The 144,179-nt window shown below is 43.9% G+C and overlaps 3 protein-coding genes across 3 annotated transcripts; 1 reads left to right on the top strand and 2 right to left on the bottom strand.

Annotated features, from left to right (window-relative positions):
- Window positions 1-39,443: 39,443 nt before the first annotated feature.
- On the bottom strand, window positions 39,444-62,827 carry LOC120018447. Its single transcript, XM_038961655.1, has 13 exons — window positions 61,405-62,827; window positions 48,946-49,033; window positions 48,404-48,677; window positions 48,121-48,257; window positions 46,834-47,116; window positions 45,791-46,042; window positions 45,612-45,703; window positions 44,141-44,184; window positions 43,569-43,783; window positions 43,244-43,485; window positions 42,982-43,101; window positions 42,094-42,265; window positions 39,444-40,260 (listed from the first exon to the last, which is right to left on the bottom strand). Coding segments are annotated over exons 1-13 (2,232 nt in total). The 5' UTR covers window positions 61,407-62,827; the 3' UTR covers window positions 39,444-39,949.
- Window positions 62,828-62,956: 129 nt separating this feature from the next.
- On the bottom strand, window positions 62,957-72,488 carry LOC120019122. The gene is made up of 6 exons (XM_038962397.1): window positions 72,403-72,488; window positions 70,874-70,944; window positions 67,925-68,012; window positions 67,392-67,671; window positions 66,593-66,768; window positions 62,957-63,701 (listed from the first exon to the last, which is right to left on the bottom strand). The coding sequence occupies exons 2-6, from the start codon at window positions 70,924-70,926 to the stop codon at window positions 63,642-63,644; spliced, it is 657 nt and encodes a 218-aa protein (XP_038818325.1). The 5' UTR covers window positions 70,927-70,944; window positions 72,403-72,488; the 3' UTR covers window positions 62,957-63,641.
- A 24,604-nt stretch (window positions 72,489-97,092) lies between these two features.
- On the top strand, window positions 97,093-132,594 carry LOC120018332. Its single transcript, XM_038961470.1, has 28 exons — window positions 97,093-97,416; window positions 100,287-100,814; window positions 100,922-101,012; window positions 101,452-101,590; window positions 101,781-101,830; window positions 102,014-102,262; window positions 102,350-102,382; window positions 102,957-104,754; window positions 109,581-109,763; window positions 111,129-111,305; window positions 111,533-111,706; window positions 112,152-112,325; window positions 112,577-112,626; window positions 112,753-113,342; window positions 113,533-113,599; window positions 114,318-114,457; window positions 114,564-114,840; window positions 115,135-115,257; window positions 127,158-127,274; window positions 128,465-128,712; window positions 129,338-129,396; window positions 129,506-129,720; window positions 129,840-130,096; window positions 130,273-130,509; window positions 130,646-130,799; window positions 131,222-131,248; window positions 131,537-131,563; window positions 131,939-132,594. The coding sequence occupies exons 2-28, from the start codon at window positions 100,557-100,559 to the stop codon at window positions 132,208-132,210; spliced, it is 6,186 nt and encodes a 2,061-aa protein (XP_038817398.1). The 5' UTR covers window positions 97,093-97,416; window positions 100,287-100,556; the 3' UTR covers window positions 132,211-132,594.
- Window positions 132,595-144,179: the final 11,585 nt, after the last annotated feature.

Raw genomic sequence — 144,179 nt, 5'->3', positions numbered from 1 at the left:
TATATAGTGCATTCAACCCTGTGTAAATCAGTCAGTTCTTAACGTATAGACTTAAAACTCAGGATTCTGTAAAAGCATACCCCGATCAGGATATGTATTTACTTATAGCTTCCTGTGCCAACCGGAAGTGCCTTAAAATGGGGTCATAGGTGCTGTTCCGAAGGTTTAAAAAAGTCAGATTTTTCCAAAACTTTAAATATGTGAATCGGTCAACCCTCATGAATTGTAAATCAGTAATTTCTCTAAACAGATGTCAAAGAAAAGCTCTCTCTCACACACACACACACACATGATGGAGTGAAAAAGTATGGTGCTTAAAGACACACAGAGCCTTAAATGCTTTTAGGGGGGATCCAGACTTCCATACCCGCTCTGGGAGCGCTATACTACCGCCCCAAATCAATGGGTGCTGGCCTGAGTGATTTATGGAGGTTTTCAAAAAATATTCTATGTTTTTTCTTCTGGAAAATATTTTATGTTTTTTCTTCTCGAGTCAATGGCCTGAGTGATTTATGGAGGTTTTCAAAAAATATTCTAAGTCCCAAACTTTTCGTGCACCTGGTATTTTTTTTGGGTTACCAGGCGTCATTTTTCAAAACGGTTGAAATTGCTTTTAGGGGGCATCCAGAGTGTCACATGACCGGATAAGGTAACTATTCTTGTTCTTCTTGTAACTTTCCGATAGGCTAGAAGCTTTCCGGTGTTTTGCTGCTCGACACAGGTCGACGCAGGTATTGCACTTGATTTATCGTTATCGTAACCGTAGGTGCAGCCAAGTGGAAATATGAAAGCTTTCTAGCTATTTCGCACTGACGGTAATTTGAACACAAGAACGTTTCTAGTGAAAAGGTGCTTACACTCAGAGCCATGTATTTACACTCAGCCACCCTAGCCTTATTACGGGTTAACGTTTTGGTAATTTTGGTTGGCCAACAAAATGTAAGACTACAATGACTGCATACGTTTCCCCAAATGTTATACAGCAAGGCTGCCATTGTATTTTCAGTTACATTTTGGTCAATAAAAATGGTTTACACGTTTATTTTTTAAGAAATACATGGAACTACAACAGAATAAAACACCATTAACCATCATGCATTGCTTACATTCATTCTATACTGAAAAGTCTGTTCAGAAAAATCGAAAACAGTACATATAGGCATAAAACCACAATGTTTTAATAGGGATTAGAAAAAGACAATATATATATATATATAACCTCTTATGGTTATATGGTTAAAAAAAATAAAAAAATCTATATATTCATAACGTAAAATAAATAAATACAGGCGATCGTGTCTATGGTTGTTGCAACGGCTTGTGTGTCGCCTACTGGTTAAATTCGTGTCTTTTCGCACGAATTAAGTAGCACAGAAATTTGTGTATTTTCAAACGAATTGAACCACCCCAAAAATGCACAAAAACGCACGAAATCTGCTGAAATACATTATGTACATATATGCGCGAATTGAATGTGAGGCTGGGCTGCATCATCATCAAGACATTTAGTACAGTCTTCCAATACATTAATCATGAGTCAATTACTTTATACCATTATGGTAATTAAGGCTTTTTAATGCCACTGATGGTAAACAACAACTTTGTGTCCAAATTCCTTTTCATCAATATAATGGTTAACGTTCTCTGTAGAAGTTGCAGAAAGGAAAATACCTACTGTAGCTATGTAGGCTTCCTGCTGGCTACCAATTGTCACAACAACAAAAAAACATAGCTTGTTTTTTTAAATCGAAATTAAACTAGCATGTGCAAAATTATCAGGTGTGAAGGTAAGACCCAGATGCAGACCATGTCGAAGAAACAATAGTTTAATACTCAAACAGGGGCAAGCAATAGTAACTTAAGTTAACTCTACCTACATGAACATACTACCTCAACTAACCGGTGCCCCCGCACATTGACTCTGTACCGGCACCCCCCTGTATATATTGTTATTTTTTAATGCTGCTCTTTAATTACTTGTTACTTTTATCTATTATTCTTATGTATTTTTTTTTACTGCACAGTTGGTTAGGGGCCGTAAGTAAGCATTTCACTGTAAGGTCTATCTATACCTGTTGTATTCAGCGCATGTGACTAATAGAATTTGATTTGACAGTACAAGGCAGGCAGCGGTCAGTAACCAGAGGTGTGGCAACGGTACCGGACGGCAGGCAGGCTCAGGTTTTGGGTCAGGTTTTGGGTAGGCAGAGGTCAGAAACAGGAGACAAAGAACTGTGACATATGAGTTTAACTCTGGAAACATTAATGGTGGGATATATACGAAGAGTACGGAGCAACAGAAGATGAACAGCAGAGGACCTAATAATCTTGGAGATGGGAAATGGGCCAATAACCTGGGGGGAGAGTTTGGGAGATCCACCCGGAGTGGCAGATCCCGGTTGGACAACCATACCTTCTGCCCTAGCCGATACTGGGGAGCTGGGGTCCGATAGCGATCCTCTTGTCTTCGATACCTTGAGGGGGTATTGAGGGCCAATCGGGCTCTCCTCCAGGTAAAACTACAGCTGCGGACAAACCTCTCGGCAGAAGGTATGCCAACTTCTTCATCCTGCTCGGGGAAGAGCGGAGGCTGATACCCCAGGACACACTTGAACGGAGATAGGCCCGTGGCAGAGCAGGGTAGGGTGTTGAGGGCGTACTCGACCCACAACAGCTGCTGGCTCCAGGTGGTGGGGTTGGCCGAGACCAGGCAGTGCAGAGTAGTCTCTAGATCCTGGTTTGCTCGCTCCGACTTGCCATTGGACTGGGGGTGGAACACAGAGGACAGGCTGGCCAACGACACAATGAGGGCACAGAATGCCTTCCAGACCCGGGATGAGAACTGAGGCCTCCGGTCAAAGACCAGGTCCACCGGCAGTCCATGGATCCGGAAGACGTGCTACACCATGGGCTGGCCCGTCTCCTTGGCCAATGGGAGTTTGGGGAGAGGAATGAAGTGTGCGGTGACAAAATCCAGGGATATGTTGGACCAGGGGTTGTGGGGGTGACAGGCTAGCCTGGAGGAATTGGCCCACTCAAGAACGCGGAGCGGAAAGCGTTAGACACGAACATCTGGTTCTTGACCCCCCCCAGGTTTTGGCTAGGACCTGTTCCCCTATACCCCAGCTGAGTGGCGTCGCCAGGCAAGAGGTAGGAAGGGTTGTCTTGGGCTCCGGGGTGGTAGCAGTGGGGTTATAGCGGTGAGAAAAAACATTCGGCTTGACGTTCTTAGGCCGGTAGAAGGGGGAAAAGTTGAACTGGGTAAACAGCCCCCATTTCGCTTGCCTGGAGTTGAGGCGATTGGCGGAGTGGAGATACTATAGATTTTTGTGGTCTGTACACACAATGAACAGATGCTCCGCCCCTTCAAGCCAGTGCCTCCATTGCCATAATTCCTCTGTGGCGTTGAGGCGGTGGGAGAATGCGGTGCAGGGATGCAACTTCCAATCCAGGGCAGAACGTTGCGACAGAACAGTCCCCACTCCGAAGCATTAGCATCCACCACAAACTGACAGGAAGGGTCCGGATCAACCAAGATCAGAGCTGTGGTGAAGCGCTATTTCAGGTCCCGGAATGCCCGGTCAGCGGCCGGCAAGGATGCTGTAATCCCAGATAAAGTGGCGATAAAAGTTGGATAAACACCAGGAGGTGTTGGTGGAGTGGCTCCAGAAGGCGCTGGAGATCCTGCCGGACATGGAGCATGGAGCATGCAACAGCAAAATGAATTCATCAAACAGTGTGCTTAAGCATCAGACAATCTCAGTGCATATTTAGTGGGTTTCTTCAAACACATAGGGTGTGTGTCTATATATGGAAAAATACATTTTAACATTTAGACCAATCGATTGGTGGAAAGAACAGGAAGACTAAGTCAACCCAGATTTTTTCCCGTTGGGGACATCCCTAAAATATACCATCTACTGAAGTTGTAAATCATTTACACCTCTGGACAATATATAGATTTGACACAGTATCAACCCAATAGTAGCCTTGGTGTGCAGGTTTTCAATTGTGGCAGGGTGGGCATATCCATTGTAAGGCAGGATTCTCCATGTGTCGATGGTAAATGCTGATGGATACCCCAGCACAGGAGGTGTGGTACCAACTGGAGCATGTGGAGCATTCCATCTGTGAAAGTACAAGTCAATTAGGCCATTGATTCCATCATATGATGTCACAGCTGAAAGGATAGCTCAGCAATCCACGATTTGGTTTGTTTAACTAACCACTGCCATTCAATTCTAGATGAAATCATTGACCGACAATCCATTCAAGAGATGATGGAGCCATTAATGTGGCGAAGAGGGGAAATTGACCGTTAGGTGAAGAAATTACAATTAGCATTTGTTGGCAGTGACTTGTTAAAAAAAATTGAAGTCTGCTTTAAATGTAATAAAACGTTTAAATGAGTGAAATTACTTATCCATCCCTTTAAGGTTATGAACATATATTTACTACAAAACTCAACACCCCCTTAGACCACAGTAAAAGAAAGACCACAGCAATTGCTGTGTACAATTATTCTCACCCAGTCTCCCCCCTCATCTGTTGCACAGAAACTGCAGTAGAGTTTCCTGTCAAGTTCTGAAAGAAAAAAGGAAACATGTCAGCTATATCACATATTGCCTTAGGATAATATACTATATACAGTTATTGCCAAATATATGGTCACCCTTACAATTTTCTGAAATAAATTAGTTATTTCTTCTAAAAGATACAAAAATGTTTACGTGGATTTGAGAAGTTTAGTTGGCCTTTGCCTCTTTCAGCAGTGGGGTCTTTGTTTACCAGCAACCAAATAATTTACAAGAAAATGACAACCTCCCTACAATCAAACATGGGGAGGTTATGTTAGGTTATAGACTAATGAGGAATTATAATGTATTCGGTCAGCTACTTTGACATCCATGTAGGCTGAAACTACAACAAAATGTTGCCAAGCTCAAACATGTCAGGTAAAACAATAGTGCTATCCAACATTATTAATAGTCTATTAAAGTGGTGCCAGGACAATGTAGCAACAGTAAATTAGATAATGCAGCAGTGACTTGGTCTTGGCTGCTGGCCTCAATCACCTTATTTCCCATCACACGGTACTGACACAAGGAGCAGTGTATGATGTAGACTAGGCTACAAGTCTTCAACTTTACATTGTCCGATTGTAAAAAAGTGATAGACAATCTCACCTTTGTCCAGGATCTCTTTGGCCACCTCCATTCTGGCACCACCGATGTTAACATGCATTGGGACAGTTGGGTCACGTAGTGCCTTCTCCCTCTGCATTAACTCTCTGGCCATCTAGGTAGTACATAAAGGACAGACAATGGGATAAATATGTCTACCTTCTATAGGGCCATTGGGAATTATAAGATCGTGTGAAAGCAGGCCTCCAACTGCCTTGTCATCCTAACAATAAATCATCTGATTCATTGTGTTAATCTTACACTTTGGAAAACCTTTGTTGCTGTAATCATGAAATCAAGGCAGCACACTGGTGATGATTTGATGATATTACACCAACATTTAATTTAGTGTTTGTCACATAGCAACCAAGTTCTCTATTGACCTGGGTCATATTCATTAGTGGACACCATAGCACATTGGTTAGCAACAGAAAAAAACTGTTTCTTCTTGAACACATGCACATGGTTCCCTTCCCATTTCAGACCATTTTCTTAGGCATGCACATGACAGGTGGGAAATTTATACTAACTTGTTATGCTAATCTAATCCTTTCAATGGAATGACTTTGGCTAAACCCTCAAAGATCTGTTAATGTGAACATTGGGTGCATTTGCTTTTGAACCACTTTTTGGTGGCCTACCATTAAGGGTTATGCACAGATTTCTAAGATAACAAATTTGCCTACTGATTTATCCTGGGAACTATTTAGCATATGAACTCACCAGCAGCACATAAACTCCACAATTGTAGCCGTCGCTCTGCTTGGTGTGTGGTATTGTTGTCGCCTGCCAGGGAACATTGCTGAAAACAGATTCTGTCCCAGTTCTGCGGGTTCGTTCGTCAAACCAGTATCTGTTTGGGGAGGAAAACATGAATTGTTTGTACATAGCCCATGACATTCTCTCACTGTTATACTTCCAAAAACATTCATACACCTGCATAACACATGAATGGCTGCTCATGAATGAAAATGGGATGCCTTAACTGAAATCAATAATGCTTTATAATTGTGTTCATACCATACAACATTCATAACATGAACACATAGGCTAATTAAGTCAATATGCAACCGGACCATAAATGTTAAAGTAGTCTCAACATGGACAGCTCAATTTAACTTGTATGGCGGATATTGGAGAAATGGTCAAACAATAGTTTTGCCTGACCATACAATAGATGTACTCAGTGGTGGAATAGTACTGGGGTGGAGAAATCAGAATTAGCTAAGTAACATAGATAATTAAGATGCCTTATCTGCAGAACATGCTTATATAATTGAACTGTTGAACTCGTCATTAGAATATCTTCTTTCCGACTTTGGTGTTGGCAGCTGCACTGCCTCCATCATATGGGCCTCAGTCACCTTTGGCCCAGAGAGGGGAGAAGTCAGGCTTGTCTTTCACATGTCCCCATTGCAATGCAGAATATCAGCAAGGAATATGGCAAAGGAGGTAAGAAGGAAACATTGCTTCCATATATGAACATTGCATCCTTCACTCATGCTGCCAAACATACCCTTGTAACACTCACCATCCTACCGATCCTCGACTTTGGCGATGTCATTTACAAAATAGCCTCCAACACTCTACTCAACAAATAGGATATAGTCAATCACCGTGCCATCTGTTTTATCACCAACGCCCCATATACTACCCACCACTGCGACCTGTATACCCTTGTTGGCTGGCCCTCGCATCATACTCGTCGCCAGACCCACTGGCTCCAGGTCATCTAAAAGTCTCTGCTAGGTAAAGCCCCGCCTTATCTCAGCTCACTGGTCACCATAGCAGCACCCACAGCAAGCACTCAAGCAGGTAAATCTCACTGGTCACTCCCAAAGCCACTTATTCCTTTGGCCGCGTTTCCTTCCAGTTCTCTGCTGCCAATGACTGGAACGTACTGCAAAAAAAAATCACTGATGCTGGAGACTCTTATCTCCCTCACTAACTTTAAGCACCAGCTGTCAGAGCAGCTCACAGATCACTGCACCTGTACATAGCCCATCCCCATACTGTATTTATTTATCTTGCTCCTTTGCACCCCAGTATCTCTACTTGCACATCTACTATTCCAGTGTTAAATTGCTGTATTGTAATTACTTTGCCACCATGGCCTATTTATTGCCTTACCTCCCTTATCCTACCTCATTTGCACACTGTATATAGACTTTTTCTACAGTATGTTTTTTTATTCCATGTGTAACTGTTGTTTTATGTGTGGAACTGCTTTGATTTCTCTTGGCCAGGTCGCAGTTGCAAAACTTCTCAGCTAGCATACCTGGTTAAATAAAGGTAAAATAAATACAATTATTAAAATGATCTTTTTACCATCTTAATCTTTTATTTTTATTGGCCTTTCTGAGATATGGCATTTTCTTTCCAACTCTGCCTAGGCCAGCATCCCGGAGTCCCCTCTTCACTGTTGAGACTGGTGTTTTGCGGGTACTATTTAATGAAGCTGCAAGCTGAGGACTTGTGAGGCGTCTAGTGTCTAGTTTGAGAAACAATGTACTTGTCCTCTTGCTCATTTGTGCACCGGGGCCTCCCACTCCTCTTTCTATTCTGGTTAGAGACAGTTTGCGCTGTTCTGCGAAGGGAGTAGTACACAGCGTTGGACGAGATCTTCAGTTTGTCAATTTTTCGCATGGAATAGCCTTCATTTCTCAGAACAAGTATAGACTGAGGAGTTTCTGTAGAAAGTGCTTTGTTTCTGGCCATTTTCTACCTGTAATCGAACCCACAAAGGCTAATGCTCCTGATACTCAACTAGTCTAAAGGAGGACAGTTTTATAGCTTCTTTAATCAAATAGCCTTTTAAAATTATAAACTTGTATTAGGTAACACAAAGTGCCATTGGAACACAGGAGTGATGGTTGCTGATAAAGAGCCTCTGTATATATTTCATACCAAATCTGCTGTTTCCAAAAGTTATTTACAACATTAACAATGTATTTCTGATAAATGTTATTTTAAATTGACAATTATTTTCTTTAAAAAACAATGACATTTATGTGACCCCAAACTTTGGAACGGTAGTGTAGTTTAAGTATAACTCACACTTGTGTGATAAGTGTGTCTCTCCTCATTTGATAGTATTTAGAATTTCCACCACAGTATCCAATTGTCATATTTGAGTAAAAGTAAAGAACTTCATATAAAATGACTGAAGTAAAAGTGAAAGTCACCCAGTAAAATACCACTTGAGTAAAAGTCGAAAAGTGTTTGGTTTTAAATGTACTTAAGTATCAAAGGCAAATTTAATTGGTCAAATATACTTAAAAAACGGAAAAGTTCAAGGATAAATCATTTCGATTTCCTTATGTCAGCAAACCAGAAGGCAAGATTTTCTAGTTTGTTTGAATTTACAGAGCAAGAAGCACACGCCAACACTCAGACATAACTTACAAACACAGCATGTGTGTAGTGAGTCCGCCAGATCAGAGGCAGTAGGGATGTTTGAATGGGACAATTTATGTCCTGCTAAGCATTCAAAATGTAACGAGTAGTTTTGGTGTCAGGGAAAATGTATGGAGTAAAAACGACATATCTTTAGGAATGTAGTAAAGTAAAAAGGGTAAAAAAAATATCAATATCAATAGCAATGTAAAGTACAGATACCCCTAAAACTATTTTTACACCACTAGATTGACCATACCTGATGTGCTTCACCAGGTTCTCGCTCATATGGCTCTCTGTGTTAGGGGAACCAGTAGGGTCCAGGACAATGGCAGAGTGGGTCCTGCGATTGACATACTAAACAAACACAAGCGGTAATTCCAAGTCAGTATATCAAAATGGCCTCAAACATAACATATTCAAGAATAGTACTGTGTAATCTCTAACTAAAATGGTAAATCTTGTGGAGCTTACCAAGAGTATCCAGTGGTAGTTTCCCACGTTGCAAACTCCAATCAAGCAACTGTGCTGCTCCAGACTGGTCTACAGGAATAGGAGTGAAGATACATTTATACGATGTGGCAGGCAATATTTTGTCAGGAAGGTGGCAGTACTCCCTACATTGACCAGTCTAGCCTCTTATTTAGAAACATGACACAAAAGCAACTCTGCGGACATGCCTTTACCTTTGACAAGGTGTTCTTGCGCATCGCCACCTTATCCCCATGCAGGATTATCCCTGCCACAAAGTGATCCACAATAAAAACGTCCCCCTCCACTTGAAGGTCAACCCTCTTCAGTTGGAGGTAGAAGTCAATTACCTAAAGCAGAATGGCATATGGTTGGTCAAAGTTAACATGATGCCCAGGCAATACAGTCAGCTCAGGCAACAAATCTAATTGTACTTTATACCAACTGCACGCATGGAAATTTCATACAATTCAACCATTACATGTGGGGGACCTTAACATACCTCCCCACTAAGCCACTCATTGGGCTTCAACGTCAGGAAGTCATGGAGGTGCAGGATGGCAACGGATCCCTCCAACAAAATCCTTGCGGTTGCCCTGTCCACTCCATCCGACGACATTGCCCACAGTTGCTTCACCTATACAAACAGATTTTGGCCTTCAAAAATGGGGTCCAAACTGCCTGACTGTACAGATGCAATCAACATGCAGTAGGAAAACATGCAGAATATAACAAAAACAGTCCCATTCCACTTACTCTATTCTCCAATTTGTCATCCCTGCTGGGGTGTTTCTCAGACAGAGACTGTTGGAATTGGTCACCCTATTGAATAATGGTTACAGTTCAGTTTGGGACAGATCTGCATTTTGTGTTCACGGATATACATTAAACCCATGAGGATCACATGGCTTAGTAAAATGGTTACCATTTTAACATACCCAAATAAGAAATGTAACTAAATAGCAACACATAAGACCGACCTGTTGATGAACTGTCGATTGCTCTTCCTGGTGTTTGGTGCCCGTCTGGACATGCTCCTTGGTGGCACACTTATGGCCAGAGCGTTTTGCGGCCAGATGCCTTGTCCTCAGCTTAATTGGCATAGGACTGTCCACACTTCCGCCAATGGCCAGTACAGCTGCCAGTCGGTGGACACACCTCTGGGCACTGTCAGATGCAGAGCAGGAGCACGTCTCCGTTGGCAACAGAGTAACCACATGCTGCTTGTCGGAGAAGCCCTGGTAGAGGAACGATTTGGTGCTTGGCACCAGGAGGATTCGTCCTTTTGCCACAATCATCCTGGCTAAGGCCTCCGCTCCAGTTTCTGCCATGACAACCTCGTCCTGTGCCACACAGAACTGGATGCCTTCGGCAAAAGATACCATGTCTTCCTCTGACATGTGGTAGGGGAAACTGGTGGTGGGCATTCGCCTGGAAAATTGCTCATGGCACTCAGGGGTCAGGTGGAAATTCCCTAGATTACAGTAGGCCCGCAGCACCTCCCTCAAGGCATTGGTTTGGAGTTGGTAGAGTAGATAAACCAATTTATCTACTCTGACCTTCTTCCATCCAACCAATGCCTTGAGGACAGCATTGAAGCTCTCTGAGCAGTTGTTAGTAATTCCATCTGACTGGATGCCCAAGCTGTTGAGCACATATTGTGCGCTCTTGTCCATGGCATCAGAGAGCGACTGATCGAAATAAGCCTTGAAATCAGGGCTCCAGTGAAGGCACACACTCTCCAGTGTGCATTCGTATTCACTCCTTGTTTTTGTTGCCAAGAGCTCTTTGATGGCCTGCTGGTAATCGGCCACAGCTTCAGCACCCTCTGACCCCATCTTGTGCTTCACATTGTTGGAGATGTGGTTCCAGCAATTAACAATCCTGACTTGCGGCAGCACAGACTGGATTGCTCCTTCAATAGCCGCCTCACGGTCTGTGCAGAAGATTGCTGTGGATAGTTGGGGAAGGAGTGAAAGGATGGTGCGAAAGAACTGTTTGTGGTTTTCCATGTGCCGGGTGGTGTGAATGAGGAATGCCAGGGGAAGGATAGGTGCCTCTTGAAATGCAACATGACGGAAAACAAGGGGTGAAACATAAAAATTCCCCAGGTCAAAAGTGGTGTCATAGTGAAAAATGTGTGCTCCTTGGTGTTTGCTTTTAATAACTGCCTTGGCCTCTTCAACCATTTCTGGTGCTGCCACCACCAGAAGGGTTGCGGGTCTAGTCTCCATATGGGTGATAAATCCGGGGAGAATGTCACCCATCATATGTGTTGCCACCAACTCGTTCCGGTCCAAAACAGTGACATCCCTTGCTCGACGAATTGTGTTTTTCACTTGTGCCAAGTTGCGAGGTTGGTAGACTGGCATGAATGAAGCATTTGGGGGTGGTGGTGGGTTATTGGTCATGTCTGAGTATACTTTACCAGGTGTTTCAGTCTTTCGCCGGCATATTTCATCCATAATTGAGGTAGCCGATCGGATGAAATCCCTTGCTTGCTGCTGTTGGCTGTTGCCGTGGGGGTGGGGGACATTGGAGGGTGCCTCCTCACCAAAGTAGTGAATTAGCACAGGAGAATCAGGCTGGTGAAGCAACTCATACTCCCTTTTTTTGAACCCTGGTGCTTCCTTTCCTGCATAGTACCGCACCCTTAGTTTTGGTAAACGGCGAGGAAGGCTGTGGGATCCCTTCTGAATCCATCTTTTTTGGTCCGCCTTCCAGTCCTCACATGACAAGGAACTACCTGCAAACAGAAAAATGTCTCCAGGCTTGGGGTGGAGTGGTGGAAGGTGGGATACCTTAGCAGGATCAACCGTTTCAATCATTTCAGCTGCTTGTGCTGGTGTTAAAGGCAGCTGCCGCGTGGTGTATACTTGCTGTGGTAGTGATTGGAAGACCTGGGGTGGTGATGGGGCAATCTGGGAGACGGAGTGGGCTTGTGCATTGGCCAACCTTCCCTTACTCCATACGTCGTAGAGTTGACGGCGATAGCTGAGGGTGTTAGACCTTTCCAGTTCAATTACTATCACAGAAAAGATTCCATTTTCCTGATGGTAGCTCGCTGCTGTAACTTCCTCTGGTGAGAGGCCTAGCCTTTCAACAACTGAGGCAATGTCATCAAAAGTTGGGGCCCTCTTTCTCTTTGGCATTCTGACAAGGAAAATGACATTGGTATAACTATTGATATTAAGACAGTTAACTAACTATATGGAATGTTATATGGAAAAATATCCCTAGTGCTTCAAATAATTTACCAAGCCAGACTGGAGTACATTCAGAATGAAATTGAGACCCGTTACATTCTACATAAATTACATCATTTTTATTTAAAATCTGCATGCAGAATTTGACATTAAAGGTAAAGGATTTAAAGTGAATTCTATCATTTGATCAAATTAACCATATCCCCCCTGTAATCAGTGATCATTTCTAAATACATGACTTGCCAAATCATGTCTAATCAATGATTACTTCCAGGGAGGATGGAATTACACTATCATTCATAACCAGTGGGCTGCAGGTATAAGGGACATAAGCAGTAGCTAGGGGACCACCTATCATTATTATTAGGATGTATTAACTAAAGAATTCAGTCACTTACTATTGTATTAGAATAGTAAAATACACAAGGTGAAATTGAGATTTGGTTATGAATCAGCAGTTGGTTATCTAATAAAAGGTGAAATTGAGATTTGGTTATGAATCAGCAGTTGGTTATCAAATAAAAATTTGTTACATACACAGTAATACCTAACAAAATGTTTGTTTGTAGCTCCCACAATGCAGCAATACCTAACAATAAAAAACACAATCTTAAAAAAGTATATAAGAAATATCATAACAAGTTGTGTAAGTCACTGAGTCACATGTCAGCTACAAACATTTAGATAGGTAAGTTAGTCTAGCCAGTTAAACTTCTAGTAATAATGCCCCAATACGGATTTTGTTAAGTCACTCTCACTCAGATATGGTTAACAAACATAAGTCTTGGTAAATGTGTAAAATTTAAGGAAATTCCCTGCAATACTGCTCCATGGCAAAATGAGTGTAATTGCATGAAATGTTTTATAAATGTTTATTTCTCTCCACAGTCAGGGAGGGGCCTAAAATGTTTTGCCAGTGAGGTGGGGGCGCACCCCAACAAAATCTCAGTTAGGGCCCCCAAAAGGCATGTTAAGATCCAAATGAACATCAGAACATAAACAGAGGGGGACCTGGGACTTCATCCACAAATCATCTCAGAGTCAGTGTTGATCTAGGACGTGTCTCATCTTATTCTTGTTGTAAACTGCAAAACTGATCCGAGAGGAACACTTCTACTCTGACACAGTTGATACGTAAGGCCCCAGGTTAGATTGAATGTTGACACTTGACCCCTGGGGATGAGTGGGGTTATATGGGTATCAAACTTCATGCTAATGAATTTACCTGGAGTTGGAGTGATGAGTTATTGCTGACGCGGATGACGCAGAGGCTCAAGTGTTTCCACTGTACGAGATATCTGTGGAATGGTACAGACAGTATACAGGTCAGAGGTGAAAAGTATATTATATGCAAATAAGACGATTGGGATGTTGAGCTGACAATAGTGGCTTGCTCAATCTTTACATATATCCCTCCTTTCTTCCTTCCTAAAAGTAATCACTGATTATAAATAACTACAAGGGTTAAACCCATGTAGTGCAGCACTTGGTTTGACCTGCCCAATCCTGTCTAAGCAGTGATAGCTTTATTGAGGGAGGAAGGAGTTGGGCAGTAATTAGTACCAAATATCTCAGTTCTCCCAAAGTGCACCCATTAAATTCTCAGCATGTAGAGGAAATATGGTTCAAAGTCATTTTAGGCCATGCATGTGCAAATCTAAATGCTTTTACACATATGGCAAATGATATTATGTGCGCCCTTCAGGAGAAGTGAGTGTTTGATGTCATTAAACTGAATTGAAATCATGATCATTAGTTATTTGTTACACAGACATCCTACCAAAATATGTACAAATATTTACAGGCCACTCAAAACGACAAATGAATAAAGACTACAAACGAAATGCTTCACCCACATATTAAACATATTCAACGTATGTCTACATGAACAACTAGTGATATTCAGATAATATATGCTATTTCAGTTGTCATTGATTGGCATTTCCCCTCATCCCAATTCACATGTTATGTCTACATCGTGTACAACCATTCCATCTAACTGCATAATAGGCCTGCCAACATTGGACAAGTGCCGGAGAAAAAACAGTCACATGCTAGATCAAACAGTGAAATACCAAAGTTTGGCGGGATGTCATCTAGAATGTGGAAATTTAAGGCCATATGCAAGGGGTCAAAGGTCACAATTGGCCAGAATGGGAAGTATCATCAATAACCAGACACTGGATGCATTATTAGTATATTTATTTACCACAAATTGTCAGATATAGTTTTAGTAGTTCATGAATGTCTTTGGACAGGAAAGTTGTGGTTAGCTAATGGGCCACTTTCAACAAAAAGGAGAAAAGAAAGGTTTGTTTTTTGTATAAAAGCTAAAAATTACTAAATGTTTTCTGATAGGGTATCCTACATCAAAGGAGAATTGTCCTTAGTGGTGCTGCAGACCACCAAAATGTACATTTCCATAACTGTACAGGCAAAAGATTATTAGGGTAATTCATGCATGTTTGTCTGATAAAGCATTCAGTCATTCTGGTAAATTAAAGGGTATTTCACCTGCATGTGTTACATTCTGGGCCTAAAGATAAGAAATTGGACCGTTGACCCATTGATCATTCTAAAATCCAGATGACCTCCACCCATATGGTGTTCATCACCCTATCATTTCATATAGCATGGATGACTGACTGCAAAAATTAAGGGAAATGACACTGAAATATAATTTGGTGAAAGGTTTTCATTACACTACTTTTGAAATGTGAAGAAAAGTCTTACATTTTAGATTGGAAGGTCACATCCTTTCACTTCAATTAGATGGCATGTGTATGTTAAAATTATATTTACAGGATTTTTGGCATGTCATGTGTAAAATGTAATGCTATAACAAATAAATCTTACCAGTCACAACGGTGTCAATGAATTGTTGGAGTCACGTTCCAGATTGCAGATGATTTTTAAGGCAAATGGAGACTGATTAGATTAACCTTGATTTATAAATAACTACTTAATATTATTTGTAGCTCAGTAATTCACTCACAGTTCACCCTTGATCGATCACAGTCTTTATGCTCTAGAACACAGCAAAGGAGTCAATCTATGATTTCAAGCACTTATAACGAGCACCTAGACTACACACACCTGTGTAGCATTGACTGCACTTCTTCTTGCACTAATGTGTGGTCAATTAGACATTAATGACAAGAAATGACTAGACACCTTGTAAATACTTGACTTAACCATTGTGTATTCTTAACATTCTGTTTACTCCCCTTGTTCCAAGGGTCAAAAATTACCCGCATTCACTGAACCACTCAAATAAAGCAATAAAGTCCAAATCTATTTTGAATGAATAAACAACCTGTCATTCATCACAAACTTTGTGAATATCTGGGGTTTCCAGAAAAACTGTATTTAGTCAGTGGACACCACTTGTTTTTATTACAACACACCTGTCATTATTGTTTTCTTTACTAAAGTAGAGGTTTATTATTATTATTATTATTAAGGTATTGCAAAGGTATAAACCATTTTTTTTTCAAGAGAGAGCACTTGTGTAGCCTAAGACAGTAGCAGAAATGTGCAGAAAGTAGTTTTGAAATAATTTTATTGAAGGGAACAATAACAGTCTTGAGCTTTTTTGAAAAAATTGTGATATATTCTGATATACAAGTACAATGAGGAAGTCTTCTCTAGTCTTCTCCCATTTTTTTTTTACCATTGTCCTCACCTGCAAGGTGTATAAACAACAAGAATAAATAAGAATAAAATAAGATAATAGATACAAAACAAAAATGTGATGACCATAAATCAATCAACTCTAATTAGCACATGTAGGACAGTATGCAAGTGTGTGTGCGTGGACTTTGCAGATGTATTTCTCACATGTGCAGCACATAGCATTTGTTTTACAGCTGTTCTTTGGGGGGCAGAATTGGCATCTCCTCCTCTTGCCTGCCCCATCTGCAGCCTCAGGTGGATCAGGACAAGATTCAGCCCCCTAAACAGCTTTTTCAAGCACTGCAGAGGCTGCTGTGAGGTGGAGGCGCTCCCTTCTTTGAATGTGTGGGGTTATAAGTGCCTTTCCCAGCTGCTCCAAGAACACCTTCATGTTGTTCATTTTATCAGGTATCCAGGTATGGTTGATCTTGTTCAATATCCCGAAGGCATTGTATGAGGAAACATCAATGACATGTTATGGAGGATGACCAGGGGCCAGCGGTCAGTCATCCTCCCGCAGCTGTAAGTTCCAATCACCTTGTCCAGGTTGTCCACGCCTCCTTTGTTGTGGTTGTAGTCCAGGATGATGGCTGGCTTCCTGTCCTCACTGATCACTGATCTCAGCCGTTTTGTGCAGTCTCCTCAGGAGGACCACATTCTTGTTCCTCTTTGGCAGTGCGTATCTGGTAGCAGGGAAGTATCTGGTAGCAGGGAAGTATCTGGTAGCAGGGAAGTCAGACGCAGGAGAGCAGAACTCGGTAATAGCCAGAGCAGTTTAATAAAAAAACGTAACGGCATTAAAATTAACAAAGACATATGGGTAATATAACCCGTGGTGCACCAGAACACAAGTGCACAAGCACTTACAATAAACAATTACCGACAAGGACATGGGGGATACAGAGGGTTTTAAATACAACATGTAATTTGGGAATAAAAACCAGGTGTGTGTAAAACAAGACAAAACAAATGGAACATGAAAAATGGATCGGCGATGGCTATAAGAACGGTGACGTCGACCGCTGAACACCACCCGAACAAGGAGAGGCACCGACTTCGGCAGAAGTCGTGACAGTGGTGGTAAGGGTGAAGGCAAACTTTGATGAGAAGGCCTCTCCCCCCTTGTTGCGTGGAGTGCAGGGGGGAGCTAAGGCTTGTTCTTTCTAACTGTGCCAACCATGGTAATCTTCCTCTTCAGGAGCTGCTGGCTGAGTTCATAAGAGGTAAAGAAATTGTAACACGTGACATTGTGCCCCCTCAGTCCATCTGTCACATCAAGCACAAGCCGCATCCCCTGGTTCTTCTCCGGGCCTCCACTGGTCAGCTTCCCTTTGTAGACTCGACCCCGCCCTGTGCAACTGGGTACTGGACTTCCTGATGGGCCGCACCCAGGTGGTGAGGGTAGGTAACAACATCTCCACTCCGCTGATCCTCAACACTGGGGCCCCGCAAGGGTGCGTTCTGAGCCCTCTCCTGTACTCCCTGTTCACCCATGACTGCGTGGCCATGCACGCCTCCAACTCAATCATCAAGTTTGCAGACGACACTACAGTGGTAGGCTTGATTACCAACAACGACGAGCCTACAGGGAGGAGGTGAGGGCCCTCGGAGTGTGGTGTCAGGAAAATAACCTCACACTCAACGTGAACAAAACAAAGGAGATGATCGTGGACTTCAGGAAACAGCAGAGGGAGCACCCCCCTATCCACATCGACGGGACAGTAGTGGAGAGGGTAGTAAGTTTTAAGTTCCTCGGCGTACACATCACGGACAAACTGAATTGGTCCACCCACACAGACAGTGTGGTGAAGAAGGCGCAGCAGCGCCTCTTCAACCTCAGGAGGCTGAAGAAAATCGGCTTGTCACCAAAAGCACTCACAAACTTTTACAGATGCACAATCGAGAGCATCCTGTCGGGCTGTATCACCGCTTGGTACGGCAACTGCTCCGCCCACAACCGTAAGGCTCTCCAGAGGGTAGTGAGGTCTGCACAACGCATCACCGGGGGCAAACTACCTGCCCTCCAGGACACCTACACCACCCGATGTCACAGGAAGGCCATAAAGATCATCAAGAACAACAACCACCCGAGCCACTGCTTGTTCACCCCGCTATCATCCAGAAGGCGAGGTCAGTAGAGGTGCATCAAAGCAGGGACCGAGAGACTGAAAAACAGCTTCTATCTCAAGGCCATCAGACCGTTAAACAGCCACCACTAACATTGAGTGGCTGCTGCCAACATACTGACTCAACTCCAGCCACTTTAAGAATGTAAAAAATAATGAAAAAATGTATCACTAGCCACTTTAAACAATGCCACTTCATATAATTTTACATACCCTACATTACTCATCTCATATGTATATACTGTACTCTATACCATCTACTACATCTTGCCATCTTGATGTAATACATGTATCACTAGGCACTTTAAACAATGCCACTTTTATATGTTTACATACCCTACATTACTCATCTCATATGTATATACTGTATTCTATACCATCTACTGCATCTTGCCTATGCCGTTCGGCCATCGCTCATCCATATATTTTTATGTACATATTCTTCATTCCTTTACACTTGTGTGTATAAGGTAGTTGTTGTGAAATTGTTAGGTTAGATTACTCGTTGGTTATTACAGCATTGTCTGAACTACAAGCACAAGCATTTCGCTACACTCGCATTAACATCTGCATGTGACAAATTAAAATGGATTTGATATAATTTGATTTGGAATTGATTTGATCTTCCAAGCGTAGCTGGATTGTGCGTAACAGGCCACCCATATCATGATGCAATACTTTGCTGTCTTGCTCGTCATATACTGCCGAAAAGGACAGCAACCTTTTGACAAAAGAAATCAGTAATTATTATCAGCATCACAGAAAACAATCACATAAATCAATGATATTATAGCAATACATAATACAATTAACAGTGAAAATCACTTACGTTACAGATATGAAAATACAAATGTACCTCTGAATGGAACCAGTTGCTCATCCACTGTTACTTCAGGCCCAGGGTTGTAGAGGTATGGCAGACGCTTCTCACCCACTTCTCCCAGACCTCTCTTCTTGCCGCCAGATTGTCTCTCACACGTCTTGCAAGTCTTGACTCACGGTTATCAAATCGTACTATTCTTGAGAAATTGTGAAAAACATTCAGTGGCATCGTGACACGGACAATCGCCCTTCCACTCTCTGCATCCTAAATGCTGCCATCCTGCCCTGGTTGTCATATGGTGACAAGGACCATGTTATTTTGCTGTTTAAAAAAAAAAAAAGATCTCTTTCACCTTTGGGGATTTCTTCTTCATCTGAAGATGATGCATTGTACTCTGGGTTGTATTATTCCCCATCTTCTTCTTCAGATACCTCTTCCTCTTCTAAATCATCGTTCTCTTGTTCCTCCTGGACAATTGAAAAAAACAGATCTACGACCTGTTGGGGACTGAAACGTGAACTCATGGCTTCAGCCAAGAGAGAACTGGGGGGACTGTCATCTGCAGCACCTTTATAGCCTCTGACTGCATTCCCCACAACTAAACAATGGATGGTTTTGTTGCAGACCAATAGATTGAGTCCATTTTGTCTGAAATAGCTTTTATTTTGTCTGTGACTCATGTGTGGGGTTGTGGAGGGGAGATGTTGCAAATTAACCAGAAAGTTATAGTTTTGTCGGAATCAGTAGCACACATAATCTCTATTTCTCCTTGTGTGTCTGTCTGTGTGTGTGCGTGTGAGAGAGAGAGAGTCTTTGGGGTTTTGTGTTGTGTGAATGATTGTATAAATGCCGTGTAAAAAAATGACCTTAAGACAATCTTTGTACCCTGGTGGTGTACAGTTTTAATGGGAATATCAACAAAGGCGATGTTTCACTTTTTCTAATGTTGGGGTCACTCTAGGAAAAGTAATCAAATATCAGGTTGAAAAAATATTATTTTGAGGGTTTTCTCTGCTGATGAACACAGTGGTGGGTAATTTTATACTCTTAAGACATCACAAGGGTTAAGAGGCAGGGATGGGGTGAATTCCATTTCACTCATCAATTCAGGAAGTACAATGAAATTCCAATTGCCAACCTCTTGAATGCTTTCAAAAAGGATGTTTTTTTTAATAGGATTTGGAATTTGGTTTATTTTCTGAATTGGATGGAGTCACTGGCTTACTGGTGCTCTTTCATGCCGTCCCTAGGAGGAATGCGTCACTTGAGTGGGTTGAGTCACTGACGTGATTTTCCTGTCTGGGTTGGTGCCCCCCCTTGGGTTGTGCCGTGGCAGAGATCTTTGTGGGCTTTACTCTGCCTTGTCTCAGGATGGTAAGTTGGTGGTTGAAGATATCCCTCTAGTGGTGTGGGGGCTGTGCTTTGGCAAAGTGGGTGGGGTTATATCCTTCCTGTTTGGCCCTGTCCGGGGGTATCATCGGATGGGGCCACAGTGTCTCCTGACCCCTCCTGTCTCAGCCTCCAGTATTTATGCTGCAGTAGTTTATGTGTCGGGGGGCTAGGGTCAGTTTGTTATATCTGGAGTACTTCTCCTGTCTTGTCCTGTGTGTCCTGTGTGAATTTAAGTATGCTCTCTCTAATTCTCTCTTTCTCTCTTTCTTTCTCTCTCTCGGAGGACCTGAGCCCTATGACCATGCCTCAGGACTACCTGGCATAATGACTCCTTGCTGTCCCCAGTCCACCTGGCCGTGCTTCTGCTCCAGTTTCAACTGTTCTGCCTGAGGCTATGGAACCCTGACCTGTTCACCGGACGTGCTACCTGTCCCAGACTTGCTGTTTTCAACTCTCTAGAGACCGCAGGAGCGGTAGAGATACTCTTAATGATCGGCCATGAAAAGCCAACTGACATTTACTCCTGAGGTGCTGACTTGCTGCACCCTCGACAACTACTGTGATTATAATTATTTGACCATGCTGGTCATTTATGAACATTTGAACATCTTGGCCATGTTCTGTTATAATCTCCACCCGGCACAGCCAGAAGAGGACTGGCCACCCCTCATAGCCTGGTTCCTCTCCAGGTTTCTTCCTAGGTTTGAACTTTCTAGGGAGTTTTTCCTAGCCACCGTGCTTCTACACCTGCATTGCTTGCTGTTTGGGGTTTTAGGCTGGGTTTCTGTACAGCACTTTGAGATATCAGCTGATGTAAGAAGTGCTATATAAATACATTTGATTTGATTTGATTTAAAATGGTATTGAACGCAACCTGGCAAAAATATAATCCTTGTCTGCAAAAGCCAACTTTGACCTGGGGGCATGCTTTGTAGACCATTCAAAGGCGTTCCGATACCTTGTCCCCAAGACAAAACCCACATGTTATGATAGCTTATAGACAGTAGTATGCAAATTTATGGACAAAGTTCCAATATTAAGATTTTGGAATAACATTTCTAGGGTTTATTTGCTGGTACTTGGAAACACGTCCCTTTCGAATTTCGTCCCCCATTCCTAAACACATCCATCCTATAGTGTAGGTTTTGAAGATTCATAATCTATGCTTGTAGTCATCAGAAGAAGATTGAGGAACGGTTGGTGGACCCAAGAAGTACAAGCCCCCACGCCATTCTCCAACCTCTGAAATGTTGTCTTTGATGTGTACATTTTGAAGTAGCCCTTAACATGTATTCTCTGTCTGTCTGGTAGAGTAGTGGTTATGGTGTTTGCTCCCCAAACCAGAGCTTGAGAGGTCAAATCCAGGGAGAGCAATTTTTAGACAGCCATTTTTGATGTTGCCTTTTGTGGGCATGAAAGAGCTAACTTGAGGTGTGTAGGGGGGTAGAGGGTAGTTCCCATCAAATAGCAAGAAATGAAGTGACACCTTGTGTAGAATGTCCTTTAATAGAGTTGTGATAACATATTATGTCGTGGAGTAACAATATAATCCTTGTCTGCAAAAGCCAACTTTGACCTGGGGGCATGCTTTGTAGACCATTCAAAGGCGTTCCGATACCTTGTCCCCAAGACAAAACCCACATGTTATGATAGCTTATAGACAGTAGTATGCAAATTTATGGACAAAGTTCCAATATTAAGATTTTGGAATAACATTTCTAGGGTTTATTTGCTGGTAATTGGAAACACGTCCCTTTCGAATTTCGTCCCCCATTCCTAAACACATCCATCCTATAGTGTAGGTTTTGAAGATTCATAATCTATGCTTGTAGTCATCAGAAGAAGATTGAGGAACGGTTGGTGGACCCAAGAAGTACAAGCCCCCACGCCATTCTCCAACCTCTGAAATGTTGTCTTTGATGTGTACATTTTGAAGTAGCCCTTAACATGTATTCTCTGTCTGTCTGGTAGAGTAGTGGTTATGGTGTTTGCTCCCCAAACCAGAGCTTGAGAGGTCAAATCCAGGGAGAGCAATTTTTAGACAGCCATTTTTGATGTTGCCTTTTGTGGGCATGAAAGAGCTAACTTGAGGTGTGTAGGGGGGTAGAGGGTAGTTCCCATCAAATAGCAAGAAATGAAGTGACACCTTGTGTAGAATGTCCTTTAATAGAGTTGTGATAACATATTATGTCGTGGAGTAACAATATAATCCTTGTCTGCAAAAGCCAACTTTGACCTGGGGGCATGCTTTGTAGACCATTCAAAGGCGTTCCGATACCTTGTCCCCAAGACAAAACCCACATGTTATGATAGCTTATAGACAGTAGTATGCAAATTTATGGACAAAGTTCCAATATTAAGATTTTGGAATAACATTTCTAGGGTTTATTTGCTGGTAATTGGAAACACGTCCCTTTCGAATTTCGTCCCCCATTCCTAAACACATCCATCCTATAGTGTAGGTTTTGAAGATTCATAATCTATGCTTGTAGTCATCAGAAGAAGATTGAGGAACGGTTGGTGGACCCAAGAAGTACAAGCCCCCACGCCATTCTCCAACCTCTGAAATGTTGTCTTTGATGTGTACATTTTGAAGTAGCCCTTAACATGTATTCTCTGTCTGTCTGGTAGAGTAGTGGTTATGGTGTTTGCTCCCCAAACCAGAGCTTGAGAGGTCAAATCCAGGGAGAGCAATTTTTAGACAGCCATTTTTGATGTTGCCTTTTGTGGGCATGAAAGAGCTAACTTGAGGTGTGTAGGGGGGTAGAGGGTAGTTCCCATCAAATAGCAAGAAATGAAGTGACACCTTGTGTAGAATGTCCTTTAATAGAGTTGTGATAACATATTATGTCGTGGAGTAACAATATAATCCTTGTCTGCAAAAGCCAACTTTGACCTGGGGGCATGCTTTGTAGACCATTCAAAGGCGTTCCGATACCTTGTCCCCAAGACAAAACCCACATGTTATGATAGCTTATAGACAGTAGTATGCAAATTTATGGACAAAGTTCCAATATTAAGATTTTGGAATAACATTTCTAGGGTTTATTTGCTGGTAATTGGAAACACGTCCCTTTCGAATTTCGTCCCCCATTCCTAAACACATCCATCCTATAGTGTAGGTTTTGAAGATTCATAATCTATGCTTGTAGTCATCAGAAGAAGATTGAGGAACGGTTGGTGGACCCAAGAAGTACAAGCCCCCACGCCATTCTCCAACCTCTGAAATGTTGTCTTTGATGTGTACATTTTGAAGTAGCCCTTAACATGTATTCTCTGTCTGTCTGGTAGAGTAGTGGTTATGGTGTTTGCTCCCCAAACCAGAGCTTGAGAGGTCAAATCCAGGGAGAGCAATTTTTAGACAGCCATTTTTGATGTTGCCTTTTGTGGGCATGAAAGAGCTAACTTGAGGTGTGTAGGGGGGTAGAGGGTAGTTCCCATCAAATAGCAAGAAATGAAGTGACACCTTGTGTAGAATGTCCTTTAATAGAGTTGTGATAACATATTATGTCGTGGAGTAACAATATAATCCTTGTCTGCAAAAGCCAACTTTGACCTGGGGGCATGCTTTGTAGACCATTCAAAGGCGTTCCGATACCTTGTCCCCAAGACAAAACCCACATGTTATGATAGCTTATAGACAGTAGTATGCAAATTTATGGACAAAGTTCCAATATTAAGATTTTGGAATAACATTTCTAGGGTTTATTTGCTGGTAATTGGAAACACGTCCCTTTCGAATTTCGTCCCCCATTCCTAAACACATCCATCCTATAGTGTAGGTTTTGAAGATTCATAATCTATGCTTGTAGTCATCAGAAGAAGATTGAGGAACGGTTGGTGGACCCAAGAAGTACAAGCCCCCACGCCATTCTCCAACCTCTGAAATGTTGTCTTTGATGTGTACATTTTGAAGTAGCCCTTAACATGTATTCTCTGTCTGTCTGGTAGAGTAGTGGTTATGGTGTTTGCTCCCCAAACCAGAGCTTGAGAGGTCAAATCCAGGGAGAGCAATTTTTAGACAGCCATTTTTGATGTTGCCTTTTGTGGGCATGAAAGAGCTAACTTGAGGTGTGTAGGGGGGTAGAGGGTAGTTCCCATCAAATAGCAAGAAATGAAGTGACACCTTGTGTAGAATGTCCTTTAATAGAGTTGTGATAACATATTATGTCGTGGAGTAACAATATAATCCTTGTCTGCAAAAGCCAACTTTGACCTGGGGGCATGCTTTGTAGACCATTCAAAGGCGTTCCGATACCTTGTCCCCAAGACAAAACCCACATGTTATGATAGCTTATAGACAGTAGTATGCAAATTTATGGACAAAGTTCCAATATTAAGATTTTGGAATAACATTTCTAGGGTTTATTTGCTGGTAATTGGAAACACGTCCCTTTCGAATTTCGTCCCCCATTCCTAAACACATCCATCCTATAGTGTAGGTTTTGAAGATTCATAATCTATGCTTGTAGTCATCAGAAGAAGATTGAGGAACGGTTGGTGGACCCAAGAAGTACAAGCCCCCACGCCATTCTCCAACCTCTGAAATGTTGTCTTTGATGTGTACATTTTGAAGTAGCCCTTAACATGTATTCTCTGTCTGTCTGGTAGAGTAGTGGTTATGGTGTTTGCTCCCCAAACCAGAGCTTGAGAGGTCAAATCCAGGGAGAGCAATTTTTAGACAGCCATTTTTGATGTTGCCTTTTGTGGGCATGAAAGAGCTAACTTGAGGTGTGTAGGGGGGTAGAGGGTAGTTCCCATCAAATAGCAAGAAATGAAGTGACACCTTGTGTAGAATGTCCTTTAATAGAGTTGTGATAACATATTATGTCGTGGAGTAACAATATAATCCTTGTCTGCAAAAGCCAACTTTGACCTGGGGGCATGCTTTGTAGACCATTCAAAGGCGTTCCGATACCTTGTCCCCAAGACAAAACCCACATGTTATGATAGCTTATAGACAGTAGTATGCAAATTTATGGACAAAGTTCCAATATTAAGATTTTGGAATAACATTTCTAGGGTTTATTTGCTGGTAATTGGAAACACGTCCCTTTCGAATTTCGTCCCCCATTCCTAAACACATCCATCCTATAGTGTAGGTTTTGAAGATTCATAATCTATGCTTGTAGTCATCAGAAGAAGATTGAGGAACGGTTGGTGGACCCAAGAAGTACAAGCCCCCACGCCATTCTCCAACCTCTGAAATGTTGTCTTTGATGTGTACATTTTGAAGTAGCCCTTAACATGTATTCTCTGTCTGTCTGGTAGAGTAGTGGTTATGGTGTTTGCTCCCCAAACCAGAGCTTGAGAGGTCAAATCCAGGGAGAGCAATTTTTAGACAGCCATTTTTGATGTTGCCTTTTGTGGGCATGAAAGAGCTAACTTGAGGTGTGTAGGGGGTAGTTCCCATCAAATAGCAAGAAATGAAGTGACACCTTGTGTAGAATGTCCTTTAATAGAGTTGTGGTAAAGTATCAGTGATAAAAGTATAAATTATTTGACCTTCCATATTATTAAAAACCAGACAGCACAACTTTCTTGTTTGTTTATTTAAGTAATAGCCATGGGAACATTCCAACATTCAGACATAATTTACAAACAAATCATGTGTTTAGTAAGTCCGCTAGATCAGATGCAGTAGGAATGACCAGGGATGTTCTCTTGATAAGTGTGTGATTTGGACCATTTTCCTGTCCGGCTTAGCATTCGAAATGAAACAAGTACTTTTGGGTGCCAGGGAAACTGTACGGAGTAAAAAAAATATTATTTTCTTTAGAAATGTAGTGAAGTAAAATCAAAAGTTGTAAAGAAACAGAAAGAGTAAAAGTACAGATACAAAAAAACACAGATATAAACGGAATGTAGTGGAGTACTTTAAATACATTTTTGTTAAGTAATTTACACCACTGGACTTGAAAGGAACACCTCAATTACCTCGACTAACCGGGGCCCCCACACATTGACTCTGTACCGGTACCCCATGTATATAGCCTCGCTATTTTTATTTTACTGCTGCTCTTTATTTATTTGTAACTTTTATTTCTTAATTAACCAACAATTTCCTTTTTAGAAAAATATGTGTTAAGGGCTTGTAAGTCAGCATTTCACTATAAGGTCTACATATGTAGTATTCGGCGCATGTGACAATTTGATTTGTTACACATAAAAACATGTTGTGAACCTGGTGTGACATTATTGAAGCCGTGCTGACACCTAGTGGACATCAAGAGGACCTACACTACACACACATATACACACACACTATAACCTTAAAACAGATAGGATGCTTTACATACGTTGCTCTTTTTTATTAGACACTAATATATATGTCCAATAAACAGACGTTCAAAAGTCGCAATGTAAAGCAAAAACGACTGGAAAGTTCTTCAAAAGCAGCTGTAGTGAATCAAGCATCTTGGGGTTAACTGAAATAGGTCAAAGTATATATTTGAAATGTTCTAATTAATTTAATCTTTATTTAACTAGGCAAGATGAACTCAACAACACAACACAGACACAGTTTACCTGCTATGTCTGGGAAACAGGATTAACACCGACAGAACTTGGCAAAATACAATGCATATTTCTGTACTACGAGTAGGTATATACAGTATCATCGGTAACAATTGTGTACAAGCCACCTAGCTAATAAAATACTGGGGCTTGCGGTCATTAGTTACATTTCAACCACAGCGATTCCCCAATTGAGGCGCAACAGAGTTCACCGGGGAATGCAGGAACACCGGAAATAATAACTAAACCAACGAACGAGAAATGGCGGAGGCTACCAGAACGAAGAGAGACATTTTTTCCGAGTTAAAAACGTAATTACAGAGCTCACTCCCAACCCGGTATGTCATTCTACTGTTATACGACTGTATGCGTTGTTTGTTGGCAACCTTGATATTTACGGAGTTTTTGGAACGGATTCCTGTTGGAACGTTCCACAAATTATACCCACCCATCAGAAGCTAGCCAGATAACTAGCTACTAGCTAGTAGTCAGTTAGCCACTGCTGCGGTCTTCACCCTTAACTCGGACACCAGCCAGCTTCAGCTCGGGCCAATACCTGCCAGTCTGCAAGCGCGATATCAACCCAGAGCATATAGGACTGCTTTTTCACTACCACATCACCGGATTTTTTTTTTTTTTTCCTTCTACTTCATCACCGGATTTCAGCCGCAGGCTATCTAACTAGCTAGCTTATTTGCACGCTAGCTAGCTGCAAACCGTGTGTCTATTGGCTTACGTCGATCCCGGAGCAAACGTAATTTATTCCGGAGCTAGCTGAGGAGCTCCATCAGCCATTCCTGGGCTACAGTCACCTATCCGGACCCGTTTTTTTTTTGTTTTGTTGTTGCTGCAGATACGGAGCCCCACCGGGCCTTCACGACTGACTGCCGACGTTATCTGCCCGAGGGAGTTATCCAACTGGCACCCCCGTCCCGACGTTACCTGAACGCTCTTCTGGGGCCCGCTAATTCGTTAGCTGTCTTATCGGCTGCTATCTGAATAAGTATATCGGACAATTATTATTATTATTATTATTATTTTTATTTTTTTTCTTGGGCCACTATATCTATTTTGCCAATTTGGATTGATCCCCTCTACCACACGGAACCCCACTAACCTACCGACGGATACGCACGAGGTATCTACAATTAGACCTCCATCCTATGCTATCTTGCTACCGATAGCCTCTACCCGGCCTACTGTCTGGATCGCCGTGACCCCAACCAACCTCTACTCACTGGACCCTTATTGATCACTCGATTAAGCATGCCTCTCCTTAATGTAAATATGCCTTGTCCATTGTTGTTCTGGTTAGTGTTTATTGGCTTATTTCACTGTAGAGACTCGAGCCCTGCTCACTATACCATATCCAACCTCTCAGTTCCACCACCCACATATGCGATGACATCACCTGGTTTCAATGATGTTTCTAGAGACAATATCTCTCTCATCATCACTCAATACCTAGGTTTACCTCCACTGTATTCACATCCTACCATACCTTTGTCTGTACATTATTCCTTTAAGCTATTTTATCGCCCCCAGAAACTTCCTTTTACTCTCTGCTCTAGCAGCTCTAGACGACCAATTCTCATAGCTTTTAGCCGTACCCTTATCCTACTCCTCCTCTGTTCCTCTGGTGATGTAGAGGTGAATCCAGGCCCTGCAGTACCTAGCTCCACTCCTATTCCCCAGGCGCTCTCTTTTGATGACTTCTGTAACCGTAATAGCCTTGGCTTCATGCATGTTAACATTAGAAGCCTCCTCCCTAAGTTTGTTTTGTTCACTGCTTTAGCACACTCTGCCAACCCGGATGTTTTAGCCGTGTCTGAATCCTGGCTTAGAAAGACCACCAAAAATTCAGACATTTTCATCCCCAATTACAAGATTTTCAGACAAGATAGAACGGCCAAAGGGGGCGGTGTTGCAATCTACTGCAAAGATTGCCTGCAGAGTTCTGTTTTACTATCCAGGTCTGTTCCCAAACAATTTGAACTTCTACTTTTAAAAATCCACCTCTCTAAAAACAAGTCTCTCACCGTTGCCGCCTGCTATAGACCACCCTCTGCCCCCAGCTGTGCTCTGGACACTATATGTGAACTGATTGCCCCCCATCTATCTTCAGAGCTCGTGCTGCTAGGCGACCTAAATTTGAACATGCTCAACACCCCAGCCACCCTACAATCTAAGCTTGATGCCCTCAATCTCACACAAATCATCAATGAACCTACCAGGTACCACCCCAATTCCGTAAACACGGGTACCCTCATAGATATCATCCTAACAAACTTGCCCTCCAAATACACCTCTGCTGTTTTCAACCAAGATCTCAGCGATCACTGCCTCATTGCCTGCATCCGTAATGGGTCAGCGGTCAAACGACCTCCACTCATCACTGTCAAACGCTCCCTGAAACACTTCAGCGAGCAGGCCTTTCTAATCGACCTGGCCGGGGTATCCTGGAAGGATATTGATCTCATCCCGTCAGTAGAGGATGCCTGGACATTTTTTTAAAATGCCTTCCTCACCATCTTGAATAAGCATGCCCCATTCAAGAAATTTAGAACCAGGAACAGATATAGCCCTTGGTTCTCTCCTGACCTGACTGCCCTTAACCAACAGAAAAACATCCTATGGCGTTCTGCATTAGCATCGAATAGCCCCCGTGATATGCAACTTTTCAGGGAAGCCAGAAACCAATATACACAGGCAGTTAGAACAGCCAAGGCTAGCTTTTTCAAGCAGAAATTTGCTTCCTGCAACACAAATTCAAAAAAGTTCTGGGACACCGTAAAGTCCATGGAGAATAAGAACACCTCCTCCCAGCTTCCAACCGCTCTGAAGATAGGAAACACTGTCACCACCGACAAACCCACTATAATTGAGAATTTCAATAAGCATTTTTCTACGGCTGGCCATGCTTTCCACCTGGCTACCCCTACCCCGGACAACAGCACTGCCCTCCCCTCTGCTACTCGCCCAAGCCTTCCCCATTTCTCTTTCTCCCAAATACAGTCAGCTGATGTTCTAAAAGAGCTGCAAAATCTGGACCCTTACAAATCAGCCGGGCTAGATAATCTGGACCCTTTCTTTCTAAAACTATCTGCTGAAATTGTGGCCACCCCTATTACTAGCCTCTTCAACCTCTCTTTCGTGTCGTCTGAGATTCCCAAAGATTGGAAAGCAGCTGCGGTTATCCCCCTCTTCAAAGGGGGGGACACTCTTGACCCTAACAGCTACAGACCTATATCTATCCTACCCTGCCTTTCTAAGGTCTTCGAAAGCCAAGTCAACAAACAGATTACCGACCATTTCGAATCCCACCATACCTTCTCCGCTATGCAATCTGGTTTCAGAGCTGGTCATGGGTGCACCTCAGCCACGCTCAAGGTCATAAACGATATCTTAACCGCCATCGATAGGAAACAATACTGTGCAGCCGTATTCATTGACCTGGCCAGGGCTTTTGACTCTGTCAATCACCACATCCTCATCGGCAGACTCGACAGCCTTGGTTTCTCTAATGATTGCCTCGCCTGGTTCACCAACTACTTCTCTGATCGAGTTCAGTGTGTCAAATCGGAGGGTCTGTTGTCCGGGCCTCTGGCAGTCTCTATGGGGGTGCCACAGGGTTCAATTCTTGGACCGACTCTCTTCTCTGTATACATCAATGATGTCGCTCTTGCTGCTGGTGATTCTCTGATCCACCTCTACGCAGACGACACTATTCTGTATACTTCTAGCCCTTCTTTTGACACTGTGTTAACAACCCTCCAGGCGAGCTTCAATGCCATACAACTCTCCTTCCGTGGCCTCCAATTGCTCTTAAATACAAGTAAAACTAAATGCATGCTCTTCAACCGATCGCTGCCTGCACCTGCCCGCCTGTCCAACATCACTACTCTGGACGGCTCTGACTTAGAATATGTGGACAACTACAAATACCTAGGTGTCTGGTTAGACTGTAAACTCTCCTTCCAGACTCACATCAAACATCTCCAATCCAAAGTCAAATCTAGAATTGGCTTCCTATTCCGCAACAAAGCATCCTTTACTCATGCTGCCAAACATACCCTTGTAAAACTGACCATCCTACCAATCCTCGACTTCGGTGATGTCATTTACAAAATAGCCTCCAAAACCCTACTCAATAAATTGGATGCAGTCTATCACAGTGCCATCCGTTTTGTCACCAAAGCCCCATATACTACCCACCACTGCGACCTGTACACTCTCGTTGGCTGGCCCTCGCTTCATACTCGTCGCCAAACCCACTGGTTCCAGGTCATCTACAAGACCCTGCTAGGTAAAGTCCCCCCTTATCTCAGCTCGCTGGTCACCATAGCAGCACCTACCTGTAGCACGCGCTCCAGCAGGTATATCTCTCTAGTCACCCCCAAAACCAATTCTTCCTTTGGACGCCTCTCCTTCCAGTTCTCTGCTGCCAATGACTGGAACGAACTACAAAAATCTCTGAAACTGGAAACACTTATCTCCCTCACTAGCTTTAAGCACCAGCTGTCAGAGCAGCTCATAGATTACTGCACCTGTACATAGCCCATCTATAATTTAGCCCAAACAACTACCTCTTTACCTACTGTATTTATTTATTTATTTATTTTGCTCCTTTGCACCCCATTATTTCTGTCTCTACTTTGCGCTTTCTTCCACTGCAAACCAACCATTCCAGTGTTTTTTAGTTTTTATTTTACTTGCTGTGTTGTATTCACTTCGCCTCCATGGCCTTTTTATATTTTTATTTATTTATAAATATATTTGTTTGCCTTCACCTCCCTTATCTCACCTCACTTGCTCACATTGTATATAGACTTATTTTTTTCACTGTATTATTGACTATATGTTTGTTTTACTCCATGTGTAACTATGTGTTGTTGTATGTGTCGAACTGCTTTGCTTTATCTTGGCCAGGTCGCAATTGTAAATGAGAACGTGTTCTCAATTTGCCTACCTGGTTAAATAAAGGTTAAATAAATAAAATAAATAGAGGTCTGTCCTGTGTAGTATAACTCTGTGTAGTAGTAGAGGTCTGTCCTGTGTAGTGTAACACTGTGTAGTAGTCGAGGTCTGTCCTGTGTAGTGTAACACTGTGTATTAGTAGAGGTCTGTCCTGTGTAGTGTAACACTGTGGAGTAGTAGAGGTCTGTCCTGTGTAGTGTAACACTGTGTATTAGTAGAGGTCTGTCCTGTGTAGTGTAACACTGTGGAGTAGTAGAGGTCTGTCCTGTGTAGTATAACACTGTGTATTAGTAGAGGTCTGTCCTGTGTAGTGTAACACTGTCTATAGAGGTCTGTCCTGTGCAGTGTAACACTGTGGAGTAGTAGAGGTCTGTCCTGTGTAGTGTAACACTGTGGAGTAGTAGAGGTCTGTCCTGTGTAGTATAACACTGTGTATTAGTAGAGGTCTGTCCTGTGTAGTGTAACACTGTGTATAGAGGTCTGTCCTGTGCAGTGTAACACTGTGTAGTAGTAGAGGTCTGTCCTGTGTAGTGTAACACTGTGTATAGAGGTCTGTCCTGTGTAGTGTAACACTGTGTAGTAGTAGAGGTCTGTCCTGTGTAGTGTAACACTGTGTAGTAGTAGAGGTCTGTCCTGTGTAGTGTAACACTGTGTAGTAGTAGAGGTCTGTCCTGTGTAGTGTAACACTGTGGAGTAGTAGAGGTCTGTCCTGTGTAGTATAACACTGTGTAGTAGTAGAGGTCTGTCCTGTGTAGTATAACACTGTGTAGTAGTAGAGGTCTGTCCTGTGTAGTGTAACACTGTGTAGTAGTAGAGGTCTGTCCTGTGTAGTATAACTCTGTGGAGTAGTAGAGGTCTGTCCTGTGTAACACTGTGTATTAGTAGAGGTCTGTCCTGTGTAGTCTAACTCTGTGGAGTAGTAGAGGTCTGTGATGGTGTGTTCATTCCTCTGTCATACACACAGACTGACCAGACTGTCTCACTGGAGCACAGCTCAGCACAGAGGAGAGGGAGGAGACTCAGCTGGGCTGGGCACTATGTCTCTCACACACACACACACACACATACTAGCATGCAACACACACACACACACACACACACACATACTAGCATGCAACACACACACACACGTTTTACACAGCGGAGTGTAGGAGGGGAAAAGCGCCCGACTGGCCACTATGCCACACACACACAGGCACAAACACTGTGGTAAGCACACACACACACACACACATCCATACACCCACACACACGGACACACAAATGCTGACACACACATATAACCACTACACACACTAGCATGCACACACATACAGGCACACATGTAATAGATTAGCAGCACAATGGTTAGCAGCACCCATTCACACAATGGGGGGTGTAGATGCCTCTGAAAAGGAAGGGAAGCCAGCTTTGCTATTATGGGGTATTGTGTGAAGAGCCGTCCAGCGAACTCCTCAGCACCTCTTCTGGAATGTGAGTGGACATAGACTATATTATCTACCCAGAACAGCCAGGGCCACCCCTGGGAGCCTGGTTCCTCTCTAGGTTCCTACCTTCTAGAGTATTCCCTAGCCTCCTGCTCCTGCCTCTACATTGCTCTCTGGGGTTTTAGGCTTTGTTTCTGTAAAGCACTTTGTGACACCTGCTTACATAAAAAGGTCTTTATAAAATCCATTTGATTGATTTGCTTTAGACACTGGTAACATTGAATATGTGAGTCTACTGGTCTGGTGCTGGAGAGATAATCAACTTTAAAAGTGGTGAATTGACCCTCTAACATCTCTTCTATACCTCTATTACATCATCCTCATGAACTGACTGAAATTAAAGTAGAACAGTGAAGTGACCACAGCATGTGGTGGTGTTGTCACGAATCCCGCCGAAGATGGTGCCTCTTCCTCTGCGGGCGGTGCTCGGCGGTCGTCGTCACCGGCCTACTAGCTGCCATCGATTCTCTTCTTTTTGTTTCTGTTAGTTTGGGCTGATTGGGTACACCTGTTTTGAGTTTAGTTTTGTGGGTAGGCTATTTAAGGGCAGTAGGCCCGCTGGCTTTTGTGCGGGCTTGTTATTTTGTTTGTGGTGTTTGTATTCGTGTGGATTTTTGTCCTTGTTTATTGTGGACTGGATGTTGACGCGGCCTTTTGTTGTGTGGCGTAGCCGTCTCGTTTATATTCTATTTTGGAATATTAAAGTATATCCACTTGCTCGAAACTACCCTGCTCTCTGCGCCTGACTCCTTCATTCACCATTGGAATCGTAACAGAAGCCCGCACCACTCATGGAGTCAGCAGAAGCAGCGACCACCCCTCTTCCATCGATGGAGGAGCGTGTCCTCCATCACACCGCCATTCTCCATAGGATTGGTTCGGCGATGGGAGAGGAGTGGTTTCCCGACGTCTACCCCAGCTCCTTCACAGATGTCGCAACCTACTCCATCCACGTCAGCGTTGGGTTCCGGCGCATTGCGTCTCGCGCTCCCGAGGGAGTACGACGGCGCGGTGGCTGGGTGCCAGGGGTTTTTGCTCCTGTTGGAGCTCTACTTGGCTACCGTTCATCCGACTCCCTCGGGAGAGGAGAGTGTTAGCCTCCTCATCTCCTGTCTGACGGGTAGAGCCCTGGAATGGGCCAACGCGGTCTGGAACGGCCCAGACTCGGTTCGGGACCACTACCCAGTGAGCGACTGTTCCACCTCAGACAGGAGACGAGGAGGGCGCAAGACTTCGCGTTGGAGTTCCGGACCTTGGCTGCTGGTGCGGGGTGGAATGACAGGGCTTTAATAGACCATTACCGTTGCAGCCTCAGGGAGGACGTCCGTCGGGAGCTAGCTTGTAGGGACACCACACTCTCCCTCGATGAACTGATCGACATGTCGATCCGACTAGATGCCCGCGGGCGTTCAGAGGGGGCCCTGTTAATTCCACCTCCCAGCCCTCCCGCTCCAACTCCGATGGAGTTGGGAGGAGCTGCATCTAGGGGGGCCAGAGGAGGTGGCTCCTCTTGCACCTACTGTGGCCGGAGAGGACACACTTCGGACCGGTGCTGGAGGAGTCCATCTGGGAGTCGAGATGGCAGGCGGAATACTCCTCGGCCACCCCAGGTGAGTAGGCACAAGACTCACCCAGAGCTCCCTGTTGGTCACATGTTTTTGGTTATTTTTTTCCCTGCGTTTTTCCCCTCTCTTCAGCATAAGGCGCTAGTCGACTCAGGCGCAGCTGGGAGTTTTATGGATCGCGGACTCGCCCGTAAGTTGGGTATTCCGCTAGTGCAGATAGATAGCCGACCGTTAGGGTCAGGGCTGGTCAGGGAGGCCACGATTCCGCTGGACATGGTAACACAGGGGGATCATAGGGAACAGATCAGTTTTTTCCTTATTGATTCACCTGGGTTTCCAGTGGTGTTGGGGGTTCCCTGGCTAGCCATTCACAATCCTCTCATTTCCTGGAGACAGGGAGCTCTTCAGGGGTGGTCAGATGAGTGTTCAGGTAGGTGTGTGGGAGTTTCCATCGGTGCCACGTCGGTGGAGAGTCCAGACCAGGTTTCCACTGTGCGCATTCCCCCAGAATATGCCGATTTGGCTATCGCTTTTAGTAAGAAAGAAGCGACCAAATTACCACCTCATCGACGGTGGGATTGCGTGATAAACCTCCAGGAGAACGCTGCACTTCCCAGGAGTCACGTGTACCCATTGTCCCAGGAGGAGACGTTGGCTATGGAGACATATGTCACGGAAGCTCTGAGACAAGGGTTCATTTGGCCCTCCATGTCACCCGCCTCCTCGAGTTTCTTTTTTGTGAGAAAAAAGGAGGGAGGACTGCGTCCGTGCATTGATTATCGAGGTCTAAATTCAATCACAGTGGGATTTAGTTATCCGCTACCTCTCATCGCTACGGCGATGGAATCATTTCACGGAGCGCGTTTTTTCACAAAACTGGACCTCAGGAGCGCGTATAATCTGGTGCGTATTCGGGGAGGAGACGAGTGGAAAACAGCGTTTAGTACCACATCAGGCCACTATGAGTACCTCGTCATGCCGTATGGGTTGAAGAATGCTCCAGCCGTCTTCCAATCCTTTGTAGATGAGATTCTCAGGGACATGCAGGGGCAGGGTGTGGTAGTATATATTGATGACATCTTGATCTATTCTGCCACACGCGCCGCGCATGTCTCCCTGGTGCGCAGGGTGCTTGGGCGACTGCTGGAGCATGACCTATACGTCAAGGCTGAGAAATGTGTGTTCTCCAAACCAGCCGTTTCCTTCCTGGGTTATCGCATTTCCACCTCGGGGGTGGTGATGGAGTGTGACCGCGTTAACGCCGTGCGTAATTGGCCGACTCCGACCACGGTAAAGGAGGTGCAGCGGTTTTTAGGGTTTGCCAATTACTACCGGAGGTTTATCCGGGGCTTTGGTCAGGTGGCGGCGCCCATTACCTCACTGCTGAAGGGGGGGCCGGTGCGTCTACGGTGGTCGGCCGAGGCAGATGGAGCCTTCAACCAGTTGAAGGCAAGGTTTACTGAGGCTCCCGTGTTGGCGCATCCGGACCCTTCGTTAGCGTTCATAGTGGAGGTGGATGCGTCCGAGGCTGGTGTTGGAGCCGTGCTATCACAGCGCTCGGGCACGCCACCGAAGCTCCGTCCCTGTGCTTTCTTTTCTAAGAAGCTGGGTCCGGCGGAGCGGAACTATGATGTGGGGGACCGGGAGTTACTAGCTATGGTAAAAGCCCTGAAGGTGTGGAGACACTGGCTTGAGGGGGCTAAATACCCTTTCCTCATCTGGACTGACCACCGCAATCTGGAGTATATCCGAGCGGCGAAGAGACTGAATCCGCGTCAAGCTAGGTGGGCCATGTTCTTTACCCGCTTTAGATTCACGATCTCTTATCGACCAGGTTCCCTCAACACTAGGGCCGACGCGCTGTCCCGTCTCTATGACACGGATGACCGGCCCATCGATCCGACTCCCATCCTTCCAGCCTCTTGTCTGGTGGCCCCGGTGGTATGGGAGGTGGACGCGGACATCGAGCGGGCGTTGAGGGTAGAACCTGCGCCTTCCCAGTGTCCGACTGGCCTTAGGTACGTACCGCTTGGTGTCCGTGATCGATTGATTCGGTGGGCTCACACACTACCTTCTTCGGGTCATCCGGGGATTGAGAGGACAGTGCGTGGTCTTAGGGGGAAATACTGGTGGCCCACCTTGGCTAAGGACGTGAGACTCTATGTCTCCTCCTGCTCGGTATGCGCACAGAGTAAGGCTCCTAGGCACCTGCCGAGAGGGAAGTTACAACCCCTCCCGGTTCCAAAACGGCCATGGTCTCATCTATCGGTAGATTTTCTGACTGATCTTCCCCCATCTCAGGGGAACACTACCGTTCTGGTCGTTGTGGATCGGTTTTCTAAGTCCTGTCGTCTCCTTCCATTGCCTGGTCTCCCTACGGCCCTACAGACTGCGGAGGCTCTATTTACCCACGTCTTCCGGCACTACGGGGTGCCGGAGGACATCGTATCTGATCGAGGTCCCCAGTTCACGTCCCGGGTGTGGAGGGCGTTTATGGAGCGTCTGGGGGTCTCGGTCAGCCTTACCTCTGGGTATCACCCCGAAAGTAATGGGCAGGTGGAAAGAGTGAACCAGGAAGTGGGTAGGTTTCTGAGGTCGTATTGCCAGGACCGGCCAGGAGAATGGGCGAGGTACGTCCCGTGGGCAGAGTTGGCCCAGAACTCACTCAGCCACTCCTCAACTAACATGTCGCCATTTGAATGCGTACTGGGGTACCAGCCGGTCCTGGCTCCGTGGCATCAGAGCCAGACCGAAGCTCCTGCGGTGGAGGAGTGGGTACAGCGCTCTAGGGAGACCTGGCGGGCAGTCCAGGACTGCGCCCTTTTGTTGTGTGGCGTAGCTGTCTCGTTTATATTCTATTTTGGAATATTAAAGTATATCCACTTGCTCGAAACTACCCTGCTCTCTGCGCCTGACTCCTTCATTCACCATTGGAATCGTAACAGGTGTAGGGAACAGAACAGTGTAGTGACCACAGCATGTGGTGGTGGTGTAGGGGAACAGAACAGTGTAGTAACCACAGCATGTGGTGGTGCTGTAGGGGAACAGAACAGTGTAGTGACCACAGCATGTGGTGGTGGTGTAGGGGAACAGAACAGTGTAGTGACCACAGCATGTGGTGGTGGTGTAGGGGAACAGAACAGTGAAGTGACCACAGCATGTGGTGGTGGTGTAGGGGAACAGAACAGTGTAGTGACCACAGCATGTGGTGGTGGTGTAAGGGAACAGAACAGTGTAGTGACCACAGCATGTGGTGGTGGTGTAGGGGAACAGAACAGTGTAGTGACCACAGCATGTGGTGGTGGTGTAGGGAACAGAACAGTGTAGTGACCACAGCATGTGGTGGTGGTGTAGGGGAAAAGAACAGTGTAGTGACCACAGCATGTGGTGGTGTAGGGGAACAGAACAGTGTAGTGACCACAGCATGTGGTGGTGGTGTAGGGGAACAGAACAGTGTAGTGACCAGAAGCATGTGGTGGTGGTGTAGCGAACAGAACAGTGTAGTGACCAGAAGCATGTGGTGGTGGTGTAGGGGAACAGAACAGTGTAGTGACCACAGCATGTGGTGGTGGTGTAGCGAACAGAACAGTGTAGTGACCAGAAGCATGTGGTGGTGGTGTAGGGGACAGAACAGTGTAGTGACCACAGCATGTGGTGGTGGTGTAGGGGAACAGAACAGTGTAGTGACCACAGCATGTGGTGGTGGTGTAGGGGAACAGAACAGTGTAGTGACCACAGCATGTGGTGGTGGTGTAGGGGAACAGAACAGTGTAGTGACCACAGCATGTGGTGTTGGTGTAGGGAACAGAACAGTGTAGTGACCACAGCATGTGGTGGTGCTGTAGGGGAACAGAACAGTGTAGTGACCACAGCATGTGGTGGTGGTGTAGGGGAACAGAACAGTGTAGTGACCACAGCATGTGGTGGTGGTGTAGGGGAACAGAACAGTGTAGTGACCACAGCATGTGGTGGTGGTGTAAGGGAACAGAACAGTGAAGTGACCACAGCATGTGGTGGTGTAGGGGAACAGAACAGTGTAGTGACCACAGCATGTGGTGGTGGTGTAGGGAACAGAACAGTGTAGTGACCACAGCATGTGGTGGTGGTGTAGGGGAAAAGAACAGTGTAGTGACCACAGCATGTGGTGGTGTAGGGGAACAGAACAGTGTAGTGACCACAGCATGTGGTGGTGGTGTAGGGGAACAGAACAGTGTAGTGACCACAGCATGTGGTGGTGGTGTAGCGAACAGAACAGTGTAGTGACCAGAAGCATGTGGTGGTGGTGTAGGGGAACAGAACAGTGTAGTGACCACAGCATGTGGTGGTGGTGTAGGGGAACAGAACAGTGTAGTGACCACAGCATGTGGTGTTGGTGTAGGGAACAGAACAGTGTAGTGACCACAGCATGTGGTGGTGGTGTAGGGGAACAGAACAGTGTGTGACTGTTTCCTGTGTCCAGGTTGACCCCGTCTGGAGAGAAGTGTCGTAGTCTGGAGACTGAGATCTCTAGGCTGAATAATTATCTGAGGTTGAAGGTAATGAAGGTAACACTAGTGGTCATGTCTGAGAGGTCAAATGTGTTAGCAGTAGATGGTATTCTTCAATAACACAAAACCCCAAAGCAAATCAGGGGTAGAAAAATATATTTATTCAAAGAGAACAAGTCATAGTTGTCATGCTGAACAGCAGATGGCAGATGTACTCTAGCCAGTGGTTGACCAATTAGAATTCCTTGCAGTAAAATTGGGTCAATGGCCAAATAGCAAGTATCCCGTTTCAGGCTCAATGAATAGACAATTGGGATCAATGAGAACTTGCCACATGTAGCTATGAGTCCCGGACTGAAATTCCTGTGTCTCTGACCCCTTGATCATTAATTCCCTGTTACAGAAAAACAACTATTTTTATTGATCGTTATTTTCCTCTAGACCTCTAGCTGTGTATTTATCTTTGAATATTCTTACACGCTCTTCTCCCGTATCCCTCAATCCCTGCCTGCTATCCCAGATACTGTTTGCACCCTTTGGCACACGACACCGAAGTTAAGTGTTACTCCCTTCCTCTCCCCTTCTAATAATACATTAATCACTCGTCACGTTGTGTTGAGGCTGCACATTCAGACATTCACTTGTCTAGTTATTCTCTAACTCATCAGCCAGCTTGTTCTGGTCCATCTTCCTCAGGACCTCCAGTGTGATCTTCACAGCTCCCTCATCACAGTAGCTCTGTACCATCCTATCCACTGTGACCAGCCTGTCAGCATCCTCCAGCTGGCTCCTTGAGATGGGGCCATCCACATCATGAGTCAGGTGAAACTGAAATGTCTTCAGGTCGCTTTGGTCCAGCTTTTCCAGAGTGTTCAGCAAAGAAACACATCTTCTTGTTTCTAGACAGTTACTTTTGGCGCCACCTTGTGGTGTGGCTGTAGAAAACAGTCTTACATCTGTGCATACAAAAAACAATTATTCAGTAATAAACCAATTGATTAATAAGTAAGTATAACACCTAGGTCTCTATTTTAACAAACCAAACACTCTTAGTGCTGCCTGTGTATCCTTATATGTTCGGGTGTGTCAGAAATATTTGTGCAATTTTCAGAACCGGAATTATGGGCGCAGTAGCTTGTGATGGCGTGAATGAGCTGGGTTTTGATGAATAAATAAGTTGTGGGGGTGTCGAGGTTTGACCCCTCACTGGCTAAATAGTTTGCCCCATATTTGGTAAATATGTTGAACATGTTTGTAGTCAACATTGTTCTCATTGCATTGCCTCAATATGGAAATACATTATTAAACATAGGCTATAGCATTAACACTGATATAGGGGCTAGGCCTACTGTAAAATGCAGTCTGATGATGCCAAACAGTCAATAAGCAAGATTAAATTCACTAGGCTATTGATAAGGCCTAAAAAGACAGTGTATAATTATAATCAAATTCTAAACCAAACAGCTTGTTTTAATAGGCTGTCTAAATACAGTTACAGGCACCATAATAGCTCCCCATAGCCGTTTAATACAGACAACTTAGACTATGGAGGGTTTTACATAGCAACTTTTCACAGGAGCTGGATAAAGAGGAAGGGAGTTATATTGTATTCTTCTTGAATCAATAAAGAGACAGGGGGAATGTCCCCTCACCGTTATACTGCTGTAATGTAATGTTTTATAAACATCCTTCAGCCATCTAACAGATCAAATTGCATTGCATTCGAGACATGTACGTTCTCACAATAAACCCATTGACTGAATCTAATAGGTTTGGGTTTTAATCTAATTAAATTAAAAACAAATAAATCTGCTTTTAAGACGAACAACAATATTTCTAAACAGGATCGGGTCAGAAGCATGATATCATAAATCACTTCTTTCGATCCATGGCACTGTGTGTACACAGTAGGCCTAAACGTCTTTATGCATATATTCGCACTTCTATACAAAATACTAGGTTCCTGTCAATTGTATCGTTGCCAATGTGCGAGGCAGATTCCCCCCCAAAATCTATTATTGATTTGGCATTATTGGAGGATTGAATAGTTTGAAAGAGCGTGTCTTTGGTAAGCGGATGAGGGGCGCTCTTTGAAAACGGGGATCAATAGCGAACAAGAGAAGTAGACCATTTAAAACCCCTTTATTCAAAGGCTACTGGGCTAATGGCCAGGATGAAAAGAAGCACGATGGTGCCAAACCTGCCATGATTTAGGGGAGGATAGACTGTGCTTGGTTTTTAATACAATTAAACAAAATGGGGGGAAAACAATCTTTTTATGTGTTTTATGTTTTAAAAGATGAGATTCACTGGCACAAAATGCACATCTCTTCCATGGGCACTGTGTCTGGATAGGCTGCACTTCAGCTCTTTAAATCCCTGCTATTATCAACCCAGGTTACATTAAGACCTGCTTTCCGTCGGTCTTAAAACTTCCCTTTTTAAAGGACACACCTCAAATATTGCCGCCTCTAAATGTCAGTGCGCCCATTTTTTCCATGAAGAAATTGTAAACTAATGTGCGTTTGACACTAGCGCCTCCTTAGAGCCGAAAATAAAGCCCTTCAAGTTTACAGGACAATTCATGAGAACTCCTTGCAACTCAATAACTTAAAGATGCAACTAATATACAATCCATAGAGTTTTGCTGTTTTAAAATGTTCAAGAAAACCTTGTGTATAAGATTCATACAGCCTAATATTAGCTGTGTGAACATTCAATTACACTGCTACAAAGGTTCAGTGAACTAAACTTTGTAGAATTGTGGCATTACAGTAGTGTAAACTTACCTTGAAACTCAACAATGCATTTCCACACGCAGTTACTAATCCAAAATAGACTGAGAAGTTTGGACAATAAACCAGCTTTGATCACAGTCAGGTTAATGTATTCAGCTTGTAGCTTCAACTCGAATGCTGCGGTGTAGTTTTCATACTCTTTAAAATTAACAAACTTTGATGTCTAGGTTAAAGACAGAGATTATAGTGTTATTTATGGAATTACATTTGACTTTAAATACATTAAAGTTAAAGGGGCAATCTGCAGCTCAAACAACAGCAAAACGGTCACCGCACGCCAATGTTTTGTTAAAAAGCTGAGAGATGGGGCTGGAGAACTCAAACCACTCTTCAATTCATAGACAGAACTATGGATGTAAGGATTGACCATCCATCCATGATATCAAAAGTATAGTTGTGGCTATACAATGTTTGCTTACAATTGCTCTTGTTTACAAACATTGGAGTAAAACAAGGGTGTATTTTTGGGGTTCTAATGGGGTATGACAGTTGAACTAACATCAACCATTTATATTGTATTCTTCTTGAATCAAAATACTGTATCATTCATTTAATTGTAGCAGATTGCCCCTTTAAAGCAACACCCCAGTCCTTACAAGCAAGACAGTACAGCCTCTTATAGAAAAGTACAGTCTCCTATAGAAAAGTACAGTCTCCTATAGAAAAGTACAGTCTCCTATAGAAAAGTACAGCCTCCTATAGAAAAGTACAGCCTCCTATAGAAAAGTACAGCCTCCTATAGAAAAGTACAGCCTCCTATAGAAAAGTACAGCCTCCTATAGAAAAGTACAGCCTCCTATAGAAAAGTACAGCCTCCTATAGAAAAGTACAGCCTCCTATAGAAAAGTACAGTCTCCCTGTCCCCCGACAGTGTTTTACCTCGGGCTGTATTCGGCGTACTGGATCTCCAGAGAGGCTGTAGGTCTGATTTGGGGTTAGCTCACAGTCAGGAGGTGTTAAATTCAACACTGCCCCCCGATCCTTCCACTTCTTTTCCACCTAAAGTACATTTTTCATTAAGAGGCAAAGTGTGACTTAATAGGAATCAATCACAGTAGACAAGCAGAATTACCATTTGGTAAATATTCATGTTAAAGTTCACATGTTTACTATTAAAATATAATCTAACCTGCATGTGTACCTCATCCAACACAACGTTCTTGGGAAGCAACAAGACATATAGGTCATTTGATGGTTTGAAGAACAACAACACAAGTCCATTGATAGGGGACATGGGAGCATCCTTATCCTTGGTGAGGCCATAATCACAGAATCCAGTGATGTTTATTATGACGTGTGTTTCTGTTATCTCATGGGGAGGGATGAACTCAATGTTATGATCATTAGTCACATGGCCTACGGACAGGAAGTCACATCCACCACCTGGGGAAAATGTCATTGTTGATTAGAAAGTAACAAGAGACAGATAACGATACTCTGACTTTTCTTATAAATTGTGTAGTTACCAGGGCAGATCTCACAGTGTGGGAGGTGTAGTTGACAGACAGACCCCTTAAGGCATGTAAACTTGAACAGGGGTCCTGCAGGTCTCTTGTCATTCTTGGCTAGAAGCCTCCTGTTCCAGGAGACTGTACTATAGAGCACCTCTCCCTCTCCCTCCATCCTAAACACCAGGCCTGTTATACTGCACTGGAACAGACCTGCACGGGGGCACTGGAACCTGTAGTGTATGACAAATGTATGACATAAATTGCATTTCAAATAGGAAAAGCACTCGCACATCTGAGTTTGCTTGTTGTAGGTGTGTGGGAATAATTCAATGATATCTTAAAAGCTAAATAAATACCTGCACACTGCCAGTATCATGTTGTTTATGTAAGTTGTTTAATTAGATCTTAAATACGGGATTCTGGCAAGAGCAGTGTGTGGGTTCTTCTTTTAAAATGACAAATGGCATGAACTGTTCTATAAGACTTCAAATTCTTAAAGTTAAATAAGTTACATTCAAATGTATCTATTATCCTTTCAGAAATGGAAAACTATTCATGTAAAAACAAGTAAGAGAAGACCAAGTTACCGGTATGTTCCATTGTCCTCCTGATCATAGTTCTCTGGAAACCACTAAAATGTAAAAACAATATACACTGAACAAATATCTGTTATTATAAACTGGGTGGTTTGAGCCCTGAATGCTGATTGGCTGACAGCCGTGGTGTGACAACACATTTATTTTTACTGTTCTAATTACATTGGTAACCAGTTTATAATAGCAACAAGGCACCTCTGGTGTTTGTGGTATATGGCCAATATATATCAGGGCTAAGGGCTGTATGCGGGCTGTTTACTCCGTATTGCATCGTGTCTAAGATCAGCCCTTAGCCATGGTATATTGGCCATATACCACACCCCCTCGGGCCTTATTCGATAAATATTCAACTGGTCGGTCGGTGTCGATCTGTCTGTCTGTCTTTACAGCGAAGGTCTTACCAGAGGAGGGTCAGTAGTACACTATAATAGTACACTATTCTACATTCTGTGATGTTTAACTTCTCCATGGCATTAGGTAAACCTTATAAACTCTGTGATGTTTAACTTCTACATGGCATTAGGTAAACCTTATAAACTCTGATGTTTAACTTCTCCATGGCATTAGGTAAACCTTATAAACTCTGTGATGTTTAACTTCTACATGGCATTAGGTAAACCTTATAAACTCTGTGGTTTAACTTCTACATGGCATTAGGTAAACCTTATAAACTCTGTGATGTTTAACTTCTCCATGGCATTAGGTAAACCTTATAAACTCTGTGATGTTTAACTTCTACATGGCATTAGGTAAACCTTATAAACTCTGATGTTTAACTTCTACATGGCATTAGGTAAACCTTATAAACTCTGATGTTTAACTTCTACATGGCATTAGGTAAACCTTATAAACTCTGTGATGTTTAACTTCTCCATGGCATTAGGTCAGCCTTATGAACTCTGTGATGTTTAACTTCTACATGGCATTAGGTAAGCCTTATAAACTCTGTGATGTTTAACTTCTGCATGGCATTAGGTAAACCTTATAAACTCTGATGTTTAACTCCATGGCATTAGGTCAGCCTTATAAACTCTGTGATGTTCAACTTCTACATGACATTAGGTAAACCTTATAAACTCTGATGTTTAACTCCATGGCATTAGGTAAACCTTATAAACTCTGTGATGTTTAACTTCTACATGACATTAGGTAAACCTTATAAACTCTGATGTTTAACTCCATGGCATTAGGTCAGCCTTATAAACTCTGTGATGTTTAACTTCTGCATGGCATTAGGTCAGCCTTATAAACTCTGTGATGTTTAACTTCTCCATGACATTAAGCAAGCTGTCAGTACTCTGACTTGTTCCTCACTCCAATTGAACCCTTGCTAGATGAAAGCCAACTAGAAGAGGATTTCATTTGGTGACTCTCTTTCTGTTGGTCAATGTTCGTCAGCCTGTCTCCATGTCTTTTAGCAGGTATTGTTGTTGTGAACCCAAACATCCACTCTCCTCCTCACCTCTCTCTCGAACTTCTCTGACAGATCATCCCAGTTCATCTTCTTCAGGATCTCCGGTGTGATCTCCACAGCTTCCTCAGGGCCGGCGGTTTCTCATTGTGTGAAGGAAAGATGCCCTTACTCAATGTAGCTATAAACAACTAATTGAACTTTTAAAGAACAGATTCATGTTGTTTTACCTGTGTGATCACTCTGTAACTTCTCAGTGAGATCATGCTCATTCATCCACCTCAGGATCCTCAGTGTGACCTTCACAGCTCTCTCAGGGCCGTAACTCTTCATCATCTGATCCACTGTGACCTGTCTGTCAGTGTTCCTCAGCTGTCTCTTTGGGATTGGAGGAAAGCCCAGCAGCTTGCCACGAGTCAGGTAGTTTTGAAATGTCTTCAGCTCGTTTATGTTCAGCTCCTCCAGAGAGTTCAGCAGCAGAGCTGGAACAGAGAGAGAGAGATGTTCTACATGTCAGATATATTTAATGCATTGTTTAGCCTCGCCTCCAGGCTTCTTTTTCTCATATCAGTATTGTATGTATTGTCAATAAGTTTGTCCCCTACAAACGTTACTGTTACTAACGGACTCTTCTGTTGATTGGTTTGAATATAGGCAGCTCAAGAAGAGATGTACAGCCATGATTTGTAAGAACCAACGCTGGAGAAGAGAAGCAGGTACGGGGAGTTGAACATTTAATAAGGAACAGACATCAAACAGGACAGAGACACCCTCAGAACCCGGTATGCAACGACAAAACTAACATTATTCCTGAAGCGGGGAACAGATCTTGGGAACAGACAGATATAGGGGAGGAAATGGCACAGATGATTGAGTCCAGGTGAGTCCAATAATCGCTGATGCGCGTGATGGGGGGGAGGCAGGTGTGCGTAATGATGGTGGCAGGAGTGCGTAATGCTGGGGAGCCTGGTGCCTTCGAGGGCCAGAGAGGGGGAGCGGGAGCAGGCGTGACATGATTAGACAGTGCAATCTGTTTTTATCTTGTAATATCTTACCTATGTCTACTTAGCCATTGTACTGTTGATTTTATATATTATATGTAATGAATGATTGATTTCTGTTTAATCTCAATGAGATCACCTGGATACAATCAATAAATAAAAGAGGGGTCTGCTGAATGTTATTATGAAGTCAGTTGAATGTTCTTTCTGGTTAGACCTACACTGAACTGTGATGGTGATGTATAGATTGATGTACATTGTTGTTATGTTACCTCTAGTGTGATCCCTCTCTAACTTCTCTGCTAGGTCTACTCGATTCATCAACCTCAGGATCATTAGTGTGTTCCTCACAGCTCCCTCATGTTCGAATCTCTTCACCATCTGATCCACTGTGTCCTGTCTGTCAGAGTTCTCCAGCTGTCTCTCTGGGATGGGAGGACAGTCAGGCAGCTGGCCCCTAGTCAGGTGAGACTGAAATGTCTTCAGCTGTTCTTCAGTGAGCTCCTCCAGACTGGTCAGTAGCAGAGCTGGAACAGGATATGTAATTGAGGGTCTCTAAAATAACAAAGATGATAAGATAGAAGAGAATAGAAATACTGATTTAAAGAACATAGCCACACACACAACGTGGTACAGGAATATATTCAGCACTTTTTTGGTGTGTTGCAGCCTGACCCCCACCACTCAGTGTACATGAGAGATTCATTAATTATCTAGACTGTATGTGTCTACTGTATCATTTCATACTGTAGAACTGACTATAACAGTGAGTACAGGTGATGTAACATATGAGGGTAGAACTGTAGAACTGACTATTAGTGAGTACAGGTGCTTTAACATATGAGGGTAGAACTGTAGAACTGACTATAACAGTGAGTACAGGTGATGTAACATATGAGGGTAGAACTGTAGAACTGACTATAACAGTGAGTACAGGTGATGTAACATATGAGGGTAGAACTGTAGAACTGACTATAACAGTGAGTACAGGTGATGTAACATATGAGGGTAGAACTGTAGAACTGACTATAACAGTGAGTACAGGTGATGTAACATATGAGGGTAGAACTGTAGAACTGACTATAACAGTGAGTACAGGTGATGTAACATATGAGGGTAGAACTGTAGAACTGACTATAACAGTGAGTACAGGTGATGTAACATATGAGGGTAGAACTGACTATAACAGTGGGTACAGGTGTTGTAACATATGAGGGTAGAACTGACTATAACAGTGAGTACAGGTGTTTAACATATGAGGGTAGAACTGTAGAACTGACTATGACAGTGAGTACAGGTGATGTAACATATGAGGGTAGAACTGTAGAACTGACTATAACAGTGAGTACAGGTGTTTAACATATGAGGGTAGAACTGTAGAACTGACTATGACAGTGAGTACAGGTGATGTAACATATGAGGGTAGAACTGTAGAACTGACTATGACAGTGAGTACAGGTGATGTAACATATGAGGGTAGAACTGACTATGACAGTGAGTACAGGTGTTTAACATATGAGGGTAGAAGTGATCCTACAATTCTCTAACCGTCCTCTTACCTGTGAACTGAGGTGTCCTGAGCTACCAGCAGAAGATAATGACAACAGGAAGGAGGGGGAGCTGGAGAGAAGGGGGTGTATTGCGCCGTAGAAGGGCCTGGGTTGGAAAAAGGACTGGTATGGGGCAGTGGGAATACCTGAGAAAGTGGGGAAATAGAGGGGAAGATAAGAGGGGGACAGAGAGTCAGTTAGGGTCCTTGTCTACAATCCTACTTCTCTGATCTCTAACTTCTCTGAACTGTGATGGTGATGTATAGATTGATGTACATTCTTGTTATGTTACCTCCACTGTAATCTCTCTCTAACTGCTCTGCCAGATCATCCAGCTTCATCCTCCTCAGGATCCTCCATGTGATCTTCACAGCTCTCTCAGGGCCGTAACTCTTCACCATCTGATCCACTGTCTCCTGTCTGTCAGAGTTCTTCAGCTGTTTCTCTGGGATGAGAGGAAAGCCTAACATCCAGCAACTAGTCAGGCAAGACTGAAATGTCTTCAGCTGTTCTTCAGTGAGCTCCTTCAGAGTGGTCAGCAGCAGAACATCCAACATGGAGGGTCTCTAAAACAACAAAGATGATATGATGTAAGGACGAGAATATAAAAACTGACTAGTGATATCAAATAAAGATCATTAATATATTAATATTTTTAGACGTACTAGAATATTTATACAGGTCTCTCAATATCTCATCCTCATATGATCATGAAATACATTACATTAGGAACTTTAACACACACACACACACGCTGCAGTGTCTTCAGAGAATACTGTGATCTACTGTATGTGGTTTGCTCACATTGACTTTAGACATGGCCACTAGTCTTACCTTTCCCACATTCAGCACCTCCAGGTTCCCCTCCAGCCTAGAGATCACAGTCTCCAGATCACGACACTTCTCTCCAGACCGGGTCAACCTGGACACAGGAAACAGTCACACAATGTTCTGTTCCCCTACACCACCACCACATGCTGTGGTCACTACACTGTTCTGTTCCCTACACCACCACCACATGCTGTGGTCACTACACTGCTCTGTTCCCCTACAGCACCACCACATGCTGTGGTCACTACACTGTTCTGTTCCCCTACACCACATGTTGTGGTCACTACACTGTTCTGTTCCCCTACACCACCACCACCACATGCTGTGGTCACTACACTGTTCTGTGCCCCTACACCACCACATGCTGTGGTCACTACACTGTTCTGTTCCCCTACACCACCACCACATGCTGTGGTCACTACACTGTTCTGTTCCCCTACACCACCACCACATGCTGTGGTCACTACACTGTTCTGTTCCCCTACACCACCACCACATGCTGTGGTCACTACACTGTACTGTTCCCCTACACCACCACCACATGCTGTGGTCACTACACTGTTCTGTTCCCCTACACCACCACCACATGCTGTGGTCACTACACTGTTCTATTCCCCTACACCACCACCACATGCTGTGGTCACTACACTGTTCTGTTCCCTACACCACCACCACATGCTGTGGTCACTACACTGTTCTGTTCCCCTACACCACCACCACATGCTGTGGTCACTACACTGTTCTGTTCCCTACACCACCACCACATGCTGTGGTCACTACACTGTTCTGTTCCTCTACACCACCACCACATGCTGTGGTCACTACACTGTTCTGTTCCCCTACACCACCACCACATGCTGTGGTCACTACACTGTTCTGTTCCTCTACACCACCACCACATGCTGTGGTCACTACACTGTTCTGTTCCTCTACACCACCACCACATGCTGTGGTCACTACACTGTTCTGTTCCCCTACACCACCACCACATGCTGTGGTCACTACACTGTTCTGTTCCCCTACACCACCACCACATGCTGTGGTCACTACACTGTTCTGTTCCCCTACACCACATGCTGTGGTCACTACACTGTTCTGTTCCCCTACACCACCACCACATGCTGTGGTCACTACACTGTTCTGTTCCCCTACACCACCACCACATGCTGTGGTCACTACACTGTTCTGTTCCCCTACACCACCACCACATGCTGTGGTCACTACACTGTTCTGTTCCCCTACACCACCACCACATGCTGTGGTCACTACACTGTTCTGTTCCCTACACCACCACCACATGCTGTGGTCACTACACTGTTCTGTTCCTCTACACCACCACCACATGCTGTGGTCACTACACTGTTCTGTTCCCCTACACCACCACCACATGCTGTGGTCACTACACTGTTCTGTTCCCCTACACCACCACCACATGCTGTGGTCACTACACTGTTCTGTTCCCCTACACCACATGCTGTGGTCACTACACTGTTCTGTTCCCCTACACCACCACCACATGCTGTGGTCACTACACTGTTCTGTTCCCTACACCACCACCACATGCTGTGGTCACTACACTGTTCTGTTCCCTACACCACCACCACATGCTGTGGTCACTACACTGTTCTGTTCCCCTACACCACCACCACATGCTGTGGTCACTACACTGTTCTGTTCCCCTACACCACCACCACATGCTGTGGTCACTACACTGTTCTGTTCCCCTACACCACCACCACATGCTGTGGTCACTACACTGTTCTGTTCCCCTACACCACCACCACATGCTGTGGTCACTACACTGTTCTGTTCCCCTACACCACCACCACATGCTGTGGTCACTACACTGTTCTGTTCCCCTACACCACCACCACATGCTGTGGTCACTACACTGTTCTGTTCCTCTACACCACCACCACATGCTGTGGTCACTACACTGTTCTGTTCCTCTACACCACCACCACATGCTGTGGTCACTACACTGTTCTGTTCCCCTACACCACCACCACATGCTGTGGTCACTACACTGTTCTGTTCCTCTACACCAACACCACATGCTGTGGTCACTACACTGTTCTATTCCCCTACACCACCACCACATGCTGTGGTCACTACACTGTTCTGTTCCCCTACACCACCACCACATGCTGTGGTCACTACACTGTTCTGTTCCCTACACCACCACCACATGCTGTGGTCACTACACTGTTCTGTTCCTCTACACCACCACCACATGCTGTGGTCACTACACTGTTCTGTTCCCCTACACCACCACCACATGCTGTGGTCACTACACTGTTCTGTTCCCCTACACCACCACCACATGCTGTGGTCACTACACTGTTCTGTTCCCCTACACCACATGCTGTGGTCACTACACTGTTCTGTTCCCCTACACCAACACCACATGCTGTGGTCACTACACTGTTCTGTTCCTCTACACCACCACCACATGCTGTGGTCACTACACTGTTCTGTTCCTCTACACCAACACCACATGCTGTGGTCACTACACTGTTCTGTTCCCCTACACCACCACCACATGCTGTGGTCACTACACTGTTCTGTTCCCCTACACCACCACCACATGCTGTGGTCACTACACTGTTCTGTTCCCCTACACCACCACCACATGCTGTGGTCACTACACTGTTCTGTTCCCCTACACCACCACCACATGCTGTGGTCACTACACTGTTCTGTTCCCCTACACCACCACCACATGCTGTGGTCACTACACTGTTCTGTTCCCCTACACCACCACCACATGCTGTGGTCACTACACTGTTCTGTTCCCCTACACCACCACCACATGCTGTGGTCACTACACTGTTCTGTTCCCCTACACCACCACCACATGCTGTGGTCACTACACTGTTCTGTTCCCCTACACCACCACCACATGCTGTGGTCACTACACTGTTCTGTTCCCCTACACCACCACCACATGCTGTGGTCGCTACACTGTTCTGTTCCCCTACACCACCACCACATGCTGTGGTCACTACACTGTTCTGTTCCCCTACAGCACCACCACCACATGCTGTGGTCACTACACTGTTCTGTTCCCCTACACCACCACCACACGCTGTGGTCACTACACTGTTCTGTTCCCCTACACCACCACCACATGCTGTGGTCACTACACTGTTCTGTTCCCTACACCACCACCACATACTGTGGTCACTACACTGTTCTGTTACCCTACACCACCACCACATGCTGTGGTCACTACACTGTTCTGTTCCCCTACACCACCACCACATGCTGTGGTCACTACACTGTTCTGTTCCCTACACCACCACCACATACTGTGGTCACTACACTGTTCTGTTACCCTACACCACCACCACATGCTGTGGTCACTACACTGTTCTGTTACCCTACAGCACCACCACATGCTGTGGTCACTACACTGTTCTGTTACCCTACAGCACCACCACCACATGCTGTGGTCACTACACTGTTCTGTTCCCCTACACCACCACCACATGCTGTGGTCACTACACTGTTCTGTTCCCCTACACCACCACCACATGCTGTGGTCACTACACTGTTCTGTTCCCTACACCACCACCACATACTGTGGTCACTACACTGTTCTGTTACCCTACACCACCACCACATGCTGTGGTCACTACACTGTTCTGTTACCCTACAGCACCACCACATGCTGTGGTCACTACACTGTTCTGTTACCCTACAGCACCACCACCACATGCTGTGGTCACTACACTGTTCTGTTACCCTACAGCACCACCACATGCTGTGGTCACTACACTGTTCTGTTACCCTACAGCACCACCACCACATGCTGTGGTCACTACACTGTTCTGTTCCCCTACACCACCACCACATGCTGTGGTCACTACACTGTTCTGTTACCCTACAGCACCACCACATGCTGTGGTCACTACACTGTTCTGTTACCCTACAGCACCACCACATGCTGTGGTCACTACACTGTTCTGTTCCCCTACACCACCACATGCTGTGGTCACTACACTGTTCTGTTCCCCTACACCACCACCACATGCTGTGGTCACTACACTGTTCTGTTCCCCTACACCACCACTACATGCTGTGGTCACTACACTGTTCTGTTCCCCTACACCACCACCACATGCTGTGGTCACTACACTGTTCTGTTCCCCTACAGCACCACCACATGCTGTGGTCACTACACTGTTCTGTTCCCCTACACCACCACATGCTGTGGTCACTACACTGTTCTGTTCCCCTACACCACCACATGCTGTGGTCACTACACTGTTCTGTTCCCCTACACCACCACCACATGCTGTGGTCACTACACTGTTCTGTTCCCCTACACCACCACCACATGCTGTGGTCACTACACTGTTCTGTTACCCTACAGCACCACCACATGCTGTGGTCACTACACTGTTCTGTTCCCCTACACCACCACATGCTGTGGTCACTACACTGTTCTGTTCCCCTACACCACCACCACATGCTGTGGTCACTACACTGTTCTGTTCCCCTACACCACCACTACATGCTGTGGTCACTACACTGTTCTGTTCCCCTACACCACCACCACATGCTGTGGTCACTACACTGTTCTGTTCCCCTACACCACCACCACATGCTGTGGTCACTACACTGTTCTGTTCCTCTACACCACCACCACATGCTGTGGTCACTACACTGTTCTGTTCCTCTACACCACCACCACATGCTGTGGTCACTACACTGTTCTGTTCCCCTACACCACCACCACATGCTGTGGTCACTACACTGTTCTGTTCCCCTACACCACCACCACATGCTGTGGTCACTACACTGTTCTGTTCCCCTACACCACCACCACATGCTGTGGTCACTACACTGTTCTGTTCCCCTACACCACCACCACATGCTGTGGTCACTACACTGTTCTGTTCCCCTACACCACCACCACATGCTGTGGTCACTACACTGTTCTGTTCCCCTACACCACCACCACATGCTGTGGTCACTACACTGTTCTGTTCCCCTACACCACCACCACATGCTGTGGTCACTACACTGTTCTGTTCCCCTACACCACCACCACATGCTGTGGTCACTACACTGTTCTGTTCCCCTACACCACCACCACATGCTGTGGTCACTACACTGTTCTGTTCCCCTACACCACCACCACATGCTGTGGTCACTACACTGTTCTGTTCCCCTACACCACCACCACATGCTGTGGTCACTACACTGTTCTGTTCCCCTACACCACCACCACATGCTGTGGTCACTACACTGTTCTGTTCCCCTACACCACCACCACATGCTGTGGTCACTACACTGTTCTGTTCCCCTACACCACCACCACATGCTGTGGTCACTACACTGTTCTGTTCCCCTACACCACCACCACATGCTGTGGTCACTACACTGTTCTGTTCCCCTACACCACCACCACATGCTGTGGTCACTACACTGTTCTGTTCCCCTACACCACCACCACATGCTGTGGTCACTACACTGTTCTGTTCCCCTACACCACCACCACATGCTGTGGTCACTACACTGTTCTGTTCCCCTACACCACCACCACATGCTGTGGTCACTACACTGTTCTGTTCCCCTACACCACCACCACATGCTGTGGTCACTACACTGTTCTGTTCCCCTACACCACCACCACATGCTGTGGTCACTACACTGTTCTGTTCCCCTACACCACCACCACATGCTGTGGTCACTACACTGTTCTGTTCCCCTACACCACCACCACATGCTGTGGTCACTACACTGTTCTATTCCCCTACACCACCACCACATGCTGTGGTCACTACACTGTTCTGTTCCCCTACACCACCACCACATGCTGTGGTCACTACACTGTTCTGTTCCCTACACCACCACCACATGCTGTGGTCACTACACTGTTCTGTTCCTCTACACCACCACCACATGCTGTGGTCACTACACTGTTCTGTTCCCCTACACCACCACCACATGCTGTGGTCACTACACTGTTCTGTTCCCCTACACCACCACCACATGCTGTGGTCACTACACTGTTCTGTTCCCCTACACCACCACCACATGCTGTGGTCACTACACTGTTCTGTTCCCCTACACCACCACCACATGCTGTGGTCACCACACTGTTCTGTTCCCCTACACCACCACCACATGCTGTGGTCACTACACTGTTCTGTTCCCCTACACCACATGCTGTGGTCACTACACTGTTCTGTTCCCCTACACCAACACCACATGCTGTGGTCACTACACTGTTCTGTTCCTCTACACCACCACCACATGCTGTGGTCACTACACTGTTCTGTTCCTCTACACCAACACCACATGCTGTGGTCACTACACTGTTCTGTTCCCCTACACCACCACCACATGCTGTGGTCACTACACTGTTCTGTTCCCCTACACCACCACCACATGCTGTGGTCACTACACTGTTCTGTTCCCCTACACCACCACCACATGCTGTGGTCACTACACTGTTCTGTTCCCCTACACCACCACCACATGCTGTGGTCACTACACTGTTCTGTTCCCCTACACCACCACCACATGCTGTGGTCACTACACTGTTCTGTTCCCCTACACCACCACCACATGCTGTGGTCACTACACTGTTCTGTTCCCCTACACCACCACCACATGCTGTGGTCACTACACTGTTCTGTTCCCCTACACCACCACCACATGCTGTGGTCACTACACTGTTCTGTTCCCCTACACCACCACCACATGCTGTGGTCACTACACTGTTCTGTTCCCCTACACCACCACCACATGCTGTGGTCGCTACACTGTTCTGTTCCCCTACACCACCACCACATGCTGTGGTCACTACACTGTTCTGTTCCCCTACAGCACCACCACCACATGCTGTGGTCACTACACTGTTCTGTTCCCCTACACCACCACCACATACTGTGGTCACTACACTGTTCTGTTCCCCTACACCACCACCACATGCTGTGGTCGCTACACTGTTCTGTTCCCCTACACCACCACCACATGCTGTGGTCACTACACTGTTCTGTTACCCTACAGCACCACCACATGCTGTGGTCACTACACTGTTCTGTTACCCTACAGCACCACCACATGCTGTGGTCACTACACTGTTCTGTTCCCCTACACCACCACATGCTGTGGTCACTACACTGTTCTGTTCCCCTACACCACCACCACATGCTGTGGTCACTACACTGTTCTGTTCCCCTACACCACCACTACATGCTGTGGTCACTACACTGTTCTGTTCCCCTACACCACCACCACATGCTGTGGTCACTACACTGTTCTGTTCCCCTACAGCACCACCACATGCTGTGGTCACTACACTGTTCTGTTCCCCTACACCACCACATGCTGTGGTCACTACACTGTTCTGTTCCCCTACACCACCACCACATGCTGTGGTCACTACACTGTTCTGTTCCCCTACACCACCACCACATGCTGTGGTCACTACACTGTTCTGTTACCCTACAGCACCACCACATGCTGTGGTCACTACACTGTTCTGTTCCCCTACACCACCACATGCTGTGGTCACTACACTGTTCTGTTCCCCTACACCACCACCACATGCTGTGGTCACTACACTGTTCTGTTCCCCTACACCACCACTACATGCTGTGGTCACTACACTGTTCTGTTCCCCTACACCACCACCACATGCTGTGGTCACTACACTGTTCTGTTCCCCTACAGCACCACCACATGCTGTGGTCACTACACTGTTCTGTTCCCCTACACCACCACATGCTGTGGTCACTACACTGTTCTGTTCCCCTACACCACCACATGCTGTGGTCACTACACTGTTCTGTTCCCCTACACCACCACCACATGCTGTGGTCACTACACTGTTCTGTTCCTCTACACCACCACATGCTGTGGTCACTACACTGTTCTGTTCCCCTACACCACCACCACATGCTGTGGTCACTACACTGTTCTGTTCCCCTACACCACCACCACATGCTGTGGTCACTACACTGTTCCCCTACACCACCACCACATGCTGTGGTCACTACACTGTTCCCCTACACCACCACCACATGCTGTGGTCACTACACTGTTCTATTCCCCTACACCACCACCACATGCTGTGGTCACTACACTGTTCTGTTCCCCTACACCACCACCACATGCTGTGGTCACTACACTGTTCTGTTGCCCTACACCACCACCACATGCTGTGGTCACTATACTGTTCTGTTCCCCTACACCACCACCACATGCTGTGGTCACTACACTGTTCTGTTCCCCTACACCACCACCACATGCTGTGGTCACTACACTGTTCTGTTCCCCTACACCACCACCACATGCTGTGGTCACTACACTGTTCTGTTCCCCTACACCACCACCACATGCTGTGGTCACTACACTGTTCTGTTCCCCTACACCACCACCACATGCTGTGGTCACTACACTGTTCTGTTCCCCTACACCACCACCACATGCTGTGGTCACTACACTGTTCTGTTCCCCTACACCACCACCACATGCTGTGGTCACTACACTGTTCTGTTCCCCTACACCACCACCACATGCTGTGGTCACTACACTGTTCTGTTCCCTACACCACCACCACATGCTGTGGTCACTACACTGTTCTGTTCCCCTACACCACCACCACATGCTGTGGTCACTACACTGTTCTGTTCCCCTACACCACCACCACATGCTGTGGTCACTACACTGTTCTGTTCCCCTACAGCACCACCACATGCTGTGGTCACTACACTGTTCTGTTCCCCTACACCACCACCACATGCTGTGGTCACTACACTGTTCTGTTCCCCTACACCACCACCACATGCTGTGGTCACTACACTGTTCTGTTCCCCTACACCACCACCACATGCTGTGGTCACTACACTGTTCTGTTCCCCTACAGCACCACCACATGCTGTGGTCACTACACTGTTCTGTTCCCCTACACCACCACCACATGCTGTGGTCACTACACTGTTCTGTTCCCCTACACCACATGCTGTGGTCACTACACTGTTCTGTTCCCCTACACCACCACCACATGCTGTGGTCACTACACTGTTCTGTTCCCCTACACCACCACATGCTGTGGTCACTACACTGTTCTGTTCCCCTACACCACCACATGCTGTGGTCACTACACTGTTCTGTTCCCCTACACCACCACCACATGCTGTGGTCACTACACTGTTCTGTTCCCCTACACCACCACCACATGCTGTGGTCACTACACTGTTCTGTTCCCTACACCACCACCACATGCTGTGGTCACTACACTGTTCTGTTCCCCTACACCACCACCACATGCTGTGGTCACTACACTGTTCTGTTCCCCTACACCACCACCACATGCTGTGGTCACTACACTGTTCTGTTCCCCTACACCACCACCACATGCTGTGGTCACTACACTGTTCTGTTCCCCTACACCACCACCACATGCTGTGGTCACTACACTGTTCTATTCCCCTACACCACCACCACATGCTGTGGTCACTACACTGTTCTGTTCCCCTACACCACCACCACATGCTGTGGTCACTACACTGTTCTGTTCCCCTACACCACCACCACATGTTGTGGCCACTACACTGTTCTGTTCCCCTACACCACATGCTGTGGTCACTACACTGTTCTGTTCCCCTACACCACCACCACATGCTGTGGTCACTACACTGTTCTGTTCCCCTACACCACCACATGCTGTGGTCACTACACTGTTCTGTTCCCCTACACCACCACATGCTGTGGTCACTACACTGTTCTGTTCCCCTACACCACCACCACATGCTGTGGTCACTACACTGTTCTGTTCCTCTACACCACCACCACATGCTGTGGTCACTACACTGTTCTGTTCCCCTACACCACCACCACATGCTGTGGTCACTACACTGTTCCCCTACACCACCACCACATGCTGTGGTCACTTCACTTCTACATTCATTTCACTCAGTTCATGAGGATGATGCAATAGAGGTATAGAAGAGATGTTAGAGGGTCAATTCACCACTTTTAAAGTTGATTATCTCTCCAGCACCAGTAGACTCAGATATTCAATGTTACCAGGGACTGTCAAATGTAATTAATGTAAGGAAAGAAAGGTAGTGTTTTATGTCACATGATCTGTGAAGACTCCAAGCATTCATGAATTATGGACAACTCATGAACTAGGGTGTAAACATGTTTTGATTCAACTCATGAACTAGGGTGTAAACATGTTTTGATTCAACTCATGAACTAGGGTGTAAACATGTTTTGATTCAACTCATATATTATATTGTTCTGTGTGTGTTCAAGTGTGTACAATTGCCTCTTCTGAGAGTGTAGGCTACCAGCAGTGGTGTAGGTCTAGTGGAGGGTAAACACAAGTAAACGCAGTTGACCCACTTTTTTCTGAAAAAGGTATTGAAAGTTTAGGGAGAGTTACTTTTTTCACTGCGACCGGCAATCAGTGCTGAAGGTAAGACGACTCAAAAGTGAGTTTACAAGTTTATCAACTTTCAAAGCTGAATTACTTTCCCATTGTTCCTCAACTGCAGTGTATGAAATACCATTTAGTAGCTCTGAGTCTCTACTTTTATCCAATGTAAAAAAACACTATTTCAGATTTTGCTACATAAGACCAAATCCAGGTGGTGAGTCACATTTGCCATTGTAAAATCAAATACTTTTCACAGAAAGAATCAATTATAGGCCTCCTGTCATTAACGTATACTTGTTGGATGGATTGGATGCCCATTGTGTCTATGTGTCTAAAGAAGCTCAGATGAGGCTGAAATGCAGCACTACTGAGTGGACAGCACCTCTGTCTAGCCAGCTATAGAATTCTACAGTACACCATTCATGGGCAGGGAGACGGTTTACAGGGTTGGGGTGTAAAGGATTACATGTAAGGGATTACAAAAAAAACTGTAATCCATTTCATTACCAGCAAAAATATTGTAATCAGATTACAGGTACTTTTGAAAAACTAGATGATTACTTTGAGGATTACTTTTAAAAACATTGTGGCAAAAAATCTTTGACACTTCTCTGTTATCTCAATGACATTTAAATCAGCATTGAAAAAAGGCGCAAGTTTAAGTTTGTTCCACCTGAGCGAGTCTGACCACAAATCAGAGACCACTATGATGACACACCAAATGTGTTTGATGGATCGCGGGAAAAGAGCAGGAATAGGTTTTTGTAGGCTACAGTCTAAGCTACGTCTTCCAATGATGCGACTGCTGTCCGTATCAAACTTGAATAAACGCTTTGAGGTAAGGATGACGGCGATACGGATATCACTTAATATTGATCTACATAGCGCATTGATGTGAATCACACTGCTGCTCTCTCATTTACCTTATGGATTGTGGTTGTTGTGGATGGCTGTTCACAAATCTAAATGTGTATTTGAACCCAATAATGGTTGAATTCAAGAAGTTTAAGCTGAAAAATGCACTCTTGCAACAGCTGCATAGTGCAGATCCCAGCCTATGGAATAAAAGTGAGGCTTTTTTTGCTAAAACTTTTGATAGGCTTAAAGGGCCCACCTGTAGTTGTTACATCCATTTTTGGACTTATAAATTATATATACAGTACCAGTCAAAAGCTTGGACACACTTACTCATTCAATGGTTTTTCTTTAATTTCACTATTTTCTATAATGTAGAATAATAGTGAAGACATCAAAACTATGAAATAACACAGAAGGAATCATGTAGTGAACAAATCAAAATATATTTAGTATTTGAGATTCTTCAAAGTAGCGACCCTTTGCCTTGATGACAGCTTTGCACACTCTTGGTAAAACATGCCATTCCATGAGAACAGCATTTATTTTTCAACTAGAATCAATGAGCCCAATCAGTCCTCCATGACAACAAAATCATAAACAACAGAGTAGGCTGGCTAAGTCCTTCGTTTTGGGGTCATGCTCAGGTAAAACGATTTGGCTAATCTGTACTTCCAAGTCCTATTCCTGAACATCAAGGGGTATAACATTATTGGAATCCTGATAGACTTTGGTTTTTAATGTAAAGATATAATTGAATAGTTTTATTATATTGGGTTGAAAGTGATGGGTTATAAGAAGCCTACATAACCAACCCATAAAGTCAAATTTAACATCCATATATTACATTTAACATTTAAGTCATTTAGCAGACGCTCTTATCCAGAGCGACTTACAAATTGGCCAGCTATGTAAACTTTAACATTGATTTATCCTGCAATAGATGTCGTTCAATTGGTCACATGCATTTTTGTCTTCTTCTAATGTCTCTTAAAGGGAAAGTAATCTAAAAGTAACAGAATGTAATCAGATTACATTACTGAGTTTGGGGGTAATCCAAAAGTTACGTTACTGATTACATTTTTGGACAGGTAACTTGTAACTGATCACATTTAGAAAGTAATCTACCCAACCCTGACGGTTTATTTGAGCTCCCCAATAATTCGCACCCTGGACTAATATACTCTGTGTTCACTCACATTCCAGAAGAGGGGCTGGGGAGTTCGCTGGACGGCTCTTCACTCTCCTCCCCTGCTGGCTTCCTTTCCTTCCCAGAGGCAGCTACCTCCTACACACACACACACAGTCTGTCTTGACTGAAGTATTTTCTATTGAGGACCACATTGAGGGTCTAGGCGTGTAATAAAACTTAATGGATGAGACAGTCATTGTTGAGAACACTATGTCTCTTGACAACATCTCTTGATTGAAATCTCAACAGTTTACCAGTTAACGTCACAAAGTTAATTATAAACGATTTCCGCTTTCTTCACTCCTTCGAATGACGTGTCAAGTGCTAGCTATGAATTAATATGATATTACTGCGTTATGAATTCATAGCAAAATTAGAATATGTAGTTCATAGGCCTACAATAATGTCTATTACATCACATGTTCTTGCATTTCATCATGTAAATTACTTTTTCCGATACTTTGATCGAGTCAATTTCGCACTTCCATGTTGCTGTAAATCAAATATGAAACGGATACAATGTAGCCTACTTAACTGTATCAACAAACTTTTTCAGGGACGTTTACAGATAAAAATAGCAACATACTAAGTTTTCCTTTCCAAACTATATTGTCTTACTTTTGATGAGTCCATTTTCAGACACTCCAGGCGCAGCCAGCCGACTGTAAAATAATGAAGCCTTGTGGCAGAGCGCTACCGTTTCCTTTAGTTTTGAGCAGCCCAGCCCATGACACATCCTACCTATAGGTCTCTAGTAGTGAGTCGCCCTCTTGAGGACAAACTGACACCAAACCAAAATAGGTGTGAGAGTCAGTCAAGAGACCATTGTTAAACCATTCTAATCGAGCTGCGAAGTCAATATAACATCTCTGATATGATCTTGTTCTTTATGTTTCCAGTTGGATCACAGGTTGTATTTGTAATGACATAATATTTTGACTCTTGGCTTTATAGGATTTATTTAAGATATGAAGAATGCATACAAAATATATGTTTCCTGCTATACCTTCCTGATTCAGGGAATCCTCCACCAGGGATTTTGGGAAAACGAGGGAATTTATTAAAATATTCAGCAATTTTGCAACCCTATGTAGGACACTTATCCCTGTCTCTAGGGCCTCCTGGTGGTTCAGCAGGACATTACACTGATCCTTGTCTCTAGGGCCCCCTGGTGGTTCAGCAGGACATTACTGATCCTTGTCTCTAGGGCCCCCTGGTGGTTCAGCAGGACATTACTGATCCTTGTCGCTAGGGCCCCCTGGTGGTTCAGCAGGACATTACACTGATCCTTGTCTCTAGGGCCCCCTGGTGGTTCAGCAGGATATTACACTGATCCTTGTCTCTAGGGCCCCCTGGTGGTTCAGCAGGACATTACTGATCCTTGTCTCTAGGGCCCCCTGGTGGTTCAGCAGGACATTACACTGATCCTTGTCTCTAGGGCCCCCTGGTGGTTCAGCAGGACATTACTGATCCTTGTCTCTAGGGCCCCCTGGTGGTTCAGCAGGACATTACACTGATCCTTGTCTCTAGTGCCCCCTGGTGGTTCAGCAGGACATTACTGATCCTTGTCTCTAGGGCCCCCTGGTGGTTCAGCAGGACATTACACTGATCCTTGTCTCTAGTGCCCCCTGGTGGTTCAGCAGGACATTACTGATCCTTGTCTCTAGGGCCCCCTGGTGGTTCAGCAGGACATTACACTGATCCTTGTCTCTAGGGCCCCCTGGTGGTTCAGCAGGACATTACTGATCCTTGTCTCTAGGGCCCCCTGGTGGTTCAGCAGGACATTACACTGATCCTTGTCTCTAGGGCCCCCTGGTGGTTCAGCAGGACATTACTGATCCTTGTCTCTAGGGCCCCCTGGTGGTTCAGCAGGACATTACTGATCCTTGTCTCTAGGGCCCCCTGGTGGTTCAGCAGGACATTACACTGATCCTTGTCTCTAGGGCCCCCTGGTGGTTCAGCAGGACATTACTGATCCTTGTCTCTAGGGCCCCCTGGTGGTTCAGCAGGACATTACTGATCCTTGTCTCTAGGGCCCCCTGGTGGTTCAGCAGGACATTACTGATCCTTGTCTCTAGGGCCCCCTGGTGGTTCAGCAGGACATTACACTGATCCTTGTCTCTAGGGCCCCCTGGTGGTTCAGCAGGACATTACACTGATCCTTGTCTCTAGGGCCCCCTGGTGGTTCAGCAGGACATTACACTGATCCTTGTCTCTAGGGCCCCCTGGTGGTTCAGCAGGACATTACACTGTCATGTGTGATGAAGGGGAGGAGGAGGAAGAGGAAACCATGGGCATGTGATGCTGTGAGGGAGGAATGCGAGAGAGATGTACATGTGTACAGGTGTTTAACATATGAGGGTAGAACTGTAGAACTGACTATGACAGTGAGTACAGGTGTTTTAACATATGAGGGTAGAACTGTAGAACTGACTATGACAGTGAGTACAGGTGTTTTAACATATGAGGGTAGAACTGTAGAACTGACTATGACAGTGAGTACAGGTGTTTTAACATATGAGGGTAGAACTGACTATGACATTGAGTACAGGTGATGTAACATATGAGGGTAGAACTGACTATGACATTGAGTACAGGTGTTTAACATATGAGGGTAGAACTGACTATGACAGTGATTACAGGTGTTTAACATATGAGGGTAGAAGTGTAGAACTGACTATGACAGTGAGTATAGGTGTTTTAACATATGAGGGTAGAACTGTAGAACTGACTATGACAGTGAGTACAGGTGTTTTAACATATGAGTGTAGAACTGACTATGACAGTGAGTACAGGTGTGTAACATATGAGGGTAGAACTGTAGAACTGACTATGACAGTGAGTACAGGTGTTTTAACATATGAGGGTAGAACTGTAGAACTGACTATAACAGTGAGTACAGGTGTTTAACATATGAGGGTAGAACTGTAGAACTGACTATGACAGTGAGTACAGGTGTTTAACATATGAGGGTAGAACTGTAGAACTGACTATGACAGTGAGTACAGGTGATGTAACATATGAGGGTAGAACTGACTATGACAGTGAGTACAGGTGTTTAACATATGAGGGTAGAACTGTAGAACTGACTATGACAGTGAGTACAGGTGTTTTAACATATGAGGGTAGAACTGACTATGACAGTGAGTACAGGTGTTTTAACATATGAGGGTAGAACTGACTATAACAGTGAGTACAGGTGTTTTAACATATGAGGGTAGAACTGTAGAACTGACTATAACAGTGAGTACAGGTGTTTTAACATATGAGTGTAGAACTGTAGAACTGACTATAACAGTGAGTACAGGTGTTTTAACATATGAGTGTAGAACTGTAGAACTGACTATAACAGTGAGTACAGGTGTTTTAACATATGAGTGTAGAACTGTAGAACTGACTATAACAGTGAGTACAGGTGTTTAACATATGAGGGTAGAACTGTAGAACTGACTATAACAGTGAGTACAGGTGTTTTAACATATGAGGGTAGAACTGTAGAACTGACTATAACAGTGAGTACAGGTGTTTTAACATATGAGGGTAGAACTGTAGAACTGACTATGACAGTGAGTACAGGTGATGTAACATATGAGGGTAGAACTGTAGAACTGACTATAACAGTGAGTACAGGTGTTTTAACATATGAGGGTAGAACTGTAGAACTGACTATGACAGTGAGTACAGGTGATGTAACATATGAGTGTAGAACTGTAGAACTGACTATAACAGTGAGTACAGGTGTTTTAACATATGAGGGTAGAACTGTAGAACTGACTATAACAGTGAGTACAGGTGATGTAACATATGAGGGTAGAACTGACTATAACAGTGAGTACAGGTGTTTTAACATATGAGGGTAGAACTGACTATAACAGTGAGTACAGGTGTTTTAACATATGAGGGTAGAACTGACTATGACAGTGAGTACAGGTGTTTTAACATATGAGGGTAGAACTGTAGAACTGACTATAACAGTGAGTACAGGTGTTTTAACATATGAGTGTAGAACTGTAGAACTGACTATGACAGTGAGTACAGGTGTTTAACATATGAGGGTAGAACTGTAGAACTGACTATAACAGTGAGTACAGGTGATGTAATATATGAGGGTAGAACTGACTATAACAGTGAGTACAGGTGTTTTAACATATGAGGGTAGAACTGACTATAACAGTGAGTACAGGTGTTTTAACATATGAGGGTAGAACTGTAGAACTGACTATGACAGTGAGTACAGGTGTTTAACATATGAGGGTAGAACTGTAGAACTGACTATAACAGTGAGTACAGGTGATGTAACATATGAGGGTAGAACTGTAGAACTGACTATAACAGTGAGTACAGGTGTTTTAACATATGAGGGTAGAACTGTAGAACTGACTATGACAGTGAGTACAGGTGTTTAACATATGAGGGTAGAACTGACTATAACAGTGAGTACAGGTGTTTAACATATGAGGGTAGAACTGACTATAACAGTGAGTACAGGTGTTTAACATATGAGGGTAGAACTGACTATGACAGTGAGTACAGGTGATGTAACATATGAGGGTAGAACTGACTATAACAGTGAGTACAGGTGTTATAACATATGAGGGTAGAACTGACTATAACAGTGAGTACAGGTGTTATAACATATGAGGGTAGAACTGACTATAACAGTGAGTACAGGTGTTTTAACATATGAGGGTAGAACTGACTATGACAGTGAGTACAGGTGTGTAACATATGAGGGTAGAACTGACTATAACAGTGAGTACAGGTGTTTAACATATGAGGGTAGAACTGACTATGACAGTGAGTACAGGTGTGTAACATATGAGGGTAGAACTGACTATAACAGTGAGTACAGGTGTTTAACATATGAGGGTAGAACTGACTATGACAGTGAGTACAGGTGTGTAACATATGAAGGTAGAACTGACTATAACAGTGAGTACAGGTGTTTAACATATGAGGGTAGAACTGACTATAACAGTGAGTACAGGTGATGTAACATATGAGGGTAGAACTGTAGAACTGACTATGACAGTGAGTACAGGTGTTTAACATATGAGGGTAGAACTGACTATAACAGTGAGTACAGGTGATGTAACATATGAGGGTAGAACTGTAGAACTGACTATAACAGTGAGTACAGGTGTTTAACATATGAGGGTAGAAGTGATCCTACACTTCTCTAACCGTCCTCTTACCTGTAAACTGAGCTGTCCTGAACTACCAGCAGAAGTTAATGACAACAACTCCTTAGACGAGCCAGGTTGAAACAAGGAGGAGGAGAATGAGTGATGATGGTATTCGGGTTCCATTGGGGAGAAGATGGGTCGGTGCCTGGGTTGGTCAAATAACTTGTATGAGGAAGTGGCAGTACCTGAGAAAGAGGGAAAAACAGGGGAAATAGAGGGGAAGATAGGAGGGGGGACAGAGAGTCATTTAGGGTCCTTGTTTACAATCCTACTTCTCTGATCTCTAACTTCTCTGCCAGATCATTCTGGTTCATCTTCCAGATTAGGAAGCTCAGGAAGAGATATACAGTCATGATTAGAAAGTCTCATCTGTTTGTGAAATCTTCGCTATTGTATTGGTGACTGTATGTATGGAATGTAATGAATGTTGGATTGTTGTTTAATCATAATGGGGCGGCAGGGTAGCCTAGTGGTTAGAGCGTTGGACTAGTAACCGAAAGGTTGCAAGTTCAAATCCCCGAGCTGACAAGGTACAAATCTGTCGTTCTGCCCCTGAACAGGCAGTTAACCCACTGTTCCTAGGCCGTCATTGAAAATAAGAATTTGTTCTTAACTGACTTGCCTAGTAAAATAAAGGTAAAATAAATAAATAAAAATAATGGGGTCACCTGGATACATCATGAATAAACATTATAAAAGAGGAGCCTGCTGAATGTTATTATGAAGTCAGTTGAATGTTCTTTCTGGTTAGACCTACACTGAACTGTGATGGTGATGTATAGATTGATGTACATTCTGTCTATGTTACCTGCACTGTGATCTCTCTGTAACTTCTCTGGCAGATCATCCAGCTTCATCCTCCTCAGGAACATCACTGTGTTCCTCACAGCTCCCTCAGGGCCGTATCCCTTCACCATCTGATCCACTGTGTCCTGTCTGTTAGTGTTCTTCAGCTGGCTGTCTGGGATGAGAGGAAAGACTAACGTCCAGCCCCTAGTCAGGTGAGACTGAAATGTCTTCAGCTGTTCTTCAGTGAGCTCCTTCAGAGTGGTCAGCAGCAGAGCAGGAACATACAACATGGAGGTTCTCTAAAATAACAAAGATGATATGATGTAAGGACGAGAATATAAAAACTGACTAGTGATATCAAATAAAGATCATTAATGTATTAATATTTTTAAGACGTACTAGAACATATATACAGGTCTCTCAATATCTCATATGATCATGAAATACATTACATTAGGAACCTTAACACACACTGCAGTGTCTTCAGAGAATACTGTGATCTACTGTATGTGGTTTGCTCACATTGACTTTAGACATGGCCACTAGTCTTACCTTTCCCACATTCAGCACCTCCAGGTTCTCCTCCAGACTAGAGATCTCAGTCTCCAGATCACGACACTTCTCTCCAGACCGGGTCAACCTGGACACAGGAAACAGTCACACAATGTTCTGTTCCCTACACCACCACCACATGCTGTGGTCACTACACTGTTCTGTTCCCTACACCACCACATGCTGTGGTCACTACACTGTTCTGTTCCCTACACCACCACCACATGCTGTGGTCACTACACTGTTCTGTTCCCCTACACCACCACCACATGCTGTGGTCACTACACTGTTCTGTTCCCCTACACCACCACCACATGCTGTGGTCACTTCACTGTTCTGTTCCCCTACACCACCACCACATGCTGTGGTCACTACACTGTTCTGTTCCCCTACACCACCACCACATGCTGTGGTCACTACACTGTTCTGTTCCCCTACACCACCACCACATGCTGTGGTCACTACACTGTTCTGTTCCCCTACACCACCACCACATGCTGTGGTCACTACACTGTTCTGTTCCCCTACACCACCACCACATGCTGTGGTCACTACACTGTTCTGTTCCCCTACACCACCACCACATGCTGTGGTCACTACACTGTTCTGTTCCCCTACACCACCACCACATGCTGTGGTCACTACACTGTTCTGTTCCCCTACACCACCACATGCTGTGGTCACCACACTGTTCTGTTCCCCTACACCACCACCACATGCTGTGGTCACTTCACTGTTCCTCTACACCACCACCACATGCTGTGGTCACCACACTGTTCTGTTCCCCTACACCACCACCACATGCTGTGGTCACCACACTGTTCTGTTCCCCTACACCACCACCACATGCTGTGGTCACTACACTGTTCTGTTCCCCTACACCACCACCACATGCTGTGGTCACTACACTGTTCTGTTCCCCTACACCACCACCACATGCTGTGGTCACTACACTGTTCTGTTCCCCTACACCACCACCACATACTGTGGTCACTACACTGTTCTGTTCCCCTACACCACCACCACATGCTGTGGTCACCACACTGTTCTGTTCCCCTACACCACCACCACATGCTGTGGTCACTACACTGTTCTGTTCCCCTACACCACCACCACATGCTGTGGTCACCACACTGTTCTGTTCCCCTACACCACCACCACATGCTGTGGTCACTTCACTGTTCCTCTACACCACCACCACATGCTGTGGTCACTTCACTGTTCCCCTACACCACCACCACATGCTGTGGTCACTACACTGTTCTGTTCCCCTACACCACCACATGCTATGGTCACTACACTGTTCCTCTACACCACCACCACCACATGCTGTGGTCACTACACTGTTCTGTTCCCCTACAGCACCACCACATGCTGTGGTCACTACACTGTTCTGTTCCCCTACACCACCACATGCTGTGGTCACTACACTGTTCCTCTACACCACCACCACATGCTGTGGTCACTACACTGTTCTGTTCCCTACACCACCACCACATGCTGTGGTCACTACACTGTTCTGTTCCCCTACACCACCACCACATGCTGTGGTCACTACACTGTTCTGTTCCCCTACACCACCACATGCTGTGGTCACTACACTGTTCCCCTACACCACCACCACATGCTGTGGTCACTACACTGTTCTGTTCCCCTACACCACCACCACATGTTGTGGTCACTACACTGTTCTGTTCCCCTACAGCACCACCACATGCTGTGGTCACTACACTGTTCTGTTCCCCTACACCACCACATGCTGTGGTCACTACACTGTTCTGTTCCCCTACACCACCACCACATGCTGTGGTCACTACACTGTTCTGTTCCCCTACAGCACCACCACATGCTGTGGTCACTACACTGTTCTGTTCCCCTACAGCACCACCATTAGACTCATAATGAATCTCACCAGTGACAACCTAGTATGGAGTTGGTTCCCCTTTGCTGCTATAACAGCCTCCACTCATCTGGGAAGGCTTTCCACTAGATGTTGGAACACTGCAAAGGGGACTTGCTTCCATTCAACCACAAGAGTATTAGTGAGGTTGGGCACTGACGTTGGGCGATTAGTCCTGGCTCTCGGTCGCTGTCCCAATTCATCCCAAAAGGTGTTCGATGGGGTTGAGGTCAGGGCTCTGTGAAGGCCAGTCAAGTTCTTCCACACCAATCTCGACAAATCATTTCAGTATGGAACTCGCTTTGTGCATGGGGGCATTGTCATGCTGAAACAGGAAAGGGCCTTCCCCAAACAATTGCCACAAAGTTGGAAGCACAGACTTGTATAGAATGTCATTGTATGCTGTAGCTTTAGGATTTCCCTTTAAGATTTCACTGGAACTTAGGGGCCTAGTCCGAACCATGAAAAACAGCCCCAGACCATTATTCCTCCTCCACCAAACTTTACAGTCGACACTATGCAGAGGGGCAGGTAGCGTTCCCCTGGCATCCGCCAAAGCCAGATTTGTCTGCCAGACTGCCAGATGGTGAAGGTTAATTCATCCCTACAGAGAACGCGTTTCCACTGCTCCTGAGTCCAATGGCAGCTAGCTTTACACCACTCCAGCCGACGCTTGGCATTGAGCATGGTGATCTTAGGCTTGTGTGCGGCTGCTCGGCCATGGAAACCCATTTCATGAAGCTCCCGGCCAACAGTTCTTGTGCGGACGTTGCTTCCAGAGGCAGTTTGGAACTCGGTGGTGTGTGTTGCAATTGAGGACAGATGAACTGACTTGTAGGAAAGGTGACATCCTATGACGGTGCCACATTGAAAGTCACTGAGATCTTCAGTAAGGCCATTCTACTGCCAATGTTTGTTTATGGAGATTGCATGGCTGTGTGATCGATTTTATACACCTGTCTGCAAAGAGTGTGGCTGAAATAGCCGAATAATGTGAAGAGGTGTCCACATAATTTTGTATATATAGCGTATACTCAAAGTCCACTCACATTCCAGAGCGGGGGCTGGCCGGCTCGTACCTCTCTGCTGGCTTCTGTTCCATCTCTGAAGCAGCTACCTCCTACGAACAAACACACACAGTCTGTGTCCTGTCTTTTCCATTTAGGACCACATTAGAAAGTGATTTTTAAACCCCCACCACCACACACACGTCACTATAACTGGTTGATATCACAGTAGGGTCTGGTAAATGAATAAAGCGTTATGGATGAGACCGTCATTGTTGAAAATGCAATTTTGTCTCGATGGAGAAATGTTGTGAGATTGAAATCGCAAAAGTTGACCAGCTACAATGTAGATTAACCAAGTTCAGCCTTTTTCACTCCTTCTAACGACATGCAAAGTGACACCTATGAATTAATAGGATATTAATACATTATGAATTCATAGTAATATTAGAATTTATACATTTTAATGTTGGCCTGAGAACTATAACGTCACATGTTATTGCATTTCATCAGGCAACCCGCTTGGCAACAACCATAGACATTAAAACCTGGCAAAACTGGTTGAATCAACATAATTTCCACGACATTTCAACCAAACAAATTTATGTGATGCTCAAAGTCGAAAATGTATTGTGTTTGCAAAAAGACAACATAAGGAACATTAAGTATTATTTTTTTCAACCAACTTTTAAAACCCATAAGAGTCTAAGCCCAGTCGGGGGTGTCCACATATTTATGGAAACACACTATATATACAAAAGTGTTTTCGACTGGTCCCGTGGGACCTTCAAACGAGTCTTGTGAGGCCTGTGGGCGTCCAAGATCAAAACAACCGACGTGTTCATGAGTCTCACCTTTACACAGGGGGTCATATTAGTGTGTAGCTCAAACTGTCCAGGCGCTACAGACAAAAGTTAGCAGATCGGCTGTACCGACCTCAGACAAGTCCCAAGACGCTTGTAGAGGAAAACGGAGAACCCCATATTTCTCAGTCTCGTCTTTCCCCACAGACAATTTTGTGAGAAGACAGATTTTCAGGACGTCTCATGGTCTGACAAGCACCACTCTGTCACCTTTCAACAGGTCGATGCGGCGGATAGAGACGCATCCAATGCAAAAAAACTGATACTGTATCTTTGGGTTAAACGGACGGATTTTTATTTAAAAATATATGTTACACTAATTAGACTTCCGCGGGGGCGCGCACATTGACCCCCCTCGTCACATGGTGACATTTGTGTGTGTGTGTGTGTGTGTGTGTATAATTTTTTATTTATCCCTTATTTAACTAGGCAAGTCAGTTAAATACACTTTCTTATTTACAATGACGGCCTAGGAACAGTGGGTTAACTGCCTTGTCCAGGGGCAAAACGACAGATGTTTACCTTGTCAGGTCGTTGATTCGATATAGCAACCTTCCGGTTACTAGTCTAGCGCTCTATTTGTGGAACGTTCCAACATGAATCGGTTACAAAAACGTCATAAAGTACAAGGTTGCCAACGAACAACGCATACAAAGTAGTTTGATCAATTAATCTAGCTAACTAGCTGCGGAATAGGCATCAACTCACCGCGAAGTGTATCCTTAGAAACGTTTGTCCACAGCTCAATCGATACGAGTGAGTCTCATGTTGTTCTCCTCTTTGTTCGTGTAGTATTTCCGGTATTGACGTTGTGTTTTTGGCGACGTTTTCTTCTTCATGGCATTTCCGCAAACAAACGTTTAAAGTGCCACCAAATCCGGTCCGCAAACAAACGTTTAAAGTGACGCCAACTCCTGTCCTGGAATCAATCATGATTTGACTAATTCTGTACTACCACGAAAATACAATTCAAAACCAAATAAATCTTTAACTTCTACCACACCCTCCCCCCAACCCTATTAAGCTTTATCTATAACACTCCAGCTTTAGGATTGTTCAGCATGTCAACAACCGTTTGTTACCACCAATATATATTTTTCCGTCTTCACAATAACCTTCAACCTGTCATTTCTGCTTTCCACAACCAGAGTTGTATTGATAAAAACTATGAAGTCAACTTTATTCATTATCAAAGTTTCCTTTGACACCACACATTTATGAGCATAATATTTCTGAACAGACCTCCAAACCAAACCAGGACCAGCAGAAACACAAGACCCGACAGTAGGTCCACTTACTACAGGTACCTCCATGTCAGCTCCATCAGTCTGACAGTAGGTCCACTTACTACAGGTACATCCATGTCAGCTCCATCAGTCTGACAGTAGGTCCACTTACTACAGGTACCTCCATGTCAGCTCCATCAGTCTGACAGTAGGTCCACTTACTACAGGTACATCCATGTCAGCTCCATCAGTCTGACAGTAGGTCCACTTACTACAGGAACCTCCATGTCAGCTCCATCAGTAGGTCCACTTACTACAGGTACATCTATGTCAGCTCCATCAGTCTGACAGTAGGTCCACTTACTACAGGTACATCCATGTCAGCTCCATCAGTCTGACAGTAGGTCCACTTACTACAGGTACATCCATGTCAGCTCCATCAGTCTGACAGTAGGTCCACTTACTACAGGTACCTCCATGTCAGCTCCATCAGTAGGTCCACTTACTACAGGTACCGCCATGTCAGCTCCATCAGTCTGACAGTAGGTCCACTTACTACAGGTACATCCATGTCAGCTCCATCAGTAGGTCCACTTACTACAGGTACATCCATGTCAGCTCCATCAGTCTGACAGTAGGTCCACTTACTACAGGTACCTTCATGTCAGCTCCATCAGTCTGACAGTAGGTCCACTTACTACAGGTACCTCCATGTCAGCTCCATCAGTCTGACAGTAGGTCCACTTACTACAGGAACATCCATGTCAGCTCCATCAGTCTGACAGTAGGTCCACTTACTACAGGTACATCCATGTCAGCTCCATCAGTCTGGCAGTAGGTCCACTTACTACAGGTACATCCATGTCAGCTCCATCAGTCTGACAGTAGGTCCACTTACTACAGGTACATCCATGTCAGCTCCATCAGTCTGACAGTAGGTCCACTTACTACAGGTACCTCCATGTCAGCTCCATCAGTCTGACAGTAGGTCCACTTACTACAGGTACCTCCATGTCAGCTCCATCAGTCTGACAGTAGGTCCACTTACAAAAAGGTACATCCATGTCAGCTCCATCAGTAGGTCCACTTACTACAGGTACATTCATGTCAGCTCCATCAGTCTGACAGTAGGTCCACTTACTACAGGTACCTCCATGTCAGCTCCATCAGTCTGACAGCAGGTCCACTTACTACAGGTACCTCCATGTCAGCTCCATCAGTCTGACAGCAGGTCCACTTACTACAGGTACCTCCATGTCAGCTCCATCAGTCCTCACTGTAGTTCTACCAATCTGTTTTACTGCATATGATACGTCATGACTGATCCTATATCTCTGAGCCTCTCTATCCTCTCTCTGTACCTGGCATCCACCAAATGCTGCTCTGTGTTCTCCCCCACAATTACAGCACTTAACCTTCACATTGCTTCCACATTCACCGTCATCATGTTCCTCTCCACACTTGGCAGCTACATGTCCAATTCTTTGGCATTTAAAACCCTGCAGTGCATATGGGACAAATTCTCTAACATTTAAACTTCGGAATCCTATATGTACTTTTCCCGGCAAACCCTTCTCAAACCTCAGAATCACTGATAAGCTTTTCTTTCTTTAACCCTCGTTCCTACTGATGAACCTTCTGGCCTCAATCCCTCTGCCTCCCTTCACATGTTCTTTAATATCATCTGTGGAAATAGATATTGGGACACCAGTGACAACTCCCCTCAACCTAGCAGAAGCACCAGGAACTTGGTTTTTAATCGTCTTCTCATTAAACTTGTCTATTTTCAGAATCGTCTCTTGCTGAGCCTGGCTACCACACAATTTTAACATCTACTATTTCCAATGAACAGAGTTAATTCCACTTCACCTGCCTCTTTCTCTACGGCATTTGTTAAAAGGGCCAGCTTCAGTCAGCTGATTCTAGCCATCCTTTATGGTTAGTTCTGGTCGGGCAGCTTAGTATCCTATTCAGAGAACCCCCACTTTTGTTAGTGTCTTATTGGTCAAGGCCACGCCAAATTCTTATCACCACATCTTGTTCAGCCTATCAGCAGCCTTGATTCCCGGGACTTCAGTTTCAGTTAGTCTATCACCCCAGCACACTATGTGGTCAGAAACGTGCTTTCCCCATCCTGATGAGCACATCCACAGTTTCCTTCCTGCTGAACTTTTCCTCCTGTGGACTGAATCCCTGAATGTCTGATGTTTAATTGTGCATCTAAACACCACATAGTTAATGTCTCACTGGACATGATTCTCAGTTATCTGAACCAGGAGTGGTCAGATGTGTGTGAAAGTGGACATCTTCTACCATTAAACTCACCTCAACCTGGACATCCACCTCTTCCTTGTTCTGACCGGATATTCTGTAGTGGTTACTACCGATTTCTTATTACGTTCATGGTCCTCTGATTCTCTACAACCCAATCTATTTTTCAGCATTAGTTAGTCAGATAAGATGTAAGTGAGGCCCTGTGGTCTCATTAAACACTATCACCACTTTCCACTCCAACACATCACTGCTCTTGCTTCCTACCTTGGCCCTCTTTATGCTTTCTTTACTAGACGCTCCACTGCTTTCTGTATCATAATGTCTCTTCTTCCTATGTCTTTCCACTACAGACCGTTCCTGTCCTTGACCCTCATCCTCCCGCTCCATACCATCACAACTGACACTCATATTGTTCTCATTCAGCTGTTGCTTCACCAACTTTTTCTCCGTTTCCTCCATTTCGTCCGCACTACTCGCCGCCATTTCCGACCTCCTCCCACTGACAACTAAGATTTTTCCCCCCAAGGGAAATGAGTTAATGAATTTCCTGGTTGCGGGACAATTCCAATGGAACTGTTAACAGACATTAAACAGGAATTATTGTGCATAACTGCTATCAACCAGTGTCCAAACAAGTTGTTTTTATGCAGTGTAATTATGATAGAAAAACAGAACTACAGTTGAACTACCAAATTACCACACGTAGAGAAATAGGGGTGATGTGTTATAACCTGTTATTACACTTTGGCTGTTGACATAACTGACCGTAGGCCTGCTAGGGATTGTGACGTTGTGTTCATATTAGGCATATGTGTAAAATAGGAACGGAATAGCCTGTCTTCAGACTGTTTTCATTATGTTAGTAGTGGTGCCGGCACTGTTTTTTTGGTCCACTGGGTGTCATCAGAGTGTTAATAATGTATTTTTGTTGCCAACATCAAGCCAGGGTTTCCCAAACTCGGTCCTGGGCCCCCATCATGGCATTGTAAGCACTAAGCACCTTGCTCTACCAGCTGAGCTAGATGACTACTCTAGGTCCAGTTTTAGTTCATGGAGTCGAGCTTAAAGGAGCAATCTGTCGTTTAAACTACAACGCATTTACCCCACCTCTGTTTTGTTAAACAGGGTGGAGAAATGTAAACACTCACATTCATAAACAGAGAGATGGATGCAACGACTAACGATCCATGAGTTTAACGTTGTATGTATTGGAGGCTATGTGGTGTTTGTTTACAATCACATTGTTTCTAAACAATGTGGTAAAATCAGCTTATCTTTTGGGTTAGGATGGGGTGTGACAGTTGAACTATGATCATGAAGCATTTTTCTGTTATATTCTTCTTTTAAAAACCTATGTGTATTAATAGGCTTATGTTGTAGCGAATCCGGGGCTCCCATTTGGGTCCAGCAATTGTCGAGCCAAAACCATTATGGTAAGAGTTCCAAACACCTTGACGACGTCGCTAGTGGTTGGACTAAGGTTGCTAAAAATTGGCCTTACCCAGGCTTCTTTAAAACATGACAACGTTTAGTTTGAAGATGCTAAAAGGTATTGGTGTCTGAAAACGATTCAAATGAAATGTTATTTCTCTCCAGAGATGTTAGATCTGGTTCAAGTCCGGGCTCTGGCTGGGCCACTGAAGCACATTCAGATACTTGTCCTGAAGCCACTCCTGTGTTGTCTTAGCTGTGTGCTTAGGGTTGTTGTCCTGTTGGAAGGTAAACCTTCGCACCCAAATCTGACGTCCTCTGGATCAAGGATCTCTCTGTACTTTGCTCCGTTCATCTTTCCCTCGATCCTGACTAGTCTCCCAGTCCCTTCCGCTGAAAAACATCCCCACAGCTTGATGCTGCCACCACCATGCTTCACCATAGGTATGGTCCCAGGTTTCCTCCAGACGTGACGCTTGGCATTCAGGCCAAAGAGTTAAATCTTTATTTCATTAGACCAGAGAATCTTGTTTCTCATGGTCTGTCCTTTAGGAGCCTTTTGGCAAACTCCAAGCAGGCTGTCATGTGCCTTTTACTGAGGTGTGGCTTCCGTCTGGCCATTCTACCATAAAGGCCTGACTGGTGGAGTGATGCAGAGATGGTTGTCCTTCTGGAAGGTTCTCCCATCTCCACAGAGGAACTCTGGAGCTCTTTCAGAGTGACCATCTGGTTCTTGGTCACCTCCCTGACCAAGGCCCTTCTCCCCTGATTGCAGTTTGTCCGAGTGGCCAGCTCTAGGAAGAGTCTTGGTGGTTCTAACTTTCCATTTAAGATGGAGGCCACTGTGTTTTTGGGGACCTTCTATGCTGCAGAAATGTTTTGGTACCCTTCCCCAGATCTGTGCCTCGACATAATCCTGTCTCTGCGCTCTACGGACAATTCCTTCAACCTCATGGCTTGGTTTTTGCTCTGAAATGCACTGTCAACATTCAGACCTTTATATAAACAGGTGTGTGCCTTTCCAATCATGTCCAATGAATTGAATTTACCACAGCTGGACTCCAATCAAGTTGTAGAAACATCTCAAGGATGATCAATTTCGAGTCTCATAGCAAAGGGTCTGAATACTTCTAAAAACCTGGTTTGATTTGTCATTATGGGGTATTATTTGTAGATTGATGAGGAAAAATTGTTATTATATCAATTTTAGAATAAGACTAACGTCACAAAATGTTAAAAGTCAAGGGGTCTGAATATTTTCTAGGGAACCAGTTTACAGCTATGAAATGGCGTCACTAAGCCAAATGTTATACTGTATATCTGAGAACGCTCTAAATGTTCTCTTTCTTTCCCAGGTGGTGGATGTGACTTCCTGTCTGTAGCCCATGTGACTGATGACAACGTGGATTTTATCCCTCCACAAAAGATAACAGAAACACACGTCATAATAAAGATCAGTGGATTCTGTGCTTATGGTGAAGTCGAGGATGAAGACTTAACCACCATTCATATACGAGAACATGTCTTGTTGTTCTGTTCTACAAACCCCCAGTTGTTCCTAAAAAGAGGTCCATCCTAAATGTGTTGTTGCTTCCCAGAAATCAGGGAGGTAAGCATATCATGAATGTCAAAGTCCACTTTGGCTGAATTCAATCAAGCACACACTGCGGTAAACACACAGGACATTAAACCACAAATTCATATTTTGGTAATGTTATGACTTGGATAATGTTTTCTGATTTAAACAAAGAATAACAAGTGATTTTAGGAAAACATTCCAAGGTACAGGAGGAGTGGAAAAGAAAGAAGGGAGACAAAGTGATGAAGGAATTTGTTTCCTATATGTTCATTAACCAATTTAATTATACAAAGCAAACACTGTCCGTTTCTAAGAATTTGTAAGATCCTTATTTGCATAAAATAGACATAGACCCGTGTCCAAATTAATCAATAGCGTTTATTCTCGAGAGATCTCTGACGTGCATATACAAAACCGTTATTTTTATCCCTTCTATTACTAACGCACATACATACACACTAATCTGGATTATCTCCTGAAGTCTCACCACAGTTTATTACCATTTAGCTGACAGTTCCAGTCCCCCCCCACCCCCGATGCGGAAAACCTGGAGGGGCTTTTGCTGTCTTCCCTTATCTCCACAGAGTTATAGCTTAGTCGGTTCAAACATAGGTTAATGATCCACTTAGTTTTCTTTAGGCACGCACACAGACATTCCTTTCTACCCCCCTACATGCTACCTAACAAATAATCCTAATGGTTAAGTTTCTGGGTAGAATTATTTAATCATTTATCTTAAACCTTGATAAAATATCCTAACACAAAGACATCTATATTGAAACAAATTCTCACTGCCAACTAACTCCAAATAAAGAATACAACCTCTCCACGGATCTTACAGATGAATATCTAATAAAACAAAAGGTGATATCTGAGAAAATTATCTTATGATGTTACCTTCATATATTTAATTATTATATAATTTGATTGACTAACACTTCATCTTTCTACCAGGATGCAGAATTTGTTAATTTTGAATCCTATGAAAACTACATCCCAACATTTCAGTTGTTCATTCAAACTGTTGTTGAACAAGTTCATCTTCTAATGAAAGAAAATGGTGGTGTAGTCTGTCTAGGAAAGACTTGTCTGGCTTCCAGGTAAAACAAAGTAGTAGTGGTGGTGGTAGTGGTAGTAGCATTAGAAGCAGTAGTAGTAGTAATAGTAGTAGTAGCAATAGCAGTAGTAGTAGTAGTAGTAGTAGTAGTAGCAGTATTAGTAGTAGTAGCAATAGTAGTAGTCGTTTTTTAACTACATGATGTGATTATATTATATAAACCTCTCAATAACAAACTAGAGATTCATCACCATTAGAAACCACACAAAGCCAGATGTCTTCCCCCCCACCTTGTCCTCCTGCTATGCCCACTCATCTTCCTCCCCACCTTGTCTTCCTGCTCTGGCCCCTCATCTTCCTCCACACCTTGTCCTCCTGCTCTGGCCACTCGTCTTCCCTTCCACCTTGTCTTCCTGCTCTGGCCCCTCGTCTTCCTCCCCACCTTGTCCTCCTGCTCTGGCCACTCGTCTTCCTCCCCACCTTGTCCTCCTGCTCTGGCCCCTCGTCTTCCTCCCCACCTTGTCCTCCTGCTCTGGCCCCTCGTCTTCCCTTCCACCTTGTCTTCCTGCTCTGGCCACTCGTCTTCCCTTCCACCTTGTCCTCCTGCTCTGGCCCCTCGTCTTCCTCCACACCTTGTCTTCCTGCTCTGGCCCCTCGTCTTCCTCCTCATATTGTCCTCCTGCTCTGGCCCCTCGTCTTCCTCCACACCTTGTCCTCCTGCTTTGGCCCCTCGTCTTCCTAGACTCTTGCTCCTACTCTTCTTTCCGGCCTTACTGGCCACGTGATCGCTACTAAAAATGTCAACACATACTGGGCGCTCTCAACAGCTCTACGGGTCGAAGGAATTTTTGTTGAATGTTCCTTTTTTTAGTGGCGGGAGATTCAGGAGGTTCATCATCATGGTGTTGTTGTCGTGTCTTTTGCCGGATTAAGTGATATGACATGCTATTCTATAAAATAATTTCTCTGTAATTAATATTACCTGATTAAACGAATCATGTAAATGTAATTAACTAGAAAGTCGGGGCACCACGAAAGAATGTTTATAGAGCTGTTCCGAATAAACTCTTCCGAATAAACTCTTAAAGACCTGGTAGTCTTTTACATCAGTAGCAGTCAATTATTAATCGTCACCTTATTTCAGTCTCATCTGAACATCGTAGAATTCTTGGTTATCTTCACGAACCCTGGCTAACAAGTTGAATCAGCAATACAAACTTTGGTTTAATTATTTATTTACTAAATACCTAAATGATCACACAGAATTACATAAACACAGAATGGATCATACATTGATTACTAATTATGTCATACAAGAAAACGTCCCTGGTGGAAGGAACCGTTACGATGGCTGGTTACACAAAGAGAGGGGATTGGGCTTGAATGAAAGCGCGGGAGGACTGAAGAACAAAGGGGAAAGGTATGCTATCGTAAATACAGAATCTTATGCATTCTAAATAACCGCCCATTTGGAAAAAGAAAATGCAAGGAATATTTACTCTGAGCTGCGCTTCAATAGGTTGGTCGTAGATAGAAGGCTGGGTTGTCCAGCATGGATCTCTGGTGGTAGGACGGATACTTGGTAGTACCGTCGTCGTGTGGTAGACTAGATACGTTGTGCGTCCTCTCCTAGCCCACGTTTACAGTTGCTGCGGCTAACTCAATCGGCTAGGAGGTATCACTTCTTTAGTGAATAAGAATTCAAAGTTCATACCAAGTTGCCATACTTTAAGCTCATGCTATATTCTGGCAGGTATAGTCGAAATTCATCCTTTCGGCGTGTCAATCGTCATCTTCACGTTGAAATTCAATGCTAATTTCATTAGGTTATTATCTTAGCCCTTTTAACGTCGGGACCGTCATCCTCCCGTCCTCGGAACACCAAGTTACATTTTCGTAAAGGGGCTTATATAGTAGTGGGAAAGAGAGGCATGTTTCATAGTTTACAACCAATGTCTGTTCACATGGGCGGGGCCACTGAGTTGAGCATAGTTCATTCATGAAACAATTCTCTCATTTAGAAGCTAAAATTTAATTTAATCTTTTCACAAATAGTTTCATATTTAAACATTTAAATTGCACAAATATTCCATGTTTATCTGATAACTAGAATGTGTATACAGTTTGTCATCCTATCATTAGTAATAATGTCTCAGACAACAACTGATCTGACATCATATTCATTAAGTACCAACACATATTTTCAGCTGGTTGGATTACCGAAATATGGTTCCGTTTCCCCCCCTTTTGATGTTACCAGACTCTCTATGTTAACAAAGGGATTTTCAATAGTCACATCGGTAGAGTAGAGAAAAAGAAAAGGGGGGGAATCCTCCCCCAACAGGCCAACGTCATGACACTGTACAATGTGCATATTAACAAATTATTAATATACAGTATGTGATACTATTTTTATATATATATATTGTTTTTTTACTTCGCCAATGGTTCCATTCCCATCTGAGACTAATAATATCACTGTATGGCTATCCTGATGATCAATTCTCCGGACACTCTTTCCACATCCGAGCTGCATCCATGGCATCTCGACACGACATCCCAGACCACACTGTACAACTCCTCAGCCGCTGGTCCTCTCAAGCCTATCATTCATACATCCGTTCTGACGTCAACAACATCAGGACAGCCCACAACATGCTCATCTCTCAGAACCTGCATTAACTCAGGCACAGTCCTCCAGTCTCTGCCTCATTTCACAGACAACATCTACCAATCAACACATGAAATAGAGGTTTCACCTTAGATTTATTCCTGTTAACCTTTCTAAATGTAATACATTTTCCTGTTGCAAATGTAGTCAATTTTTCAGCTTTAAGAAATCAGTGATATTTGATCCTCGGCATCTAATAAAAAGTTGTTTGAGACATGGTCTCCTGTCTCCCTTAATTAACATACATACTGTATTGGACTTCCATTTTTCCTGGAAGCAAGAATTCTATTCAAGACACATCGGATAATACAGTGTTCCATTAAGTGGAATCGACCACATTTAAAATAAACAATCCCAGAGCCCCTTTCCAGTAATCCTATCAGCTAAACCTGTTGCATTAGTTTAGTAAAATACAAAAACTGTTGTTTAACAAATGTAGAACCTTCAAAACGTTGGTGCTGTCTAATCAGCTTGATAGTCAATACGTATTTCATTCTACTTGTATTACTGGACACTGTTCCACATAATGGAAACATATTATAATTTCTAGAATACATTCACTACCTGCTCAAATTCACTGGTGTTACCTAACTATAAAACCAAGCATGGGTAATGTTTCCCATAGCTCTACTTCAAATATCCCACTACCTGGTGGCTTTCAAAAGCAGCGAATAATTTTTTTTACAATCTCAAGGCTTAATCCCACTACTCATCATATAACCTCGTATTGAAACCTCAGCTTTTCAAATCACTAAAATATTGCATCATTCGAGTGCTATAAAAAGACACTAATAACACATTACCATTCACATACTGTACATCAATCCTCCTTATCAATGACTATATTTTTATCATACTGCTTCACACTTATTAAACATCCACCATTCCAAGATGAACCTGTAATGTGCCAAATTAATCAATTCAAATTCGAAAATCATACTTTCCAATTGACTAACATTAACTCTCTTTTGTTACCTTCCCTAGTCTACATCTCCTCCCTTAAACTCAGAAAGCTCTCTACAATCTCAACCGTAACATCTCTCTTTTCGCTAAGGTTTGTTACCAGGTGAATTTTTATTTCAGTTATAGTCAAAACAAACCGAATTCTACTTTTTACAGGGAGGCCACTTTAATTACTATTATCTCCTCCTCCCTTACGTCAATTCAATAAATATATTTAGAATAACTAAACAACGACTCGATGTAACGACTCCCACCGAAGGTGGCTCCCCTTCCTGTTCGGGTGGCGCTCGGCGGTCGTCGTCACCGGCCTACTAGCTGCTACCGACTTTTCCTCCCCCTCCCTTTTTTGTTGAGTAGGTACACCTGTTTGTGGTTAGGGTGATTTGTGGGGCTTTATTACCCAGCAGCCCGGCCTGCTGGGTGTGCGGGATTGTTGTGTGTACACTCTGTACATTCTTGTGTGTCAGGGTACGTGTACGTTGGTTGGTGATTTTCGTGTTTCTCACTTTGTTTGTGGTGAAGCATTTGTTTTTTGAGTAGCGTCGTGTTTGCACCCGTGTGGGGAATTAAATTTGGAACGCTACTCTGAACTCTCTGTCTCCTGCGTTTGACTCCTGTTCATCCACTACACCTCGGGCATTACAGAATCCCGCACCTCAAGCAAGAATGGAGTCAGCAGGAGCAGCGGCAAACCCACTCCCATCTATGGAGGAGCGGGTGCTACATCACACTACCGTACTCCATCGCATCGGTTCCGCCATGGACCAAATGATGGAAAGAATGGACCGATGGGAGAGGAGTGGTCTCCTCTCTCCACCTGCAGTCTCTCCAGCTCAGGATTCCTCCTCTCCTCTCTCACCATCCTCCGGCTCCAGCGCTCTCCGTCTTGCGCTCCCGAGGGATTATGATGGAGCAGCATCGGGATGTCAGGGGTTCTTGTTACAACTAGAACTGTACCTGGCAACCGTGAGACCCACTCCCTCGGGAGCAGAGAGGGTGAGTGTCCTCATCTCCTGCCTAACGGGTCATGCTCTGGAGTGGGCTAACGCTGTCTGGAATGGCCCAGATTCAGCGAAGGAGCACTACCCCGAATTTTCCCGCCGTTTTCGTGCCGTGTTCGACCATCCACCTGAGGGCCGAGCGGCGGGAGAGCGACTGGTTCATCTCAGGCAGAAGAAGAGGAGCGCCCAGGATTACGCGTTGGAGTTTCGGACCTTGGCCGCGGGGTCTGGGTGGAACGACAGGGCCCTTATAGATCACTACAGATGTAGTCTCCGGGAGGATGTCCGCAGGGAGCTAGCGTGCCGGGACGAAGCTCTCTCCCTGGATGAGCTTATTGATATGTCCATCCGGCTGGACAATCTGCTGGCTTCCCGCGGCCGTTCGGAGAGGGTCCTGTGCGTTCCACCACCCAGCACCCCTGCACCCATTCCCATGGAGTTGGGAGGGGCCGTGCCGAGGGGTACCGGAGGAGGAGGCTCCCCCTGCACCAGCTGTGGTCGGAGAGGACACACGGCCGATCGGTGCTGGGGGGGGGTCCATCTGGGGGTCGAGATGGCAGGCGGAACATTTCTCGGTCACCTCAGGTGAGCAAGCACCAGACTCACCCAGAACCCCCTGTTAGTCATATGTTTGTCTTCATTTTTTTTCTTAAGTTTTTTACCTCTTCCCAGCATAAGGCACTAGTCGATTCAGGTGCAGCTGGGAACTTTATGGATCGCGGACTCGCCATCAAGCTAGGTGTTCCGCTTGTGCCGATAGATTCTCCTTTTCCCGTGCACTCCCTAGATAGCCGGCCATTAGGGTCAGGTTTGGTCCGGGAGGCCACGGTTCCACTGGACATGGTGACGCAGGGGGATCATAAGGAACGTATAAGTTTTTACATTATAGATTCGCCTGCATTTCCAGTGGTACCGTGGATTCCCTGGCTGGCTAGTCACAATCCTACTATTTTGTGGAAACAGGGGGTTCTCCAGGGGTGGTCAGAGGAGTGTTCTGGAAGGTGTCTGGGAGTTTCCATCGGTGCCACGTCGGTGGAGAGTCCAGACCAGGTGTCCACGGTTCGCATTCCCCCCGAGTATGCCGATTTGGCAATCACTTTTAGTAAAAAGAAAGCGACTAAATTACCACCTTATCGACCGGGTAGGGATTGTGCGATAGATCTCCAGGTAAACGCTGCGCTTCCCAAGAGTCACGTGTACCCTTTGTCCCAAGAGGAAACAGTGGCTATGGAAACATATGTCACTGAGTCTCTGGGACAGGGGTACATTCGGTCCTCCATCTCACCCGTCTCCTCGAGTTTCTTTTTTGTGAAGAAAAAGGAGGGAGGTTTGCGTCCGTGTATTGATTATAGAGGTCTAAATTCCGTCACAGTGGGTTTTAGTTACCCACTACCTCTCATTGCTACGGCAATGGAATCATTTCACGGAGCGCAGTTCTTCACAAAACTGGATCTCAGGAGCGCGTACAGTCTGGTACGTATTCGGAAGGGAGACGAGTGGAAAAGCGCATTTAGTACCACATCGGGCCATTATGAGTACTGCGTCATGCCATATGGGTTAAAGAATGCTCCCGCCGTTTTCCAATCCTTTGTAGACGATATTCTCAGGGACCTGCACGGGCAGGGAGTGGTTGTTTATATCGATGACATTCTGATCTACTCAGCCACTCACGCCGCGCATGTGTCTCTAGTACGCAAAGTGCTTGGTAGACTGCTGGAGCATGACCTATATGTCAAGGCTGAGAAGTGTGTGTTCTCCAAACGAGCCGTCTCCTTTCTGGGTTATCGCATTTCCACCTCGGGGGTGGTGATGGAGGGTGAACGCATTAAGGCCGTGCGTAATTGGCCGACTCCGACCACGGTAAAAGAAGTGCAGCGGTTTTTGGGTTTTGCCAACTACTACCGGAGGTTTATCCGGGGTTTTGGCCAGGTAGCAGCTCCCATTACCTCACTGCTGAAGGGGGGTCCGGTGCGTTTGCAGTGGTCAGCAGAAGCGGACGGAGATTTCAACAGGTTGAAGGCGCTGTTCACGGATGCGCCCGTGTTGGCGCATCCGGACCCCTCTCTAGCATTCATAGTGGAGGTGGACGCGTCCGAGGCTGGAGTAGGTGCCGTGCTATCACAGCGCTCGGGTACGCCACCAAAACTCCACCCCTGCGCTTTTTTCTCTAAGAAGCTCAGCCCAGAGGAGCGTAACTATGATGTGGGGGACCGGGAGTTGTTAGCAGTGGTCAGTGCTCTGAAGGTGTGGAGACACTGGCTTGAGGGGGCTAAACACCCTTTTCTCATCTGGACCGACCACCAGAATCTGAAGTATATTCGGGCAGCTAGGAGACTGAACCCACGTCAGGCAAGGTGGGCCATGTACTTCACCCAATTCCAGTTTACTCTATCGTACAGACCGGGCTCCCAAAACATAAAGGCGGATGCACTGTCCCGTTGTTTCGACACGGAGGATCGGCCCACCGAACCTACCCACATCCTTCCCGCCTCAAGGCTTATAGCACCAGTGGTGTGGGAAGTGGACTCGGACATCGAGCGGGCATTAAGGGCGGAACCCGCTCCTCCTCAGTGTCCGGCGGGGCGGAAGTACGTGCCGCTTGGTGTTCGGGACAAATTGATTCGGTGGGCTCACGTCCTACCCTCCTCGGGTCACCCTGGGGTGAGGAGGACAGTGGGGAGCCTTCGGGGGAGGTATTGGTGGCCTACTTTGGCTAAGGACGTTGGGTTTTATGTCTCTTCCTGTTCGGTATGCGCTCAGAGTAAGGCTCCTAGGCACCTTCCTAGAGGGAAGTTACAACCCCTCCCCGTTCCACAACGGCCTTGGTCACACATATCCGTAGATTTCCTGACCGACCTTCCCCCGTCTCAAGGGAATACTACGGTGCTGGTGATTGTGGATCGGTTTTCTAAGTCCTGCCGTCTCCTCCCGTTGCCCGGTATCCCTACAGCCCTGCAGACTGCGGAGGCATTATTCACCCACGTCTTCCGGCACTACGGGGTGCCGGAGGACATCGTTTCTGATCGGGGCCCCCAGTTCACGTCCAGAGTATGGAGGGCGTTTATGGAGCGTTTGGGGGTCTCGGTCAGCCTTACCTCCGGTTATCACCCTGAGAGTAATGGGCAGGTGGAGAGAGTGAACCAGGAGGTGGGTAGGTTTCTGCGGTCGTATTGCCAGGACCGGCCAGGGGAGTGGGCGAGATACATCCCTTGGGCCGAAATGGCCCAGAACTCTCTACGCCACTCCTCTACTAACATGTCCCCCTTTCAGTGTGTATTGGGGTACCAGCCGGTCCTGGCACCATGGCATCCGAGCCAGACCGAGGCTCCTGCGGTGGAGGAATGGGTGCAGCGCTCCAAGGAGACATGGAGGGCCGTCCAGGAATCACTTCAACAAGCTAGTGGACGGCAGAAGAGGAGTGCTGACCGCCACCGCAGTGAGGCCCCCGTGTTTGTACCGGGGGACAGGGTCTGGCTCTCGACCCGAAACCTGCCCCTCCGCTTGCCCTGCCGGAAGCTGGGTCCGCAGTGTGTAGGGCCCTTCAAAGTCCTGAGGAGAATAAACGCGGTGTGTTATCGATTACAACTCCCTTCCTATTATCGTATTAACCCCTCGTTTCATGTGTCTCTCCTCAGGCCGGTGGTAGCTGGTCCCCTGCAGGACGGTGAGGTACCGGAGGTCCCTCCTCCCCCTCTCGACATCGAGGGGTCCCCGGCGTATAGGATACGAGCCATTCTGGACTCAAGACGCCGGGTGAGGGGCCTGCAGTACCTCGTGGACTGGGAGGGGTACGGTCCTGACTTTTCCTCCCCCTCCCTTTTTTGTTGAGTAGGTACACCTGTTTGTGGTTAGGGTGATTTGTGGGGCTTTATTACCCAGCAGCCCGGCCTGCTGGGTGTGCGGGATTGTTGTGTGTACACTCTGTACATTCTTGTGTGTCAGGGTACGTGTACGTTGGTTGGTGATTTTCGTGTTTCTCACTTTGTTTGTGGTGAAGCATTTGTTTTTTGAGTAGCGTCGTGTTTGCACCCGTGTGGGGAATTAAATTTGGAACGCTACTCTGAACTCTCTGTCTCCTGCGTTTGACTCCTGTTCATCCACTACACCTCGGGCATTACACTCGAGAGTTTCAAACTACTAGGATTTTCTTCTTGAGTCGCATGGTTCTCGAAACCCCCAAATATGTTCTTGTTTCGCCAGTAGTACTTTACCACAGCTATAATTCCTTGTGTTCCTGTTTACCACATAGTTGACATATTGTATCAACATAGAACCCCCACATCTAAACACTTTAGAGATTGTTTGAATGTGGCGTGATACAAAGTTAGACTCTTCGTAAACATTATTCGTGCCCATATATACTGCCCATTTTAATATGTTACCTCATATCCACTGTCCTTGATTCTCACAAAGATTATTCAACCCCAAAATCCGTTAAGAACAGGGTTGATCCCAACTTTCTGAATCATAATACCTAATATGTTTTCCCATAAGGCAGTCAAGCACCCAAGCTAACTGGCTAATTTAGCTAAGGCTACTTCCAGATATAAACAAGTTAACACATCTTTACTCTCCATTCGACTCACCTCGGAGAGCTGGTTAGGCTCTTTACTTTTTGATAAAAACATTGGTGACTAACTGTGCTGCTGGCAATAATTCAAATTGCGTTATTTCCCTGACGTTTACTGACACCGGCCATACTCAATCCGACTTTGAGCATTTGTAAAGTTATTCTGCACTCTGGTACATTCAAACTAGTGCTTTGAAATCAAAACAAAATAGCCTGAACGACATTACCAAGCACCCCATTTTACACTATCCATTCTCAAAATAGTCCGGTTAGCGCAATGACGCTGATATCAAATCAAATGTATTTATATAGCCCTTCTTACATCAGCTGATATATCAAAGTGCCGTACAGAAACCCAGCCTAAAACCCCAAACAGCAAGCAATGCAGGTGTAGAAGCAAGGTGGCTAGGAAAAACTCCCTAGAAAGGCCAAAACCTAGGAAGAAACCTAGAGAGGACCCAGGCTATGATGGGTGGCCAGTCCTCTTCTGGCTGTGCCGGGTGGAGATTATAACAGAACATGACCAAGATGTTCAAGTGTTCATAAATGACCAGCATGGTCAAATAATAGCAATCACAGTGAACAGGTCAGGGTTCCATAGCCGCAGGCAGAACAGTTGAAACTGGAGCAGCAGCACGGCCAGGTGGACTGGGGACAACAAGGAGTCATCATGCCAGGTAGTCCTGAGGCATGGTCCTAGGGCTCAGGTCCTCCGAGAGAGAGAAAGAAAGAAAGAGAGAAAGAGAGAATTAGAGAGAGCATACTTAAATTCACACAGGACACTGGATAAGACAGGAGAAATACTCCAGATATAACAGACTGACCCTAGCCCCCCGACACATAAACTACTGCAGCATAAATACTGGAGGCTGAGACAGGAGGGGTCAGGAGACACTGTGGCCCCATCCGATGATACCCCCAGACAGGGCCAAACAGGCAGGATATAACCCCACCCACTTTGCCAAAGCACAGCCCCCACACCACTAGAGGGATAACTTCAACCACCAACTTACCATCCTGAGACAAGGCCGAGTATAGCCCACAAAGATCTCCGCCACGGCACAACCCAAGGGGGGCGCCAACCAAGACAGGAAGACCACGTCAGTGACTCAACCCACTCAAGTGACGCACCCCTTATAGGTGTGGCATGGAAGAGCACCAGTAAGCCAGTGACTCAGCCCCTGTAATAGGGTTAGAGGCAGAGAATCCCAGTGGAGAGAGGGGAACCGGCCAGGCAGAGACAGCAAGGCCGGATAAAACGCTAACTTCAATATGCTTGTATATTGAGCTTTTGATTCTGGTTTCATGTCATTGTGCCAATTAATAATTGCCTCCCTGAATTCTTTATTTGATTTGAATTCTCCGTTAACAGGGAAATGTTGCCCAATATTCTCAATTTTGCTCAATTCTTTCCATATTCGAACCGAATTGGTAGAATTTGCATGCGCTTCTTTCAGCGACTTCATGGTTTTATTAAAAATAACTATTTTCCAAGCCTCTCCCTATTTACCTGTGATATTCATATTTATTTTTTGCGCCCTGGTTTTGTTTTATTGTGCTATTCCCTTTATTAAAACCTTTATCTTATTATTTTATTACTCCCTACAGATCCAGGGCTGAACACTTTAACGCTCTGGTCAAGCCCTAAAGACTTTGACCACACCCTATTCTCTCCTATTTATAACCATGTTATTTTTCTTTCTCTGATTATTGTACTCGGTCTATTGGTTATTGCCCCTGTTTCTATGTTTTTATAATTGTTTTCTCTTTTTGAGTATATTCTAACTTCAAATGTTCCAATTTCTATATACTGCATATTCTTCCACCTTTCAGTACAGTATGCAATGTTTAATGGCCTCACCGGGCAATCGCTAATATCGTCTTGACAGTTATTACTAATTTACTATAATGTCCATGTATTTTTCCAATTGATCCTTACTGTTCAATCTTCTAGTATCATATTCCTTCAATGGGTATTTATGTACCAATCACATTCACTTCCCCTAGAGCAGGACGAGATGCATCCCCTCCGCCAGATCACACTCAAGTGACGGCTCAGGAGAGACGCACAACCTTTCTATACCACAACAGCAGAGAAACTTTCACACTCACTTTTATACACCTTTCACGCTTTTCCTAAGCATATACAGGATTATACAGAGTATACAGGATTATACTAGTAACGATACATTTATTTCAGGGCGGTAACCACAGATTTTTATATAACTGTCTGAGCAGACCCCTATCTACAATTTATAAGGCAGTATTTACTGATATTAATATCTGTATAAGCAGGTCCTTATCAAACAATCTATAAGGTGGTATTCACGGATATGACTATCCGTCTAAGCAGTCCCTTATCGTTCCTTATCAAACACCTGATTATACAGCACTTTCCTGATTCTCCTCCTTGACACAGAAAAGGCAATATTACACATCCAAGCAGACCGTATCGATTTACAAACACGATAAGCGGTATTACAGAATTTCTATTTAATTTTATTCGACCATGCAGACGGACAGTTACCTCCTCAAACTAGATTGAACAGAACAGTCAACAGGGCAGACAGATAACTTGAACGAGACTGACCACCAACCCCAGCTGAGCGACTGAGCGAGCCGGACAAATTGAATGACCCACCTGACCCGGACTGACTGAATAAACTGAATGGGCTGTGTTTTGTGTGCAAACTCAAGTGGGTCTAAACAATTAAGTCCAGCCAAACTGAATTAGACAACATAGTCACAACTCAAACAGACTGAACAAACTGGTCAGTTGAACCGTCCGAACAAATCAGATTAAAATCAGATTCTTCTCTGCATGCATTATTTGGTGTTTTACGTTGTACACGGGAGATGTTTTTGCAGAATTCTGCTTTCGGTCTCAATTTGGTGTTTGTCCCATTTTGTGAATTCTTGGTTGGTGTGGAACCTTGACCTCACAACTGTAGAGGGCAATGGGTTCTATAACTGATTCAAGTTTTTTTAGCCAGATCCTAATTAGGATGTCAAATGTTATGATCCTTTTGATGGCGTAGAAGGAAGGCCACTCTTGCCTTGTCTCTCAGGTCATTCCCAGCCTTGTGGAAATGACCTGTGGTGCTGATGTTTAGGCCGAGGTAGTTATAGTGTTTTGTGTCCTCTAGGGCAGGGATGGGCAACTGGCGGCCCGCAGACCGGCCCTCCTTTTGTAGGCCCATGGACCAATAATTTAAAAAAATAACTCAGCCGGGGTCTCAACTTACTGTTGAGACAAGATGCAATTTTGAAATGTGGTTGTGCATTAGCAGTCAGTCAATTAGCCCATGTCAGCAAAAATGTTTTTGATTGGTAAGTTGGTCTTGTGGCCAGCTATCTAAACTTGTAGTAAGCATGGTTGAATTACTGACCGGGGTGGGGCCCATTGATCATCACTTATCATAATAAAAACTGCAAACATTTGCCTCCACCCTACGGCAAAATTTGTAGAATTGCAGGAAATCAGTTCTAAAAATTCTCTCTGCCCCATGGCCAAATGTGTAGATTTTTTTCTAATTTTTTTTATTTCACCTTTATTTTACCAGGTAGGCTAGTTGAGAGCAAGTTCTCATTTACAACTGCGACCTGGCCAAGATAAAGCAAAAGCAGTGCGGCACAAAGAACAACACAGAGTTACACATGGAATAAACAAGCGTACAGTCAATAACACAATAGAAAAAGTCTATATACAGTGTGTGCAAATGAGGTAGGATAAGGGGGTGAGGCAATAAATAGGCCATAGTGGCAAAATAATTACAATATAGCAATTAAACACTGGAGTGAAAGGTGTGCAGAAGATGAGTGTGCAAGTAGAGATACTGGGGTGCAAAGGAGCTAAATAAATAAAATAAATAACAGTATGGGGATGAGGTAGTTGGATGGGCTAGTTACAGATGGGCTATGTACAGGTGCAGTGATCTGTGAGCTGCTCTGACAGCTGGTGCTTAAAGCTAGTGAGGGAGATATGAGTCTCCAGCTCCAGATTTTTGCAGTTCGTTCCAGTCACTGGCAGCAGAGAACTGGAAGGAAAGGCGGCCGAAGGAGGAATTGGCATTGGGGGTGACCAGTGAAATATACCTGCTGGAGCGCGTGCTACGGGTGGGTGCTGCTATGGTGACCAGTGAGCTGACATAAGGTGAGGCTTTACCTAGCAAAGACTTAGATGACCTGGAGCCAGTGGGTTTGGCGACGAATATGAAGCGAGGGCCAGCCAACGAGAGCATACAGGTCGCAGTGGTGGGTAGTATATGGGGCTTTGGTGACAAAACGGATGGCACTGTGATAGACTGCATCCAATTTGCTGAGTAGAGTGTTGGAGGCTATTTTGTAAATGACATCGCCAAAGTCAAGGATCGGTAGGATAGTCAGTTTTGCTAGGGTATGTTTGGCAGCATGAGGGAAGGATGCTTTGTTGCGAAATAGGAAGCCAATTCTAGATTTAATTTTGGATTGGAGATGCTTAATGTGAGTCTGGAAGGAGAGTTTTCAGTCTAACCAGACACCTAGGTATTTGTAGTCGTCCACATATTCTAAGTCAGAACCGTCCAGAGTAGTGATGCTGGACTGGCGGGCAGGTGTGGGCAGCGATCGGTTGAAGAGCATGCATTTAGTTTTACTTGCATTTAAGAGCAGTTGGAGGCCACGGAAGGAGAGTTGTATGGCATTGAAGCTCATCTGGAGGTTAGTTAACACAGTGTCCAAAGTGCCAGATCTATACAGAATGGTGTCGTCTGCGTAGAGGTGGATCAGAGAATGACCAGCAGCAAGAGTGACATCATTGATGTATACAGAGAAAAGAGTCGGCCCGAGGATTGAAACCTGTGGCACCCCCATAGAGACTGCCAGAGGTCCGGACAACAGGCCCTCCGATTTGACACACTGAACTCTGTCTGAGAAGTAGTTGGTGAACCAGGCGAGGCAGTCATTTGAGAAACCAAGGCTGTTGAGTCTGCCGATAAGAATGTGGTGATTGACAGAGTCGAAAGCCTTGGCCTGGTCGATGAATACAGCTGCACAGCATTGTCTCTTATCGATGGCGGTTATGATATCGTTTAGGACCTTGAGCGTGGCTGAGGTGCTCCCATGACCAGCTCAGAAACCAGATTGCATAGCGGAGAAGGTACGGTGGGATTCGATAATTTTAGGAAGAGAGGGTCCAGATTGTCTAGCCCGGCTGATTTGTAGGGGTCCAGATTTTGCAGCTCTTTCAGAACATCAGCTATCTGGATTTGGGTGAAGGAGAAGAGGGGGAGGCTTGGGCCAGTTGCTGTGGGTGGTGCAGGGCTGTTTACCGGGGTAGAGGTAGCCAGGTGGAAAGCATGGCCAGCCGTAGAAAAATGCTTATTGAAATTCTCAAATATCGCAGATTTATCTGTGGTGACAGTGTTTCCTAGCCTCAGTGCAGTGGGCAGCTGGGAGGAGGTGCTCTTATTCTCCATGGACTTTACAGTGTCCCAGATCTTTTTGGAGTTTGTGCTACAGGATGCACATTTCTGTTTGAAAAAGCTAGCCTTTGCTTTCCTAAACTGCCTGTGTATATTGGTTCCTAACTTCCCTGAAAAGCTGCATATCGCGGGGGCTATTCGATGCTAATGCAGTACGCCACAGGATGTTTTTGTGCTGGTCAAGGGCAGTCAGGTCTGGAGTGAACCAAGGGTGGGTAAAGCACTTTTAAGGAATAACCAGGCATCCTCTACTGACGGAATGAGGTCAATATCCTTCCAGGATACCCGGGCCAGGTTGATTAGAAAGGTCTGCTCGCTGGAGTGTTTTAGGGAGCGTTTGACAGTGATGAGGGGTGGTCGTTTGACCGCAGACCTATTACGGACGCAGGCAGTGATCGCTGAGATCCTGGTTGAAGACAGCAGCGGTGTATTTGGAGGGCAGGTTGGTTAGGATGATATCTATGAGGGTGCCCATGTTTACGGATTTGGGGTTGTACCTGGTAGGTTCATTGATAATTTGTGTGAGATTGAGGGCATCAAGCTTAGATTGTAGGATGGCCGGGGTGTTAAGCATGTCCCAGTTTAGGTCACCTAACAACACGAGCTCTGAAGATAGATGGGGGGCAATCAATTCACATATGGTGTCCAGGGCACAGCTGGGGGCAGAAGGTGGTCTATAGCAAGCGGCAACGGTGAGAGACTTGTTTCTGGAAAGGTGGATTTTTAAAAGTAGAAGCTCAAATTGTTTGGGCACAGACCTGGATAGTAAGACAGAACTCTGCAGGCTATCTCTGCAGTAGATTGCAACTCCGCCCCCTTTGGCAATTCTATCTTGTCGGAAAATGTTATAGTTAGGGATGGAAATTTCAGGGTTTTTGGTGGTCTTCCTAAGCCAGGATTCAGACAAGGCTAGGACATTCGGGTTGGTAGAGTGTGCAAAGGCAGTGAATAAAACAAACTTAGGGAGGAGGCTTCTAATGTTAACATGCATGAAACCAAGGCTTTTACGGTTACAGAAGTCATCAAATGAGAGCACCTGGGGAATGGGAGTGGAGCTAGGCACTGCAGGGCCTGGATTAACATCTACATCACCAGAGGAATAGAGGAGGAGTAGGATAAGGGTATGGCTAAAGGCTATAAGAACTGGTCGTCTAGTACATTCGGAACAGAGAGTAAAAGGAGCAGGTTTCTGAGCACGGTAGAATAGACTCAAGGCATAATGTACAGACAAGGTATGGTAGGATGTGAATACAGTGGAGGTAAACCAATGCATTGAGTGATGATGAGAGAGATATTGTCTCTAGAAACATTTAAACCAGGTGAGGTCACCGCATGTGTGGGAGGTGGAACTAAAGGGTTAACTAAGGCGTATTGAGCAGGGCTAGAGGCTCTGCAATAATTACTAACCAAAACAGCAATGGACTAGGCATATTGGCATTAGGGAGAGGCATGCGTAGCCGAGTGATCATAGGGGTCCAGTGAGTGGCTTGGCGGACCTTAGATAGGCAGCTACCGGGCCGGGGATAGCAAGCTAGCAGAAGGGCCTTAGAGGGACGTCGCGACGGGAAAAGTCTGCTTTAGCCCCCTCGTGCTGTTACGTCAACAGACCAGTCGTCGTGGATCAGCAGGGCTCTGTGTGGTAAAAGGGTCCAGACCAATTGGCAAAATAGGTATAATGGCCAAAGAATTTGTCCGATGGGCCTCTTAATCTAACAGTCCGATATGCTCTAGACAGCTAGCGGGCCGCGGCTAGAAGATGGGCATTCAGGGGACGTCGCGACGGAGGAGCCAGTTGAAAAAAAAAAACCTTGGGTGAATTACGTCAGTAGTCCAGTCGTGATGGGTCGGCGGGGGTCCAGGCCAATTGGCAAAATAGGTATTGTAGCCCAAGGAGTGGCTGATGGACCTCTTCGGCTAGCCGGGAGATGGGCCTAGCAAAGGCTAGCTCCAGGCTAATTGGTTCTTGCTTCGGGACAGAGACGTTAGCCAGGAGTGGCCACTCGGATAGTAGCTAGCTAGCTGTGATGATCCAGGTGAAAAGGTTCAGAACTTACGGTAGGAATCCGGAGATATGGAGAAAAATAAGTACGATTTGCTCTGGTTTGAGTCGCGTTGTGCAGACTGGCGAGAGTTGTCCGGGCTAAAGGCAGCTGATGACCGCTAGCAGTGGCTAGCTGACTACTAGCTAGTGGCTAGCTGACTACTAGCTAGTGGCTAGCTGACTACTAGCTAGTAGCTAGTTAGCTGGCTAGCTTCTGTTGGGGGTTCCGGTTCAAAGTAAAGAAAATAGCAGATCCGTACCACATTGGGTGAGGCGGATTGCAGGAGAGTATGTTGAAGTTGAGGTTAAGAAAAAAATTGTTTTTAAATATGCGAAAAATATATATACACGGGACACGACAAGACGAGGACAAAAGACGTCTGACTGCTATGCCATCTTGGATAGACTGCAGTAAATATATTAATATAACATAAATATAACATATATTTTTTTGTCTTTGCTGTCATGAGGGGGGCCGCTAAAATGTTTTGCTGGTGAGGTGGGGGGTATGTTGACCCATAAGCCACTGCGGCCCCTCATGATGAGTTTAAAAAATTGTGTCCCCTACCCCCATCAAAGTTGCCCATCTCTGCTCTATGGCTAGATGTAATTTGGATTTCTGGTCTCTCTTTCTCTTATCCCTCCCCTCACAGCATCACTGCATCATGGCTCCTCCCTCTTCCCCATCACACTATACTTTCCAGCTAAACCACCTGGGTGCGCTAGAGTCCAGGATAAACGTCCTGTACCGTTCTTATTATAGCTCAGTGTTCTGTGTCAGTGTCTGGGGTGTGTCAGAGAAGGCGAAGCGAGAGCCCCAACTCGGTATTTTCCAGCTGGTGGCGTTTTTAGCTCACCAAGCGATGAGTTTTTGTATTGAGGTCAATGAGAGTATGGAATTTGGTCAAAAAATGTAACGGCTTAATTGCTACATGAGGCTTATTTGATCGAATAGAAGGTTGTTACAACTGTACGTGACATCCCGAAACTGCGTATCTAGCAAAACGTATTGAAACTGAAAAAGTTTTGCAATGGAAAATCGTTTTTTATTGGACAAATTCAGGTAGGTCACTCCCCGTTTGGTTCCTAGCGAATACAAAACGGAGAGTGACCTACCTGAATTTGTCCAATAAAAAACGATTTTCCATTGCAAAACTTTTTCAGTTTCAATACGTTTTGCTACGGTATGTACCCATGTGTTCGAAGTCGCGTTTAAAACAACTGCGAACTCATGACGTCGGTGATCTACAGGTCGGACAGTCGGAGCTCTCGAGGGAGACCCGAGTTGGAATTCCGAATTGGATGACCGTTCAAATCGATTTCTCCAAGTTGTTTTGAACGCGGAACGAGACGCGAGAACCTGGTATGTAAAATTAGTTGAGCATCCCATATGTAATGTAGACCTCCGGACGATCCGTTTCGGCTTCGATTGAGCGAGATATAAAAGGTAAGGCGATGATTGTTATGTGTTTCCGTAAAGTTGATCACGATTTGTGTGGAAAGTTTTTCAATAGTCTCATCCAAAATTAGTTCCTTCCGCATTCACATCTGTATGCCCGTAGGGAGAGCGCGCCTACTATATTCGACTATATACAGGCCTAGACGTGTCTTCTTAAAACAAGAAAGTAAGCAACAAAAACATTTCATCCGCGAATCCACTGATTTAGCCTAACGCTTTTCACGATGACAAATGTGTTTTTGTGTGAAAAATAGGTGAAATGTGGAAAGCCAAGCAACTGAACTTCCTCAAACCCGAGACGTATTCATTAGTGCCAACCATAAAAAAAAATTGAAACCGAAACTGTTTACTTCACGTTGTTGTGAACCGTTTATGCCCTGTTGCCAAACGGTTTGGTGTGAACTAATGTATACGACTCGGCTGCTGATGCTAATTATTTTAAAAAGCAACAACAAAAAATAACTAGACAATAAATTATGTAAATAACTGATTGTATCTCATGAAAAGAAACAAATATGATTTTAAAGCTGATCTTGTAAAAAAATTAAAACAACCTGCGTCCTCTTTCCCGATAGCGATGGAATAGTCATACTTAGTGTTTTAAGATGTATTTTAACATGAGTTTCCCAAAACATCACGCGAAAATCTAATTAGCATAATAAAAATAAAAAACCTACTCCCTCAATTTAAGATTTGAGATATGTTTTAACATTGAATGCGTCTGACTATGCCGCATCTGCCTATGTATTCTCACAAAATCGTTGTCCGTACGGCCTACAAACTATTATACCCCCCTCTATGGAAAGATGACTCTCAACTCTAGTTTTTGGCTTTTTCTTTTATGCTAGGCTATGGCATATAACTAAATAAAACAAAAGATTGAAGGTGATGATGATGATAATAATGTTGATTCATGTGTCATGATTATTGTGAAGGATGGTTTTGTTCTCTTTTTAACAAAAATATATGCCTTATAGAAATAGGACATGTTAATCACAAAACATAGCGTGACTGCAGAAAAGCTGTTGCTAATCTAGGGTGTTGGCTGTGCAAACCACAAGGTTGAGACAAGATATAAAAATGCTGAATAACAAGAAAACAGGAACTGAGCAGTGTAGCCACCGACAACTCAGCTCAAACTTCACAACTAACACTTCCGGATATCTGGATCCTGTGTGCTGTGAGGCTGGGACCAGCCTGGGCACCACCGATAGGCGATCAAGTTTAATTAAACCACGCTAAGCCTCTACTGTGACAGGCCAACTCTAAAGTTGGAACTACATATGTCACAGTATAAAAGAAGATGTCTGTATTATTCTAGTCAGTTCTCTGCTTTACCCTGCGTGGTGATACAGTGAACCCGTATATACGAAAATTGCATTTACCATTTATCGCTTATGTTAAATAAAAATATTTAAAGTATATTCGGTGACTCTGAATCACATTTTATCCTGATACCAGATTCGATTGACCCAACCTTTTACATTATGTAGAAAGGAAGTTGGTGATTTGTTGTCATGTTCTTGGATACGCCCCTAAGGCTTCAATTGACAGGTCCTAATTGTGTATGTTTGTGACACAAAAAGAGACCATTTTGGCAACAACTTTCAATGACAATATTTTAATTCCTTATAATATTTCAACTGTTCTGCCTGCGGCTATGGAACCCTGACCTGTCCACCGGACGTGCTACCTGTCCCAGACCTGCTGTTTTCAACTCTCTAGAGACCGCAGGAGCGGTAGAGATACTCTTAATGATCGGCTATGAATAGCCAACTGACATTTACTCCTGAGGTGCTGACTTGCTACACCCTCGATAACTACTGTGATTATTATTATTTGACCATGCTGGTCATTTATGAACATTTGAACATCTTGGCCATGTTCTGTTATAATCTCCACCCAGCACAGCCAGAAGAGGACTGGCCACCCCTCAGAGCCTGGTTCCTCTCTAGGTTTCTTCCTAGGTTTTGGCCTTTCTAGGGAGTTTTTCCTAGCCACCGTGCTTCTACACCTGCATTGCTTGCTGTTTGGGGTTTTAGGCTGGGTTTCTGTACAGCACTTCGAGATATTAGCTGATGTACGAAGGGCTATATAAAATAAACTTGATTTGAATATACTCTTGTTGTGTTATGATGGAGTAGGGTTCTGACAGTTATAACATTTGTGTAAATAATTTATTGTCAAGCAAATCACCAGGATGACTCCAGCAGGGATGTGGTGGTGACGTGGTCGTGCCGTGGTCACGGCAACAGCCCTATTATGGAGATATTGTAGTTGTTAGTTATATCAATCAGAATATATTCAACATGTTCAGTCTATACCTTCTGGAGACCAGCCTAGAGACATCCGGTCTGTTCATGCTAACTTTCCACTGCTTGTCATACCATCAAATCAAATTGCATTTGTCACATGTGCCGAATACAGCAGGTGTGGACCTTACAGTGAAATGCTTACTTACAAGCCCGTAACCAACAGTGCAGTTTTAAGAAAAATAAGTGTTAAGTACAAAATAAAAGTATCAAATCATTAAAGAGCAGCAGTAAAATAACAGTAGCGAGGCTATATACAAGGGTTACTGGTACAGAGTCAATGTGCAGGGGTACAGGTTAGTCGAGGTAATATGTACATGTGGGTAAAGTTAGTGACTATGCATAGATAACAAACAGAGTAGTAGCAGCAGCAGCGTAAAAGAGGGAGGGGGGTCAATGCCTACAGTCTGACCTTTATGTTTGGCATGACAAGGATTGGCTAGGAGTGGAATGTTGGGCACAAACAGACAGGATTTCTCCATGCTAGTACAGTAGAAACTTTAAGTGCAATCAACCCTGTTTTCTCACTTCTCTTTGTGACTACAGGGAGGGTGAGAGTAACCAGAGAGGAGTATCGATCCAAAGCTACAGATGACACTGACTCTATGGGAAACAGATCATCCCTCCTTTCACACGTTGACAATTATTTAACTCAGTGGCTACAGAATAGGTCTATTCGGCCGGACTGCTTGTCTTCAAATTCTGTAGTGACCTGGCGTAAGTAAACAGGCGTGTTGCAACTAATGCTCTCCGATGTCTGCAGGATCAATCAGCCAGTCAATTGTTGAATCTGACTGACTTCACATTTGACTTGAAATGTCCTCACCAAGCAAACGTCGCCACAGCCGTATAACGGTCAAAGACAGAGTGAAAGAGTTTCCTGATACATTTGAGAAAAAAGGCCAGTTGTTTTGCAGAGTATGTGACAACAAAAAGCCTCTTGATTACCGTAGGAAGTCAAGTTTGACCAGACACTTTGCCTCAGCTCGTCATAAGCTGAAAGCCTGTCAAAAGTGTGAAGAAAATGAGAATGAATGTGAAAGTGAACCCAAAAGGAAATGGACCTCTTCAAGTGTGAGTTGTCCAAAGACGATCCAAAAGACATATTTGCAGAATTGACCTTTTATATGCACATAGATGTTTTATCTTCCACAGTATTAGAATATTTATTGTTGTTGCAGATGTGTGAAACCCATCCCATACTGGACCCATCCACAGGTAAAGATGTTGAGCCTATGGAAACAGAACAGGAACCCAGTAACCCCTTCACAAGTAAGACAGAACTCTGATTGTCCCTGACCCACCCTGACTCATCTAGAGACAGAGGCACTACATTATTTGACCTCTGTCCCTGATCCACCCTGACTCATCTAGAGACAGAGGCACTACATTATTAGACCTCTGATTGTCCCTGACCCATCTAGAGACAGAGGCACTACATTATTAGACCTCTGATTGTCCCTGACCCATCTAGAGACAGAGGCACTACATTATTAGACCTCTGATTGTCCCTGACTCATCTAGAGACAGAGGCACTACATTATTAGACCTCTGATTGTCCCTGACTCATCTAGAGACAGAGGCACTACATTATTTGGATCATCAGCAGTACTTAATGTGTTGCAGTTCTAACTCAGGGTGTGCTCCAGAAACATTTAATTCCTCCTCCTTCAACCATTTTGTATCCTAATGCTCGCTGTTCCCTTGGTAGGTGGTGATCATGTTCAGGAGGCACTAGGAGAACACAGAGCAGCTCCTCTCCCATACCCTCCCTCTCTCCAGCCCTCCTTTTCACTCCCCGCTACCCAGCCCTCATCTCTTCAGCCCTACACTCTGCCAGCCCCCTCTCGGTAAGAATAGATATATTAATTACATACCATTATTGTAAACATGACTATTGAAAAAAATATCTATCTGTGTGATATCCCAGGGGTCTTTACCAGCACACGAGTCCAAAAACATCCACAGATTGAACACCATGTACCAAAACTACATGTTCAGTCTGCCTCACAAACACAAAACATGTTTGTCATTTTTCAGACCGTCCCACTCCCTTGATGTGAGTGAAAAGAAGAGAGGAGAGGAAAGAGGTAAACCTGTGTGTCTAAGCTGAGGTGTAACTCTGGATGTGGTCTCCTTGTGAAGTAATGTTTACCTGTGTTTTCTTTTGCCATTTTAAAAGATGTTCTCTTCTCTATCTCTATAACATGTGCAGTGTATCAGTGCTTATGTTGGTTTTGTATGTAAGACACCATTTAATTTTTCAACTCCAGATGCTGAGTTTGTGGACAAGTACAGGGCTCAGCTTATTCAGAGGGTTACCATGGTGATGTACATAGTAGATGACCTGCTCCAGAGGGGTATGATCCATTGTGAGGCGTACTGTAACATCCGTGCTGCCCGGACCAACCAGGAACAGATGAGGGAGCTGTACAAGGCCGTAGACTCAGGGGGAGTAAAAGTCAAATCAGCCTTCTACAGGATCCTCCAAGAGCAGTATACTTATTTGGTCCAGGATATAGGTAGGTCTCTTTCTCCCTGTCGCTCTCTCTCTCCTCTTTCTCTCTCTCATATATATCAAATTAAAAGTTGTATCTCGTACGTTACAGGTGTGGACTTTGATGGCCAGACTAGGCGCAAAGGTATGTCTGAGAAGAATATAACAGCACACAATCAGATTATTTACGTGAACTGGTCTTTCCATTTGATCCAGTGTTACCCAAACTCTGTCCTGCCGATGAGTTGGATATTTGAATCAGCTGTGTAGTGCTAGGGCAGGATTTCCAAATTCAACAGAGGGCCTCACAGATACAAAGGGCTACCATGTAGCCCAGCACTGTATTAGATCTTCTAATACAGAGAAATGGAGAATTCATAAAGCACTGAACATAGCAACTTGGTGATAAGGATCAGACATGCATGTGCTGTTTGATAAAGCAAATCAAAAACACAACAAAAAATCTAATGAGAACCTTAATTAGGTTTTTAGGCCTTGAATCTGGTCGAGCAGGTACCACTCTTGTCTACGGAACCATATATTTCCCCCTGTGGCAAGAATGCCAGTTCAATCCCCGCATGAGCCCTACGCAATTCTTCTACCTAAACTCCGGTTGTATCCTGTCATAAAAACGTTATTATTTTTTAAACTAAAGGAGTTTGGAATTCTCCTTTAAAATGTGGTGTTCAGTATTTGTTTTGTCTTTTTTGTTGTTGCAGTGGATGACATCACACAAAGAGTTAAAGAGGAACATAAAGCCAGTCTGATGAAGAAGTTTGGATTCGTGTTTGAAGGCACTGCAGTGGATAGAACTCCTCTCAACAGCATCTACACACAGCTCTACATCACACAAGGACAGAGTAAAGGGGTTAATAACGAACATGAGATTCGACAGATTGAATATACATCCAGGACAAAAACAGTATTGGACACTCCAATCAACTGCAACGACATCTTCAAACCCTTACCTGGACAGAAGAAAGAAAAGAAGAGACCTATCAGAACTGTAATGACGAAGGGCATCACTGGCATCGGAAAAACAGTTTCAGTCCAGAAGTTCATCCTCGACTGGGCAGAAGGAAAAGCCAATCAGGATGTTGATTTCATCTTTGTGCTCCCTTTCAGAGAGCTGAATCTGATTAAAGACAATCAGTACAGTCTTCATAGACTTTTGAATTACTTCCATCCTGAACTTAGAGAGATAGAAGATGCACAGAAATACGATGACTGTGAAGTCATGTTCATCTTTGATGGTCTGGATGAAAGCAGACTACCATTAGGTTTTCATCAGAACAAGAAGTTGACTGATCTAACTGAGACATCATCAGTTGACAGGTTGATGACAAACCTCATTGAGGGGAATCTACTGCCCGATGCTCTCCTCTGGATAACCTCCCGACCAGCAGCAGCCAATCAGGTCCCCCATGAGTACATCAACAAGGTGACAGAAGTACGAGGGTTCAATGACAAACAGAAAGAAGAGTACTTTGAGAAGAATGTTGAGGATCAGAACTGGGCCAGCAGAATCATCTCACACATTAATACATCAAGGAGCCTCCACATCATGTGCCACATTCCAGTCTTCTGTTGGATTACTGCCAGGGTTCTTGAGCAAATGTTGAGTGATGATGAGAGTGGAGAGATCACAACTCTGACTGAGATGTACAATCACTTCCTGCTCATTCAGACGAACCTGAAAAGCAAGAAGTATGATGAGAAAAATGAGACGGATCTGCACATAATCATAGAACAAAACAAAGAAACCATTCTCAAACTGGCACAACTGGCATTTAAACAGCTGGTGAAGGGCAATCTGATATTCTATAAGAAAGACCTGGAGGAGTGTGGCATTGATTTCAGTGACGCCTCAGTGTACTCTGGGTTTTGCACAGAAATCCTGAAAGAAGAGTATGGGTTGTATCGGAAGGAGGTGTACTGCTTTGTTCACCTGAGTTTTCAGGAGTTCCTTGCTGCTCTGTACGTGTTCCACTGCTGTGTGAGCAAGAACATCAAGGCCCTGGAGTCTTTCATTGGGGATGTGTCTTCAGAGCTGTCCTTGCATGAACTGCTGAAGATGATGGTGGATAAAGCCTTGAAGAGTGAGAATGGACACCTGGATCTGTTCCTCCGCTTCCTTGTTGGCATCTCAACAGAATCCAACCAGAGACTGTTAAAAGACCTACTGCCACAAACAGAGATCAGCTCAGAGACTGTTGACGAAATTAAGAAATACCTCAGGGAGCCAAATGTAGAGCAAGTTTCACCTGATAGGTACATCAATCTACTCATCTGCTTGACTGAGATGAAAGATGATTCAGTACATGAGGACATTGACCAGTTCCTGAAGTCAGGAACGCAAACCGGAAAAGAACTGTCACCTGGTGACTGCTCAGCATTGGTCAATGCTCTGCTGATATCAAAGGGCGTGCTGGATGAGTTAGACCTGCGGAGATGCAACACATCTGAGGAGGGGCGTTTGAGACTGATCCCAGCTGTGGAGAAATATAGAAAGGCAATGTAAGTATTGATGTATTTGGTATTTTATTAGGATCCCCATTAGCTGTTGCAAAAGCAGCAGCTACTCTCCCTGGGGTCCACATAAAACATGAATTATAATACAGAACATCATTAGACAGCTCAAGGACAGAACTACATACATTTTAAAAAAAAGGCACACATCAATGCAAAGTCCTACATATCAATGCATACACACAAACAATCTAGGTCAAATAAGGGAGAGGCGTTGTGCCGCGAGGTGTTTCTTTCTGTTTTTTGATGCATTTACATTTAAGTCATTTAGCAGACGCTCTTATCCAGAGCGACTTACAAATTGGTGCATTCACCTTATGATATCCAGTGGAACAACCACTTTACAATAGTGCATCTAACTCTATACCAGGTTTGCTGTTTATTTGAGCAATATGAGATGGAAGGAAGTTCCATGCAATAAGGGCTCTATATAATACTGTACGTTTTCTTGAATTTGTTCTGGATTTGGGGACTATGATTATCCTGGCCCGGATATCTTGGAAGGATATTAACCTCATCCCAACAGTACAGGATGCCTGGTTGTTATTTAGAAGTAATTTCTCACCATCTTAAATAAGCATGCCCCTTTCAAAAAATGTTGAACTAAGAACAGATATAGCCATTGGTTCACTCCAGACTTGACTGCCCTTGACCAGCACAAAAACACTCTGTGGCGGACTGCAATAGCATCGAATAGTCCGCGCGATATGCAAATTTTCAGAGAAGTCAGGAACCAATACACACAGTCAATTAGGAAAGCAAAGGCTAGCTTTTTCAAACAGAAATTTGCATCCTGCAGCACTAATTCCAAATAGTTCTGAGACATTGTAAAGTCCATGGAGAATAAGAGTACCTCCTCCCAGTTGCCCACTGCACTGAGACTAGGAAACACTGTCACCACAGATAAATCCATGATAATCGAGAATTTCAATAAGCATTTCTTTGCGGCTGGCCATGCTTTCCACCTTGGCTACCCCAACCCCGGCCAACAGCTCTGCACCCCCCACAGCAACTGGCCCAAGCCCTTCCCCTTCACCCAAATCCAGACAGCTGATGTTCTGAAAGAGCTGCAAAATCTGGATCCCTACAAATCAGCTGGGCTAGACAATCTGGACCCTCTCTTTCTAAAATTATCTGCCGCCATTGTTGCAACTCCTATTACTAGTCTGTTCAACCTCTATTTCGTATCGTCTGAGATTCCTAAAGATTGGAAAGTGGCTGCGGTCATCCCCCTCTTCAAAGGGGGAGACACTCTAGACCCAAACTGTTACAGACCTATATCCATCCTGCCCTGCCTTTCTAAAGTCTTCGAAAGCCAAGTTAACAAACAGATCACTGACCACTGACCATTTCGAATCCCACCGCACCTTCTCCGCTATGCAATCTGGTTTCCGAGCTGGTCACCGGTGCACCTCAGCCACGCTCAAGGTCCTAAACGATATCATAACCGCCATCGATAAAAGACAGTACTGTGCAGCCGTCTTCATCGACCTGGCCAAGACTTTCGACTCTGTCAATCACCACATTCTTATCGGCAGACTCAACAGCCTTGGTTTCTCTAATGATTGCCTCGCCTGGTTCACTAACTGCTTCTCAGATAGAGCAGTGTGTCAAATCGGAGGGCCTGTTGTCCGGACCTCTGGCAGTCTCTATGGTGGTGCCACAGGGTTCAATTCTCGGGCCGACTCTTTTCTCTGTATATATCAATGATGTCGCTCTTGCTGCGGGTGATTCTTTGATCCACCTTTACGCAGACGACACCATTCTGTATACATCTGGCCCTTCTTTGGACACTGTTAACAAACCTCCAAACGAGCTTCAAAACCATTCAACACTCCTTCCGCTGCCTTCAACTGCTCTTAAATGCTAGTAAAATGAAATGTATGTTCTTCAACTGATCGCTGACTAGCATCACTACTCTGGACGGTTCTGACTTAGAATATGTGGACATCTATAAATACCTAGGTGTCTGGCTAGACTGTAAACTCTCCTTCCAGACTCATATTAAATATCTCCAATCCAAAGGTAAATCTAGAATCGGCTTCCTATTTCGCAACAAAGCCTCCTTCACTCACGCCGCCAAACATACCCTCGTAAAACTGACTATCCTACCGATCCTTGACTTCAGCAATGTAATTTACAAAATAGCCACCAACACTCAGCAAATTGGATGTAGTCTATCACAGTGCCATCCGTTTTGTCACAAGTCCCATATACTACCCACCACTGCGACCTGTATGCTCTGGTTGGCTGGTCCTCGCTACATATTCGGCGCCAAACCCACTGGCTCCAGGTCATCTATAAGTCTTGCTTGGTAAAGTTCCACCTTATCTCAGCTCACTGGTCACCATAGCAACACCCACCCACAGCACGTGCTCCAGCAGGTATATTTCACTGGTCATCCCCAAAGCCAACACCTCAATTGGCCGCCTTTCCTTCCAGTTCTCTGCTACCAATGACTGGAATGAATTGCAAAAATCACTGAAGTTGGAGACATATCTCCCTCACTAACTTTAAGCGTCAGCTGTCAGAGCAGCTTACCGATTGCTGCAGCTGTACACAGCCCATCTGTAAATAGCCCAACCAACTACCTACCTCATCCCTATATTTGTTTTTGTTTTTCTGCTCTTTTGCACACCAGTATTTCTACTTGCACATCCTTATCTGCACATATCACTCCAGTGTAAATTGCTAAATTGTAATTACTTCGCCACTATTGGCCTATTGCCTTACCTCCTTGCTTCATTTGCACGCACTGTATACCGATTTTTCTACTGTGTTATTGACTGTACGTTTGTTTATCCCATGTGTAAATCTGTGTTTTTGTCGCACTGCTTTGCTTTATCTTGGCCAGGTCGCAGTTGTAAATGAGAACTTGTTCTCAACTGGCCTACCTGGTTAAATAAAGGTGAAATAAAATTTAAAAAAAAAGATGTTCAGGACCAGTTTATTACTGGCCACCCATTCCAAAACAGACTGCAACTCTTTGTTAAGGGTTTCAGTGACTTTGTTAGCTGTGGTTGCTGATGCGTATATGGTTGAATCGTCAGCATACATGGACACACATGCTTTGTTTAATGCCAGTGGCAGGTCATTGGTAAGAATAGAAAAGAGTAGAGGGCCTAGAGAGCTGCCCTGCGGTACACCACACTTTACATGTTTGACATTAGAGACACTTCCATTAAAGAAAACCCTTTGAGTTCTATTAGATTGCCATATCGTGGATTCAGAGCTGAGGTTGAAAAGCCATAGCACTTAAGTTTTTTTCAACAACAGGTTATTGTCAATAATATCAAAGCCTGCACTGGAATTTAACAGTACAGCTCCCAGAATCTTCTTATTATCAATGTCTTTCAACCAATCATCAATCATTTGTGTCAGTGCAGTACATGTTGAGTGCCCTTCTCTATAAGCATGCTGAAAGTCTGTTGTTAATTTGTTTACAGAGAAATAGCATTGTATTTGGTCAAACACAATTTTTCCCAAGAGCTGGCAGCAAGCTTATAGGTCTGCTGTTAGAACCAGTAAAGATCTAGAAGAAAAAGAAACACACACCTATTTAGGCGTGGTGCTGGCTAGCGGAATAGAAAACTTGAAAATAAAGGAGAGCCGCACATTCTAGGAGCTCGGATGCAAAAATGTAATATCCAACGTTTTGACATGTTGGATATTAAATCTTTGCATCTGAGCTCCTAGAGTGTGCGTCTCTCCTTTATTTTCAAGAACCAGTAAAGAACCAGGCCTGAGGACAAAGACGTTCCTCTAGGCTCAGATTAAAAATATGACAGATAGGAGTGGCTATAGTCAGCTACCATCCTCAGTAGCTTTCCATCTAAGTTGTCAATGCCAGGAGGTGTGTCATTATTGATCGTTAACAATACTTTTTCCCCCTCTCCCACACTAACTTTACAACATTCAAACTTGCACTGCTTTTCTTTCATTATTTGTTTTTTTATAAATTAATATAGTTGCTCAATGCTTGTTGTGGGCATTGCATGCCTAAGTTTGCCCACTTTGCCAATGAAATAATCATTAAAATAATTGGCAACATCAAATGGTTTTGAGATGAATAAGCCATCTGATTCGATGAAAGGGGTGGCAGGTAGCCTAGTGGTTAGAGCGTTGGACTAGTAACTGAAAGGTTGCAAGATCAAATCCCCGAGCTGACAAGGTAAAAATCTGTCGTTATGCCCCTGAACAAGGCAGTTAACCCAGTTAACCTAGGCCATCATTGTAAATAAGAATTTGTTCTTAACTGACTTGCCTAGTTAATTCTTATTTTATACCTTTATTTAAGTTGAATTTGTCTTTCTGCCCATAATTTAAAGTACCCAAGTTTTTTTCCATCTTTCTTTATATCATTGATCTTGGCTTTATAATAAAGTTTCTTATTCTTTTTGTTGAGTTTAGTCACGCAATTTCTCAATTTGCAGTAAGCCAGTCAGATGTGCAGCCAGGTTATTAGCCACTCCTTTTGCCCCGTCTCTTTCAACAGTTTTTCAATTCCTCATCAATCCACGGAGCCTTAAGTTCTAACAGTCAGTTTCTTAACAGGTGCATGTTTATCAATAATTGGAAGAAGCAATTTCATAAATTCATCAAGTGCAGTGTCTGGATGCTCCTCATTAATCACATCAGACCAACAAATGTTCTGGTACTGAAGGCACGTATGTCACCAGGCAGGATCAAAGAGTCAGCAAACATTGTCTCAATATTTCCTAGAGAAAGACTGAATTGAAAAACTACTGGTATACCTGTTTCGATATTCTCAACACATATTCAACTTTACTTGATATTTAATTATATTTTCTCAGTTTCTACAGACTGTCTGGCTGGGTACTCCAACATGAGCTCTTTGAATCACTGGCCTCCATTCTCCAATCGGTAGACTCACATCTGAGAGAGCTGGACCTGAGGAACAGTCGGATGTTTCATGGCAGAGTGAAGGTTCTCTTTGCTGCACTGAAACATACACACTGTAAATTGGATACACTGAGGTCAGTATACCGTTGGTTGGGTCAAGAGAACCCAAAAATTGTTGGACAGTTTGTTGGAATCAGATTATAACCCCAAGGGTATGCTCTGATACATTCTATATACACTACATGACCAAAAGTAGGTGGACACCTGCTCGTCTGAACATCTCATTCCGAACTCATGGGTATTAATATGGAGTTGGTTCCCCTTTGCTGCTATAACAGCCTCCACTGTTCTGGGAAGGCTTTCCACTAGATGTTGGAACATTGCTGCCAGTACTTGCTTCCATTCAGCAACAAGAGTATTAGTGAGGTTGGGCACTGATGTTGGGCGATTAGGCCTGGCTCTCAGTCGGCGTTCCAATTCATCCCAAAAGTGTTCGATCTGATTGACATCAGGGCTCTGTGTGGGCCAGTCAAGTTCTGCCACACCGATCTTGACAAACCATTTCATGACAATGCACAGGGGCATTGTCATGCTGAAACAGGAAAGGACCTTCCCCAAACTGTTGTCTAGATGGTCATTGTATGCTGAAGTGTTATGATTTCCCTTCACTGGAGCTAAGGGGCCCGAACCATGAAAAGCATACACAGATCATTATTCCTCCTCCACCAAACTTTACAGTTGGCACTGCGTTGGGGCAGGTAGCGTTCTTCTGGCATCCACCAAACCCAGATTTGTCTGTTAGACTGCCAGATGATGAAGCATGATTCATCACTCCAGAGAACACGTTTCCACTGCTCCAGAGTCCAATGACGGTGAGCTTTACATCACTCCAGCCAATGCTTGGCATTGCGCATGGTGATCTTAGGCTTGTGTTCAGCTGCTCGGCCATGGAAACCCATTTCATGAAGCTCCCGACCACCAGTTATTGTCCTGACGTTGCTTCCAGAGGCAGTTTGGAACTCGGTAGTGAGTGTTGCAACCGAGGACAGGCAATTTTTTGGCGCTACGCATTTCCGCACTCGACTGTCCCGTTCTGTGAGCTTGTGTGGCCTACCAATTTGCGGCTGAGACGCTGTTGCTCCAAGACATTTCCACTTCACAATAACAGCACTTACAGTTGACCTGGGCAGCTCTAGCAGGGAAGAAATTTGACGAACTGACTTGTTGGAAAGGTGGCATCCTATGACGGTGCCACGTTGAAAGTCACCGAGCTCTTCAGTAAGGTCATTCTACTGCCATTGTTTGTCTACGGAGATTGCATGGCTGTGTGCTCGATTTTATACACCTGTCAGCTACGGGTGTGGCTAAAACAGCCGAATCCACTCATTTTAAGGGGAGTCCACATACCTTTGTGTATATATAGTGTATAATTATTTGATAATACTTGTTTATACACTACATCACATTCTGTATGAGTGATGTTGTCTCTGTTTTTACAGACTGGGTAACTTTACACTCTATGAGGAGGACTGGGGATCACTGGCCTCCGTTCTCCAATCAGCAGACTCAACTCTGAGAGAGCTGGACCTGAGGAACAGTGTGCTGTTTTATGATGTTGATGATGACAGGCTGAGGGTACTTTTTGCTGCACTGAAACATCCGCTGGAGATACTGAGGTCAGTACTTTTGGGTGTTTTTTCATGTGATGAGAACACAGATTGTTGGACGGGTAACCTAATTGTCAGCCTGAGAGCTTTTTTTGGTACATTTATTTTTCTTCTCATGTTTACCAGCTCTCTCCAGAAAATGTACAGTATTGACTTGGTGTGCTCCTGCTCTCAATGTTGTCTGCTTGTTACTATATATGTTATTAGATATGTTAAAATAGAATCCATGTGTTTAGGCTCAATAGATGTTCCCTGACAGAGAAAGGGTGTGAAGCGTTGGCCTCAGCTCTCAGCTCAAACTCCTCTCACCTGAGAGAGCTGGATCTGAGTCACAATGTCCTGCAGGATTCAGGAGTGAAGCTGCTCTCTGCTGGACTGGGGAATCCACACTGTCAACTACAGAAACTGAAGTTAGTACTTAGAAACATACCTGCTCAATACAAAGATAATGTGCAAAGCACAACATCATTACAGTAGCCAGTAAGTCAGCTCAACCAATAAGGTAAATACTGTGTTAAGTGGGGACCCACATTGTAAACTAGAGAAACTGAGGTTAGTACTTAGTCAATGCCACTCCGACATTGCTCGTCCTAATATTTATATATTTCTTAATTCCATTATTTTACTTTAGATTTGTGTGAATTATTAGATACTACTGCACTGTTGGAGCTTGGAACACAAGCATTTCGCTACACCCGCAATAACATCTGCAAAATATGTGTATGTGACCAATAACATTTGATTTGATTTAGAAACAGTATTGGGTTTATTGGAAATATGTATATACTGTGTATCAGCTATCACCACTAGAGGGCAGCAGTCCTGTTGTAAAATCATGATGAACTCTCTCTGCAGGCTGTCATTCTGTAGAGTCACAGAGGAAGGCTGTGCTTCTCTGGCCTCAGCTCTGAGGTCAAACCCCTCCCACCTGAGAGAACTGGACCTGAGCTTCAATCACCCAGGAGACTCTGGAGTGAAGCTGCTCTCTGCTAGACTGGAGGATCCACACTGTAGACTGGAGAAACTCAAGTTAGTACAGTTACTGTGAAAATAGTTTATTTAGGTTCAAGTTTATTTCCTATTTCAACCACAATTCTGAGTTCTAGTTGTGGCAATGAATGAGTTCTAGTTGTCTAGTTGTCATGAATGTCAGAAAGAATGCCAAACAGTCTTCCCTGATATTCAGTCAGTTCCAGATTGTTTTGTAAAACTCTTCTAGCCTTAGTTCTTCCAGAAGCTGTGTGTCACTCCCTCTGTCTGTTCCTCTGTCTCTCCCACAGTGTGGACCATAGTGAAGAGATCTGGGTTAAACCACAGCTGATGAAGAAATGTAAGGGTGTTAGTTATGAGGATTTAATCATATTCCTCTATTAAACAAAAAGCTAATTAATAACCACACACATGCACACTCAAACACCAGCTTGATCCAGCTATTGTTTTCTCCTCTCTTCTGCAGATGCCTGTGATCTCACACTGGACCAAAACACAGCACACGGACTCCTTTCTCTGTCTGAGGGGAACAGAAAGGTGGAGAGGGTTAAAGAGAAGCAGCCAGGTCCTGATCACCCAGAGAGATTTGATCACTATACCCAGGTGCTGTGTAGAGAGGGTCTGACTGGACACTGCTACTGGGAGGTAGAGTGGAGTGGGATGGAGGCTACCATAGGAATGGCATATAAAGGCATCAGCAGGAAAGGAAGACGTCGTGTCTGTAAGCTTGGATACAATGACGAGTCCTGGTGTCTGACCTGCAATCGGGATGGTTACTCTGCCTTGCACAAAAATGAAGAGACTGGTATACCTGGCCAGCACCTCAACAACTCTCCCCAGAGAGACCAGTCCTCCTCCCGTCCACTCCCCAGAGTAGGAGTGTTTCTGGACTGGCCAGCTGGCACTCTGTCCTTCTACGAGGTCTTCTCTGACACAATGACCCACCTGCACACTTTCCAGGCCACATTCACTGAGCCCCTCTACCCAGGGTTTGCAGTTCAGCATCCTCACACCTCCATGTCCCTTGTGTTTGCCAGCAGTCCTGTACCACCAGAGGTAGCCAACTATTCAAATATTGATTCACCTATTGATGGAAATTCTTTTCCCTCTATTTTCTTTGAGATATTCAATATCATAACTGGTTTTCAATAAGATTTTTCACAGTAATTGTGGCTTTAGGTACAGTATGGACACTATTTTTTTAATCAAGGTTAAGATCCAACCTATTCTATGATTTTCCATATAGGAACCTACAATGGAGATTATTCCAGATCTGAAGCTGTCCACCTCTGCAGCTGATCCCAGAACTGTAGGTAAGAATGAAAGAGATGGTGAACATCCTTGTGAAATAGTACTGAACACACAGAAAATTATATACAGGTTAAGATGACGCTAGTTTGGAACCACAATACTTGTTAGATTATATGGAAACATGGCAGAAATTGATAACTTTACATGCAACGTGGCGCGACCACATGTTTGAACAAGCGGATCTGTTATCTTAAGATTATAGTACAAATATGATTCAGTTACCAACTCCGTAGCCTTGTGGCTAGTGTCCACCCTGAGATTGGAAGGTTGGGAGTTCAATCCCCGGAGTCATACCAAAGACATCAAAAGCGGGATTCGATGCCTCTCTGCTTGGCACAGTATTTAGGAGATGGATTGGGGGGTAAGACCCTGCGACAGACTAGCGTCCATCAAGCAGGAGGCTCCTGCCCCTATTGGGGATGGATGCAAATACGCAAGTATTCGATTCAAGGTTTCGATTGCTAATCAAGTACTCACAATATATAGCAGGTTAATTTTAGAAGCACTGACAACACATCAAACGCTAAGATATGTTATTTATTTTGGGAATATGTGAAGTGCAGTGAAAATATTATACATTTTGTTTTTAGTTGTACCTGAACAACCAGTAATTGGAACAACCGATAGCATTCCGCAAACGTTTTGCCTTCAGCCTTGTTTTGCGCTAAGATGTGAGTTCTCAAAATGATGAGAACGCAGACATTCTCTCTCTCTCATCAGGGGCTCTCATGCCACCCACATCTGTAAGGACTGAGGAGGATCTTGTCCTGCTGGTTGGCAGTTCTTCTAGTACATTGGACAGAGAAGCATCAGGCAGCAAAGACACTGGAATCACAAAGGAAAAAGATGCACTGGTCACGGTGAGGAGATGTTTGGGCTCTGAACAAACTAGTAAAAGACAGAAAATAGTAGTAGTACAATAATTACCAAATTAAGATTCTACCTATATTGTTTCGTTGCACCTAGAGACCCACAATGAAGACAGTACCAGATCTGCTGCTGGCCACTCTGGAGAAGCTCGGAGACATGCTGAGGGACTTTCAGTCTAACCTAGCTAGCGGCCAGCTGCCTGGCTATCCTCCCATCCCAGAGAGCCTGCTGAGGAACGCTGACGGACAGGACACAGTGAATCAGATGGTTGAGAGATACGGCGCTGAGAGAGCTGTGGGGATCACGCTGAGGATCCTGAGGAAGATGGAACTGAAAAATCTTACAAAGGAGTTAAGAAGAAAACACAGAAGAGGTAATAGGCCCATTTAGTGGGGTATCCAGATTGTCATATCCTGGCAGACATTTTACAAGATGCAAATACCTGATGGCTCAGGCGATGACATATTATTTCAGTGGACATAGTGCCATAACAACGGGCAGTGTGGTCTACGTGAACTTAACTGACCCAAAGGAACACATCTGCAGTTGGTGGAGCGGCAGAGACTTAGATAGACACAGCAAGACGGATACATCTGTTTCCAGCTCTGTTACTTGTTAAGATGCTGATTGTATGACTAACATCTTCTTCTTTTCTCTTTCTTTCTAGTTTTTCTTCCACACAAATTCCAGGCCCCAACATGGAAGGCCCAAAAAGAAAACTTTGGACCAACTAGTGAGGAGAATTGTAGCAGCTCCTTTCCCAGCAGAAGTGAGGATGAACACACCAAGAGTAAGATTAATACATTATTGTCTGTTTACTTCAGCAAGAATACTTCTAAAATTCCTCATATTTCTTCCAGCATTCTTCCTGCTGTTAATGTTCTTAAACACATTAAATCTTGTGCATGCAGGCCAGGTTTACAATTCTTACAAAGAGCTTTTTGATAGCATTTACATGATAGTTTTAAATATAGTTTGAACTTACAGCTATATCTCTTTGTTTACATCCTTGATGTCTAAAAAAAAACTTATATTTTGTGTTATGAGATAGAAAGACAGTCGTGCCTAGCTCATGAGGTATTTATAAAGAATATTCTTCAATAATCAATGGGTAAATATCAAGAATTTAAATGACAATTGAACAGATCCCCTGATCACACACTATAGGATTAAAATGTGTTTACGTGCTATTGTTAAATCAATTTTAACATCACACATACAAGCAACTCTCAACAATGAAGCCATTCAAACATCAACTATACTGTGTCCTACTATTCCTTCTTCCATCCTTCAACTCCTATAACCTCTTATCCATCAACCCAGAAAACCTCCATACATACCTCCTTTCATCCCTCTCTCCCTACATCCTCCTTTCTTTTTCCCAGGCTTTTATTATATATGTTATTGAAATATTGGACAGTGAAGAGGAGAGAGGAAAGGTAGACCAGTTTGGGAGTCAAAGAAGCAGCGGGTTGGAATCGAACCCATGCAGACTCTGGTAGCCAAGGCTGTGCATGTGTGCCCGGAGTCCGTGGGACCACACTGGCCAGCCTGTTTCCCTTTTTCATTCATCCATTATAATATTAACTATGTTTAACTGCTTCAAGGCATTTCAGTATAATGCATTAAATAAATAATAACGTTAACTATTCGTAGGTTGCTCCTCCGTCATGTCATACCATCTTGTTATGAATGTTCTCAAGCCGCCCTCTACCGACGTCGCCATAGTCATTCTGGATGGAGGGCTACTATGCCCATGTGGAGGTGGAGGGGAACGAGGCAGTTGATGTACTGACTAAACAAGCACTTAGTAGTGTTGTTGTAGTAGTTTCAATGAGCAAGGCAAAAAGCCTGATATGGACAGTGATGGTGCAGAGATGGCAGGAGCAGTGGAATAGAGATACTGAAGGCAGGCATTTATTTCAAGTACAGAGGAAAGTTGGAGGTCAGCAGGAAGGGACAGGAGAGTACGCTATTTTTACAAGATTAAGGGTGGGACACAGCCTTTTGAATAAGACCTGAATGTGATAGGAAAGCATCCAATAGGAAAGTGTGCTTATTGCCAGGAAACAGAGACCGTGGAGCATGTATTGCTACAGTGTGGGCAGTATCAGAGGGAAAGAGAGGCTGAGATCTAGTATGAGGGAGAAGGGGATACAGGAAATTAGTTTAGAGTATATTTAGTAGAACATCATTAGATATGGTTTCAAATGTTTTATATATTTTTTTAAGAGCAAGGCTGGTAAGATTTTAGTTTCTCCCTGTCTCTGGCCCACACTTCAGTACAGTAGGTGGCAGTAATGCACCATAATGTTGGATGCCAACCACTGATAAACCCAACCCGAAGAAGGAGGCTAACTACTGTTTAGTCAAAATTACACTGTAGTACCTGGAAATAAGATGACATTGCTAAAATTAATCAAATATTTAGTAGGAAACAACTTAGCCAGATTTATCATGTCCTCATCCTTATGAATGTCATTGTATTTCCAAGCCACTGTAATTCACTTTTGATTAAATCTTGATCAGCGTTAATTGACAATGCATTGAGTAGAATGATCAGTCAGGCATCAGTCCAAAACAAACGTTCAAAACAATATTGTGACAAAATATGCAAACCATGAATATGTATCTGCTTCAAAACATTTCAGTATAGTACATTAAATAAATAAACCCACCAAGGTCAAAATAGGTTGTTTGGTTGTTAGCATATACCATTATGGGCAAGTTTCTGGTAAAGTCAGAGGCTTTAGGCTACCATTTTGCAAAATTATCCTTCTTCTTCTATGATATGGCTGCTTCTTCTTTGGTGTAATGGTGTTCACAACAATTATATGTGCATTCTGCCACCTATTGTACAGGTGGATAATAAGGATCCAAAAAATGAAATTATTATTTAAAAAATGTATTCCATACAAACTATCAGTAACAAAATGTTAATTAAACAAAATCAGCCTGCTTTTCTATTTTAGTCAGGTTCCTACACAGGCTCAGAAGGATCCTGTGATGGTGGGATATTTCCTGGTGACAGTAGTCCTTGCAGTGCTTCTGCTGTTAAGTTTAAGGCCCAAAAACTACTCGACTGCAGATATAATGATGTCCAGCTTCTTGGACACTTGGGCAGGAAAATTAATAACTGTGGCTATAAATGCTACAAAATCCACCTTCTTCACAATAAGTATATCCAGATCACTGGATTGACTAATAACATTGGCAACTGGTCGTGGTGTATCCACCGCCATCTCTTGTTCAGAACTGTGGCCTCGCTGCGGACATGGCAGCTCTGCTTCTAGCTCCTAAGCAACTTTGCATTTTTTTAGTTTTTTAGTGTTTTATTTCTTACAATACTAGCCCAGAAAGTTTTTTTGTGTTATTACATACAGATGGAAAGAACTTTTGGATATCCGAGCGGCGGTACGACTTTCCCCGGATTGGATCCTTTGTTTGTACCCCCCAGGGCAGATATTCCCAAACTGGGATACGCGCAATGCCGTCGGGGGTACACCAAATAAAAATGTGATTCACATTTAAAAAAAATATAGATATTTTCCAACGGGGTTATACATTTCAGTGATTTTTTTAAAATTTATTTTTTACACCTGAGTAGTCTCGTTTCACTGCCAAAAATACAATTTTGTGCGAAATAACAACACAATGTCAAATACAGGTAGCCTAGTCAAATAATTAACATCCAATCACATTAACCTTTACTCTCTCACGGGAATTCCACTAACGGTCCGTATGTAGCCAAATGTAGCTGCTGCTCATTCCGCTTGCTCAAAAATTGATGAATGGTTAAAAAAAAAGTAAGGCCCGCATCCATAGAGACACATACCAGCTCTACTGGTAGTATGGCTACTACCAGCAGTACTACACCTGTACCTGTCAACGACACAAGTTGTTCTGCTTCCACGAGCACATCCAATGCTTGCATCAGTAATTCTACATTTGTTGTTAGCCCAGAAAGGATGGACACTGACAGTTGTGAATCTGATGCAGCCGAAGAGCTACTGCCGCCTTACTGGGGAAAGCATCGAACAACAGACCGGGACGTTGGACCATCGAAGCGGCGCAAATATGATGAGAACTACATTGATTTGGGGTTCACTTATATTGGGAGTAGTGCCTTTCCTCAGCCACAGTGTGTTTTTATATGTGCAAAAGTACTATCTCACAACTCGATGAAACATTCACTCTTGCGTAGACATTTAGAAGCAAAACATCCAATTTGAAAAATAAGCCACCAGAGTTTTTTGAGCGAGAATAAATACTTTAGAGTAGTAAGACATGTATAAAAGCAACAGATACCATTTAATAAGAAGAGGCTAGAAGCGTCTTATATGGTGAGCTACCGAGTGGCTAAGACAGACAAGCCCCATACTATTGTGGAGGACTTAATTATTCCTGCTGCTGCGGATATGGCTGGGACAATGCTGGGGGAAAAGGCCCAAAAAACTATACAGACAATGCCTTCATCAAACACTGTTTCATGACGCATCAGTGACATGGCAGGGGATGTTTTTGAAACAATTACTGCTTTGCATACAAGCCAGTGAATTCTATGCATTACAGCTGGATGAGTCAACAGACGTGGCAGGCCTGGCACAGCTCCTGGTATATGTACGTTTATGGGGGGTCAATTAAGGAAAACATCCTCTTCAGTAAACCACTGGAAACCAGGACAACAAGAGAGGATATTTTTAAAGTACTGGACTGCTTTGTGACATCAAATGGACTTTGGTATCTGTACGGATGGCGCAAAAGCCATGACAGGGAGACATAGTGGAGTGGTAACGCGTGTGCAAGAAGATGCTCCCGACTGCAGCATCCACCCAGAGGCTCTTGCTGCCAAGGGAATTCCTGACGGCTTGAAAGACGTTTTGGACACTACAGTGAAAATGGTAACTTTGTTAAAGCAAGGCCCCTGAACTCTCATGTATTTTCTGCATTATGCAATGGTATGGGCAGCGACCATGTAACGCTTTTACAACATACAGAAGTGCGCTGGTTATCAAGGGGCAAAGTATTGACACGTTTTTTTTAAATTGAGAGACGAGCTTAACGTTTTCTTTACTGACCATAATTTTCACTTGTCTGACCGCTTGCATGATGACGAGTTTCACACATGACTGGCCTATCTGGGTGATTTTGTTTTTTCTCGCCTGAATGATCTGAATCTAGGATTACAGGGCTCTCCGCAACTATATTCAATGTGCGGGACAAAATTGAGGCTATGATTAAGAAGTTGGAGCTCTTCTCTGTCTGCAATAATAAGGACAACACACAGGTCTTTCCATCATTTCCAGCTTACAGACAATGTCAAATGTGATATAGTGAAGCACCTGAGTGAGTTGGAGAGCAATTGCGCAGGTACTTTCCCGAAACAGATGACACAAACAACTGGATTCGTTATCCCTTTCATGCCCTGCCTCCAGTCCACTTACCGATATCTGAACAAGAGAGCCTCATCGAAATTGCAACAAGCGGTTCTGTGAAAATTGAATTTAATCAGAAGCCACTGCCAGATTTCTGGATTGGGCTGCGCTCAGAGTATCCTGCCTTGGCAAATCACACTGTTAAGACACTGATGCCCTTTGCAACCATGTACCTATGTTAGAGTGGATTCTTGGCCCTCACTAGCATGAAAACAACTAAATACAGGCACAGACTGTGTGTGGAAAATGATTTAAGACAGACTCTCTCAAATACAACCCAACATTGCAGAGTTGTGTGCATCCTTTCAAGCACACCCTTCTCATTAACCTGTGGTGAGTTATTCACACTTTTTGATGAACAAATAAGGTTTTATATGTAAGATGGCTAAATAAAGAGCAAAATTATTTATTATTATTTGTGCCCTGGTCCTATAAGAGCTCTTTGTCACAACCCGGCTTGTGGGAAGTGACAAACTCATTCTTATGTTTAATAAATGTATCGTATTGTGTGTATGGCAGGCTTACGATGATGACAAAAAACAACATTTTGAGAGTGCGCTGACCCTGGTGCTAGAGAGGGTATGCAGCTGGAGGTTGAATGTTTGAAGGGGTACGGGACAATAAAAAGGAACCACTGATCCAGGGCAATTGAACTTATCCCAGAGGCTGTTCCAAGATGCTGCCGCCGGAGAAGAGGTATTCGGAGTGGACTTCTAGTCCGACTCAGGAGGCGTGCATTCTCAGGCGTGCATTCTCAGGATGCCTGGTCATTCTTTAAAAGTAACTTCCTCACCATTCCTCACAACTTCCTCACCATCACCATCAGGCGTTCATTCTCAGGATGCCTGGTCATTCTTTAAACGTAACTTCCTCACCATCTTAGATAAGCATGCCCCGTTCAAAAAATGCAGAACTAAGAACAGATATAGCCCTTGGTTCACTCCAGACCTGACTGCCCTCGACCAGCACAAAAACATATGCAACTGATATGCAACTGTTCAGGGAAGTCAGGAACCAATACACGCAGTCAGTCAGGAAAGTAAAGGCTAGCTTTTTCAAGCAGAAATTTGCATCCTGTAGCTCTAACTCCAAAAAGTTCTGGGACACTGTAAAGTCCATGGAGAACAAGAGCACTTCCTCCCAGCTGCCCACTGCACTGAGGCTAGGTAACACGGTCACCACCGACAAATCCATGATAATCGAAAACTTCAACAAGCATTTCTCAACGGCTGGCCATGCCTTCCTCCTGGCTACTCCAACCTCGGCCAACAGCTCCCCCCCCCCCCCCCCCCCCCCCCCCCGCAGCTACTCGCCCAAGCGTCCCCAGCTTCTCCTTTACCCAAATCCAGATAGCAGATGTTCTGAAAGAGCTGCAAAACCTGGACCCATACAAATCAGCTGGGCTTGACAATCTGGACCCTCTATTTCTGAAACTATCCGCCGCCATTGTCGCAACCCCTATTACCAGCCTGTTCAACCTGTTTTTCATATCGTCTGAGATCCCCAAGGATTGAAAAGCTGCCGCGGTCATCCCCCTCTTCAAAGGGGGAGACACCCTGGACCCAAACTGTTACAGACCTATATCCATCCTGCCCTGCCTATCTAAAGTCTTCGAAAGCCAAGTTAATAAACAGATCACTGACCATCTCGAATCCCACCGTACCTTCTCCGCTGTGCAATCCGGTTTCCGAGCCGGTCACGGGTGCACCTCAGCCACGCTCAAGGTACTTAACGCTATCATAACCGCCATCGATAAAAGACAGTACTGTGCAGCTCAATCATGATGTGATTGTGATAACATACAGAAACTTAAGTCCTTTTGTTTACCCGACCTAGAATACCTCAATCAAATGCCGACCATATTCCCTCCCAAGAGAATTCTCTTCGGTTATAGTCGTAGCCGTACAGTGGGGAGAACAAGTATTTGATACACTGCCGATTTTGCAGGTTTTCCTACTTACAAAGCATGTAGAGGTCTAATTTTTATCATAGGTACACTTCAACTGTGAGAGATGGAATCTAAAACAAAAATCCAGAAAATCACATTATGATTTTTAAGTAATTCATTTGCATTTTATTGCATGACATAAGTATTTGATCACCTACCAACCAGTAAGAATTCCGGCTCTCACAGACCTGTTAGTTTTTCTTTAAGAAGCCCTCCTGTTCTCCACTCATTACCTGTATTAACTGCACCTGTTTGAACTCGTTACCTGTATAAAAGACACCTGTCCACACACTCAATCAAACAGACTCCAACCTCTCCACAATGGCCAAGACCAGAGAGCTGTGTAAGGACATCAGGGATAAAATTATAGACCTGCACAAGGCTAAAATGGGCTACAGGACAATAGGCAAGCAGCTTGGTAAGCACAATTATTAGGAAATGGAGGAAGTTCAAGATGACGGTCAATCACCCTCGGTCTGGGGCTCCATACAAGATCTCACCTCGTGGGGCATCAATGAACATGAGGAAGGTGAGGGATCAGCCCAGAACTACACGGCAGGACCTGGTCAATGACCTGAAGAGAGCTGGGACCACAGTCTCATTGAAAACCATTAGTAACACACTACGCCGTCATGGATTAAAATCCTGCAGTGCACGCAAGGTCCCCCTGCTCAAGCCAGCGCATGTCCAGGCCCATCTGAAGTTTGCCAAAGACCATCTGGATGATCCAGAGGAGGAATGGGAGAAGGTCATGTGGTCTGATGAGACAAAAATAGAGCTTTTTGGTCTAAACTCCACTCGCCGTGTTTGGAGGAAGAAGAAGGATGAGTACAACCCCAAGAACACCATCCCAACCGTGAAGCATGGAGGTGGAAACATCATTCTTTGGGGATGCTTTTCTGCAAAGGGGACAGGACGACTGCACCGTATTGAGGGGAGGATGGATGGGGCCATGTATCGCGAGATCTTGGCCAACAACCTCCTTCCCTCAGTAAGAGCATTGAAGATGGGTCGTGGCTGGGTCTTCCAGCATAACAACGACCCGAAACACACAGCCAGGGCAACTAAGGAGTGGCTCCGTAAGAAGCATCTCAAGGTCCTGGAGTGGCCTAGCCAGTCTCCAGACTTGAACCCAATAGAAAATCTTTGGAGGGAGCTGAAAGTCCGTATTGCCCAGCGACAGCCCCGAAACCTGAAGGATCTGGAGAAGGTCTGTATGGAGGAGTGGGCCAAAATCCCTGCTGCAGTGTGTGCAAACCTGGTCAAGAACTACAGGAAACGTATGATCTCTGTAATTGGAAACAAAGGTTTCTGTACCAAATATTAAGTTCTGCTTTTCTGAACTACACTTTCTGCTAACTGGATCTTCCAAAGACGACTGATTAGCTAGCTAGCGTCAGAGCCTTCTGGCTAATATCATAGGAATGAATCTAACTTTGTTTTACAGCAAAATAGGTCTATGTACTTGTCATGTTAGTTGCATCTAACATTAGTTGACAAAATCATTGTTTGCTAAGGCGTATATTTGGTTGGCTTTGCAATCTAGCAAGATGAGATCTTATTGCTCCCATGTTTTGAAAACAGCTTGCAAGCCCTGTTCAGTACATAACATATATCTATTGTTATTATTTTATTGTTGCTCTTTAATTATTATTATATTTTACAATTTTTACTTCAGTTTATTTTAGTTAATACTTTAACACGTTTTCTTAACTGAATTGTTGGTTAAGGGCTTCTAAGTAAGCATTTCACTCTAATGCATGTGACAAATACAATTTCATTTGATTTTGATTTGATCTTCAGGTCGTAGCTCTAGAAAGAGGCCCGAGTTCCGGATTTACAATTCCGAGTTGGATGACCGCTCAAATTGTATTTTCCCAGACGGAGCTCGTTTTTCCACGAGTTCCCAGTTGTCTTGAACTCACTGAAGATAACTTGGAACTGCGAAAAGTTGTTTTGAGAGCGGCACAAATCATGCTTCATTGACAGCATGTTGAATGTTTATCATTTTAAGCTTGGAAAAGAGACCCTTAATCTTAGACTTGGGACCCCACAGCCACTCCACTGAATAGCAGGCTAATGATGGCTTTATAATGCTTGCAGTTAGCCACTGATTCCTTCCAAACCACTCATTGTTGAATTTGCCATTTCCAACTTGTTGCAATGTTTCTATCCAATGGCCGATGAGCACCGATGCGTTTTATCTTCATATGACAAGGATTAAAAAGGATTTCCCAGTAGATTGTTGACTTGATTCATGATGAAGACTGCTAGCTAAGATTTTGAAAGTATGATGTTGACATGATCAGTCCAATCAAAGCCACTGTAGATATAAAGTGATTTGATGTAATTTTATCTGTGGGTAATGGCCTTGAGCCTTCTTGGATGGGCACTTCTAATGTAACTGTATGGCAGCACCCAAGATACAGCAATGCTGCATTCAACCGCACTGGTGATCCATGCAAAAAAATGAAAGACATGTTTTAAGTTTAAATGTTACAACAACGTGGATTGTGGGTGCTCGAGGCCTACAGTACTGATGGGAGTGGATTGTGGGTGCTCGAGGCCTACAGTACTGATGGGAGTGGATTGTGGGTGCTCGAGGCCTACAGTACTGATGGGAGTGGATTGTGGGTGCTCGAGGCCTACAGTACAACAACCTATAACCGCGTGTTTGTTATTTGGAGTTATGAAATACTTTTTCATTAGGGTAGCAGCAAAGGTGGCCAGTTTGGGTCGCATGCACATTTTCTTTTGTAAAAACAAACATAATAGGATATGCATGTCCTGCGAATTTGTAGTTTTTTTTTTCAATATGTCCCGTGCTCTGAGTTTGACACCACTGGACATCAACAACCAGGGTTTCATTAAAAGGATCTCTATAGATCGGTGTCCCACCCTCAGGACGGTTGAGCTAATGTGCGCTAATGTGATTAGCATGACGTTGTAAGTAACAAGAACATTTCCCAGGACATAGACATATCTGATATGGGCAGAAAGCTTAAATTGTTGTTAATCTAACTGCACTGTCCAATTTACAGTAGCAATTACAGTGAAAGAATACCATGCTATTGATTGAGGAGAGTGCACAGCTATGAACTTAGTTATTAATAAACCAATTAGGCACATTTGGGCAGTGTTGATACAACATTTTGAACATATGCAATGGTTCATTGGATCAGTCTAAAACTTAGCACTGCTGCCATCTAGTGGCCAAAATCTAAATTGTGCCTGGGCTGGAATAATACATTATGGCCTTTCTCTTGCATTTCAAAGATGCATGTTTTTTTTTCTTTGTATTATCTTTTATCAGATCTAATGTGTTCTCCTCCTTTCACATTTCCACAAACTTCTAAGTTTCCTTTCAAATGGTATCAAGAATATGGATTCCCTTGCTTCAGATCCTGAGCTACAGGCAGTTCGATTTAGGTATGTCATTTTAGGCAAAAATTGGGAAAAAAGGGTGGATCCTTAAGAGGTTTTAAATACCTATGGACATAATAATTTGTATTGCATATTTAGGTCTAATTAAACTGACGCATTTGGCAATTCAATTCACTGGCACAATGTAGACTAGCTAGACATACTCATTGATAGCCTATATATACTTTTGGTGAATTCACAGGCAAGACAAGACTGAGATACAGGTGACCAAGATATAACCTATGCACACGGTTCCACGCTCTGTCTGTGTGTGTGTTCAGTCTTCGGTCTGTTGCATGTAGAATATCTTAGCCTACTCGTTGATAGCCCCTACTTTAGTGAACTTGCGAGACATTGCAAGCCAAGAAATTGCGAGATACAGCATTGCGAGAAGGCGCTTTTGATTATCGATGCACGGTTAGGACTCTGTCAGCCTGGTGGCCGGACTGCCTGGCTGTGCCCCTCCCCTCTCTCTCCCTCCCTAGCTCCATCTTGAATTCTATGTTATCCTTAAACTTCTTACACAACCATAAAAATACTTTGACAGCTAAAGCAAGCACACACACATTTTCTTCAGATAATGTACCTTTACTGTTGCTTTTCATTTTAAGATTGATTACATCATAAGCTTTCACTCAAAGAGAATCCAGCTTTCTGACACTGTAAAAAAAGTTGTACAATAACAATGTTATACATGCTTCTTAATGTATAGGGGACGCTTGCGTCCCACTTGGCCAAAAGCCAGGGAAAATGCAGCGTGGCAAATTCAAATAAAATTATATAAAAATCAAACTTTCATTAAATCACACATGTAAGATACTAAATTAAAGCTACACTCGTTGTGAATCCAGCCAACATGTCAGATTTTAAAAAGGCTTTTCGGCTAAATCATAAGAAGCTATTATCTGATGATAGCACAACAGTAAACAAAGAGTAGCATATTTCAACCCTGCAGGCGCTACACAAAACGCAGAAATAAAATATAAAACATGCCTTACCTTTGACGAGCTTCTTTTGTTGGGATTCCAATATGTCCCATAAACATCACAATTGGTCCTTTTGTTCGATTACTTCCGTCCATATATATCCAAAATGTCCTGTTAATTGGCACGTTTGATCCAGAAAAATACAGCTTCCAACGTCACTACAAAATATCTCAAAAGTTGCCTGTAAACTTTGCCAAAACATTTCAAACTACTTTTGTAATACAACTTTAGGTATTTTTAAACGTTAATAATCGATCAAATTGAAGACGGGTCTATCTGTGTTCAATACAGGAAGACAACAAACCAACGCTACTTTTCAAGTCTTGCGCAACTCTCAACAGTGTTACCCGGTTCCTAGATGGCCGTACTTCTTCATTGCACAAAGGAATAACCTCAACCAAATTCCAAAGACTGGTGACATCCAGTGGAAGCGGTAGGAACTGAAAACAAGTGCCTGAGAAATATTGTTTCCCAATGAGAATTCACTGAACAGAGACCTCAAAAAAAAAAAATCTGAACGGTTAGTCCTGGGGGTTTTGCCTGCTACATAAGTTCTGTTTTACTCAGACATGATTCAAACAGTTTTAGAAACTTCAGAGTGTTGTCTATCCAAATCTACTAATAATATGCATATCTTATATTCATGGCATGAGTAGCAGGAAGTTGAAATTGGGCACGCTATTTATCCAAAAGTGAAAATGCTGCCCCCTATACCTTAAGAAGCAATGTGATTGTGCAATGTCTCTTCATTATGTCTTGTGGAACTCCGCTCAAAATTTTGGGATATCATAAACTGACTTGTGAAGTATTATTGACTAAGAAAATGTGATAAACAGATACATGTGCTAATAGATGTAACTTGTGCTTTTACAACACATTTGTTTCTCACTATCCTTAGGGCGTAAAAGAACAGCGCTGTCTGAAATTTCCAGTGAAGAGAGCGAAAACAAACAAGTCCGGCCGGGATCTGGTCGTTTTTCTAGTACTTTGGACAGGCGGGCATCAAGCAGTAAAGGTACGATGCTAATTTTTTTGCCAGGCCTCCTCTCAGTAATATATAAAGCCCCAGATGGATATTTGTAGGAAATGTCAAGTTCCTCTTTTCATAGTCCTCCCAGAACCATAGGCAAGACTGAAGGACAAGGTAAGTGTAATTAATCAACACAAACATAACTCTACACAATCAGGAAAAAAGGGTATGGTTAGGGTACAGTATTGTTCACTGGGGTACAAAAATATAAAATACACAATGTACCTTCAGAGGTACACATATGATCACACATGGTACTGTTTGGTACCTTTTAGGGTACATGTGCAGATAATGTAGTATAATTATACCCAATATTTTGAATAAAAAGGTACAATCATTGGAGGCGTGGCTTAGTGGGGGCATGGTTCAGGTAGTTATTTTTGGCTACCCGTGAGCAGAAGTGTTGTACCAGTTTAAGTGGTCTACGGTTATGTTAATTAAAGTTTGAGCATGTACACAGCCAGTTCAGAAGGCTTTATGAAGGCTTACATAAGAGCATATGCAATAAAGAGCTGACACAAATGTAGAGAATTCGGGGGTAGCCCCAACTGGGACTCGAACCTGGGTCCAGCAACTGTCAAGCCAACACCTTTAGGCCAAGAGGTCCGTACCTCCTGACAAGGTCGCTCAGGGTTGGGATAAGGTCGCTACAATATTTAGCAACCAAGACCCACCCTTGGCGACCTTTTGGCATAATGGTTAAGGTGTTGGCTTGACAGTTGCTGGACCTTGGTTTGAGTTGGGGCTATCCCCAAATTCGATACATTTGTGTCAAAAGTGGGATGGTGGCGTATACACGTGACGAGGTACATTTTTGCCACTTAAAAGGAACAAATTGCTTTGTCTCTGCGGTGGTACCCTATGTAGGCAGATGTTTACCTTTTTAGCTCTTTTAAGGTATGAACTGCAAGGGTACAATTATGTACCTATAACTAATGGTACAATTGATGTACCTTACAGGGTACCACCACAGTGACAAGCATTTGTACCCTTTGAGTTCAGTTTGGTAAAAAAAAAAATCTGAGTGTAGGATGTTGATTGAAAATTGCAGATTAACATGAAATATCGATCTGACAATCATGATGAATGAAATGAAACATGATGAATGGTTATTGATCGATAACCAGAGACTAAAAACTCACCAAGTGTGATATTTACACTTTCTCTGTGTGCAGATTATTCTCTCCTCCTGGACCCCAATGATCCCATTGTTGGACAGGCCTTCACCTTGCCAAGGCACCTAAGACCACCCAGACCCTTGATAGGCTCTCTAACTTTTCCATCATCTAGCCAAGGTTCATTTGGAGTGAAGAGTGAGAAACGTGTCAGACTGTCTGACAGCTTACCTGAGGCCATGGAGGAGTTAAGCATCACAGAATGTAGAGTAGTGGACCAGAGCCTGTGTACTACTGACCCTCCCATGGTAAGACCCTCACTGATAAGACAGACAGAATGTAGAGTAGTGGACCAGAGCCTGTGTACTACTGATCCTCCCATGGTAAGACCTTCACTGATAAGACAGACAGAATGTAGAGTAGTGGACCAGAGCCTGTGTACTACTGACCCTCCCATGGTAAGACCTTCACTGATAAGACAGACAGAATGTAGAGTAGTGGACCAGAGCCTGTGTACTACTGACCCTCCCATGGTAAGACCCTCACTGATAAGACAGACAGAATGTAGAGTAGTGGACCAGAGCCTGTGTACTACTGATCCTCCCATGGTAAGACCTTCACTGATAAGACAGACAGAATGTAGAGTAGTGGACCAGAGCCTGTGTACTACTGACCCTCCCATGGTAAGACCTTCACTGATAAGACAGACAGAATGTAGAGTAGTGGACCAGAGCCTGTGTACTACTGATCCTCCCATGGTAAGACCTTCACTGTTAAGACAGACAGAATGTAGAGTAGTGGACCAGAGCCTGTGTACTACTGATCCTCCCATGGTAAGACCTTCACTGATAAGACAGACAGAAAGAAAGGACCAGTTTGTTTATATTCAACTACTCTTCAAACTGTTCAAAATCTATTGTTTTTACATTTTAGAGATCTCCTGATACCTTTGAACCAGATGTCTATGATGATGAGGCCAAGGGAGCATATCGGTAACTTGGTCTTCTCTTACTTGTTTTCTCATTGATATTTAGTACAGACAGTGCCTAAAAACATTTTTTTTAAATGAATTCAGGAAATCTAATTAAACCTGTAATACAGGTTCCTGTGCCCCAGTGCAGGTCTGTTCCAGTGCAGTGTAAAAGGCCTGGTATTTAGGATGGAGGGAGAGGGAGAGGTGCTCTATAGGACAGTCCCCTGGGACAGGAGGCTTCTATCCCAGAATGGCAAGAGGCCTGCAGGACCCCTGTTCAAGTTTACATGCCTTAAGGGGTCTGTCAGTCAACTACACCTCCCACACTGTGAGATTCATTCTGGTGAGTAATACATTTCCAGGGAGGTTATAGACTATATTCTTAACCACCATCAGTAGCATCACTACTCCGCTACTGGGTTGTCATCTGAACAGAAGATTAATGTTCTCTTTCTCTCCTAGAGGGTGGATGTGACTTCCTGTCTGTAGCCCATGTGACTGATGATGACAGTGTGGAGTTTCTCCATCACCATGTGACAACAGAAACTCACATCATATTAAACATCACTGGATTCAGCAAATATGGCATCACCAAGGATAAGGAAGCCCCTGTCTTTCCTATCCGTGCTCTGGTGCTACTATTTTACCAACTCCCAGATGATAACAATAGTTCCACCCTAAATGTGTTGTTGCTACCCAGAAATGTTGACATTGATGAGGTAAGTAGATCAGAGTTTTCAAACTCCTCTTTGGTTGGAATTCTATAAAACTCATATTGTTGAACTCACCTTTTGCCACAGAACAATATTTTGGGTTGTAATGTAATTCTAAATGGTGAATCCAGACCTGAAGAGTCTCTCGCTCACCGACCCAACATCTTAACCATTACATCAAGGTGATACCGTCAAGGTCCGAGGGCGACATTTGGGCTTCCATGTTTCAGGCACTGCTACTAAATCATGACGGTTTGTTCCAAAACATTTCCAATCCTCTCAAGGTGTGTAAGACCAGGAGGACAAGGAATGGAGACCGAGAAATCTACATTGAAAAAAATTCTAATTGTAGACTAATCCCGGACCAAGAATACACCCTCTCCACTGATCTAACAGATGAACATCACATAGATCCAGAGGTAGGCTAATACATATGACATGAGAGAGAGAGGAAATGTGTAAACACATGTCAATACTTTATGTGATGCTACCTTGGTAAGATATAGAAATCACATACAATTCTGCTTGACTTGATACTTCTGCTTTTTCTTTCAGGAAGCAGAGTTTGTGGATTATGATTCCTATACAAACTACATGCCAACATTTCAGTTGTATTTACAAACTGTTATTAAAAAAGTGCATTTTCTTCTGAAAGAACATGGCGGTCCTGAAAATGAACGTGTATGGGACCGCCTTGTTTCACTACCAGGTAACTGACATTCAGAGAGAGGAGGAGTTACAATATAACTAGTAGTAATATTAGTAGTAGTAGTAATATTAGTAGTAGTAGTAATATTAGTAGTAGTAGTAAATGAACGTGTATGGGACCGCCTTGTTTCACTACCAGGTAACTGACATTCAGAGAGAGGAGGAGTTACAATAGAACTAGTAGTAATAATATTATTATTATTATTAGTAGTAGTAGTAGTAGTAAATGAACAGAGAGAGGAGGAGTTACAATAGAACTAGTAGTAATAGTAGCATTTTACATTGACATTTTACATTACATTAGTAACAATCATCGTAATATTAGTAGTAGTAGTCATATCGTTGTTGTTGATTCAATTAGATGAATTATGATACATCATTATTTTTCTATATAGTACAACACCTTCTCTTTCTCATCCACAGTCTCCCCAACAGAAGTTCCCTCTTCAGGTAACGGTTCTCATCAAACCTTCTACTGGTCTTAGTCTCATCACCGATGGTTTCCTCATCATAAACAATAATACTATGAGGAAATCAAATGTGAAGAACTCTAATTATCCTAGAGGTTCTGTGTTGTTAAATGAATGATGGTGTACAGTGCCTTTCATTGGATCTTGCCTGCAGTGTAGCCTAGCTAATCAACTTTAAATACTATATACCCGCTATTTAATGATGTGGATGGTCTGCCAAATTACAGAATGTCTTGAGCCCTTGTAATCAGTCTCTTTTTATCCCCAGTTACACCACCAGGTGGCGCTAAAGCAGGTATATATAATTTCCTTTCTTCCCCAAGAGATTAAATTGTGTTCCTTAATATCAGATTTTTACAGTAAACACAATGATGTAGCTTTTTAGAATCCTAAAGATAAAGTTAGAAAACATGAGTTACTAATTAGTTACTTAATGTTTAGCGAGTGTTGCACCTTTTCCTTTTTAATTATGATTTAATAGTTTGGTCGCACCTCGGCTCCTGTGGTTAAGCGCCTTCCACTTAATTACAATTAATAAAGGTAGACTCAGCAAGATGGCATCAGCACACACAACAGGGAACTTGTTGTTTACATACATCAACATACAAGCAGAATTCTGATCCGTCAGGACTGTTTATTTATGTTTCATATTTTTATTTTCTGTGTCTAGGGACAACTAAGGTTCATATTCTGCTGCTGAACACTCTGGAAGAGCTGGGCCGAAGCGACCTGAAGACATTTCAGTTTCACCTGACTCATTATGTGGATGACCCCATCTCAAGGAGCCAGCTGGAGGATGCTGACAGGCTGGTCACAGTGGATAGGATGGTACAGAGCTACTGTGATGAGGGAGCTGTGAAGATCACACTGGAGATCCTGAGGAAGATGGGCCAGAACAAACTGGCTGAGGATTTAAAGGAGAAGTTCACAAACAATGTCTGAATTGTATACAGTATGTCTACAACTGTATACAGTACTGTTTGTCTACAACTGTATACAGTACTGTTTGTCTACAACTGTATATGCATTCACACATCAAGTCTTCTCTTGAGTTGGGCTCAGGGATGGAACAACTGTTGAACGTCTGTGGTTGTGGTTGTTTCTGGGGGAAGGGTGGATAGAGTGTATGACTGGGTGTGAGTATCCTACATATGTTGCTAAAAGGCAATGGTGTTAGGGACAATATAGGATGAATCACAATAATGATTTGCCAAAATAAAAATTGCTTGCCAAAAATGTGAGAATAGAAAGTTTCAGAACTTTTGTGAAACAGCACAGTTGAAAAATATATGGCAAATAGAAATCAAAACTGGATGGTGTTTAGAGGTAGATGGGAGGGGTTGAGTGGGGCTGAAGGGACTAGATGGTGTTCAGAGATAGATGGGAGGGTTAGGGGAAAATAATAAAGGAAAATATATTTTTTAAATATATAGATTTTATATATATATTTACAAAAAAATTTATATGGGCGATTGGAAATGTTGCAGACAATTACATTGATGGAAGTGACAATCTATCTGCAGTATGAAAGCTGATTTACCTGTAAAGGTCTGAATGCGCAGCCTCAACATCCCATGATGAGTGAACAGTTCACTTAGGGGTTTTCTGCCAAAGACTGAAGAGCTTTTCAAATGCACATCGTGTAGCGTTTACAAAAGACATCACTGTGACTAATATATGTTACCTTAGATCAAATGAACTGGATGTCACTCTGGATAATAGCGTCTGCTAAACAACTAAGAATGTCCAATGTAAATGAAGGATCTACATTCATAAACGAGATCGGCTATCTAGCTGCAACATTATAAATGTTTAAAGACATGCTCCGGTACTTTGGGAACTAGTTAGTCTTTCTAAAAACCTCCACTTTGGGCTGGATGTGTCAATGTGTGAAATGCCTACTTTGAAAGTCACTGTCTTCTGGAAGCTGTGCTGTGCCATTTTCCCTGCATTTCCACCCCACGTTGGCCAACCTCTAGCAATTTGAGTTCCAGACAATGAGATTCAGCCTCACCATTTGACTGACAACTAGCAAGAATCACACAAAGCAGAGCGAGAGAGAGCAATGACGTGGTGCACATATCTGCACATATGTGAGGTATTATGACATTTTTGGGGGACCACTTTTGGCTCTGGGGCCTACTTTCAGAACTACTGGCTGGAAGTACCGGAGAATCCCTTTAACTGTCTTTAACGAGCCTCGTGTCTCAGGTGAAGTCACTGCTCAGGGAAAGTTCAGAGACTTTGCTTTTTAATGGTTGAATAAGATGAGAAAACAAAAGAAGGAACCCGCACACTGCTCTTGATAGTATCACTGCTCTTTAATAAGCTTTACATTTCGGCCTCACGGCCTTCGTCAGAGCTTTAAGGGAAATATGTTTTATATCTTTGTATATAGGAGCTTGCATTTCACTGCCATTTACACCCGCTGTATTCTGTGCACGTAATTAATAAACATTTGATTTATAGTAGACTGGTATTTTTATATATTTTTAAGCTTTTAATATTTCTAGGTCATTATCCCTACACAAACACATTTATCTGATCCATTCATTCATTCATGAAATCCTTCATTTCATTGAATTAAGAAAAACTGTTATGAGATTATTGTGGTCACAGGTCCCAAAGTGCAGTCATCATCATTGGACTGACTTATTTTAGTCTAAACCTGACTGATGCATTGAGAACAAACATTTACAACAGTAACTATTTCTCATGAAACGGTATTCAGTGTTTGGAGAAGACTGTTTAAACCTTAACGAGTGTTTTATCTTGTCCTACACCCTCCCCCCGCCTGGGAGCACCGTAGCAGAGGGGTCACCGGTTACTCTGGTGACGTGTAAGTAGCAATGATACCAGGAAGTGTGAACTAGGGAAGCAAAATAGTTTTGGTAAATTGATTCTTTTCACTCGTTATCAAGGAATATAATTTATTCTGTAGTGAATAGGTGTATACTCTAGTTGTGTAACATATTACCAGCCGTCTAGTTAGCTACCATGGGACGACATGGGGGCGTTGGTTTAGCGGTTTTCGTACTCGTGCTGGTCTTTTGCGAAGCAAGAAGACACAAACTCGCCCTAAAGGTAAAACAACATCAATCTTGCTTTAACGTTACTTCATATAATGTGTTCTCAGGTAGTGTGTACTTATAGCCAATAATATGCGAGATTGGGATGGTGGTAGCAAAGTTCCAAAAATGTAACTTCTTCAAAATGAATCGCGCTAACTTTGTTTTTCCCTTTTCAGCCATAGCTAAGCTAGCTAGCTAACGTGTAGCACTTTTATAGCACCTACGTCAGGGGATTTCTGCAACTCTGTTCGCTAGCTACTACTAATCACTTAACTTAGCCAGCCAACTAAATAGCTTGTTAACTAGGCAACCTTTCAATGTGTCTGTGGTTTTTACACTCGACTGTCATATAAACGTTGCAGCTAAACAACTAGTAAATGGTTAGTTAGCTAGCTGGTTAACGTTATATTTGTGGAGATGTTAACGCATTCGGATAGCTAGCTAGATGCACTATCTACAGCATCAGTGTCCTCGTGATGTTCTCATGGTGGGGCGGCAGGTAGGCTAGTGGTTAGAGCGTTGGACTACTCATGATCCATTTTTCACATTGATATTTGTCATACTTGGATAACAAATGCCACCTCTCTCCCTCCTCCTTTCTTCCCACTTCGCCCCCCCCCCATCCCTCTTGCCCCCCCCCCCCATCCCTCTTGCCCCCCCCCCCCATCCCTCTTGCCCCCCCCATCCCTCTTGCCCCCCCCCCCATCCCTCTTGCCCCCCCCATCCCTCTTGCCCCCCCCCATCCCTCTTGCCCCATCCATCTCTCTCCCCTCCACCTCTCTCTCTCCCTCCATCTCTCTCCCTCCACCTCTCCATCTCTCTCTCTCCCTCCACCTCTCTATCCCTCCATCTCTCTCTTTCAGAATGACACTAGATTTGTGGTTCATCTCAACACCTTTGGTTTCTTTGCTGACGGAACTCTGGACGTCAATGTTCTCTCCCTGAGACTGCCTGAGGACAACAGCAAGCACCCTGTAAGAACAACTGGCGAGTGTGCAGCTTGCTCTCTGGCTATATTGTCTCCGCTTAGTGAATTGTATCATTGTTTTCTCTCTCTCCATATAGGTGGGATTCAGTCTCTCCAAGTCACGTGTTAATGGAGTGCTGTCCTACACAGTGAGTAGATCTCATCAAACCAAATCACTTTGGCAACTGTCCCGTTATCTGAAATGAATGCACTCTCTAGAACTCCCCGCCAGCCAATCAAATGGGCTGTTCAACAACACCATGGTATTGGTATTACTGTCAGTAGATATGGAGGTGAGATATAGGCTACTATGTGAGACATTGGGTGTTTCTCAAAATGGTCTGTTCAACAACACCATGGTATAGGTATTACTGTCAGTAGATATGGAGGTGAGATATAGGCTACTATGTGAGACATTGGGTGTTTCTCAAAATGGTCTGTTCAACAACACCATGGTATAGGTATTACTGTCAGTAGATATGGAGGTGAGATATAGGCTACTATGTGAGACATTGGGTGTTTCTCAAAATGGTCTGTTCAACAACACCATGGTATAGGTATTACTGTCAGTAGATATGGAGGTGAGATATAGGCTACTATGTGAGACATTGGGTGTTTCTCAAAATGGTCTGTTCAACAACACCATGGTATAGGTATTACTGTCAGTAGATATGGAGGTGAGATATAGGCTACTATGTGAGACATTGGGTGTTTCTCAAAATGCAATCTAGCGTGCTCCGAGCACCGGAGGGTCGGAACATGAGTCCAAATCAAAGTGAAACGGAGCGTGAAGGGCACTTCTCAGGTGTGTACTCTGTTTGTTCCATATTTTTGTTCGTATTTTGACATTTTAAAATATCACGCGTCAATGGAAAGTATGAACAGAAATATGTAAGAACTCAACAATAAAAAAAACGACCGTAAAAAAGTTTTTTTAAATGATTTGATCTGAAGCAAATGTTGCCTATATTCACATCTCATATGTTCCCTGAATACAATATTTTGTCTTGATACGTTTAATAAATACATATGTTCATTTTGGCATGTTTACCGGCCTGCGATACCCACTGTAGTGAGCGTAGATCGCAAGCCCATAGTAATTCAATAGTGCTAACATTATCTGGCTAGCTACTACTGTTAGCTAGCTAGCTACCCACAAAGAATCTACCTTGCTTAACATTAATCTTACGTCATTTTTGCCTGTTAAACTATCTGTTTAACTACATTTATTACGATTCACATATAGCTAGCTGATAATTATGAAGTAAGACTTTTGCTTTGTGTATATCTTGTTTGGTCTCTATTGTTGCCATTGTCCTGGCTGGGAGAAGGTTCAGTGAACGGGGAGGTGAAGCGTGAGGTAGTGCACTAGGGGGAGGGGAGGTAGTGCACTAGGGGGAGGGGAGGTAGTGCACTAGGGGGAGGGGAGGTAGTGCACTAGGGGGGGGGGGGAGGTAGTGCACTAGGGGGAGGGGAGGTAGTGCACTGGGGGAGGGGAGGTAGTGCACTAGGGGAGGTGAGGTAGTGCACTAGGGGGAGGGGAGGTAGTGCACTAGGGGGAGGGGAGGTAGTGCACTAGGGGGAGGGGAGGTAGTGCACTAGGGGGAGGGGAGGTAGGGCACTAGGGGGAGGGGAGGTAGTGCACTAGGGGGAGGGGAGGTAGTGCACTAGGGGGAGGGGAGGTAGTGCACTAGGGGGAGGGGAGGTAGGGCACTAGGGGGAGGGGAGGTAGGGCACTAGGGGGAGGTGCAGCGTGATACACTAGGGGGAGGTGCAGCGTGATACACTAGGGGGAGGTGCAGCGTGATACACTAGGGGGAGGTGCAGCGTGATACACTAGGGGGAGGTGCAGCGTGATACACTAGGGGGAGGTGCAGCGTGATACACTAGTGGGAGGTGAGGTAATGCACTAGGGGGAGGTGAGGTAATGCACTAGGGGGAGGTGAGGTAATGCACTAGGGGCAGGTGCAGCGTGAGGTAATGCACTAGGGGGAGGTGAGGTAATGCACTAGGGGGAGGTGCAGCGTGAGGTAATGCACTAGGGGGAGGTGAGGTAATGCACTAGGGGGAGGTGAGGTAATGCACTAGGGGGAGTGAAAGTGCTGCTCAAATGTACTTGTTTTGTGTGTTCTCCACACTCTCGTCCTCGGAGAAAGCACTTGGAGCGTGGTACGGAGCACGGTAGTGTGCATATTGAGAAACTCCCATTTGTTATACTATCAGTAGATATACTAGATAATACATTGTTTTAGTACCGTTTCATATGATACTAACCACATTGTTTCTGCCCTACGATCTAAAGAAGCCGCTGGGTCCTGTTATAAAATGATTAGAAAGTTGTGTTTTATACATTTGGTGAAATGTTTTAAGCAAATGCAACTAGTCTCTTATATGCGCCGGTCCAACAATGTCCACTTCACTTTCATGCGCATATCGCGTGTGGCAGCTGTAATCCGCCGGTCTCATCCCCTACCAGACCTCACTCACCTGCTTCTCTCCGTCAGCTCTCCCTGCTCATCTATTCCTCCAGCAGTTTGGGGCCATGATGGCGAGTGGGGGATGCAGACCCTGATCAGTCTGCTCTTACACTTGTACATTTGATACATTGGAGCAGAGTGAGCAAAGTTGGTTATCATTTAATCCCTGGTATAACCAAGAGCACACAGCCCACGCCAGTCTGATGAGTTTGATATAATTTCCTAAACCATGTCGCGGGGGTGTTTTAAACTTTCCCCCGGGTCGCTTATTATTGTTTTGATAACAAACCATGTTGTTCAGTCATGTTACCTAGCAACCTGGTAACTTGACGGTAGGTCTAGGCAAATCTGATTGGCACAGGAAGAAAGGAAAAGGGTCTGCTGTTCTTGAGATGTGCTTCAAAGGTAGGATTCATATAGGCCTAATGTAATGTTTCTAAAAGGTTGTGGTAATGTTGTCATGTTTGTTCTCCAGGCGGAGGAAACGCAGGTGTGTCCGCTCAGCAAACAAAGCAGTGTTGAGCCCCTCTTCTTCTTCCTCATTGACACCAACAACCTCAGGTATGGTTTTCTGTCTGTGTGGGTGAGTGAGATCAGATCAGCTGTGTTTATGTGCCCAGTGAAAACATGTGTATGTGTCAAACACTAACTGTCTGTGTGGGTGAGATCAGATCAGCTGTGTTAATGTGCCCAGTGAAAACATGTTTATGTGTCAAACACTAACTGTTTGTGTCCTCCTCTCTTCTGTAGAGTCAATGTGAGGTCTTACGGAGACCAGGACAGCGTCTTGACCCAGCTGAAGACAGACAAGACACTCACTAAAGACTCAGGTCAGCACTATATACATCCCTTCAATACAACACAGTGCGATAGCAGTGACGTAGTGCAGGGAGGGGGGGGGGTTGCCATGGTGCAGAAAACTGTCGTTTTATAGCTAATCTCATGGCTATTTTCCACATTTTGCCATGAGGCTGAGCCATGAGGCTGAGAGCTTAGAGATTCTTGAAAGATGGGACGATCTCAACTGTTTTCCCTACAAATATTTGTCTTAATATTAATAAATATATACACTGCTCAAAAAAATAAAGGGAACACTTAAACAACACAATGTAACTCCAAGTCAATCACACTTCTGTGAAATCAAACTGTCCACTTAGGAAGCAACACTGACAATAAATTTCACATGCTGTTGTGCAAATGGAATAGACAAAAGGTGGAAATTATAGGCAATTAGCAAGACACCCCCAATAAAGGAGTGATTCTGCAGGTGGTGACCACAGACCACTTCTCAGTTCCTATACTTCCTGGCTGATGTTTTGGTCACTTTTGAATGCTGGCGGTGTTTTCACTCTAGTGGTAGCATGAGACGGAGTCTACAACCCACACAAGTGGCTCAGGTAGTGCAGCTCATCCAGGATGGCACATCAATGCGAGCTGTGGCAAGAAGGTTTGCTGTGTCTGTCAGCGTAATGTCCAGAGCATGGAGGCGCTACCAGGAAACAGGCCAGTACATCAGGAGACGTGGAGGAGGCCGTAGGAGGGCAACAACCCAGCAGCAGGACCGCTACCTCCGCCTTTGTGCAAGGAGGGGCACTGCCAGAGCCCTGCAAAATGACCTCCAGCAGGCCACAAATGTGCATGTGTCTGCTCAAACGGTCAGAAACAGACTCCATGAGGGTGGTATGAGGGCCCGACGTCCACAGGTGGGGGTTGTGCTTACAGCCCAACACCGTGCAGGACGTTTGGCATTTGCCAGAGAACACCAAGATTGGCAAATTCGCCACTGGCGCCCTGTGCTCTTCACAGATGAAAGCAGGTTCACACTGAGCACATGTGACAGACGTGATAGAGTCTGGAGATGCCGTGGAGAACGTTCTGCTGCCTGCAACATCCTCCAGCATGACCGGTTTGGCGGTGGGTCGGTCATGGTGTGGGGTGGCATTTCTTTTTGGGGGCCGCACAGCCCTCCATGTGCTCGCCAGAGGTAGCCTGACTGCCATTAGGTACCGAGATGAGATCCTCAGACCCCTTGTGAGACCATATGCTGGTGCGGTTGGCCCTGGGTTCCTCCTAATGCAAGACAATGCTAGACCTCATGTGGCTGGAGTGTGTCAGCAGTTCCTGCAAGAGGAAGGCATTGATGCTATGGACTGGCCCGCCCGTTCCCCAGACCTGAATCCAATTGAGCACATCTGGGACATCATGTCTCGCTCCATCCACCTACGCCACGTTGCACCACAGACTGTCCAGGAGTTGGCGGATGCTTTAGTCCAGGTCTGGGAGGAGATCCCTCAGGAGACCATCCGCCACCTCATCAGGAGCATGCCCAGGCGTTGTAGGGAGGTCATACAGGCACGTGGAGGCCACACACACTACTGAGCCTCATTTTGACTTGTTTTAAGGACATTACATCAAAGTTGGATCAGCCTGTAGTGTGGTTTTCCACTTTAATTTTGTGTGACTCCAAATCCAGACCTCCATGGGTTGATAAATTTGATTTCCATTGATCATTTTTGTGTGATTTTGTTGTCAGCACATTCAACTATGTAAAGAAAAAAGTATTTAATAAGAATATTTCATTCATTCAGATCTAGGATGTGTTATTTTAGTGTTCCCTTTATTTTTTTGAGCTGTGTATATACACTGAGTGTACAGAACATAATGACCTTTACAGACCATGAGTGGTCTTGCTGCTCTACATGTACTGAGGTCATTAAAAACAGGGTCCTTATGGTATAGCTGCCCCTGCGCATTCCTGATTCTTTTAAGATTTTAGACTAATCTGACGGAGTTGACTAAATCTCTGGACAAAGGTTTTAGCAATCAGTTTTGAGATAAATATTCTTTAGGGTTATTGCAAGAAACTACATACAATATTTTGTCAGTTAATATTCATTATTGCCAGTTTTTAAAATTTTAAACATTTTATTGGGAGCGTTTGAAATTGGGATCCTTTGCACCAAAAAAGAGAATTTCCAGGAATATAACCGAATTGAATAATATTGAAAGTAATAGGAACATTCCCAAAGCAAATGTTTTCCCTGATACAATTTCACACATTTTCAGTTTGTCTCAACTTTCAAGAATCCATGAGTTAATTTCATGCTGTTCTACACATTTTGCCGTGAGGCTGTAGCTGTTTCTTATCATAAATAATGATTGAAGGAAAGACTTATGTGGTCGTATGCTGTCTGGGGGCCTGAACTCCAGGGGCCCCAACCCAAAGACACTGCAGAGTAGTGTTGTCTTTATATAACCTGTTGTCTTTATGTAACCTGTTGTCTTTATATAACCTGTTGTCTTTATATAACCTGTTGTCTTTATATAACCTGTTGTCTTTATATATAACCTGACTACAGAGTAGTGTTGTCTTTATATAACCTGTTGTCTTTATATATAACCTGACTACAGAGTAGTGTTGTCTTTATATAACCTGTTGTCTTTATATAACCTGTTGTCTTTATATGTAACCTGACTACAGAGTAGTGTTGTCTTTATGTAACCTGTTGTCTTTATATAACCTGTTGTCTTTATATGTAACCTGACTACAGACTAGTGTTGTCTTTATATAACCTGTTGTCTTTATATAACCTGTTGTCTTTATATAACCTGTTGTCTTTATATATACCTGACTACAGAGTAGTGTTGTCTTTATATAACCTGTTGTCTTTATATAACCTGTTGTCTTTATATATAACCTGTTGTCTTTATATATACCTGACTACAGAGTAGTGTTGTCTTTATATAACCTGTTGTCTTTATATGTAACCTGACTACAGAGTAGTGTTGTCTTTATATAACCTGTTGTCTTTATATAACCTGTTGTCTTTATATAACCTGTTGTCTTTATATGTAACCTGACTACAGAGTAGTGTTGTCTTTATATAACCTGTTGTCTTTATATAACCTGTTGTCTTTATATGTAACCTGACTACAGAGTAGTGTTGTCTGTATATAACCTGTTGTCTTTATATGTAACCTGACTACAGAGTAGTGTTGTCTTTATATAACCTGTTGTCTTTATATGTAACCTGACTACAGAGTAGTGTTGTCTTTATATAACCTGTTGTCTTTATATATACCTGACTACAGAGTAGTGTTGTCTTTATATAACCTGTTGTCTTTATATAACCTGTTGTCTTTATATATAACCTGTTGTCTTTTTATATAACCTGACTACAGAGTAGTGTTGTCTTTATATAACCTGTTGTCTTTATATGTAACCTGACTACAGAGTAGTGTTGTCTTTATATAACCTGTTGTCTTTATATAACCTGTTGTCTTTATATAACCTGTTGTCTTTATATGTAACCTGACTACAGAGTAGTGTTGTCTTTATATAAACTGTTGTCTTTATATAACCTGTTGTCTTTATATGTAACCTGACTACAGAGTAGTGTTGTCTGTATATAACCTGTTGTCTTTATATGTAACCTGACTACAGAGTAGTGTTGTCTTTATATAACCTGTTGTCTTTATATGTAACCTGACTACAGAGTAGTGTTGTCTTTATATAACCTGTTATCTTTATATATACCTGACTACAGAGTAGTGTTGTCTTTATATAACCTGTTGTCTTTATATAACCTGTTGTCTTTATATATAACCTGTTGTCTTTATATAACCTGTTGTCTTTATATAACCTGTTGTCTTTATATAACCTGTTGTCTTTATATATACCTGACTACAGAGTAGTGTTGTCTTTATATAACCTGTTGTCTTTATATAACCTGTTGTCTTTATATATAACCTGTTGTCTTTATATAACCTGTTGTCTTTATATATAACCTGTTGTCTTTATATAACCTGTTGTCTTTATATAACCTGTTGTCTTTATATAACCTGTTGTCTTTATATATAACCTGACTACAGAGTAGTGTTGTCTTTATAAAACCTGTTGTCTTTATATGTAACCTGACTACAGAGTAGTGTTGTCTTTATATAACCTGACTACAGAGTAGTGTTGTCTTTATATAACCTGTTGTCTTTATATAACCTGTTGTCTTTATATGTAACCTGACTACAGAGTAGTGTTGTCTTTATATAACCTGTTGTCTTTATATATAACCTGTTGTCTTTATATGTAACCTGACTACAGAGTAGTGTTGTCTTTATATAACCTGTTGTCTTTATATAACCTGTTGTCTTTATATATAACCTGTTGTCTTTATATGTAACCTGACTACAGAGTAGTGTTGTCTTTATATAACCTGTTGTCTTTATATGTAACCTGACTACAGAGTAGTGTTGTCTTTATATAACCTGTTGTCTTTATATAACCTGTTGTCTTTATGTAACCTGACTACAGAGTAGTGTTGTCTTTATATAACATGTTGTCTTTATATAACCTGTTGTCTTTATATGTAACCTGACTACAGAGTAGTGTTGTCTTTATATAACCTGTTGTCTTTATATAACCTGTTGTCTTTATATAACCTGTTGTCTTTATATATAACCTGACTACAGAGTAGTGTTGTCTTTATATATAACCTGACTACAGAGTAGTGTTGTCTGTATATAACCTGTTGTCTTTATATGTAACCTGTTGTCTTTATATATAACCTGACTACAGAGTAGTGTTGTCTTTATATAACCTGTTGTCTTTATATGTAACCTGACTACAGAGTAGTGTTGTCTTTATATAACCTGTTGTCTTTATATAACCTGTTGTCTTTATATAACCTGTTGTCTTTATATGTAACCTGTTGTCTTTATATAACCTGTTGTCTTTATATGTAACCTGTTGTCTTTATATAACCTGTTGTCTTTATATGTAACCTGACTACAGAGTAGTGTTGTCTTTATATAACCTGTTGTCTTTATATAACCTGTTGTCTTTATATGTAACCTGACTACAGAGTAGTGTTGTCTTTATATAACATGTTGTCTTTATATAACCTGTTGTCTTTATATGTAACCTGACTACAGAGTAGTGTTGTCTTTATATAACCTGTTGTCTTTATATAACCTGTTGTCTTTATATAACCTGTTGTCTTTATATATAACCTGACTACAGAGTAGTGTTGTCTTTATATATAACCTGACTACAGAGTAGTGTTGTCTTTATATATAACCTGACTACAGAGTAGTGTTGTCTTTATATATAACCTGACTACAGAGTAGTGTTGTCTTTATATATAACCTGACTACAGAGTAGTGTTGTCTTTATATAACCTGTTGTCTTTATATATAACCTGTTGTCTTTATATAACCTGTTGTCTTTATATAACCTGTTGTCTTTATATGTAACCTGACTACAGAGTAGTGTTGTCTTTATATAACCTGTTGTCTTTATATAACCTGTTGTCTTTATATGTAACCTGACTACAGAGTAGTGTTGTCTTTATATAACCTGTTGTCTTTATATAACCTGACTACAGAGTAGTGTTGTCTGTA

The sequence above is a fragment of the Salvelinus namaycush genome, chromosome 2 (genome assembly GCF_016432855.1).
Source record: "Salvelinus namaycush isolate Seneca chromosome 2, SaNama_1.0, whole genome shotgun sequence".
NCBI lineage: Eukaryota > Metazoa > Chordata > Actinopteri > Salmoniformes > Salmonidae > Salvelinus > Salvelinus namaycush.
Note: the sequence above shows the minus strand (reverse complement) of the source record. Positions and strands in the feature narration are given on the sequence as shown.

Bases quoted from the DNA above. Each gene is read 5' to 3' on its own strand.
- LOC120019122 (XM_038962397.1), bottom strand. From the start codon at position 70,926: ATGGAACAGAAGCCAGCAGAGAGGTACGAGCCGGCCAGCCCCCGCTCT. The intron at 68,013-70,873 runs GTGAGTGGACTT...TCCTGTGTCCAG, and splicing joins GCCAGCCCCCGCTCTGGAAT to GTTGACCCGGTCTGGAGAGA. The intron at 67,672-67,924 runs GTAAGACTAGTG...TTGTTATTTTAG, and splicing joins AGGTGCTGAATGTGGGAAAG to AGAACCTCCATGTTGTATGT.
- LOC120018447 (XM_038961655.1), bottom strand. The intron at 48,678-48,945 runs GTAAGACTAGTG...TTGTTGTTTTAG, and splicing joins AGGTGCTGAATGTGGGAAAG to AGACCCTCCATGTTGGATGT. The intron at 40,261-42,093 runs GTAAGTTTACAC...TTGTATGCACAG, and splicing joins ATGCATTGTTGAGTTTCAAG to ATGTAAGACTGTTTTCTACA.
- LOC120018332 (XM_038961470.1), top strand. From the start codon at position 100,557: ATGTCCTCACCAAGCAAACGTCGCCACAGCCGTATAACGGTCAAAGAC. The intron at 102,263-102,349 runs GTAGGTCTCTTT...CGTACGTTACAG, and splicing joins TTATTTGGTCCAGGATATAG to GTGTGGACTTTGATGGCCAG. The intron at 102,383-102,956 runs GTATGTCTGAGA...TTGTTGTTGCAG, and splicing joins TGGCCAGACTAGGCGCAAAG to TGGATGACATCACACAAAGA.